General features: G+C 37.0%; 2 protein-coding genes across 10 annotated transcripts in view; one reads left to right on the top strand and one right to left on the bottom strand.

The window, feature by feature from the left end:
• The first annotated feature begins 10526 nt into the window (after nucleotides 1-10526).
• On the top strand, nucleotides 10527-90230 carry FANCC (FA complementation group C). Its single transcript, XM_026088463.1, has 15 exons — nucleotides 10527-10612; nucleotides 15471-15644; nucleotides 17219-17303; nucleotides 23060-23154; nucleotides 55435-55554; nucleotides 56351-56415; nucleotides 59543-59707; nucleotides 63106-63262; nucleotides 68907-68959; nucleotides 71825-71924; nucleotides 75536-75611; nucleotides 78776-78848; nucleotides 83009-83180; nucleotides 86644-86841; nucleotides 88806-90230. The coding sequence occupies exons 2-15, from the start codon at nucleotides 15480-15482 to the stop codon at nucleotides 88947-88949; spliced, it is 1668 nt and encodes a 555-aa protein (XP_025944248.1). The 5' UTR covers nucleotides 10527-10612; nucleotides 15471-15479; the 3' UTR covers nucleotides 88950-90230.
• Nucleotides 90231-101241: 11011 nt separating this feature from the next.
• CUNH9orf3 (chromosome unknown C9orf3 homolog) overlaps nucleotides 101242-132020 on the bottom strand; it is a 204063-nt gene continuing 173284 nt past the window's right edge. For 5 of the 9 annotated variants that reach the window (XM_026088441.1, XM_026088440.1, XM_026088437.1 and 2 more), the window contains 5 exons: nucleotides 125226-125342; nucleotides 111356-111394; nucleotides 107844-107930; nucleotides 105003-105147; nucleotides 101242-102026 (listed from right to left, as the gene is read on the bottom strand). In XM_026088441.1, coding sequence (XP_025944226.1) covers nucleotides 105007-105147; nucleotides 107844-107930; nucleotides 111356-111394; nucleotides 125226-125342 — 384 coding nt within the window. In that variant the 3' untranslated portion in view covers nucleotides 101242-102026; nucleotides 105003-105006. Of the gene's footprint in view, nucleotides 102027-105002; nucleotides 105148-107843; nucleotides 107931-110457; nucleotides 110586-111355; nucleotides 111395-116451; nucleotides 117826-125225; nucleotides 125343-132020 lie in introns of those variants that run through there. The other 4 variants (XM_026088442.1, XM_026088451.1, XM_026088443.1 and 1 more) reach the window with 3 other exon arrangements.

Here is a 132020-nt window from a genome sequence, read left to right as displayed (position 1 = left end):
CGGGGTGGCGCCTGGGGGAGCCGCGGCGGGTGGTGCTGCCCGGTGCCCCCGGCCGAGGCGGCGGGGAGGGAGGGGAGAGGCATTTCTGGGCTGGCCCGGTACCGCGCCGGTGGTCGCTGGCGCCGCAGGGACGGGGAGGTGGCGCGGGCAGGAGGGTCTGCGCATGCGTGGTCCCGCCGCGGAGGGGGGGGCAGGGGGCGGCTCGGTGGTGCTGGCTGCGGGGGCTGGCGGTCCGTACCGGCTCTGACGGGCCCCAGAGGCCGCTTGAGAGCTTTCTGCTTTGCCGGGGGAAGGCTGATCAGTCAGCGTTCAGGTCGTGGTGTACGGGGCTGTACATCGTGTCAGCTGTGTGCCAAGCGCCTTCCCCTTGCTGCTTCCCCAGCTGCTGGTGTCTCCCTTCTGAGATAGGTCGCTGTTAGAGGTTTTGTGCTTTGCTGCCACTGTGCTTCATCCTTGTCTTAAGCCTGAGAGAAGCTAGCTGAGTTACGTGTCTCCCAGTAATGGTTCAGCTTATTAATGAGAATGCCAGTTAGGCTGTTGACTGTCAATGATGGGAATGACTTGCTGTAAAGGAAATGTGTGGGGTCACGTATTTAAAAAATCACTTTACAGTTGACAGCTAATATTTAGTCGATGTTGGCCTTATTGAAAAGATTTGAAAGGAGAGGGACTTCCATATTTACGCTGTCTGCATCTTACTATCCTCCTTTAATTCTAGGAATGTAGGAAGTGGAGTGATAGTGTCATTTTGTGGTATGTGTATGAGTACAGCACAACTGTAATATGTTTACGGAGAGAGGGAACAAATAGTTTACAGCTTTGTTTCTGATTTAGCAGATGTGCCAACTTTTGTACTGTGCAATCTGACACTTGTAGACATCTGTTCTAGTGGAGGAACTCCTGCATTGTATACAGTATGCTGTTAAGGATAGGTAGTGTAGCTGGCTTTTTCTTTTAAGTTAAACAAATATGGAAGGCTAACTCCTAATAAGTGTTGTGAGAAGTGCCATTTTTGTTTGAGGTTTTGATTCATAAATGTAGATAGTGAATTCATTTCCTTCCGTTCTTCTCAGAAATTTTTCTAAAGCAGGTAACAGTGAAATAATTGCCATTTTTGATGTGGAAGAATAACTAAGATGGGATAACGGTTATTGTGCTATGTCACAGCGATGAATCCTACTTTAGGTAAAATTTGTGGGACATAACACTGTAGTGTGACAGGCTTTTGAATAAGAATTTTGAATTTGGGAATTTCTCTTCATTATGTGATTCGTTATGTGATTACAATGGTTTGAAGCATCTTTTCAAGTCAAAATCCTTGAAACTTTTTTGTAAAAGGAAAACTTTCCTGTGTGTGGCCATTACACCAAGCAACGTTCAATTTATTTTCTTTTTTACACTGATTATTTGCTGTATTTATGTTCATCTTCCCTTCTTTGCCCAAGGTTGAAACACTGTCTAGTAGAATTCATCACCATAATGATATTTCAAGTAAAATTTTGAACTATTTATTTAAGTATATTGTGAGCTACTCACAGGCGTATGAAAAACTTTTGTCTGTTGAATTTTGGGATTGCTGGAAAGCTCTCTCTTTACACTCTATTTGGTTATCGTTTTTTCCCTCCCTGTTGTACTGTCTCTTCCTCTTGTGTGGATGTTTGTTCACCACTGCCATCTTTTGGATGGAAACAGGCCTGCTGCATGATTATGGTCCTTGTCCTCTAGTGGTTGGTTTGCAAAGAGAATATAAGCTCTACCACACTTCTCCCTCACTGGAGACTTGCCTTTAGAGAATATGGCAATGGTTTAGTATGCGTCAGGAACAAAGACTGAAGATTATCTTTTGACTTATATGCATGGTTTTGATCATCACATCTGTGCTTTTTATTCTGGTTTCCCAAGGAAATCAGATCTATGTGATTGCACCAGCTTTCTGTCTTTGGCTTCTTAGTATAGAACCTGTTGAACCCAATTTTAATGAAGGGTGAAAGCAAGTTTAGGGGTCTTAAAGATAATTGCATTCCTATATATATTTTCTAAAAAATGGATGCTGGGTCAAACAGGCTGAAATCTGTGCTGTTGTTGGGTGGAAGATGGGTGGAACTACGTTCCGCGTTGTCTTTGGCAATAGTCATCTGGCTAGTCAGCACACGCATATGGGCCACCTGGCCCTTGCACACGTTGGGTTAGCCGCAGCATGCCATCTCTGTTGGGTGAAAGTGTCATAGGGACACCGGTGAGAGCTGGGATTTTTGAGGATGGTGTTATGGAGAATTAAGGCAACAAAGGGTATCTGTTTGAGGGTACTAGTCAGAGTAGTCCTCCTGTTAATGGAGCAACTTGTTTTATTTTATCCCTCATGTATGTTAATGGAGCAACTTGTTTTATTTTATCACCCATGTACACTCTGTATGCTCTCTTAAACCATAATTTCTTTCTTTTTCCTTAAGCAGTATATTTCAGTATACTGACCTACAGTTGTGAAGGTGCTGTTTTTGACAAAGACCTCTTTTAAAAGGTGGGAGATTGGTTATGTAGCTCTAACAGTGGTTTCCTGAAAGTCATTTAGAAAATTTTGTAGTCCTTTGATATATGTGAAATTGTTTTTGACGTTTTTCAGGAAGCTGCGTGTGTTGCATGAGACTAACCCCAAATAAAAATCTTCAGTCTTAGACTTATCAAACAAATTTTAGTTGATCAGTACAACATGTTTTGTACTAACCTGATATAAAAAATGTGTAAAAGAATGCCAGGCCGTAAAGATCTCATTACATATATAAACAGTAGAACAGCTATAATAAATCAAGTAAAATCTCGAATTAAACAATTTTAACCAAAGAGGGTATTCCCAGGCCTATTTTTACAGTTAATGTTATCATAAATGACTGTCATTATTATTAATGTTGCTAAAGTGAAGACAAGGATAATGTGTTCATTAAAAATCCATAATTTCTTTCATGTATCTTTGGAATTAAAAATTCCTTCCATCATGAAATTTGGTGGCACACCCCATCAACTTCTCAGACCATTTTAGGGGTAAATAGTTAATCTGCTTTTTACTTACAGGAATACAGAATATGTTGAATATTTCCTCTTTAATGAGGACCAATAATTTTGTGGATATTGCAAAAGTATTTAAAAATTACTAAGGCTGGAGAGGCATAGGCTAGACTTTTGCTTAGTTATGCATTCTAGTATAGAAATAATGTTTATTTTAGAATGACTGTGACAAATGGTATGTGACGATCATCATTTGRAATCGAATATTGTAATACAGAAATACTTATGAATATTAAATTATTAATAAAGGAAGACATTAATTTAAGACTGCTATGATTTAAATCTTCTGAATTCACAATTTCTGTTTTATAGCTTCTTTAACATCTTTTCAAGAGTGGTTTTACTCTGAAGTATGTAATGGTTAAAGGATGGACTCATGTCAAATTCACTTTATTTGCAAGAGGTTTCTATTGTTATTATTTTTAACTGTCAACCTTGCATATGGTTTCAGGGCTCTGACATAAAACTTCTGCAATTTTTTTGTTGCCATTTCAAGTTTAATAGAAATTCTACAGGTAAATAATGCCTGGAATTATACTTGCACAAATCTATTAGTCATAAATTGTACGGACATTATTGGAAGCAAAATCTGAAGATGGTCGACTTGCTTGAATGTAATCTGCACAGCATTAGTTATGGTGATTAGAGGAAATAAAGTCCACCAGGCTACTGTAGCACAAGGAACTTTGTGAATCTTTGAGAGGAATAGATTATTTTTGCTTGCAAATGGAGCAAATCTGATTTTACCAGATGTGTACTTTTAGTTTGATTAAAAAATGTAGAAAGGTAGATTAATATTAAAGTTTAAAATTAGAGCAGTACTAATCAGGCTCCTGCAGAAATGAAGCAGAACAGGCCTTGGAAAATGAAATGACTTCTTTATGTCTCATGTGGGACGTGTCAGGAGTAGGAATCAGACTCCTTAGACCTCTGACTCTGCAGCCAAACTTCAGGGCTGTCCTTCCTCCCTACTAGTAGATTCACTAGACATGTTTATTTTATAAATCTAGATTAACTATGTGACAGTACTGAAATATTCCAAACAGTGACTGTAATAAAAGTATCATAATATACAACTAAATTGACATATGTGAGTGTCCAAGAAATCTAGGCCAAGAGACATACCACTAGTTAATACTTTTTTCCTATGCTGTACATTAAAAGTTGTCATCTATCATCAACTGACCTGAAATCATGAGGAACTCCCTTCCATTAGAATACCAGAACTGTATAGCTTCAGTTTCGTGCCAGCAGTGGCATTGTTAAATTGTGAGTTTTTCGTTACGTATGGGACAGAAATCTTACTGCCAACTCACAGGATCCAGTATTAGCACATTTTAAAAGTACCTGGGCATAGAACAAGCAGGAATAAATGACTGAAAGTTCCCCAAATAAAAGGCCTCATTGCTTGGAATGTCATTGGCTGTGTCCCCAGTCTAAATGCCCACATAGCTAATTGTTGCTGCAGTATCAGTTTGAGTGAATCACTGAAAGCTTTTGCCCTGGATGTTTCTGAGGAAACTTATCTCTTCTTACTTGGAAAGAATGAATGAGCTAATTTAATGCCTGTGAATAGTATGAAACCTTGTCAATGGACTCAAGGCACAAGTGTCTGTGGGGGTATGTTAAAATAGTGTACAACAAAAAGGTGTAGATGTCATGAAGTTGTTTAATTATTCTGAAGAATACATTTTGCTGTTTCTGTCAGGTGGACTTGGTGCCATAAATACATCTTTATTCAGAAAATTTCATTCTGTGGATATATCTGTGCGTGAGGTGTCTGGGAGAGAGGGGAGAAAAGTATAAGACTCCTTGGCAAGGTTTTACACGAAAGGGAAACCCATTGTTTCATTTGCAAAGTTGCTGCCATTGTATATGGACTATTGCGAATGCTTTTCACAGAAATTCAGTAGCCTCAGCTGACACTAGTATAAATACATTCCACGTTTACCTACGCTTACTGTAGTGTCATTAGAATTCATATAAAAGTAATTAAGAATATGAAATTTGGAAAGAAAATAATTCCATGTTTGCTGTGTGATCAGTATCTTTTTTCTTCACCGTTGCACGTATCGTTGTGTCATGCTTGAGGAGCTTAGTTTGAATAATAAATTATCTTTGAGCAAATCTTTGAGAAGCAGTGTTGTCTAATGGGCTAGAACATACGAGATCAGTGTCTTATTTCACTTTCTGCTATTTGTGTCCAGAGTGACCTTTGTCAAGTCATTTTGGGTGTTTGTTTCCTTACATTTGAAATACATATCTAAAAATACTTTAAGTTTGAAAAGCTGAAGAAAATTGCAATGAATGGTACATGGGTCATTAGTATAGTAAGTTTAGAGGTTCTTAAAAGGAAAAAAAAATTAGAGATGTTTTAGAGAACAGGAATTCACTTAGTGTAAGCAAGACAGTTCTATACTGTACATTATATGGATAGCTCTGGATATCAATACAGTAAACAGTATTTTAACTGATGTTCAGATACTTACACTGAAGAGTTTGGACCATTGTCAGGATCCAGTACTCTCTGACCAGGTTCTTCTAGATATTCCGCACACAGAGATGTTTATAACGTTCATATAAACATTTACTTTGAAGATATTTGATGTATCACTCTGCCAAATCAAAAATCCTGTGTAACAGCAATATACTGAAATCACAATACAAGTGCATACACTTAGCAAAATATAGCAGTTACAATATACAGTTCAATCACAATACCAATGTGATTCCCATTACCGGTCTCTATAACATGCTCACCGTCATGACGCTGGGCGTCCCCAGTTGCCAGGAAGGAATACGTGGGTTGAAGCCAGCTCAAGCCTGTTGCTCTCTTCGAAATTCCTTTGTTAGTTGTTCAGGTGTTATACTCGATGTTGGGCCAAGCCACATATACGCTTCTCCCATGCTGGTCTGGCTAGCTCAGAGAGACATTCACACTCTTTTGATAAACTCAGAAAGGAACATTTACACCAGCTGATTCACTCAGCTGGGGTGTAGTCAGCTGATACAGCCCTTTAGTGTTAACACAGAACTGAATTAAAAAAGAAAAGCTGTAGCCATTTTTCTCTACGTCTGAAAAGTTTTTTTTTCTTTTTTTTTTTAAAAAAGCTTTTTGTTCTGTGTGTTTTTTAACATAAAACAAATTTTTTTTTGGCAGGGGGGGAACTTGCTGCTTATTTGTAGCATCTTCTCCAGAGCCCAGCTGGAAGAAGATAATGTTCTGGCAGGAGCTTCTTTTGAAGGTTTTTTTTTTTTTAAATTTCTATTAATTTTAATACGTATAGGTAGAAGTGAATGGTGTTCCTTGACTACCTAGTGGAAATGCATATACTTTTTTTCATTTTTGTTCCATATCGGGGCATATATGACTATTCTGAACGGAGGAATAATGTTATAACTCACTGTGTGCAATTTAATATATGCCTTTCTCTTCTACTTATGCTTGGAAACTAGGGAATTACTGCATTTTTGCTAATTGAAGAACTCAAAGTGAAAACTCTAAAAAGCAAGGAGGTGCCAAGGGTAAATATGTATATACAGAGTCCCCTTGCTGGTAGCTCCAAGTATTGTAACTCTGGAAAGAGAGAAATGCTGTATATTTCAAGGTGAAACTCTGAAACTATCTTTAGACTAAGACTTTTGCAGAAGAATGAAATTTCAAGGGAGTTATTTCTTTGTATGCCACTCAAGCAATATATAAATAAAAGTTAATTGAAGAGAAGGTTCAATGGCAGGGGGGGGTCAAAGTAGTTGGTTTTGTGTATGTTCAGATCAGGTTGATTTTTTTGTTGTTGTTTTTTGTTTTCCTTCAAGAAATGTTCTTTTTCTGTAAATAAGAGGGTGAAGAAATCCCTTTAGGAATGTGATGTTACAATAAGAATTTACAACTGTGGGTTTAAGCTGGAGGAGACAGTGACAAGCACATGTTAAAGTGTAATTGAGGAAAATACACTTTGTATTTGGTATAAAAAAAGACTTTGTGTCTAATTATAGTTCATTCATGTCTTTGCATTAGCTCAAATAAGAGCATGTGAAAAGGTGCTGTTTGCCAGGAGAAGGTGATGAAAACTTAATAGTCGAAGTTCATATCAGATGACCCATGAGATACTGCATGAAGCATTATCTGGCAGATTGGATTCTGGGAGGTGATACAAACAATAAATTTCATTTAACAAGAATTTCCTATTGTTGCTAATACTTATCTGACTTTGCTGGTGTTGCCAAGTTTGTGGGCTCTTGTGTGGATAAGGTTCCCAGTGTTCTGAATGCCCCGTGTGAAATCTGGGCTTCACTGAGACTAATAACGATTTTGCTGCTCATTTCAACAGATTCAGAATTTTGTTCCTTATACTGTAGCCTGCCAAAGAAGATCTAAATTGTATAGCATATAAAATACTGATATTGGATATCCATTCACAGTTGATCTGTGATGTTAGTAGCTAGACTAGTGTTAGCAGTGATTGGGCTTTTTGCAAAATGGTATAAAAATAAATTATTTTTATGTTCACCGATACTCTTCAGAGGCAGTTCAGCCTCCTGCAGTTTATAGGCTGAACCAGGTCTAATTCCTTTATCCAGAGATGCATTTAATTTTTGTTTGTATTGTCTTCCTAGCTGCATTTCTCTTTGTGTGGCCTTAATAGCAGCTATTGCCCCAGAAGTCAGTTGGGAAAGAATTAGGCTGAGTGAAAAGCTCTGTCCAGCAAAACAAATCTGAGAATATTTTAGCATTCATCTTCATTAGAGCCATACAAAAAAATCTTTATCCCTCAAGCAATAGAAAAGGTTGTCGCATTAAAGTGACCTGATGGTTACCAAAATAATCTTGGAAGGTTTGCGGTTTAGACTGTGTGAAAAGAAATAAGTAAGTTTTTGCCTTACTGGGAAAATATATTGAAAGGAGATTTTTTTTTTCACCATTTCTCTAAGACTGTGAAGGCACGTACTTCTTTGCGCTTCTGTTCATCATGTCCAGCGTGTCATTTCTAGCTTCTGCTATATTGTGTTATATATCATAAATTGTTGTTACCTTTGGTAATCTTGGTAGATTGCTGTCTTCTGATGAGAGATTAGCAATTCAGTTATGGAAGAAAAGCAAGTAGTTAAATGGTGAACCAGAAGTCCCCTGATTCTTTCAACTCTGGCTTCTGTTTTGGCAGGCCTTGTTGATCTGCTTTACATCAATGTGCACCAGTCAAATCTGGGATTTGCTCTCTTGTCTTGAAACAAATTTCCGTTTTGTACATGCAGCTGACTCCTTGCCTAATAGTATGGACAGCTTCACATGGGCCTTGCTGGGTTTGCTTTAGCTAGTTCTGAAGTTGGAATTCTTCTGTTTTAGGACCTCATACTGTACGGTGTTTTGTTGAATTGCGTAGAGCCTACTCTGAGATACAAATGTACTTTGCCTATTGTCTGTGTTGTCCTGTTAAATGAAACCTATTTATTTATTTATTTTATACTCTTTTGACACGGGAGTCTTAACTCTATTGCTGGGTTGCTTCCAGGAGTGGCTTCCAATGGCTTGTGATCAGACTTTGTATTCATTTTGTGCCTAAAGACTAAGTAATCTGTTTTGTGGGCTGGCAGTTGCTTCTTTTGCCTATGGAAGTGATAATTAATTGCCTTGTTGACCTGTTAGGTTTCATAGTGGAAAGGTAACAAATAACATTTGTAAAACTGAGTGATATCATTTATAAATGTCTTTCACATCTTTTACTGTTCCCTTGGGCAAAAGATACGAGTTAGAGGGATGTGCTGGGATATTATTTCTTACTCTTTCCTTGAAGAAGGTTTTATTCAGAGGCTCTGCAAATGCATCTATCAGAGGTGAGATTACTGTTGCAAGACAAGCCTGCCATTAGGACCAGAAAGTTTTAAAATCAATTTTTGTGTGAAGTGTTTACTGTTATCAAGGTTTCCAAAAGGAAGGCTAATAAATAATATTTACTGGTCATAAAGCTTATGCTTCTCAGGACATGAGGTCTTTTCCAGTCCTGCAAGGTGACATAGCACAAGCAGAAACTTCATTTTGCTCTTTGTAACATTACTCAGATTTAAACCTTTGCAGGAAGTTTCACATATACACTTTCCATAAGTATAGTCCTGGCAGTTGCCACAGTGCCTTGAAGAATAAAAATTGGACTCCTTTTTCAGTGAGACCTGATAATGTATTTCAGAAGGCAGATCTCACAGCTATTAAAATATTAATTCTGTGAGTAAATAGAGGAAACATTCCTCCTTCGATTCAGAGGAGCAAATTCCTATTCCCTAGGAGAATTGTCAGTCCAGAGGTTGAGAGATTATATCAGCCTTTATATCTTCTTGACAACTATTAGTTTACTAAATTTTGCATGTTTTCCAACCCACCTTAGCCAATGTTGCCTCCTTTTTTTGGCAAGACTCTGTTCTTTTGGTTTTGTTTCCAGAGGAAGAGGGAGGAGATATTGGTGTGCCATTTGTTTTAATTCAGAAAGTCTGTTTGTAGACAGACTGTTTTCTATCATAGTGGCACATTTGTGCTGTAAAAGATGTGTGGATGTTGGTGCAAAGAGGAATAGCCAAACTTGCACTTACCTGAAAAGTTATTTTATTTAATAAATTTGATAATCAACACTGCACATAAGTGTACTGTCCAGAGTAGATATGGAAATTGCTCTCTATTTTACTCTGGACTCCTGGTCTACCAGGAGTCTAGAATATAAATATATATAATATGCTTCTAGTCTTTGCTACTCTTGAGCCTTTCTGAAGTTTCTAAAAATTATTCATTCTTTCCCTCAATAAATTTTTTCTGAATTTATTTCCTTGGGGATAGTAATATATTATCATTGAAGTGGGGAATAAAGAATGCTAGAAATATTACTACTTCAAAGAAAACTTAATATATGCTTCGTTAAGTCTTGGCAAGTATAAGGAAAGTTGTCAAGGTGAAGATGAAAAATAGGTTTGTGGGGAAAAAGATGAAGCAACCCGATAGATATTTTATAGAGAGAATTAGTAAATGAGAAAATAGTGTCTTTATTCTGGATAATTACTACTTTTTTTTTTTTTGGCATAACTATCATCCATTTGATAGTAAGTCTGTAGCTTGATTATCATCATCTTTAAAACCTGGAAAGAGGATGTTAAGAGAATCTTCTATATTAATGCATCAACCATGTTATATCATAATTCAGCTGATGATTAACTAAGGGGCCAAAAGCATGGTATCTTTCAATTATAAAATATGCTGGAGTGCTTACAAGTCTCCTAATACCATTAGAGTAATAACAAACATGCATTGAAAAGACTGTTCTCCTGCTTTTATAAGTGTAACAACTCTAAAAATCATTTGGAATGTGTAATGTCTTTGTATGTTCTGTTAGCTCAACAGAGACCTGTTCTGGTTGGGGCCTTTGGACCCTGATGTCATATAAATATTTTAACTGTTTTTCTTTTCTCACAAGCTAGGGTTGCTGATAGGTATGACTTGAGAGAGGAGATGGAGTAATGGAAAGTGAAGTGTTCTTTTGGAGTGTGGAGCTACTTACCACCAATTCAAGGAAAGGTATATGAATGAGAGTTTTATATCTTGAATACGAGTTTTTGTCACATTTGGAAACCTTGATGCTATGACATAAAGCAATAATGTATCTAAATGATATCTCAGATCCTTCTACCTGAAATGCTTTTATTTATTTAAGAAATCATAGTTGAATTTATTATTCATCCACTCTTTACTCTTGTAAGTATTTAGTAGTCATTTTTTGGCAATCTATTAAAGGTAGATTTGGGGACATTGAAAGCTGTAAAAGCCTTTTTTCAACTGAATTTTCTATGACAGAAATTCTTTCTAAGGAGCTGTATGTTATAGCAACTGCAGATCTCCTTACTTTTTATTATTACTGAGTCTATGTTTCAGGATTTGGAATAGTGAAGAAGTTACTTTGCTTTTACTGAGTTGTCTCTTATGGTTTTATTTAAAATGATTGCATCTCTATGCTGGCAGAGAAAAAACCCTACTCTTTTACTACTTTACTTGCTGGATGGAGGGATATTGTTTCATTTTCAGACTTTAGATAACGACATAGTTGTGAAAAAGTTTTCTGAAAACTCTGTTGCTGTCTCTTTGACCTTTTCAAATATTTCATTCTCTACTGTAGATGAATAGTAAATGAGAATGTTTCCTATAGAAGACTTTGACAGTGTGATATTTGTATATATGTGTTCAGGAGAATGTAGCTGTAACTCAGTTGTTAAGTGGAGTGTGCTGGTATACTGTAGAGCTTTACCTCAAGATGTGATAACAAAAGTTACTGACTAAAATGTTACATTTCAGACACTAATCCAGATAGCTCACTTGACAGAATAAAGCTAATCCATTCCTTGTTAGAAATGCTGCCTTCAGCTTCTGAAAGATATAACAAATACCCTCACGCCTAAGCTCTGCAGGGTTCCCTGTGCCTGAAATTACAAGAGCAGGGGTGTTTGACTGGCAGGTTCTGCGAGAGGAGCAATAGAACTCTTTCTTCCCCTTCTTTCTGGAAGTAAAGGATAGCTTAAGGCAATGCATAGTAAATCCAACTTCTGAATTTCTAATATTCTTGCGTAAATAGTCAAAAATAAGAGCCAGTTTTTGATTGTGGCAGCTGAAACAAAAGGAGTCCCAACTAACTAAAGAAAGTGGAAATGAACCTGAAAGAGCTTGGGAATACACTTGACAGTATGACAGGTCAAATTATGAATCAGGACTTTATTATCTGTAGTTTCTGTAGGCCTTTTTAAATGTTTTGTACTTTACTGGAATCTAAATGCTAACTCTTAATTAAATGTAATTAACTAGTGGTTTTACATTTCTTTTATTAATAAACTATATGTACTGTGATAGTTTTTGAGATGAAATCTGTGTGTTAGGTTTGGTATGTCATGATTTTTTTTTATTGTGTTATTATACATTCAGTAATTTTATTTTATGCTTTCCAGTAATGTTGAGGTAAAGACAGGATTAAGTTAAATTAATGAAATTGCTCTTTTGTTTTTAGTTTTGGATGCTATAGTTTAAGTAAGTGCATAAGGAAAATTGCTATTTCACTGGGGGCTTCTGAAGAAAGCAAAGAAATAAATACAGCTTAAAAGCCATGCTTTTGCAAATAGAATAGATGTGTAAAGAGTGGATTTTCTTTTTCCCTGATTTTGTTTTAGTCTGGCATAAGCAAGGTTGTGATCCAGCAAAATATTTATGTACATTTAAGTTAAGTATGTTCTTGATCAAGGAAGGATTGAAGCATACTAAAGTGCTAAACCAGGACCAATGGCCTATATGAAGAACAGAGCAATTTTCAGAAATGTTACTTTAATATACTCTTTTGTTGATCTCAGTATATGTTTTATAAGAATGTGAATTGATAGTATCCCAAAACAGATGATGGCGGTGACTCTACCACCACTGGACTGGCAAGAGTAATTTATGTATAAAACTTTACAGACATGATCAGCCTTGCCTCCTCTCCCTAAAAGGACCTATAACTAAGATTGTTGTTCATGTCACTCTTGATGGTTTAGTTCTCAGTCTATGTACCCCATTTTTATTACAGATAGGCATTGTGGGTTATATGCTCTCTTAATCATATAGACCACTTGCTCCTTATTTCTTATATTGTAGTCATTCTAAGGCAGTTTTAGAAAATTAATTATACAGTAAAATATCAGAAAAATATGCTTATTTGTCCTTTAATCTACTTTAGAAACTGGACAGAAAGCTGACACCTCTGTCTTTGTCCGTGGACTTGTCCATGGATGAGCATTAGACTGTGGGTGAAACTTCTAAATTTCTGAAATCTGTTTTGAGAGAATTGTGAGATATAGAAGATGATCTGAAGGGAGCAAGTTCAGTAGTAATCCTGTGGAAGACAAGCTCTTAAGTCAAGGATTTTTAAGGTTTTTGTGTGTGTGTGTGTGTGCAGCCCATTTGCTTATGCTTTCATACGTCATACAACTGTTTTATTTATGTGAGTAGAACATGTTCTGTAGAAGAGATGGTACTTTGCTCATATCCAAGAGATTCAGAACTGGTATCTTAAGGAAATTAACTATCAGAAACTAAAAATAAACAAATGGAGTTAACAGTGTATTGAATATATAAACTTCTAAAACTTACTTTCTCTTAAATTGTGCGTTGATGTTTGTCTTGTTTAACTACAACAGAAAAATGAATGTGAATCTCAGTCTTTGACTGTTTTTCATCTAAGGAAATGGCTCTGGACCAGCTAAGGAGTTGCTAAGCAGTTGCTGTGGACCTGCAAGTTTATTTAGATGTAATTAAGAAGGGAGATAAAACATCTTCCACCTTGTGGAGCTGGGTTATCAGACTTCTGGAAAAAGACTGTACTCACCCTATGATTATTGTGCCAGTGCGCATGTTGAAATGGTTGTTGCATATACCTTGTAGGGGAGAAAAGCCTGTTTGATTTGCTTACCTGGGGATCCTCTGTTCAGTCATCAGTTCCCTCTGTGACTGGCCCCAAAATGCTCCAGTGTGCGTTTGTTTACTGTGGTGTGGTTTTGAGCAGCCATTCTGTTAGAACGCTTATTTTGTAATTATTCAGGAGGATTAATCTTATGTGGGGTCAAGGAACAGGCTCATTAATATACTCAGATCTCTAAGTCAAATTTCTGGGCATAATTTGTTCTTCAATTCTTTATTATATCCCTGTGATAATAATGAGTTTGATGACTAATTGCAGCTGGATGTTTGACCTATGTCATTTATCAGAGTGCTATTGTGATGAAGTCTTGTAGCTGATTTTTAATGCTTACTAGTTCAGGGATTTTTAGAAAATCAGTAGGATTTTGGCACTGCATAGATTAAGAGTTCCACTGATAGCAACAGTTACAAATAGAAATGGGAGTATAATAAAGAATGCAAAAAGCACAGGTTTTACTTAAATTACTTTGATCATGTTTAGAGCAAACATGCTTTGAACTCTGGCCAGCCAACTGCCTTACCTTACTTGTTTAAGTGTTTCCTTGCTGGACAGGATCCAACTCATATAAAAGCTGTGGTTCTTTATGGGGCATTTATTTATATATTATAATTAGAATATTTATTAATATTAAGATTTTTATCTGGCTTGGATTAGCATGTTATTTAAGTGATGTGAATGTAAGGAGTTAATGAGAGCTGTATAAAGCAGGCTCAATTTGCAGGGCTAGTGCTCAGATAGAGGTTTATTTTTTGGTCTATAGCTCCATGTCCATAGCTTACAAAAAGCTGCAGAAGGTAAATATCCACCGATTTCAGTTGCTTCTACTAATGTCTGAATCTGCCTCCAAGTGGACACCAATTCATATCTGAAAACTGCCACCATATTTGGCCTTAATTGATAGTTGTCTTTGCAGTCTTGACAGAAAGGACAAAGATTCAATGGCTGAAGAGCTCAATTAGCTTGCAGGGTATTTCTTTCAGACAGATTTAAAAGTTAACGTAGAGACTGCTGTGCTATTCCCTGTCCTTCTACTGATGAAAAATATAATAACTGCAAAACAGAAAAACAATTACTGTTTTTTCTTTTTTTTTTTTTTTTTTTTGTCTTTCACTGGTGCAATTTGGTTCAAGATTTCAGCCTTGTGACTAGGCAATAATACTGTTTCTGCAAACAGTTTTTTTCAATGAGGTATGTAACTGCATATAGACTATTTATCTTACAGTTTTGAATCAGAACTGGGTTATCAGTGATGTTGCACATGGTCATGTTTTATTTTTTCCCTCCTTTGTATGAAAATAAATAAAAAACGCAGCTGAAATACTAAATTTATTAGTTTCCTTTAAGGAAAACTTGTTTGGCACTTAAAGCTAATGGCCAATTACAAATGCAGAACTTAAAACATGAAAGTCCTCCTGCTTTTCCCTCCACCTACCCCAAAAAACCATCGTCTTTTGAGCAAATCTTTTAATGCTTTAATTTACCTTGAAACAGGCATTTTCAGTTTTCCATCATGCAAATCTTTCTAAATATTTTTTTTGCAAAAAAAAAAACCTAGAAAAAAGAAGAAGAATATTTCACAAAGAAAACATTGCATTAATGTTTTTTTTGCATACCCACATGTGTTCACTTGCATTATTTTAATATTCTTTGAATGGAATATTGGTGATGACAAATTCCGATAATAAAAGCCTGAGACCTAGCTGGGTGGTACATTCTAAGGCCTTTGCTGCTTTGTCACAGTGGGGTTACTATTTTGTCCTCTTATAATTAAAAAGGAAATTGTCAGCCTGATAGAACATAAACACAAAGGAGAAAACCTTCCTTCTTTCTCTCTTTCCCATCTGAGCAAAAAAAATTAGCAGAAGTCCTTCCTCCCTCTCTCATTCTTGGTCTCAAGTCTGTGTTTAGATCCACCTGATTTGGAATTATAATCTTTTTTAGGACTGTGGAATGGCCCAGGATACTACAGTGCCTCAACTGAACTTTGAGTATTGGTTGGATAAGGCTACCGAGTGGGGACAAGCCACCACTTTGGAATCCCAGAAAGATGTGTGCCGTCACTTGCCCCAACTGCAGGAGTTTCTACAGCAGATTTATGAAACTTTAAAACATATGGTAAGTAATTTAACAGGAAGAATGCACTGCTTTGAAGACGGCCTCAGAAACCATCTGAACCATGTTTTGACAAAACCAGAAGCTAACAGTAGCAAAGAAGTTTGTGGTATTGACCTAATGTATTGTTGGATCAGAGAGGCAAATTGGGGAAACAGCCACAGGTAATGCAAACAGGAATGTGCTTCCTGTTTCCCTGATTTATTGTGAAAGGAGCTTTTTCTTCTTGATTGGTTATGTTGTCATGTGAGATTTCCCAGCCAATCCTGTAGCCTCTTTAAAAACCTCTTTAAAATAAACAAGAATTTGATTCTGGTTGTCAGGTCATAAATTGGATTATTTAAAGGCCTTAACATGCAAAATTGTAACTGATCCCTTAAATCTTAGTGAGTCTGCTGACATGCTAACCCAGTGCTATAGCATACATAGTGAATTCTAGAAATATGGGCAGATCATTGGCATATGCTGCTGGCTGTTCTGTTGAGTAATTTAATTATTGTCTGTATTCACTAGATTGCTTTCTTTTTTAAGTAAGTTGTGTTATTTATGTGTATACTGAAAAAGTCATGCTCAGGAAAACATATGTAGTCACTATAGTTATCCTTATAAATACTGTATTATATTATGAGGTTGAGTGTTTATGAAAGTATTTCTTTTAAAATATCATTCTTCTCTCAAGATTGCAGGGTTGTTGTTTTTTTTTTCTAAACTGAAATTTGAATTTTGAAATAAAAGATTTTTGGGTAGTGGTGCTTCGTCCTTTGTGTGTATATCTGATTGAAGAGATATAATTGAACAGGAAAAAATATATATTATTAATGTTGCTACTTGAAGTAATCTGAGGCTTGGCCTGAAATGGACCTTGTGCATATGGCCCCAGAAGGTCTAGGGCTGGCCCCAAATGTGAGACAAATCTAAGGAATTTATTGCAGCAGCAGGAGATGGTTATCGTCCTTGCTACTTACACATTATCTCAGCACAGTACCATTTTTAAAAGCCTTCATTTATTAGACAGTAAAGCTACAAAAATGGAAAAATAGGACTGATTACACAGGATTGTATATAGACTATACTGCCTACTACTTTTATAGTGAAGCTGCTTTCTATTTTGTTAGAAGTTAAATGACAGTTTGTTGCTGACTAGTCATTATGTCATTTAATTTAAAGAAAGCAAGTAAAAGCAACAGAAAGATATTTAGTTTTATGCCATAGTGTGTATTAATTTCTTCAGAAACTCTGTGACACAGCATATTAAATGAGGGGCAACAAAATATATTTTAATTGTGCTTTTGTTATCATAAAATTCTGTTTACAAATGTACTTTTCTGATTATTTGAGGGGAATTTTTTTTCTACTATAATTGAGTATTAGCTGAGGAAATCAGGTATTTAAGCTTTAACTGTTTTGAACTATGACGTTATAACTGATTTCAGGAAGTTTTGCTGAAGAGATTTTGCTTTCCAGAGCATTTCACAGCAAAATCATTGGGATTGTAATTTACAACAAACTGTATTATTAACTGCTTTTGAGGCACAGTATATTTATTATGTTTTTGTTTGTTTTAATTTTTTTAACAGAATTCAACTGTGGCAATCCAGCAGTTCCCTTTAATTGGCCAGCTTCTAGGAAGGCTCTGTTGGAATCCTTTTGTTATAGGATATGGTGAGAACTTGTAATGATCTTTCTGTAACAATTCCTAAAATTTTATTGTCTAGAAAGTAGCAAAGTCCAGCTTGATGTATACTTTGATTTCTACATAAAAATGCTGCAGAGTTGTTACAAGCAATAGTTTTCTATCTGTTATCCTCTAATTCTATTTTTATTAAGTAAAATTTTGAGATAAAAAAGATAATACAATTATTTAAAGTATGTGGCATTTATCAGTCTTAAATTTACTTTTGATTCTAAATAATTTCAAGGATTATTTGCAAAATCTTGACTTGGGAACAGTAGGCTTTAAACCTGATGAGCTTTTATGTGCATCCTGATTTCTGGTATTTTTCTTTTTTTTATTTCATTAATTTTATTTTTATTAAGGTCCCAAAATGCACATAAGCTAGTATTTCAGATTACTTTCAAAAGAGATTTCTTCCAGTTACATAACAGAACATTCTATTATATATGTTAACATAGAAGAATTCATTTTTCTGATATCTCCTTTGTCATGTTTATTAATAGAAAGCTATGCTAAATTCATGATTATGTTTGTTTTCATAGGTTTTATTCTGCATTTATTTTTTTTTCCACCACTTTGTAAATTAGTGAAAATGTAAATTAGATCAGAAAGCAAAACATTAAATTGGTGACATGGAAAGGAAAGGTTAAAAAAATGAATAGCCTCTTAGAGTGTGTGTGCGTGCATGTGTGTGTATGTGATAACAAAGAAGAGGAAAGAAGTTAGGGACATAAAAAATGGTGGAAAGTAGCACATACTACCTGTGCTGCTACATCAGCAGTTCCAGCACATCAAGCAGGGACTGAGATGTTGATAAATGATTCAAGATCTACTGCTAAGCAGAAAATTAATTTTAAGTTATTCTTTCAGCCCCTTAAAGTATATGTTTTCTTAAAAGATTCTTTTGTCAATATTCTACTACAAATACAAAAATAGTTGCACTCTGTTTCCTCTGGTTCATGCTTCCTTTTGGGGAAATACAGGAAAGGACTACTTTTGTGTTCTCCTGCAATGGCTTATTAGGTCAAGCACAGCATTAGGCTGAAGTGATTATGTGTCTTCTGGTTTGGATTCTGCACAGGCGGAATGAACGTGTCTGTGAAACACATGGTTGACATACATTATGTCAGCATTTCCATTTTGTAAAGAAAATTTGGGAAGGAACCATAGATTTAAACATAGCTGACTTTTGCTAAGTAGCAAATGTGTGCTCTTATGGCACCTTCTGAGAAAAGCCATGTTTTTTCTCTCTGGACTGCTTTGTTAGAAGGGAAACTGTTCTCTTGAAATGGAGAGGTTCCCTTTCTAATCATAGTTCCAGTTTTGAGAATATCGATAATTGTTAATGTTTACAGTTACATACATCCTTTCCTTCTCAGTTTTTTCCTGGAATATGCAAGTCTTTAGACCACCAGTGTTTTTCAGCCGACAATATATTAAGTTGTAGAATGAGACGTCTCTCATTTTTCATCAAAGTTGAAAGCCATCTGTTTCTGCTTTTTGACTCCTTTCTGCAACAATCCCAAGAATACCTTCTTGGTTTCCTATTCTTCTCTCCCCTTCTTTGGTATCCCTCAGCATTTTCTAAAGCAAAAAAAGCACTTTTCCTACAAGTTGCTCATTACTTCCGAAAATTGCAAGAGAATGGATTTTTACTTTCAGCTTCTGTGTGTGTGTGKGGGGGGGGGGCTGATTTGGTTTGGTTTTTGTTTGTTTTGTGAGGAGGAGTGAGGGGAGTTGCCTCAGAGTTGCAAACAAGCCAGTTCAGAAAACTTCACTTGCTCATAATGGAATCCTTGACTTTAGTGCTTAAAGATGGGTCAAGGAGATTTCCTTACATCAGGAAAGATGTCTGCTTATACATTCCCATCACTTCATGTTTTTAGAGACACCTGAGTTCTCTTTGGACAGCTGGCATTTTAAGTTCAGCTAATTTTAATTTTGTTTGGCACTAGTTCTGAAGATATTCTTTAAGATAATGTTGGCTATTGTAGATGCTGACTCTCAAGTGGGTTTCACGTAATTTCTCATTTGGATAAATAGCTCATTCAGGCATATGTCTGAGACCAGGCCACCCTTGCAGTACAAGGAACTAATTTTGTTCAGTTCAGTCTTTCATACTAATAAATAGAAGAGGAAAAAAACATTATACTTCTGCTTCATGTCCAAACCACAATACGTATCACCTCAGATGTATGTCTGTTGGTGCTGGGAGCTGACATAGCTGACCAATCAGTGCAGGAAGTGTGGTCTCCAAGGGAAAATAATCTCCTCATAAACACTCTTGAGCAGGAGGTGACCAAGTTAGCCTTATTTAGAAGGCTAATCTGAGGGAAACACTACCAAACAAAATCTTTTGGCCATACTTGTGGTCCTAAACCACTGGGGATATATGAGGAATTCATTCTTGGTAAGAAATTCCAATGCTTTTTTCTGTGGGCTGGGGGGGATTATCTTCTTGGTAAGCCCTTCCCTGTTTAAATTTTGAGCCCAGACGTCTCGAATCCCAAACTAATGCTATAAATGCCAGGGAATTTCCTGGTGGCTCTGTATATCAGTATCCACATATGTGTATGCATGCATGCTTATGTATGTATTCATTTCCACAAAAAGTCCAATTTTAACAAATATACATTTTTGGATTTTTTTTATCAGAAATTTTATGAAAGGCTCCAAAAAAAGAATATTTCTGATTTTGCCCAGTTCATGACAGGGTATTTATAAATGGACTGAATCATATGATGATCCAGACCATGCTGTGTTTTGGGAAAGGAATTACAACGCCTCTTCCCCCCCCTTCTTTTTTTTTTTTTTTTTCCCTCCCTCTTTTTTCCTCCTGGGAGTCTGTCAGGGAAGGATTGCTGTATGTTTCATAATAAAACATTTTTACAAAAGAGAGTCCAAGGTGTCTTAAATTTCCTACCGAAAAATTTCATTCCTTTAATTGAAGCTGCAACACTAACCTCCTTAAGTTCAGGAGAAAGTTGGTGAGATTTTTCTTTGGTATAATTTCCACCTTTAAGTTAGCTAATTTTGTTCCTCTGGATGTACTTATCAGGTATTTTTAGATACAGTAAGCATTCTTTCAAACCGTAATAAATTCAAATGTGTTAATTCATGTCCTGATAATGGCTTTCAGTTCATACCAGGATGGTAGCCTTTTCATGGGGATCACAATTACTAGAAAAAATGAGAGGGAAGAAAAAGCGACCACTAACTTTTTCAAGGTTCTCTGTGTTAGGTCTTTTGATGTGATTATTTTTTGCAGTTGCTGTAAATTTGTTTAAAAGATCTACCTCCTGTTCTTAATCTTCCTGTATTTCTGTCCCAGTCTTAAAGCAGCTGTGGAAAAAAATACGATGAACCTGAGAATGGCCCCCAAAGTGTTATTGGGTACTTCAGCAAGAGGACTGGATGACACCTTTTCCTTCTTTTCACAGATCTAAAGGAGGCTATAGGGCTTTCAGTTGTGTCCTGGCCAAAAAGTGATTTTGACTGGGAAAATTGCTCAGCTGTAGACTTTCTCAATTTTGGAGGAACTGTAAGCATGGCTATGACACAAATATATGCTCGTTTCAAGTAGACTGAGTTTTGAATGTATCTAGCTAAATCTGTATAAGCTCCTTATATTGGCAAATTACACTTCATTTGTTAAAGGTTTTCTTTCATCATTTTAGCTTTCATTGTACTGATTTGCATTACTGACAGGCAATAGTATATGCAATTCATGCTGAAGTATGCTACAAGTCTTCTTGAGTAGCAAAAAAATCTTTTCATCTCTAAGTCCTAATTAAGCTGTTACATGTACGTTTCCTTGATTTTTTTTCTGGTTACTGAGAAACCATAACTTAAATAAAATGACTGTATGGCTTACTGTAGATGTACAGCTACAAGTAGGATGAGGCAAAAGGAGGACTGGAGACACCTGAACTACATGCATTTATTTGGGATAGGTGGTTTGGACTTGATTTTTTTCTCTTTTCTGTTTATTTGCCTGTATATTTTGACTCTAAATATTTTTTCTGTTAGTAAAGCTTGGCTTTGGAGGTAATTTCAATTACTAGTATTAAAACAATATCCGTTTATTGTATTTAAACTCTCCTTTTTTTCTGAGAAGCAAATGACTATCATTGAGCTGGTTGGACAATAAATTGCTGTTTGTTTATTTTTACCTCCCATATAATTTCGTATCAGAGTTGATCTAGATAAAATGAGTTTTGAAGGAGATAAAATTGACTTTTAGTGCTGATATCTGAATGCTATTTGGATATGGTTGCACTCAGTGAGTATGAATACTTCAAATTGCTGCTGAGTAGTATGTAAGATGTGTCTTTTATTCTGATCTTAAACAACCTAGGAAATTATTAGCCTCATAAAAACCCATTTAAAAAAAAAAAAAATCCCCCAGCACAAAATGGCAGAATATCCCAAATTGAAGTTAGTTAAATGTTTATGTTTGATAAACCATTTCTGTGCGGAGATGTTAGTCAGTGGGAGGCCACTGATGGCCTACAGGCTTGTTGGACATTTATTGAGGAATACTGGTTTAAATCAATATTAACATCTCTGATCACCTGGTGGAAATACAGACATTGCTTAATGGAGCTTTTAGTTTTTCTTCAGGCTTTGCCAACACAGCACTTCTACATAATACTGTTTATTACATCCTGGATAACAAGTATAAAGAGAACAGCAGAACTAATTTGTTGAGCATTATAATATTCAGATTATCTCCTAATGTCACTTCTAAAACTCATGTAGCAATACTCATGTATTATTATTAAAAATAGTAGCACTTAGTAAGTGCATATTGTATCAAGGCTGCAATCATACATCTAGTTTTCATAGTTTGTATTACAATGATGCAGCCTTACTCTGGGATGAAATTCAGTATAGAGGCTCTTGGTATCAGCCAAAGAACATTTTTATTTAAAGTAAAAGCCAAAAGAAAGTGAAGTTGTGGGAAACAATCATGAATTAAATGGCTCTTTAACTGCTTATTCCAAATAATCAGCCCTTCTGTAATATTCTCTGTGCATCTGAACAGTAGCAGTATTGCTAAGTATAGTAGGATTTTAGAGATGGCATGCTGTTAGCAGTAGTAGGTTAGAATCAAGTATAAACCCGATCTGATCCTGAACAGAAAATCACAACAGGATTTTTTCCATTAGTGATCAGGTATTCTGCTGTCAGCAGAAATGTTAGTTTCCTGAAGCACAGAGAATCTTAAATTTGTTTTTACAAAAAGCACCATGTTTTCCGTTCTTGTTTTGAATGATTTCGTGCATCCAAAACTTAAATTTTTTGGAAGCAAATGCTCTTTAGTTGTGCAGACTTCGGACACAATGTAGTAATTATTGTATTACTGTTGAATATTTTTTGTTATAAATGATATTACTTAGATAGTTAAATAAAATTCCTTAATGATAGCTTCAAGTATTATTTATGTAAACAATTTGCTAGGCTGTACATCTTTCTTAAGAATGTCTAAATATTGTATAGATTTTAAACTCTTTGATAACTTTTAAATTGCTATTGAAGAAAATGATTACACAAGAACTACATATGAATAATATTAAATGTGTGGTGTCAATCTGGTAGAATAGAGGCATTATGAGTTGAGACTGATATTTAGCCCTTTGGTTTTGTGGATGGATAGCGATTGTTGTGTGTAATTCTGTCTGTGTTTTGATTTTTTTTTTTCTTTTTTCTAAATGTATCCTTATTTGCTTTTTTTCTGCAGATGAAAGCCAGAAGACTCTGATGTGGTGCTTATGTTGTCTGTACAGCAGTGAACCACAGAATCCTGTGGAATTGAAGGCCAACAGCTGGATACGGGTAAGCAAATGAATCCTTCCCAGGACTGCTTTGAATTAAATTGATTATTTAAAGGTGCTACATTTATAGCATAGAAACATTGTCATTTAAGAAACTGCTCCAAACACAACCTTCATATATATGGTGTTGAAATGTGTTCGTCTCTAATTATAACACGATCTGTACTTAAAAAAAGTGGTATTTTAAAGTCTTTTAATCCAGTGGATTCACTAAATCCAGTAGGTGTGAGTAGGAAGCAACGACCACAGATCAGAAGGGGAGAAACTGTTATTTAAAAAAAGAACCTTTCAATTAAGGTAAAATAAATAATCTGGAGAAATGCCATAGTTTATTCTGAAAACAGCTTATATTAGCTCTTTATTTTTTTTTTCTCTTTTGCTTGTGTTTAATCTCCTGCCTCAAAGGCAGTCAGAGAGGGGAGAGGTAGTGCTTGTGTGTGGATTTATATTTAGTGACTTAATGAATCCTTAACTTTAACCCCAAATTTAGGGGTTTTACATAGGCACATCTGTTCATATTTTATGTATTTCCACACTGAACCGGTGAAGCACGCAAGCATGTAAATAACTTGCAGCACATTGATGCTTAAAGTTCTACATTGCTGAATAGCAATTTGAGGGGGCCATGTTGTTGACTTTCCGTCTTGTCATTCTCCATAGATCCTTATTTAAATATGCTATAAAATACATTAACAATTCCATAATTTTTTTTTACCATATAGTCCTCAAAACTAGTGAGATTATAGTAGCCTGATTATTATTTACTTACATTTCTGCTAAAGCTGAAGATATTTTCAGGTTTCTCTGAGCTGTTCATTTATCAATTATTAGTTGACTTTGCATGTACATATCAGTTTTCTAGGTATGCATATCATACTAGGATGTACAAATTATTATAAAATAGGTAATAGTATTGCAGATGTGCCTGTTGGTACGTAACTGTTAACTGAGCAGTATGGTTGATTTTGGTGAGATAATTCTCAGCAGCAAGTTCTCACAAACATTCGGATGCCCTGTGTGTACTTGTATGCATATAGGCTGCCTTTATGTACATATTTGCTGGATTGTACCATAAGCCATGAAATTCTTGATAGCTGAATATTAACTAAAATCACCTTCATTTGCTTCCTGTCTTTAGTTTTTTTTGAAAAGCTTTTCTTGAGGTCAGTATAGTTGGAATTACTGTATCAGTGAACTACTATGGTCTTAGTCTTGGTTTGTAAAGAATTTTTTAAGGATAGACTTGAAAACCGAAGTAAAAATGATGCAAAACATCTACCTTTTTAAATGTATTCTAGCTGGTTGGAACAATATCCTTCATAATAACGTAGGAGATACAGTGTAGCATGGACTTAGTTGCTATACAGACCAAGAGCAAAATTTATTGTTGCATTTGTTATTAGCAGCAGCATATGCATTAACCTGGTGAGGGAGAGAGATACCCAGACCACTTCCATTCCTGGGGAGGGGAAGAAGGTCATTTTAACTTAGATCAGTTACCTGGTCTGGTTTATCCTGTAACCGGACTGGTGCTTTTGCCGGTGTAAGAGAAAGTGACAATGAAACAGGAACAAACAGATGTGGATGGGTAGAGGTGGGACTGTTGCTTTTGGCAGCACTGCTACCTTAAGCTGTCTTAAATTGGGACTAACATGTAAGCATTCAATCCATGGTTCACTGTAGCCTGCAGGAATTTTTCCACTGACTTCAGTGGGTTTGAAACAACCCTAAATAGCCTTTGTGACTTAATGGGTCAAAAGTTGATCTGAAAATGATAGGGAGGATGGCATGGAGGGGTTGAAAGCACAAACATGACTTACCATGAGCTATTTTGATCATTCAGCGCTTCCTTGGATGCTTAAAGTGTGTGTAGCATAATATGATCTGAAAAGTAATTTGCTCATATTTTAATTGCAGGGGAAGAAATAGCTCTAGGAAAAGTTTTAATGAATAAAAAATAAATTTAAGGAAGTAAGGGAGGCTATAAAGTACACAGCATAAGGATACAAAAGTTGAGATTAAAAGAAGGGGTATTTTTAAGTTGTTTTCTATAGCAGTTAGGATTTCTTCTTGCTGTCTGTCCAGTGTGCATCGTAATAAAGCCTTTTGAACAGAGTGGTTTAATCCCATTTTTTCTAATCAGCATTGTAATTCTAGTCATCAGCGTATGTGATATAATAAGGACTATTGTACTTGTCTGGACAGAAGAACCCACGTTAAATATCTTGCTACTCTTGAAGGATTCCCTTTGGGAACTTTGATGATGATTTCTATTGCCATAAAAATAAATATACAGTAAGTCTGTTGGACCACCTAACGCATATTTAAGGTTGTTTCCTCATGGGCTGTGTATTTTCCACATTGTATGTGTCTCAAAAGATTGTCACAGAAGGAGATCAAGACACATAAGCTATGGGAGCCATGAATTTGAACTTTGCCTTGGCTGTTTTCACATTGACTTGACCACAAACTTGTGCAGTGTTTTGTTCTGACCTCAGCCTCATTCATAGTAAACAGACAGCTCTTTTTACAACAGGGTTATTTACTGTCTTGTTTTGAAGATGACAAATACACTGTTGTACGTTATRGAAAAAATGTCCCCCAAAAGTCTAAAACATATAGTTAAAACAACTTGTTTGGGGTTGGGAGGGAGGTAATTTTGTGGTGACATGATGAAAGGAAGTTGAAATCCTGAAATTAATTCTAAATAAACCTCTGAAAATAAAATTTTACTTAGAAGGTTTTTAGTATTATGGAAAAGTTGCCCTGCTTGGAATGAAACAGTAGATTATCTAAACTATTTAAGCTATACAGAGAGGGTACATGGGGAAAGCCATTCATGACAGAGCACACAATGGGATTCTGTGTCAGCTCCATGCATATATGTTGGCACAGAAGCTGTGGAAAAGGGGAATTCCAGATCTTTACATACAGGAATCACTATTCTGCAGAATTGGCCTTCATAGTAGCCTTGTCCTTTAGCCCTGCAACTCAGAGTTAATTTCATCTCTTCAGCTTAATGCTTAAACATTAAGGAAGAGATACTCAGTGGTGAAGTTTTTTACTCAGTTTTTCGCTGTGCAATCCATCATGCATCAAACCAGTCAAGACCTCTATGCGTACATTTATTCAGTCTTAGAAGAAAGAAAATGTTAAAGAAAAAAGTTTTGTGCAATGGGAATAGGCCAAAATTAAAATCCATAAAACTGAGAAGCAATTTCCAAAGTTTATTTTATTGTTAAAGCTAAAGCATTAGTAGTAAACACAGGTAAAGTTGTCTAAGATTAAAATTCTCCTTCCAAAATGCAAAGTTATATATGACTGCAATATAATATTATTGAGTCAATTTAGTGGAGAGTGTTCTTCTCTTTGCTTTTATAGTTACATACATTGACTATTAAATTACATTTTGCTTTTAGTGATGGCAAGCACCAGTCCACAAAGAATAATTTGTGGCCTTCCAGTGGGGCTTTGGTTATGGTTATTGATGAGAAGGCTGATCTCATGTCCCTTATTTTCAGCTACTATATTGCATTTTCAAAGTAGCAAAAAATATATTTGACACTAGCTTAGTTTTTAACTTTTCTGATGAACAGCTTGCTGCCACTATCATTAGGAAAGCTGTCTTGTTTCTAATGGGCAGAAGGGTGGCTGTGCACTTTGACTATATTATTAAGAAATTTCAGAAACTAAGTTTGCGTGTGTCTGTTTAAGCCCTCATAAAGAATCAAATGTGCAAAGAAATGATTTGGTAGTTAATTAAAAGGCACAAAGTAGACTGCAGTCTTTTTAAGATTGTAAGCTGTTTAAAATTGAGAGAAGTTTCTTTTTTTTTTATGATTCTGAATTATAGTAATTGGAATCTAGGCTCCTTATTCATCTACCAGCCAGATATAGTGTAGGAAGCCAAGATACATGCTGCTACAGTCTTCTCACCAATGAAATCAATCATGACCTGATGAAATCAGTTTCTAAGAATGAAAGTGATTTAGTTTCTCCATCTGGCCTGCTCTGAGCAGAGGTTTTTGGAGCCATGCAGTATGTGTGGTTCTGAGATGGGCTCCTGTCTGGTGGGGCTAAACCAGCTTCATTTCAGTTACACTGCAGGTTACCCTTGCAATGATACTGCACCAACTAAAGAGCATTTCTGGAGTAGTTTCCCATTTTGTTAACCTGGTCACACCTCCTCCTGTGCTCTAGGTTTATAAACTGTGTTTATGAATTGTTTATTGCTTTAAGATTTGTTAGTTTATTATACTATCACTGGTTTTTTTTTGTATGGTTTTGGAAAGCTGTGCAAACTTAGGAAAGCATTTTCATCCTCCCCCCTCCTCCTCTTTTCAAATTTGGTAAAACAGGAACAATTAATACCTCTCTCTTATATTTTTCTTTATAAAAGGTATTTTTCTTAATGCTCTAATTTCCTTCTAAGGAATATAAAGGAATAAAACAGTGTATATGTAATACCTTAAACATATGGGTTGGGAGGTCTGTCACCCTTGAAATCTATTTTTTAATGGTGTTTTTTGTTGGCTAAGTTTTCCTTTTTAAAAACATGTAATTATTTTGGATATCTGAATCCCATGTAAGGCCACTTTTTTATTAATGCCCACAGGAGTATAGGTGTACTTTATAAGAGTAATTTTTAATAGCACTGGAATTATTTTTATTGCCTTTTGCTAAAATATCTAATGGAATGTGTGTGTTTTATCTTTCATAAGATTTCATGCATATTTATCTTTTACTAGTGTTTATCTGGATCATTTTTAAACTGAGGATGGTATGATGCCAAATTAATGTTAAAATTTTGATTCAGAAAGCTTTAATATTATTTCATCAGCAGATCTGTGTAAGTATTATTTTTGTGAAAAATGGAAACTGATTTTTTTCATAGTACCATTACACATCTTTAAATTGAACATGCAGTATTTTGTTTAATCTGGACCAATTCTACACTATGCTGTGTATGAGCGGGCGTATGTGCAAGCTCATAACTCTATTTTGACTTGTTTGTTGATCAAACTCTGATGAACTCTGATTTTGTCTGCTCATCGTTTGTAAAGGTTCCTGGGATAATCCTGTTGCCGGGTCAAGGTTTTGAACTATGGTCTACAGTCCTTGCCTCTCCCAGTTGTCTAAGAGTTTAACGTAACAATTTTCTGCTGAACTGAACAATGCTGGTGGAAAGGTTGTGGAAGATGTGTTTCCAAATGTATGCAATGGGAGGCAGAGACTGTATTAATTTTTCCTTTGGCCATTAAGAGTAGTCAGTAAATAATGCTGTCTGCCTCTCAGTACCTCCTTGAAAATGCAGACATAGCCTTTTCAAGAAAAGGGTCTCCGTTTTGCCAAATACAGCATTTGCAGCAAAATTGCAACATGCTTGCTGGAACTTTGCTAGTTTTTTACAGAAATGTGAGGGACACCAAAATATCCATGTGATCTCATTAAGTGTTTTTTTCAATAGCAAACACGTAAACAGGTTTGAAAATTAATAATTTAATATGGTAAACTTTTTGTACAGCCCCTGTTTATACAGCATTTCTCAAATATTTTCTGGTAAAAAGAGCTTTGTCTCTTAAAATTTCAGTTAAAAATCTGAAAGCCTAATTCAAAGATGATCTTCTGTTTGGGATCTTTCCCTTTAGTATTATTCCATTTTGACTCTTTAATGTGTCCTCATGTGGAGGACGCATTAAATGGTCTGAATGAAAGTCTTATCTTCCAGACAGAAGATTGTCTCCACACGCGAACTTTTTGATGCACCTTTAAGTTATATATACTGATTTAGTTTAAATTTGATGGAGTTTTGTCTATTGTATCTTTGAATTGTATTAGAATGTTTTGTGGTGGTTTGCCGCTGCTCAAATAGGCCAGATCAAGAAATTTACTGCCAATTAAGCACAGGATGTTTGAGATTTTTAGTGATGTTCTCCGGATGACCTGGGTTTTTTATGATCATCTTGACTTTTTCATTAAGCTACAATTTTAATTGACTTGGTTCAGTTAATGAAGCAGTGACCTTTCACCCCTAGTACTGAATCTGTGCCGGAATTTTAAGCAAAATGGGTTTTTAGGGCCTTCACTTTTTTATATAGTTTTTTGGTTGGTTGGTTGGTTGGTTGGTTTTAGGAGCATTTGCTGAATGAGTAAGAATGTCATTCTTATCTCATTATGGATGTCTTAAGACTGTGGTGAATTAACCCACCTTTTAAAGGATGGTCTCTCAGGGATGGCTGAGAATGAAATCATTTGTGATTTCCTTCTTTAGAACATTTGCACCTGCATTTAAATGTTTGATTACCTCTCACTGCAAACTTTGACTCATCTTTAGTTTCCCTTTCCTCTTTGACTGGTATTTTGAATTATCCAGCTGTCTGATCAAGTGTTACCATATTTGTCTTTCTTGAATAGTTTAGTGACATATATTTTGATTAGGCAACGATATTCAGAAATAGTCAGAAGATAGAAAGCATTTTTACAAAATCAGGCGTTCTGCAAAATTAAACTTCTTAAAATTATAAGATTTGAGGGACTTATTGTTTTGTCTGTAAGGGAACAGTTGCTCATCTTTGATTTACTGGGAGTTTGCAAGCTTATCCATTTACTTCTGAGAAAGCAAATAATGTCTCATGCAAGTTGAAGTATTAGAAGAAAATGTTGAGAGAGAGAGAGGGAGAAGAGAAATGGAGGGTGCTGCTAGAAAGTTGTGAAAAATAGCTGAGAAAAAAAACTGGAAAGAAGTCATATTAGGAAAAGGATATGGAGTGTGAAACTGTTCATGCATATTTGCCTTGTAGCTGGAATGAGTTACCTCTGAAGCAAATCATCTTATTAAATATTCTCTATATTACCTCTGAAGCAAATAATTTTATTAAATGCTTTCTATATTTCTAGCACAATGAGGACAGTAAAGCATCACAGTAAAGCAAGAAAGGACTGAGAGGGACTAGGTTGTCTTATGTGAGATACGTAGAGATTCTCATCATATTTTTATAAAGTATCCAAAATAGCTTTATGGATGGAAGAAGAAAAAGGGAGCTAAATAATATAATGAAAATTATAAAACAGTTATTTTTTATATTTTCTTCCTGTCTTTTATGTATAGAAGCATATTTTGAGAGGTGTATGGCTCATATATACTTGTTAAAATGCAGTATGCTGAGTCTGTAAGGAAGACATTGTTTAAAACTGGACAGTTATTTGCAGTGCATAATAATGACAATTTTATTGCTTACAATGAGCTATTTACCAACTTTTGGACGATGGTGCATATTCTTACATACCAGTAGATGGCATTCTTTGTATTATATGCAGGTATACATATGTTTATTTTGTGTACACAGCTATCCATTTCACAGCATTCCAATACATATTCTTCTAAGGGAATATGAACAATTTCTTTTAGTAATATAGTCTTTAGATTATAAACTAACTTCAGTACTCTCCAGTTTGTGTAGCATTATTTTGAGCCTTAGCTGTCTAATGATACTTGCACTGGTGAGACTTCTGTGTGAGGATTTCCTGAAGCTGTTGGCTATTTTTCAGGGCATTCACTAATAGGAAGACAATTTCATGATCTTTCTACTTTCCTGTGTGCATAATACATGCAGTTGAACTGATCTGTGTCTTCTCTTACCCCTATTTTTTCCTGGGATATGGGAGAATTCTGCTTGTGTTTTACTTGTTGCTATGATAATGACTATTTCTTCGTATTTGTATTTTTCAGTACTGAGGGGCTTTGTATCTAGGATGCATTGTATTAAACACTGTGCACCAACAGGTTAGAAAACATCCTTGGTTTTGAAGCGGTTGCAATCAAAGACTCATTATGCAAATAGATAGAACAAAGAATCAAAAAGAAACAGTCTTTCCTTTTCTCTAGCCACCTTCCTTCACCATTATAAAATTACAGATAGTATAATGGACACTGCAATTTTCTTTGTATTTCCCTTTTTCTCTCTTTCCTGACTGAGCCTTATCTCTGGCTTCAGAGGAACTCATTTATATATTGTCATGCACTGTTTTGTTAAAGACAAGTCCTGTATGTATTTCAGGTGGTGGTTGTTTTTAATACATCTGTCATTGTATTATTTGGTTTGCTGCTCTCATGGTTTACTTTGTTCTGCCACCTTTTCCACTGCTGCTGGCTTCAAAGGTTTATTTGCTGCAGATATTAGTGTCTCTCCACAATATTGGCTACAACAAAGCATCCATTCTTTTATTTCTAACACTTTGTTAAGACTAAGTCTTTTGTAGTGCATTACCACAGCAACTCTATCAAATGTAATAAACTGTGAACAAGTCTACCACTAAATGCCAGTAGGTGGCACTCTCTTTATTAACTAATTACTGGTATGTACATACATAAAAACATACATACATATAAACATACATACATATGTCAACAAGCACTCGCACACAGTTTTTAAACAGTGGGGTGATTTAGATGTTGTCAGGGATTAAGCTAATGGTCATAATGTGGCCTTTCTGTGGTCCCATCTGGATGTGTTTTGTTAGAAAATTAGTATTATATGGTAGTTCGCCTTTACTTTGTCAAATTTGTCAAAAGGATGACAAATAAAGATGAGTGCTTTCTCTAAGGAAAGACTGGTTGAACTCAACTTCTCCAAGCAAAACTATGTGTATAAAATAATGCTGTTGCAGAGTAAGCACAAACAGGCATTCGCTGGAATTGATAATGAGAAATAAAAAATGGGAATTAGCTATTGTGTGTTGTACTTTCTTATAAATTGTTTTATATTACGGAAGTTTTCTGCTTTTAGTAACAACTAAGAGCAATTATTAAATAAATATGCCCCATAAAAATGGAAAGAAACAAAAACAGTCTACCAAATAACCTGCTTCTAATGGCTACCTATTCTGGAGGCTTTTGTAGACCTGCGAAAAATTCTGGAGTGGACAGTTACAGAATAATGATCCTTTTTATGAGATTGTTTTGTTTATGTTTTGGATTTTTTAAATTACTCTTATTCATGATTGGTCAGAGCACTGATGAACTTGGACTTCAATTTTAGTAATCTTATTACTTATGCAATATAATTATTAATGATCTCATCACTCATGTAAACTTTAATCCAAGCCGAAATCCCACTTAGGCTTATATTGTGTGGACAGGATGGGAAAGGCAGATTTTGGTGGCGTTTGTAAATTGCTAACCTATCAGATTTGCATCTAAGAAATATGAATGTTGTATATGGCTTGTGAGTCAAGGAATACTGAGGAAGAATATTAGCATTCTGAGTAGGAAAAGCTGCTTAAAATTGTTTCCCAGTTTAAAGGGGAAAACATAAAAATTTTGCTTCTTAATTCAATATCAGAATTCTATTTGCATAGATTTTTTTTTCTAGATACAAACTATATACAGTTATACAGTCTTTTTCATCTTAAATCTGATCTGTTTGATAAAGAAGCTGAGTAAAGAACAGTAAGTATACTTGAATGAATGTGACTGTCACAACAGTTAAACTGATGGTTTTCCCGCTATTGTTTACTTAGGTAATAGGTATCTAAAGCATTTGTTGCTCCATCCTAGCTTCTGGGTAGTTCCCAGTCCACCTTATTATACAAGGAAGTTTAAATATGTAATGATGACAGTGAATATAAAACTGTTATTTGCTAGTGTTGTGCTTTGCTGCTTACTCTCTTGACACGTAGTGCATATTCTCCTTTGGATTTTTTTTGCAAAGAATAACTTTAGAACCTATAATTTCCCAATGAACGATGCTACTAAACCTCCATTATACTATCAAGGGATATTTTTTCCTTGTATCTAGTAGTATGAGTTGCTTCTCAACCTTTCTTCTGCTTTACTTGTTCTTTAAAGGCTCTGATCATGATAACCTTCTGTTCTCCAAAGGACAGAATTGAAGCATTTTTCAAAGTTTGGGTTGCAGGGCATTAAAGTGTGTTCAACACAGGTGAGTGAGAAGCATTTAGTAAGAGATAGCTGGTGACTGTACCTATGAGAGTTACAAACCTGCTGAAACAGACCTAAGTTATACAGAATTGAACAACGCTGATCAACTAGATCTCGGGAACAGAATGAAACAGACACCTGAAACGCACTCTGTTCTAGGTTTCTCAATTACATATAATAACAAGAATTAAGAAACTATTCTGACTGAAGATAGCACAGCTGCAAATCCCCCAATAGAGCTGAAAGGATGTATAAAAGACTGAGAAGTGCTGTTTTTGTCTCTGGTATCAAACCACAGAAAAGTCAGAAGGTAGCTTTCCTCTTGATAATTGTTTGAAATAAAGTATTTGATGTTTTAAAATAATTTTCAGTTAATTCAGCCAGAAGAAGCTGAATGAATTTTTATTGCAGGCATGTAATATAAAAACTATGCATGTACGCATACACACACACACGCAAGCACACACTGTGTAAAATGAAATATAAAAAAAAAGAGTTTTTTTTTTTAAAGATAAAGAATGCGTAAAGACAATGGGAGTAGTTTTAAATTCTGTAAAACAGTTTGTGAATAATGTAAGATTAAAAAAATCAGTCTTACAAACTTAAGGGCTGAATTCTAAAAGACAAATCAGAATGTGATGAGGATTTGGAACAAATGCTGAGAGACTTCAGCAGATTTAAACCTAACTTCTGATGCCTAGTATTTGTCAGTCAGCAATTTGACAATTAGAGTTTTGTCAAAAACAAACAAACTTCTGTCAGTTGAAACTAAAATGTGTTGGGGAAATGGAAAGCTGATTTTATCAGAACTTGCTAGAAAATGAAAGCTGATGGGGGCAGGGAAGGTATGAGTTGAAAGAGCATGGAGATCTCAGAATACTAGGTGGGACTTCAGGTTTTGCTAGTGGTTGGGGCAAAGGACAAGAAAAACCCCCAAAACTTCCAAGGCAGAAGAATAATACTCAAAGTGGAGAAAAAACCTGGAGAGGCTAACTATTCAATAATTCTTTTCTGAAGGATGGCTGTTCTAAAGAGCCACTTGAATGGTATACTTTTTGGCCATATACAAAAGAACATAAACCAAAACCACCAAAAGGTTATGCGATTAAATATTTTAAAAGAGAATATCTGATAATGCCTCACAAGGAGAGACATTTCTCAAGAAGCGACGGATGCCAGATATTAAGCTTGCTTATAATGTCAGGGTTTAATAGTTGCTCTTGGAAAATCAGAGCAAACATTTTCAAATTCATCCCTCTCCATAAGGAAAATTGTTCTTTTGTCGTCTTGACTCTCATTTGGGTTGGGTTCAGCAGTTGGTTCCTCTCATCCAAATACAGCCACGTGTTTTTGAAAATAAGGAAGTTACATGAACCTGGAAATTAAAAAACAAACTAAAACAACAAAACCCCCCTAATACAACAACAGAAGAATGTAATCTGAAGCTCTGAGCAGCTTTTTAAAGAAGTGGGACTGCTGAGCTAAATGAAACAAGCAAAAATAACTTTGCATAGTAGATGTAGCATACCTGTGGCAAAAATGTTAAGCAAGAAAGCTCACAGGAAGAGGAAGAACATCCTGTATGTTCAGAAAGTCTTCTGAATGGAGTTTATGTACTTAACTGAGCTGCCTGAACCAGGCTGCTGAGAATGCCGTTGTGTAAAGATGTCTAACAAAAGCTCTGTGCAGTAATTAAAAGAGTTTGAGAAATAGAAGGGAATTAAGAAGGGGATTTAAGCAAATCTAATCCTCTGGTATTATGACAGTAACTTACAGAAAGACAGAGGGTATCATTGCAGTTATGTTATATTCTTATGTTTAAATGGGAGAGCAGTGCTGTTTGAATCATGGGTCTAATAAAAGCAAGAGTCCATGACTGTCCATATTCTTTCATTGGCCTTAGTCCACTTAGTAAAATGTTTGTTTCCTGAAATCAAACTTCAGCTGAAATGATAATAAGATATTTGGCATCTTCCAGTTGAGGAGTGGCTAAAGAGACTAAGACTGTTCAGACTGAAAAAAAACCTATTCACAGAGAGAGATATCAGAAGTCTGTAAAATCATGGATGATATAGAGAGGGTCATCAGTGAGTGAGTGAATTCTTCATTGTGTTTCTATATAAGGACTAAGCATCATTAAGGAAAAGTGTTAAGTTCAAAATTAAAAGTAGTAGTTACTTGTATAATCTACTTGTATATACTTGTATAATCTATATTTAAACTGTAGATGACGCAGGATGCATAAGATGTTTTGGATATTAGAAACTTACACAGGTGTAAGAGAAAATTGGACAAATTCATCAAAGATAAATTCAGTGAGGACTACAAAATAAAAAGGTGCCACTTCTGGCTCAAGAAGACCCTGAACTGCAAGATACCCCAGCATACTCCAGATACTTGCATTTCCATTGTAAGAAGTAGGCAGATACCAGAATATGCTTGCCATGTTCTTACAAGTTTTCCCAAGGCTCTGCCTTTGACTGTTTTCTGAGGCAGGATACTGGGTAGATAGAAATCTGTTTCTATGGCCTTTATGTTCTTGTGTAATTAAATCTCTCACTTCAAACATACTGTGTGTTTATAACTGTTAAAAGTAGCACTGGAGAATGTAATTTAAGAATATGAAAATGTAATTGAAGAATACTGTTTCAGGGGCCCACTACTGTTCCCACTACTGTTGTCAATTTGAGAGGGCCAAGGAAATGCATTGCAATACTCTGTGGGGATAAGAATTGCTATCATGGTTTTTTTAATGCAGTAGAGAAAAATATATTAGAAGAGAGAAATCTTATTCAGAGATTAAAAGATTTTTGGTTTTGGCAAATATTTTAGACTGATCTCAGGTGAATATGAGATGATACTAAGAAATCTATTAAGGCTTATTTCAGAAGTTAAAATTGCAAGCTGAGTCAAGTGAGAATCCCCTAAAGCTGTGTAGGCATAGATTTATGTAGTCTTAGAAAATAAAAGTATTTTGATTATTGTTCTATTTCTTAGAAACAGCCATACAGTAAGATACTGTATTTAATCAGGTGATTGCTGCCTATTCTCTACTCTTTTTTCCTAGTTATAGTATGTCTAGTATATTTAGTACACTATTTACTGTAGTATAGTATATTTAGTATATATATTTACTATATGTAAGACATATATTGCTCTTCTACATAAAATTCTACTATATTAGTAGGCTACATATCAGTAAACTGTTCTTGAGGTAGGCCACACTAATTTTTTTTTTTTTTTTTTGGCTTCGTTTTCTGATTGAGGTTTGTTTCAGGTCTCACTTTTACCTTGAGCGATTTCTGTGTGATACAATGTGAAGTTTCTATAGAGGTGAATTAGGAGATGTAGGAACAAACAAAAAGGAGATTCTAGGCACAAACAGTCCAGGAGGTTCCTGCAGAGCCTTGATGATACCTTTTTGACACAGGTGGTGGAGGAGCCAACAAGGAGAGGTGTGCTGCTGGACCTCGTACTAACAAACAAAGAAGGACTGGTGGAAGATGTGAAGGTCGGGGGCAGCCTTGGCTGCAGTGACCATGAGATGGTGGAGTTCAGGATCCTGCGAGGAGGCAGCAGGGCACTAAGTAGGATCGCAACCCTGGACTTCAGGAGAGCAAACTTTGGCCTCTTCAGGGACCTACTTGGAGGAATCCCATGGCTAAGGGCCCTAGAAGGAAGGGGGGTCCAAGAGAGCTGGTTAATATTCAAACATCACTTCCTCCAAGCTCAAGATCGAAGCATCCCTATGAGTAGAAAGTCAAGCAAAGGAGGCAGGAGACCTGCATGGATGAGCAAGGAGCTCCTGGCAAAACTCAACCAGAAGAAGGAAGTATACAGAATGTGGAAAGGGGGACAGGCCACTTGGGAGGAATATAGGAACTTTGTCGGAGTATGCAGGGATGCGACAAGGAAAGCTAAGGCCCATTTGGAATTAAATCTGGCAAGGGATGTCAAGGACAACAAGAAGGGCTTCTTCAAATGCATCAGTAGCAAGAGGAAGACTAGGGAAAATGTGGGCCCTTTGGCTGGATGGGGTGGGTGCCCTGGTGATGAAGGATGCAGAGAAGGCAGAGTTACTGAATGCCTTCTTTGCTTCAGTCTTTACTGCCCAGGCCAGCCCTCAGGAACCCCAGATCCTGGAGGCAAGAGAGAAAGTCTGGAGAAAGGAAGGCTTTCCCTTGGTGGAGGAGGATCAGGTTAGAGATCATTTAAGCAAACTTGACACCCACAAATCCATGGGCCCCTATGGGATGCACCCACGAGTGCTGAGGGAGCTGGCGGATGTTATTGCTAGGCCACTCTCCATCATCTTGGAAAGGTCATGGAGGACAGGAGAGGTGCCTGAAGACTGGAAGAAAGCCAATGTCACTTCAGCCTTCAAAAAGGGCAAGAAGGAGGACCCGGGAAACTACAGGCCAGTCAGCCTCACCTCCATCCCTGGAAAGGTGATGGAGCAGCTCATCCTGGAGGCCATCTCCAAGCATGTGGAGGACAAGAAGGTGATCAGGAGTAGTCAGCATGGCTTCACCAAGGGGAAATCATGCTTAACCAATCTGATAGCCTTCTATGATGGAATGACTGGCTAGGTAGACGAGGGGAGAGCAGTGGATGTTATGTACCTTGACTTCAGCAAGGCTTTTGGCACTGTCTGCCATGACATCCTCATAGGCAAGCTCAGGAAGTGTGGGTTAGGTGAGTGGACAGTGAGGTGGATTGAGAGCTGGCTGAATGGCAGAGCTCAGAGGATTGTGATCAGCGGCGCAGAGTCTAGTTGGAGGCCTGTAGCTAGCAGTGTCCCCCCAGGGGTCAGTACTGGGTCCAGTCTTGTTCAACTTCTTCATCAATGACCTGGATGAAGGGACAGAGTGCACCCTCAGCAAGTTTGCTGACAATACAAAACTGGGAGGAGTGGCGGATACACCAGAGGGCTGTGCTGCCATTCAGAGAGACCTGGACAGGCTGGAGAGGTGGGCAGAGAGGAACCTCATGAAGTTCAACAAAGGCAAGTGCAGGGTCCTGCACCTGGGGAGGAATAACCCCATGCACCAGTACAGGTTGGGGGTTGACCTGCTGAAAAGCAGCTCTGCGGAGAAGGACCTGGGAATGCTGGTGGACACCAAGTTAAGCATGAGGCAGCAATGTGCCCTTGTGGCCAAGAAGGCCAATGGTATCCTGGGGTGCATCAGGAAGAGTGTTGCCAGCAGGTCGAGGGAGGTGATCCTCCCCCTCTACTCAGCCCTGGTGAGGCCACGTCTGGAGTACTGCGTCCAGTTCTGGGCTCCCCAGGACAAGAGGGATGTGGCACTACTGGAGCAAGTCCAGCAAAGGGCTACGAAGATGATTAGGGGACTAGAGCATCTCTCCTATGAGGAAAGGCTGAGAGAGCTGGTTGGTGCCCAGTGGTGCCCAGCAACAGGACGCGAGGCAACAGGCACAAACTGAAACACAAACAGTTCCATCTGAATATGAGGAAAAACTTCTTCACTGTGAGGGTGACAGAGCACTAGAACAGGTTGCCCAGAGAGGTGGTGGAGTCTCCTTCCCTGGAGATATTCAAAACGCGCCTGGATGCAATCCTGTGCAGTGTTCYCTAGGTGACCCTGCTTGAGCAGGGGGGTTGGACTAGATGATCTCCAGAGGTCCCTTCCAACCTCAGCGATTCTGTGATTCTGTGAATACAGTTTCAAAAAGTTTTGTTTGAAAAGTCCTGGAAAGGCTTAGCCAGTTAAGCTAATTTTCCTGTATCTTTCAGTTGCCCCTTGTATATAAGGGGCAACTGAACAAATGTGGACTGTGAGGAGCTGCTGTATGTATGGCAATTAAAAAGGACTTTTAATCAGGAAATCAAACAGATTTTTGTATGTGAATCTTTTCTGCCTGAAGGTCATGCTATGTTTTTCTGAGATGGCCAAAGCAATTTTTTATATTTTATATTTTTTATATTTTATATTTTTTATATTTTATATTTTTTATATTTTATATTTTTTATATTTTATATTTTTTATATTTTATATTTTTTATTTTATTTTTTGTATGTTTGAAATACAAAGGGAAATACATTCATTAGAGGTTGAGGAAAAAATTGATTCCTGGATGTTGTGGTGCCAGTGTAGGCTTGCTGACTTTGACAGATGCTTTTTTCCTGTTCCTTTGATTTAGTAGTCTTTTGTAGGTGATTTGTGTTCCTGCAAGCTGACTGCTTGACTTTGGCTCAGTCTTGGGTAAGAGAGAGCATAATTATATTGGAAACCTGCTTGACTTCTTGCTCACTGGGTTGGACCATTCTTGAGCTTGGGGAAGGTGATCCTTGAATATCAACCAGTTTTTTTGGACCCCTCTTCTTTCTAGACCCCTGTTGCATGGGATTCTTCCAAGCAGGTCTCTGAAGAGGCCAGAGTCTGCTCTCTTGAAGTCCAGGGTTTTGATGCTGCTTTTGCCCTGCTCCCTCTTCTCAGGAYCCTGAACTCCATCATCTCATGGTTGCTGCAGCCAAGGCTGTTCCCAGCCATCATATCTCCAGCCAGCCCTTCCTTGCTTGTAAGCATGAGGTCTAGCAGAGCACTCCTCCTTGTTGGCTCCTCTATCACTTGTATCAAGAAGTTGTCATCAATGCTCTCTAGGAACCTCCTGGATTGCTTGTGCCCTGCTGTTTTGTCCCTCCAGCAGATATCAGGGTGCTTAAAGTCCCCCATGAGGACCAAGGCCTGTGAACATAAGGCTACTTCCAGCTGTCTGTAGAAGGCCTCATCTAGTTCTTCCTGATCAGATGTCCTGTAGCAAACACCCACAGCAGTGTCATGAATGTTAGTCTGCCCCTTAATCCTTACCCATAAGCTCTCAGTCAGCCCATTGTCCACCCCTCGGAAGAGGTCCATGCATTCCAGCTGTTCTCGCACATAAAGGGTGACTCCCCCTCCTTGCCTTCCTGACCTGTCCTTACTAAAGAGCCTGCATCCAGGCTCTTTAGAGCAGCATTCCAATCATGCGAGCTATCCTGCCACATCTCCATAACAGCAATGAGATCATAGCTCTGCAGCTGCGCACAGATCTCTAATTCCTCCTGTTTTATTCCTCATGCTGCTTGCATTTGTGTACAGGCTCTTTGGAGAGGCATCTTAACTTAATCCTATCAGATTAAAGTGTCATCTAAAGTTTAGGTCACATACCTTGACCTCTTATGCAGAGCTTTACCTGGTGTCTTTAGAATGGGTTTCTCAATATCTTATGCAGTCAGCCAGCTTTCCTGCCCCCAGAAATATCCTTTTTCCTGTGATGGGGAGTCCTTTAACATCTGTAGTGGGAGGCACTTTCACCTTCTGCTTCTTTAGTCTGGATGACTGCTGTAGTCACCTAATCTTGGGCAGGGAGACTATTTCACAAATTTAACAGTTTTATGATTTTATTCCCTTGTCAAGAGAAGTCTGTGTACTAGCATTGGAGAGCTCAAGGCTGTTTATAATCTCTGTCTACAGACCATCCTGTCCAGATTATAGTGGGTAACTTGTTTAAGTATTTCTTTATCAGTAAAAAATGGTATAACATAATCTTCCCTGAGCTGGGAAGTGGTTCATACTGTGAATCATCAAACCCACTTGTCTATGATTTCTCCTTGATCTCATGAAGCTATCTTTATGCTGCAAGGTCTTGAGCTGGAGATCCAGGGTGATGTCTTCTGGGCTATTTTCCATGACTGAAGGTTTCCTGAGGTCAAGTCTTTTGTCTCAGTGATGAACAAGAGATACTTTTGCCCAGAACTTGCCCACATCTAGATTCTTTACTGTCCCTGTCCTCATCGGTTGGTCAGAGACTGTTATCCTCCCTCTCCCATTTTTTCCCAGGATCAATGATTGTTTCATGTTTGCATATTTTGCAGGCTCTTTGGGCCCAGCTGTAGTCCCTGTCTATATATTTGACTCAGTAGATTTGCTTGCCCGTTTTCTTCTCTGAAACTCAGGTTTAATATTTCTGCATATTTCAGGTATTAAAAAAACCTCTTCTGTTATTCTCCCCATTCATTTCTCTCAGTTGTTGAAATAAACATAGCATAATGCTTCTATGAAGAAAATGTCCATAAAGGTAGTGAGTTCTGTTAGGACTTGCTGTAGGAGTGCCCAAGTAGTCAAATGATCCAGGCACACTCCACCAGAAATCAGGCTTCGTTCCAGTATGTGTGAGATAATTACTTGAAATTCTGTTCATACCTTTACCAAATGATAGGTCATATTGGAGGCTTCCTGAAACAGTACTGTGCTTGGCAGAATAGACCTTGTTTTTCTAAGACCAAGATCCACCGTTAGATTGAAGTTTCCTACAGTATGAATACGCAGATAAGTATTCAAAAGAAAAGAGTTTCTCTGAAGAACCTAGAGATCTGTTGTTTGTTTTTGTAAACTTTCTTACTGTCCTCTTTCTTGTAGAAATTGAACATAATAGGGTGTATACTGCCTTTTTAGGGTCATGCACCCACCACATGGGAGGGCAGGGTATGATATGCACTTCATGCATACTTAAGGCAAAAAAATCCCTTGGTATAAATATTGAGGGAATAAATGTATGACAACACATCTCAACTATAATTGCACTCAATTCTATACTTTTTGGAAGAAACAATGAAATTAATGGAGACTGTGACCTTCATAAAAGTTCATTTTTAAAGTATTGCTTATGTTCTTGGTTTAATATAAATTACATCATTGTGATTTTAAGGAGATGGTTTTCCAGCCAGTTTCCACGGTCTGTCTAGCATTATGAACTTTAATACAGGGATACAGCTGTATATGAAGATGTGGTTTGAACAGGGCAATGATACGAGTCTCTTCTTAGGTGATGTGTTGATTTCAGTTTGTGCTCAGTACTCTAGTCATCTTTTTATAAAACCTGTTAAATACTATGTTCATGTATAGTTCAGGCTTTGTTGGGGCGTTAATTTAGGGCCAAATCTGAATTTCCTAGGTTGAAAAAATACTGGACATCAACAGGAGATCTACATGACTAATTATTTGCAGGAACACTTCACAAAATGTTGCTTTTAGGAAAGAACATGATATGTTAAGAATAATCCAAATATAATCTAAACATTTTTTAAGTATCCTTATCTTTATAAAAGCAAGTCTAAAAGCTCACATTCTTCTAGGGGATGTGAAATTAAGGTAACATGAAGATGATATTTGGTGCACAAATTACAGTGAACCTCAAGATCCATCCAGTCTGCTTTATTAAGTTAGCAAGAGCCTAAAGCATTTGTCATATATGGAAGCAAGTGGGCCTCAAGATCATTTGGTCCAGAAAAATATTAAAATAGTGTTGGATTTGCAATAAATGATGTCTGTATGAGATAAGAATAATGTATTAATGGCATTTATGGGTAACGTGTCTATTAAAAGGCTTATGAATTGCTAGAGGTCATACTGAGAAACACGTTGTTCTTTTCTTTCTTATCTAGACAGTTTTGAAAGAGTGAGATTAAGAGCTAAACTGAGATACTTGAGTTAAAATTATAAACATACTTTACCTATTATGTGTTATTAAGAAAGTTAAAGGAGAAAGAATTTGTCATAAAATGCAGGGATTTAGTAGGGGTTTTAGTACAAACTCATGGTCTGAATCTTTAGTTTTCCCTCCTTCTAAGGGGAGAAAATTCACTTAGTAATATTCAGACTGAAATAAATAAATAATTGCTTTAGAGCATTTCTTATCTTTGAAATATTATCTATGTAATATTTTGCCATAGGTAAAATACAAGATAATTTAGAAGGGAATGTCAGTTTAAGAGAGAAGTGGAGAAGTGGAGTGGGGGATCTTTTTTGTCCCAGCAGTTGTGGGAGGAGAGGGGTCTGTGTTCCAGGGCACATGCTTCCAAGAGAGAAATGGAAAATGTTAAGTCTCCTGGAGGCCAAAGTAGTTCAAAGTCAGTTAATCACTTTCTGAGATTCAGTCGTGTGGTTTTAGGGATCTTACAGCTTTTTTTGGTTTGTTTGGAAAAGAGGAGTCATCATTCCTTCTGTAACCTGTGCAAATAATCATCAGGAACTTTGATCACTGCAAAGCCTGTAGTGTATTCCTTCAGATGAAAGATGTCTGATGGCAATTAAAGTATGTATCTTGTTTATGTTTTTTCCTGTTCTGTATCTTTTCTGTATTTTTTTTCTCTGGTCCTTCAGGTACATGTCTTTGTGGCACTTTTCCTCAGTTGCTATATGTGGAATTTACCCCGACTCTAATCAAGGGTTTATTTCAAAGAGGGTTGAAAGACAGGAGGTTGTCTGGAGTGGGTGGAGATGAGTGGGCTTTCACCCAGTCCTTGATTTTTTTTTTTTTTTTTTTTTTTTTTGTTCAGCCTTACCTTTGGTACATCTTTCTTCCCTCCTTTGCTAGGCAGTGGCACACATTCTGTGTAGTGTAACACTTCGTCTTTACAGCCAGTAGACTATCTGTGCTTTTCACAGAAGTATCTGTGCAACCAGCTCCTGGAAAAATTGCTGAAATGGTACAGATTGCCTCATAAATTTGGAAGGGAAGAATGCAGTAACAGCTATGTGTTGTGCTTCTAACAGCAGCATTGTGCTGCCTAATTTTGTGTGTTACAGCACCAAACAACATCAGGAGAGTGCATGGAATAAAAGTTTCAAACTTTTTTTTTTTACTACTTAAAGCAGAGGTCAAAATTTGAAATGAAATTTTCTGCTAAGAGAATTTCTACTTATTTTGATGTTTAGGTTGTCTTGTCTTCAAAGTTATTGTTATTGCAAAGTATTGAATATCCGTCCTTAAAGAGAAAGGGAGAACTTGCAATACATTTATGTCATAGGGTCATTGGAAACGTTCAGTATGTGTAATCACTTAAAGTGGCAGATGGAATTGTAATATTTTAGTGCTCTCTAGATACAAGTTTAATCCACAATTCGCATAGTTTGTGCTTTAAAGACCTAAAGTAATGACTTAGCTTATTATAAAAATGTAGGGTGAAGGGTGGTATGTCAGGCTGTATCTTCTGATAAGAGGGTTAAAGTGAAAGTTTTGGTGGTAGATCTGTTTTCATTATGGTACTGGCTATACTATAAGGCAAAATGTTTTCATAAACTTAAAAGACCAGTATTTAAAGTATCCAGTTTTCTAGCCATTTGTGCATATTAAAAATAACTTGTTATTCATGTTCAATGGTTTTCTTGTTGAACAATGTAGGGGACTTGCCTCAACACATGCAACAGATTATAAGAAGACTGCAAATATAATAATTACAGCATGGAGCAGACTTTGCTGGCAGATACTGGAACGCAGAACTCTCTTTAATCATAGTGCTTCCCGTAGTGTGGGTGGTCACAGTCTGCAGACGTTTCAGTCAATCCATTCCCCATGCAACAGTGATTGTAAAATAGAACTGAAGTAAACAGCATTCCACAGACTTTTGTTGTTGTTGTTGTTGAGAAAGTATAGCTTCCCTTTGCCCCTCCTTTGGTCTGCTTGCTTTTGTCAATCATAACCATACAGGTTATGCTTCTTACCAAATCAATTCTGTTTGAAGTAAACAATACATAATATAATACATAGATTCTTCAAAAAGGGATTTTTTTCCTTTAAAATATATGCTATTTTAAAAACTATGAATGTTTTGTTGTTTGTGACAATAAGAAACAACCTCTGCTATTACATTARGTGCAGTATAACGTTTAATCTTTTTTTTAACCCTTCATCTTTTTTGCTTCCCCCTCCCCCCAATTTGTTTTCCTTTGATGCTCAGTGTTGTTTTACTGTTTCTCCAGAAATTTTTCCTGTCACTTTAGCCATTAGCACAGCACTTTTTCCCCAACCAAAACGATGAAGAACTTATTTTTTGCACCTGGCAGCCAATTTACTGCTCTGGAAGCTGATTTCATCTCCTTAATGTTTGACAGCTACTGACCTGGAGTTTTGAATTTCATGAAATAGATTAAAATGGTGATACTAAACTTGGTGTCATGCAAATATTTTTACCACATTTACAGGCTTTTTTGGGTGTACATAAATCAATTGCAGTTGATTACGGATATTGCAATTCTGTTATATGAAAGGATACATTTTGATAGATGAGTTTTTACATTGCACTTAAACCTACCTAAAATGAAGTAAAGTATTTAAATGTGCTTGAAATAAATGTCTTAACCCTTTCGCAGGATAACTGACTGTTAAAATTCAGACATTACCCTTGAATCAAAACAGAAACCGAAAGACTGTTAAATGAGATATATGCACACTTCTAAGACCTGACATCATTGATTAAGGCTCAATGACTTGATGAATTCCTAATGTGATATGGGACCTTTCGACTTTTAAATTACTAGTTAAAATTCAGCTTGAGGATCAAGTCTGCCTGCTTTGCAATGTGCCCCGAGGGCATAATGAGTGATAAAGGCACTTTCCTTACTCCTTTGTGCCATTTGTTTGTGTCCCAGGTACCAGGGGAAAGGGACAGCAGCTCTGAGGAGCCTATTTCTCTCTCTTCCATCACCTGGTGTACACATCATGTGCATACATGAAATATGTGAGCCATAGGTGGGGTAACTTTGGAGCCATTGTTTAACAAGTTTGCCTGGGAAGCTGCACCAGCTGTTTAAGTGTGCACGACTCCGCTGAGTAGCCATCTTCTCCCAAGAATAGCATGAGGAGGTTATGATCTGTACCAGGATTAGTGAAACATTAAGTGGTCTTGCTTGTAGATTGCTAAATGGTATTTAAGTTCTAAGTTATTAGTCAATTAAAGTCATTAGTTATTGGAAGCTTTTCAACTGCGTTTGTAAAATGTTGCACATCTCTATAATGTGTTCTAGTAATGCATACATTCATCATTAAATAGTTGTGAAAAGTAAGGTTAGCAGTATGATCTATTCTGTGCATCATCTGTGCAAATGACGCTTGCTTCTTGATGACTTTCATATATTTAGATAAATTTAATGCTTGTGAGATAAAGGAAGACCGTAGATTATTCTCCATGTATTTGATTTATGCAAACATATGTTAATAGAAACTTTAAATGTCTGGTATATTTAGTTTTGGTAGATCTATAATATGAAGGCTTTTCTGGCTGCAGTTTAATTTTCTACCTGTCACGTATTTTTCATTTGTGCAAATCTATCTGACTATAATTGCAGCATCAACACTTTATACTGTTGAGAGTTTAAAATGTTCATACAAGATATTCATACATGAAAGGATTGGAACTGGCTAAGTTTAATATAGTGAGAAAACATGCAAGAACAAAGTTGGATTTTTATATACAGCACAAAACTAACTTTTGACACTTATTATCACAAAGTTTTACTGAGTTCACCGGTAGTTCTCCCACTCAGTTTTTTAAAAATCTTCCAAGGGGAATTCTTGGTTGTTCCTAACCTATTGAAGATTACATAACTAAATTGTATGTTAACTTTCTCACTAATCTTTTTGTGAAACAGCTTTCCAAGCTGATTTGGACCTTCTCTATCTACCTATAGGTGAAGGCACTGGTAGCGGATAAGTGTTTGAAATATTTACCTTTCTTATCATATTCTTCTGGTTAAAAATAGGAATCATAAAACAATTATATAGTATGAACTGGCTGGGGAAAAACAGACCTCTGTTCTTCTTTTTCAAACAGATAGTTGTTGAACAATGCTAAGCTAATATGAATATAAGTACTTTCTTGGCTTCTAGGCCAAAATAAACAAAAGCTAAGTATCTCAAAGATCAAAATGAGAAACTAAGGATTCTGCTTTCCTGGGAGGCTGCTTGAGCTTGAACAGCCAGTGTCACAATTTGCTAGCCAGCTGATATTTCTCAAAGCACTTTACTAGTGCCAGGTGGCTCTAGTAAAGAATAATGATTTGTCACTGACAAACAAAAAGTGGTCTCCATTTAAAGAAATAGTATTGGATTAGGTGTTTTTGCTCAGCCTAATATAATTAGTGACCCTGCAGTTTTTGCATCATCAATGTATGGGCATTTTGTGCCTTTTTGCTACTAACTGCAATGAATATTTTTCTCCCCTTAAACTTTTAACAGTTTGATATTTATGAAGTCCAAAACCAACTCAGATTTTAACTGGATTTTATATCCATCATTTTTAGAACATTAACCTGTAAATCAGGATAAAGCTAAAGAAGCAAAGCTTTGAAGAAAAAAATATTTGACTAAGTGTCTTTTCTGCTATTCTTTTTTGAGGCATAAAACTTGCATGAACGTGTTTCAGTACCTATGTACTCAGTGTTTAAGTGAGGAAAGGTGAATGGATATGATTTAAAAATAATTTCTCAGTATCATCCTAGGTTAGGTGATCTTTGGGAATTTGCACAGTGTACCTATTGGAAGCATAAAAATCTGACATTGGACAAATGTTTTTCTTGAAAAAAACATAAATTTGGGGTCGTCTTTTTCTAGAAATTATTAAACTCACAGATTTAAAATAAAAAGTGAAACAAATTTTATGGTCAGTCTTTCTAAACTTAAATGCCTTCATCCTTTTTTCTGTATAATTTTTTTGTGGATTTAGAGAATTCTTCTGTGGGAAGCTTGCATCTTGGCTTTTGAAAGTTGTGGGAGAAGAGAAAAACTAATTCTAAATCTCTGGCTAGTTAAACTAGAGAGCTAAAACTAAAGAGATTTATGGTTGACTCTGGTAAAGCTATTGAATTTCCTTTTGTAAGTTAGTGTAAATGTGTGTTTTATTTCAGCAGCAAAAGTCTCTCCTTTTTAATACAAAAAGTAATAGCGCTTTCTTGGTGGGTGTTTTTTTTAAAGATAGAGGGGAAAGAAAAGAGAAGGTGATCTGAAACTGCTTTTCCTTTTTAAGGCCAAATGTAGATTCAAGGCTTGCCAGCTCCACAATTATTTAGCTTTTATTCTTATGATTTCCAAGGGTTTGTTAGTGATTTGCAGATGGAACCAAGGTTTTGGAACACATCCATTAAAAAGTTGTGTGGTCTTAGCCACAGTAGTAGTACAACATGTTTTTCCTATACTAGTTTCACAGAAGTTAACTGAGCTTGAACTGGTGGGAGAATAACAATACAGCTTCCCTTCCCAAAATTTTCCTTTACTGCATACCATTTGGAAATTAGTATCAGGTTCATACTGAATTGTATGAAAGCATGTAATATTTTTCTTCCATTTTAAGAGACAGAGTAAACTGAGCCCGGGCTTTTTAATAAGCTACATGTTTCAGCAAAATTAATGGATGTAAGCACAGATAAATTTCAAAGAAAAAGCATATCAATTATAATGTGGGGTTTTTTTTGCAGTTAAGTTTTTCTTAACTGCAAAATGCAAAACTGCAAAAAAAAATTCTTATCACTTAAGTGTTCATGGTCCTTTTGTGTATTTTTGCCATTGTTACTTCTTTAGTGAGCAAATTACAATTACAATTGTGAAAGCAAGGTTAAGAAAACTGAACTAATATACGGGCAGTTTTAAGGTCATATTCTTTACCCTGAGCATTTGAGCAGTTCTGCTACAAACACTGACTAAAGGTGAGTCTGCCTACAGGCTTGAAAGAAAGGATGGGATTAAGTGATTTATTGCATCAAGTACAGTGTGGAGAACTTCATAGAATCTACCTTTTCCTGGGAATACGTGAAAAGCAATGAAGTTTGTGCATCTGGCAACATTAGTTTTGTGAAAGAATAATATTGTTCTTGAATTTTTTTTTAAACCCTAAAGTAATACTAACTCGTTCTAACAATTGTTATCTGTAGGTGTTCTGTAACTTGGTCATACTCTCAAATGTCAAGAGCCTTATCTCTGTAGGAGATAGCACGGTGATTTGTTTACCATCAACTAGGCTTTCATGGTTATCAGTGGAGATTTGGATGTGGGCAAATTTCAGATTGTCATTCCAAGTAAATAGGGAGAAAAGCAAGAGGCTCTAATAAATCCTAAATGTGTACTTGTGGCCAACAATTTTATTTAATGTGCTGGTATAGAATTTAGCTAATGAAAACCATCCCATAAATGCAAAGAATGTGTATCCATAAACTGGGCTGAAACAAAAACATTTACTGTCAGGAAATGTTTCTAGGAAGGAAACCCCTCCCCTCCCCATGCTTAGGCACTTTGGCCCTGATCCAATAAATTACTGAAGGGTATTCTAAGCTTGCTTAAGTTGAAGCTTAAGTGATTTGTTTACGCAAAGGCTTTGCGCAGTTACTGGAAGGGACTCAGTTTGGTAAACAGGGAGGTTGTGTTAACTAATCATTGAAATGTAAGTGTGTTAGTATAACACTTTTGCCCATTTAAAATATGCTTTAAACATAACTTGAATTTTAAAGGAGAAATTGGAGATTTTAATTAGGTGTATTGATGACGGTAAGTAGTTAAAGAAATTTTTTACTAGCTTGTAAAATACACTCTCACATACTGAAAATACTTAAGTTATTAACAAATATATGCTAATATCATTTCCCCATACCTAATTTAAACACTGAGACTTTTATAAAACATTGAGAAAAGAAAATTTTACAGACTAAAATAGTACTTTGAAAGCTACATTATGTTTAAATGTGTATGATGTTTCTTCCACCGTATTTACTTTTGCATTTTGGTTTTGGTTTGTGGAAAACCTATTTTCTCTCTTTTCCTGGAACTAGGGAGCAAGTGAGCAAGAGGTCCTGTAAGCAAAATTAAAAGCTGCAGACTTTGTTATGATTGGATCAATGTGTGGAAATAATATGAATTGTGTTATGTCAGCATCCTACTCTCAGAACTGGTTACGTAAACAGTGGGTGTTGAGACATTCTGTGAATGAGCAGGCTTCCTTGTCATTTACAGGCTTAACCACTACAGTTCTCCAGATCTGACTGTTTATTTCATGGGAAGAAGGTTCTAAAAATACCAGACCAGGTTGCATTTTATTGTTGATCATTTAATTTGTATGGTATGGGACACAATAAAACTTCCAAACCTTCAGGCAGGATTTTTAAGAAATAGTAACCAAAAAGTGTCTGCAGGAATTTGTTTTGGATTATACTGCTGAAAACTAACAAACAAACAAATATGTGGAAAAATAGCCCTGTGAATTAATTTATATTTAAACAGATTGGAGAAATGCTTTTACATTGTCTTCTGAGGACCATGGTCAAATGATTTAGGAAGTAAATTAGGAATTTAGAATCCTACCTGTTTAAAGAAAAAAAAAAGTACATATTTTATAGTTTTTTGCATTTTTTTTAACAAGACTGGAAATTATATTAATCTAATTCATCACTAGTGTTGTAATTGCTTATGTAACTTGAAAATATTTTTAAAGCCAGGCTGGAAATAAAATGTAATCTCCTGTCTTGTAGACTATGTTGAAAACAATGGACCATCTGACTGTGCTGGGACCACTTAAGAATAAAATTGACATACAGCCTCTTGAAACCATTGCCATCCAAAATATCTTCATTCCAAAATCTGATAAAATGCAAAGAGGAAATAGTGCTTTACTTCTAATGCTTCCTCGAATAAGATTTGTTTTTTTCCTATTTTACCCTTTTTTTCTTAACACAGTTGAGAAGGTCTGGTTCCTGTCTAACAGATGGAAAGGTCAGAAATAAACCCATTATTTGACCAGATATCAGAAGTTTACGCTTGGGTATCCATTTTGTATGAATTCCAACAATTTCACATGGATCGTAATTTTCAGTAAAATATTTTTAATGATCTCCTCTCCAAAAATAATGGCACTAACTTAAAGGAGAGTATATTAGAGAGAAATATCCTTTAGGATAAATGATAGATCCTTCTGTTCCATACGTCTCTACCTGTCACTTTCACTGACTCAGCCAGCTTGGCAGTAAGAACAGAATAGTGTCCCTGGGACGCTATTGGTGTCAGATTTGATAGGCTTATCCCAATGAAACTATCTTTCTCTTCTACTTTTCAAAATACGTTATCTCTGTTATCTTTAACATCTGCTTTTAAAGACAGTCGGAATCATAAATTTTTTAGAGAGAGTGTGTTTAGAAGTTTCCAGAAACAAATTGGTTTATTTGGTTCCTCTGGAATGTCTTTGAAACTGTGTCATAAATTCCAAGATGGGTTCTACACAAATACAGTTTCTAATGTAAAACTTACTATGTGGTCCTGTAATAAAAACTAAGAGCTATTTCTGTGTTGATGTTTAATTTCAGTGTAATTGTACCTTTAATTATGCTGCCCCCCCACTCCAGACATAAGCAGGAGGATATTAACTATTAAGAAAGACAGGAAAAAAAATCTTTAGATCTGTTTGTATATCTTTTTAGTAAAGGCAGTATCAAAAGACCTAAACACTTTCTCTTCCTTGCTGGGATTGTGAAGGCTAGTTGGTATCTGCCCAATGCTGCTCTGCATATCTCACCAGAGGTGCAAATTCTGCTCTGGAAAACGGCATGCAGGCTTTCACTAAAGTCTGCATTTCAAGGGACAGTTTGTCTCTGAGAAACAAACTTTGCAGAGTAACTCAGCAAATCCCATATAGCACACTGATATTTGGCCTTCACTACTTAAAGAGGAATAACAAAAGAGTTGGGTTATTTTAACTGGAAAGAAATAACTGCTGATTATGTAGGTTTCAAATTTTCTACCTTGTTGAAGTAAGCTAGGATTTGTGACTGAGATCAGCAGTGTGGGAAAGAGTTTAGAACTGACACCTTGACCATGATGTTGTTGAATTCCTGCTGTCAGGTTTGAAAGGGTTTCCTAGAAGTTACTGTTCTAAAATTACTGCTCTCTGTGACCCCAGGAATCCAGACTGTGGCTATTCAGTTCCAGATAAAATGCCTGCTGTTTTCTTCTTTTCCAACATAGTATGGCTTCTTACTGCAATAATGGAACCTATTATTTGTTTTGAATATTCCTATAGCATTCCGTAAGACCCTCTGTGAGAAAATTTCTTAAAACTTTCTAGATTTTTTCATAATATTTTCTGAAACAGTTAATCTCACTCTCAGAACTGTGTGTTTCTTACCAAGTTCTAAACTGTTACATGAAATATTTACTGATACTCTCCCTTTTGGACCTGAGTATTACTGAAATTTAAACAGTTGTCAGTGAAGTTTAAGGCTTGATGTAGAGGTGACAGTTTTCACTGCTAATTAGTTAAAAATAGCCATTCCTGGTTTACACTGTACTTTTCATAGTGTATCTAGTGCTATATGGGATGGAGTAAGACAGACAAATAGCATAAGAAAATAATTATCTGATGATCTTTTTGTTTTCAGCTGTGTTTTCTCTTTAGAGATTATCTCTTGCAACAGTTTCCTTGTTTTGACTTTCCATGTTCTAACTGGAAAACTGGGTCTCAGATGCTGCATTTGCCTTTGGAGCTGTTCTAAGTAGTTGGAAGAATCATTTGAAAAAAAATCATCTGTGACTTTAGGTGGAGGTTATTGTTTATGGTCTTTATTTCTGGTCATTGTAAAACCTCTTCAACGCCATATGTGTACTTAGGTAGTAATACAGTTATAAGCCTCTTGTTTTCAAGAAACTATTTCCCTTAAACACTAATGTAGAAGTGGATTGTCAATACGTTTGCTTTCTTTCAAACAGCTATCTGCTAATATGATATATAGAATTATCACCTCTAACCAGAACTAGATAATGTGTTATACATTTAACAATGTGCACTAAATAAACTACATTTTGGAGAGAAAGGGAAGACTTTCTGGACCTGTTTTGGACCAAAGTAAGCATTTAAATCTAGTCTAGAAAAACAAATGCTTTAAACTGGTGTTATGCAGTTTCTTATCTTTGTTGCATGTAGGTTTGTCTCAGGCTTCACACTGGCAAAAGGGTCTGTAAAATGAAACATGTAAGAATACAGAGCTGAATTCTTGATGTCTTTCACCTTTTAATACATACCTTTGTGGACTTCTTTTCATCTTGACTACAGTATCTCCTTACCCCTTTTTTCCCTGCCCCCTTCTGGCTGTTCAGAGCTTCTCTGTGTTTGAAAAACATAACTGATGTGCAAACTCCAGCAGGGATACAGTAAAGTGCTTAGAAAAGAATAATGATGCAAAAAAAAAAAGTTAGTGTGTCATGTCTCTTCTGTGTTGAAAGGTTAGTCATAACCGTTACACAGGGACAGGGGAAAATAATTTTGAAATTAATCTTCATATAAAAAGTATTTAGTTAGTTTCATCCTTAGGAAAATGCTGGTTACATAAAGGATGACTAAGTAATATATTTTATAGCATTAAAGTTAAATATATGGGATTTATAGATTTGTCCCTCACTTAGCTGTCTTTAGCTGCCATGTCTACCTGTCGAATCCTTTTCAGAGCTTTGTTGTTCCCAACTGTGGAAACTTTTTGCAAATCTTCCACTGAGCAGTCCAACAACATTTGCAGTTTTCAAGCCTTCTCATCTCTAGCAGAAGTGACACCCGAGCTTTGCTGTTGCTAGCTTCTTCTTTATTTTGTTTTCATCTAGCAGTCTGATCCTTTATTACATTCTACTTGCTAGACCCTCCTATTTTGTAGGAACTACTTGTGTGAATTCTTAATAGTGTTCTGAAAACAAATGCTAACACAAATAATAGTTACAAAGAAAAATAAAATCATATATGGTTCCATAGTAATCAACTAATGAAGGGTATTTGGATATTGTAAAAGCTAATAGATTTTAGGCTTCTCTTTCAACTATATTTGGAAGCTGTTCATTTTGAAAATCCCTTTTTTAAAGTTTCTTAAGAATACAAAGACTGCATATAAATTACTTCTGAAACTCTTTTGCCACAGTATTTTCCTTTCCCCTTAGTTTTAGCAAAGTCACTAGGTGGCAGTAGAACAGCAATTTCTCCTGTTAAGGGTTATTTAAAAACAAACAAACAAATAACAAAAAAAACCTTTAGCATGAAAGAAGATACAGTACTTAGATGTTTAACTTAAGTCTGCAACATAGTAAAATAATCCAAAACACAAGTAGAAGAAATAAAGTGTCCCAAATTCTTGTTATTTTTTTTGATAGTAGTAGTTTTTGTTAGCCCTTTGGTGTGCTTCCACTGATTGTATCTTCTCTCTTACATTAATATATCAAACATGGACTAGATTTAATTCCAGGACTTCTGAAGCAATTGATTAGGGATGTCCAACAAAAGCATGTATAAATATTTGGTTTGGATTTCTGAAAGCAGAAAATGACTTAACTGTTTTGGGTTTTTTTTTTTTGCCTAGAATGTTTATTAGATTCCTCTTTTTAAAAATGTACATAGAGTAGAGTAAGACCTCCTAAGACCATAGAAGTCAAGGAGCTTTCATCTGAACTTTCCTTCTAAAACCATATTTTTTAAGTGAAGGTCTTTTTCAGTGTCACAAAGGGTTTTGTATTTATTGCTATACAGGGTGTAATCTAGTTTATAATTTAAATATCAGTGATATATAAAACCCTTAAACGAACCTCTGAAAATGGAACATATTTGTTATTATATCAGCACATAGCAGTTGAGGATAGGAAATTGCCTAGATTAAATTTAGTGTGGATCAGTTGATAAGCAACATATAACTACCTCAGATCAGTTATGATAGTAAGGTGCAAAAAACTAAATGCTCTAAGTTTCACACTACAGTTTTCATAAACTAGTTGACATCGGAAGAGCTGGAGTGTTAAGATTTGTCCAAATGACACCATAGCTGGTAGTGTAGTGCTGGGATACTGAGAAAGTAGGAAACCAATGTTCAGGATCTTTCTCTCTACACTTCTGCAGAATCAGTGCCTCCCATGTGTTAATTTCACTTTATTTTTACAGTAAATCTATTATCAGAGTATTGTTTTGATTTTATTAGATGATATATTACAAAGTTTTAAAATATGGCTTAAAGGATTCAGTAATGGAATTGTTACAGAAGTAAATGTCAAACTAAAAAGTTGTCATTATCTCCTGATGAAGGAAATTAAGTTATGATGCCAAATCTTGAGTGACGGCCAAAATACTGGGGCATCTTGAAGGAGTGATGTGAAAAGTAAACATTAACTTCTTCCTTACTCTTCTTGATCAGATATTTTTACATGCGCTTTTCTACTGTGTAGCAGTGTATACGCCCCTATATTCTGGAGTATCATACTGAAATGACTCCCAGAGAACTGAAATCTGCCTAAGGCTATGTCTGGTTTTGGCACTGTGTCCTCTGCTCTTCTAGAAATACTGAAATCATGTGGCGTATGTGACGTATTTGATGATAAGCAGCAGAGGCATTCTCCTTTTGGTTGAAAGAAGGTATGTGCTCTTGTATGTTGATCAGATRATGTAAAATGACCACAACCCATCAAAAGATCTTACCCAGGTAGAGGTCAATAACAATTGCTTATTTTTACAAAATGTGTTATAGCTTCAAACTCTTTTTTTATTTCCCTTACGTTGATTTTTTCCAGAGTTTGCTCTGCCATCTCCTTTCTTCTTCTAAATGGGAAAGTAATGAAGCTGGGACCAATACATTCATTTCAGCTCTTGGCTACACATCAGCAGATTATTATTCTCACTTGGTTAAAAATGTAAGTATTTTGTGCAATTGAGATTTTGTTAATAATAAATCAACAGTCTATAAGCACATCCATGGAGTTGTCATTGTTATGAGGAACAGGAACTGAACTTTGTTTATCTTTTCTTACCTCAGTTACTTTTACAGCCTTTTAAGGGAGAAAATGAAATGGGAGATCTCTACAGACAAAAAAGAAAATTTTTGGTTAGATTATACTGTAATACATATTGGTAAAAATACCTGTTGCTGTTTTGTTATAACAAAAAAAAGTCTGGGCTATGCTTTTTTCCCCTACTGTGAAGTTAAAATTAATATATATTATTTTGTGTGTTAGAATGTAACTTTTGGAATCTTTTTTTGACTGTATGTGCTGCATTTAAAATGATAGTTGAGCCCTAAGTCTTAGGAAAATTGTCTTTTACTATATAAAAATCATGAGAATAGTATTTCCTAATATGAAATGATGCTTTATTTAATATAATCATTAGATAAACCATATAAAAATTATTAGTAACACTCTTCCAAAACACTCAACTCTTGGGCAAGCAGAGCTGAAATAAATTGCTTGCTAGTTGTCAAATAGGGAAGATATATCATGGGTGTTCACAAAAAGTTTTGCAGTATAATTTAGCCATTCAGTGGTGTGGAAAACTTTGATTGGCACCAATAATTTAAAAATTAAAAAATAAAACTGAGTGTACAGGGAATGTTACTAATTTCCAAAGGTGTTCCTCTCGTGGAGAATAATGCAACTAATGTCTGCTTATTTGCAGTGGATGTATTTTAATGTCATTTATTTTATTTAACAGATGGTCTTATCATTAGTAACAGAACTCAGAAGAAATCAGTTTAATGGACTTAACATTCAAGGGAGGTAGGTGTTATCTAAACATCATTTTGGTATGTTTTGGTTTGGATCATTACAGTTCAGTGAGGACCTTTTTACAGTCTTGGACAGGTAAGCCTTGGACAGGTAAGCATTTAGACATCAGTTGGAAAGTTTTGGGTGGTCAAGGTTTTAGAAGATTTCATATGTGGACAAGTGTGTTAAATTGTGCTTCACAGAAGACTTTATACTTATGTGATAGTCACAACATAGTTGCCATAAGGAAAAAGAAAAACTTTTTTTCCAAAGGAAAAGTTTTTCCTTGTGTGTGTGAGTGATAGTTTCATATGGCTGGATAGTAGTTACTTTGCAGTTGTTGTTATTAATAAAATTTGACTGTGTTTATTTAAATAGTCTCTCCCATATTGCTCACCCTTAGTTTGTTGGTCCGGTAACAAATAGTATTGTGGCAGTACTGTGTGTTTTACATACAAAAATTTTAAATGTCTTGCTCAGCAGCTTGGCTGTTTTCCTTTTGATGATTGAGGTATACGAGCATTGCAGACTTTACTTATGAAGTAGACTTCACTTCTTGCTATCAAAAGGGTAATTTTCACCACCATTGCACAGTTAACCACAGATTGAATTTGCTGTGCCATTATTGACACAGTGTAGTCTTCAGTCTTGCAAGTTACAAATTTATTAGTCTCTATAGCTATGTCTAAACTGTGCAACATAAGTTTTTGTGTAGGGAAAGACCCAAGTACTTTCTGTCCTACCCCCTTTAACTGCTGCCTTCCCCTGGTTTTCTAAGGAAGAAAGCCTGGGAAAGTGGGCAGGAAAGAAGCTGTGATGTGCTGTGGCCAGATTGCCAATCTGGGTTATCAGGAGAGGCTAATAATCACTTTACCACATGATGTAGTGTGCTTCTACATGTCTGGGTGTAACAAGTGAAAGTAATCACATACTTCATCCACGCTACTTAAATACAGTAAATTAGATAATAGGAGTGAGTGAATGAATTGTATGAACTGTAGTTGCCAAAATCTGTGGTGAAGAAGTGCCTAATGCTTCTCTCCTGTTTCAGACATAAATGAGCCTTTCCACTGTATATCCACAGTATAATGTGGATTTCTTGAAACACATATAATAATCTTTTCATAAATACTTTAAAAATTATTATATTTAGCAGGCATCAGTAGGTCCTTTTGATTGCAAGTAAATTAAGTATATTCCAGCAATTCCTCCTCCTCACAAAAATAAAGGTAGGTATTTTTATACAAATCTACCCAAAGTGTGCCTGTTCTTTGAAATGCCTGTATGACTCTCCTCTGCATATTCTGCTGGTCTTCAAAGTCAAAGCTGCTCACACTGATGAAATGAGTTTTATTACTTGTATAATGCTGCCTGGCCTTAGAAATTACAGGAAAGAAAATAGAGTCGCTTTCTTCTCATCAGTGGAGTCTGTTGATATTGAATTTAACCAGCAAAAGGAGACCAGATTACCGGAGGATGTAGTTACCCACATAGAGAACGTTTCTTGCTGCCAATTGAGCTGAGGTAGTACAAATACCTTGAACAACCTTTCTCTTTCTGAAAGAGTTAGATTGCAATAATCTTCCTTGTTTGATGATGCTTCTTATACTCTTTCCTTTCTCTTGTGTAGTTTATCTCTTTTCTTCCTTTCCTCCTTGCACCTAATGTTTGCGCAAGGTAGAATAGGTGATCTGAGTTCATTTAGATTACGTTAGTATTGCAATTGCTGTAGCCCAGTTAATGAGGAGCATCAGTTTTGTTCACTGTAGAAAACAAACACTGCATTTTATAGATTAGGGTGAATGATGTTTGGCTGAAAAGCTAATGAGACTATTTTCTGCAGGATTTTTGAGGACAAAAATAGTTTATTTCTACCAGAAGAGCAGGAAACCTTAGAACTTCAGGTGAATTTTGAGGGTAGGAGTTATGATATGGTTCTTTATTCAATTTGCAGACAGATGTAGTTTGCAGTTAGAGATGCACATTGTCTCATTTCTGCTGTCAGTGACACTTGCAATAACATGGATAACAAAACACCTGTACAAATTCATTGAACACAGTGAGCTGCATAGTGTTTTCAAAGAATGGTTTGAAGATTATGAAACTATACTAATAAAAAAAAAATTGTCTTGCAGGATGTTTCTTATAGAGTTAAAAATAAATCTAAAGAAAACAGTTTTGGACTCTTGCTAAGCATATGCCCCTTGTAGCAAACAATGCAATGAGGAGTAATTTGCAGCAATTCAACAAACAACCTTACACAAATTTGCTGGAATTCAATATTTAGGAGTTGTTGGTCTTCATAAACGTCTTCCTCTTTAAACTGCATCTAAAAACTATATATACTCTGGGAAACTTGTCCTTTACTTTTGTTAATGTAATCTCATGTTTTATGCTGTTTTCCTTTTTGTGTATCTATCAAAGATTCCATGTTTCAAGAATATGTTTGTAAATGACCTTTTTATTCTTTGTCTTCTGACAAGCTAATTCACCATCTTGAATCATTTCCAAACATGCAGTTTTAACAAGCAGGTCAAGTGAGTGTTCCATACATTAAGATCCAAAAGTGTTATATATTCCTTCAACTGTAGATCTCTAAGACAAATAATTTTTGCCTGAACACTTGAAGACAGCAGGATTTGTACTGTTTTGTCCACAGAAGCAATTTCTATTAAAAGGAGAGAGAAAGGTCAAAGAAAAACCACAGGAGGCCTTAAAACCAGCTAGGTTGTCTCTTCTAGAATCTAGCAAATCTACATGGGAGCTGTGAAACTGTAGTCTTCCTTACACTTGCATTGCTCTTTCTTGGAAAGTGCAAAGTGTTCCCTGCTAGAAAGGGTGTAATTAATAAACAAACACCTAACTACATTTCAGAATTAGGTTGATGTCCCTCATGCGATTTGCCCTGAGCACTAAAACAACAAAATTTTATCTGACTTGTTTTCAAGATTCTTCAGACAATATGTAATAATAACACAATATTAATTCCCATAAATAATCTTTATACAGATAGATACATATCTCTTACATTTAACCTTCTGTAATTAATTTAATCTTCTTTTGCTTTATATCTTTAGAAGTTGAAGTTTTGACTTTTTTAAAATAGGAACTGTATTTATTTATTTATTTTTTCCCTCAGAGTTGCAGCCAGTTGTGTGAGTGAGATGTCCCTTTTCTGTCTCCCTTTGATTACTTTGCCTGATTTAACTCCATTGTTGGAAACTCTCCTTCTTTGCCATGGAGGTGCATCAGAGGAGATTCTCAGTTCAGAGTTTCTAGAGGCTGTGAATGAGGCCTTTCTAATGTAAGTAGCATGCACTATATGATTTTTCTGCTCTTCATTAAAAAGAATATTAAATCAATTGCAATATCTTTTCCGTGGACTTATATGCTGAATTCACCGAGCATTTTCTTTTTTATAATAAAATATTTCCTTTGCACTTGAATAGCAGACCTTAAGTTGTAAGACAAACCAGGATTTTCACTTGCTGATGTACAAATTATGGCCTAACAGCTTTAGATATTGACTGAACCTCTTGCCGCTTTTTCTCTAAAATGGAGGCATAAGTCTGCACTGGATTTTTAGGAGGTTGCATGAAAGATGTGATCACTTTTCATAGAAATATTATTTCCCTTTCATAGAAGTGGATGAACATTCCTACCATGAGATTTTGAGAGCCATCTTTAAATTTGTTCATTTTTCTGTGCAGAAAATGGATTCTTATATTTGAGTGGTTCCTTATTCTCTTATTTTTCCTGAGAAATTGGTTCTCAGGATTTTCAATTCTCCTGTTTTACTGCAGATTATTTTTAATGAGGCTAATAGAAGCAATTTGTGAAATACAGTTTTTGTTTCTCTGCCACTAAAACAACTTTTAATAAAATCAGCCTGTGGATGAAGGCCAGCTGAGTGAAGCTGAGCATCAGGAAGGCTGGTGTTGCTAGGGAAGGGGAGACAATGCAACCTACTTTTGGTTGAGTTGATCTACTAAAATTGTAGCCAAAAGGGGTGGTCCTGAATTTCTTACTGAGAATAAGTTCTTGCATACCCATGTCAGTGGATACTTTCTGTCATCTTTGGTCTACTAGAAAATTCCATTCCATCCTGGCGGATGACAAATTGGCCTTTAGTGTGGAAGTCTGTGGCATCACAGACTTGAATGACAGGAATGTGAAATACCTCTGTCTGAAGTTGCCAGACTTGAAGTAGCTTCATTTAATACAGGGTGCTGCAGCACCTCTACTAAATAGTGTGAAGTGTGGATACAAGAATATCAGATTTGCTCATTGTTCCCTACTCAGACTTTCTGCAGGACATCAAGTTCAACATTCTTATTTTCAGAGAACTCGGCATTTTCAATATGGGACAAAAAAAAGATCACCTAATGCTAGGGAAGTATAACCCAAAGCTTTTAAAACAAAAATGCAAATAAAAATTGCAAAAAATATTTACCAAATTGCAGTTTTATGTGTTCTTTTGATACTAGAAAGGGTCCTTTGGGACCACTTCACCCTAGTTACCCATTTTTCTCCTTTCTAATCAAAATTTTAACTGCTTCCTCTGTACTCAACAGCATTATCTCTGAGATGTTCAGATAAAGATTCTTATATACATCATTGTTTCCTTGAAAGCTCCATCAAAAAGATATTAACTAGTGGAAAAGAGGAATTGCTAATCTGTTATGTACAAATGCCTCTAGACATTTCTTCAAAGCTGAGGGAAATTAGTGAAAAAAGAATCTGGAGATCTTTAGTGAAAGATGTGTCCCAAAAAGATAGTGAACAATCTTTCATTTGTCTGTCTTCTGTGGCTTCTGATGAACCTGTTGCACAAGCAGTAATAAAATTTGAAAAATTTTCTCAGAGCAAGTACATAACTCAGCATGGATGGTCTATTCTCATGTCAGTGAGCCAGCAGTTGATCATGACATACCTTTGACACTTTGTAATGTGAGTCTGAACACTTTACAGGGTCATAAAAAGTTCTTCTGACTGAAGTAAACTGCCCTTTGTTTAATCTTTGAGCTACTTGTTCACCACAGTGAGCAAAAATAATTCAGTTCGTACTGCTCTTGCCTGCATGACTCATGAAGGGTTTCTGACAAAAGTTTTTGGTTTCTCTGAGGATGGGTGTGGACTTGGACATCTTTTGCATGATATACTCTTGGCCTTTCACTAAAGCTCATGTAATCTTAAGAGGGGTGTGCATGTAATTTTTTTTCCCCCCAATGTGAATAATTGAACCGTGTGTTCCCTAATGCTGTCATTGTGTTCTGAACACATTCCTTCTGGTGTAGCCTGCTCCATGAATTAGGGTCACTAAGTGCTAGGAGAAAGCTTGTGACTTGCAGTGTTTCAGAGAACTCAGAGGTGTCCCACTGGGACTGTTTACAAGTACAGTGGCAGAAAGATGAGGACTGCAGTTTATTTCCTATATGATTTTAAGTTTGAGATTTGGAACATCTCTATGTAAGCTTCTTAGATTTCTATTTCTGGTATACTATCTGTCATATTATCATAAAAAATCCAATGAAAGGGACTTAGGGAAAAATAAAAAAGTTCATATAATTCTTAATTTGCTCTAATATGCATATTTTTAATAATGATTTTTTATATATTAATTATACAGCATTTTGAAATCAGGCAGAGCTTAACAATTTTGAAGTTCTAAATATTTGTTTTGATATTTCTTCTTGCCTACAGACATACAGTTTTAATTGAAGCTGTGCAAGAAATAGTTTTGAATGGAAAATATATGGCTTTTCAGTGCCAATCAGAATTCTGAAGGCTGATATATAGACAGTGATTAAAATACATACATTGAAAAATAGAACCTAAAAAGCTGTTAAATCTTTCTGTTATGTTTTTCTCTTATCAGTAGCTCTACATGGTACTCTCCCTGCCTAATTTTAGGGGTTTTATCTTCACTTCATTTAAGGACAAGGCATAGATTTCTAGTTATGGGTGTTTTGTGGTCCAGTATCTCTTCTTGGGTGGTTTCTGTAATGTGTTTTTGATTTGTGCCTGGTCCACACATATTATGTTGCTGTCTCGCTATATGCTATGCCCTTTATTTTCTAATGATGTAATACTATATTTCAGCTGAGTTATAGCTGAAAGCTTCAGGTAAAAAGAGATGATACCTTCTTAAACATTTCTCTTTCAAAAGGTTTCAGTCAATGTTGGTGGACTCAAGAATCAATCTACCTTGTTTGTTTTCTTATTTCTTTGCAAAGACCAGGTAATGCTTTGAATTATAGCCAACAATAAAATTACGTAGAATCTTTCTGCTTGCCTGTCAGCTGCTGACACTTTCTAGTAGAGAGGTGTACAGGAAACAGCCTGGGTTTTAAAGAGAGGGAGCATGAGGCAGACTATTTCTCTAGAGAGTTAAGGAACTCCAGACTTGAACCCTCCGTTTCCACTTGCTGGGATCTGGCAGAGATGAATTTTTGATTTGTAAAGACCTGTATTAAGGTTCATTTGTATATGTTGGTGATTCCCTGTTATTCTTTGGCATTATTATTTGATAAAGCTACGGTCACATTTAGAAAGCGTTGCGGTCCTGCCTGTTGAGCAGAGCACTGTAAAGTAGGTTTTGTCTGTTTTGCTGCAGGTTGATTTCTTTGTCTTTTTTTGCCATGTGTGCTCTTGTTTGTCTTCCAATTTCTCAGTGAAAACAATATTTTCTTCCTAAACCAGAAAGAAGATCTCCCTCTCTGTACCAGCTATCTTCAGCCTATGGCTTCGTCACTTACCAAGCCTTGAAAAAGCTACTTTATATCTTTTAGACCAGCTGGTTTCCATTCAGATGACTTCACTGGAAGAAGTAGCTTGTGTCATAAAAGATTCATTATTGGTATGTACAACAGGTAGTATATTTGATTCTGTACTTTCTGCTCAAGAGTTGACGAAGTGTTCTAAAATATGTGGCAGCATCTTTGAGGGAGAAGAGCTGTCATGTGGCATATAACTTGCTAATACAAAGATAAATCTTGAATCTTACAAGTATCGTTTAAATTTTTAGTTTTTATGCTAAATTGATAGAAGAATGAATTGACCCATAGACCAAGGAAAGATAAAGAGAGTGAGAATCTGATTGGTGGGGGTGCAAATACCTGCCCTTCTCTTTAAAAATCAGAAGCTTTTGGGAGGGAGGATTTGATTCCGTTTTTACTTACGTCTCTGTGCCCTTGGGAGTTTAGCAGTTTAAACAATTGAAATGCTTTGTAGAATATTTTATTGTGGAATGTTTGGTTTCTTGGTTTTGCATGCAAACATGAACAAAATTCTTAATGTAAAACATTTGCTAAACTATAATTAAAGTTTGATTTCAAATGCTATGCTACAAAATTCACCAATTATCTTCTTTCTTTTTACAAAACATAATGACACAGCACCTTCTCCAAACTTATGCTAGTTTGCAAAATTAAATGTAAATTTAAATGTAAACATGTGCTATGCACTTACACTCTATATTTCATAAAGTGGAGCTCACTCAAAAAAGACAGATATCTTATTTTCACCCTATAAAATTTTATAGTATGTATTTTAAAAGGAAAAGAAATGATACATTTAGAATTTTTTCCTTTTTAATTGAATCTGCAAATTTCTATTTCAAGGGTCATTTACAATGCCTGCAAATCTCTTAAGCGTTTCATGTCAGCAGTACTTATGCATCATTTGAGATCTAGCTGTTCCAGAAGACAAGACTATAAAATAGCCTGTGCATATAATTTTTCTGTACTGAACACAATATATGAGTTGAATATAGTACAGGGTACCATATATAGCTCAGAAAAAAACCTAGGTTTTTATATATAAAAGGAAGTAAAATCTTTATCATAATTATTGATTTAATGTTTATTAATTATTTTCATATTTGAATTGTTTTCACATCCTGATGCCTGAAAAGGATGGGACCTTACTTAGATTGTACCTGTTTGCCTCTGCTCCAGAGAATTTGAGCTTTCAAAGGAAAGTATGCACAGGGAGGAAAGACCAGTGCAGCAGCTTTGAATGCTGGTTTAGAGAGGACATCCTGTGGACAAGAAGTGGTATGAATGTGGGCCTAAGGGTGAGACTAGCTTGAAGGTGGATTTTGCTTGTTGATAAGAGTAATGTATTAAGAGAGAGAGTATACAAAAGAGAGAAGGAATGGCAACTGAAAAAGGGTGAGAAGCTTCAGAGAGGCATCAAAGAAGGAACCCAAAATTATGGCTTAAAATGTCTAATGATATCTGTGTAAGCTGTATTATAAACATACTTGTGTGATATTAAGATCAGTGAGCATTTTGAATCCAACAGTATGATTAATTTAGCCTGTCTAAAAATATCTGAATATTTATTTAGGCATATGGAAATGTATTTTTTGACAGTAGGATTATGGTATTTTCAGGAAGAGACCTCAGTTTGCCTTATGGATATGGTAATTAAAATGTGGAATGATGAGACAAAAGTTGATTGATTTAGACTTTTCTTTTTCTATTTGCAGTAAAACCAGTAGAGTACAAATAGGCAGAAATATATTAGTGATTTGATTATATTATATGATAAGAAGGAAGCTTGAATAAGCTGTTTCATAGTTGCATTATCAGAGTCATTTATCAAAGCAAAATATCTTGATAGAGCAACCAAATGTAGATAAACCTCATAAAGATATAGAGTATCCAGATAGTGGTAAACTACTATGTTTTAATTATGAAAGAAACTTGATATGCAATACCACTACGTTTGAATTCCAAAAGTAATTGCAGTGTGATGGTCCACTAACTTGTGTTTTATATGGTATGCTATTAATTACGTTTGTGTTCTTTCGGGGAAACTGGAATTAATATTGGAAATTCTGTAGTTACTGAGAAGTAATAAATACAAAAGCTAAGTGTTACACATGTTGCTTATAGTGAAATGACCTTCGCAAATGCTCTTTTGCTTCTTAACAATTTGGTATGTGAAAGGATGTCTTCCTTTTTGAAGTAGGGCTAAGGTTTCTATGTGTGAGTTAATTACTAAAATTAAAATAAATACACAAATTAGGTATTTTATGCTTTACCAGAAAAGCATGGGGATAAATATATGTGTGTGTGTGTGTGTGTGTATATATATGTAAACAGATTCGTAAAGCACTTACATAAACTAACGTGAACAAATTAGTGTCAATCATGTTCAGTTTTTAGTTGTTTTTTCAAAGTAGTTTTCTTTCTTTCAAAGTTATGTTGTCAGAAAACCCTAATCTTCTGCTRTAGGTTGAGAGTGCTTTAAATTTGTCATCTTCTCCTTTTCCATTCTGTGATTCCTCTTTTTTGTTTTTCCACACTGTCAACTTTCTTAAGTCTGGTCCAGAATCAAAAATGTGTTATGCTTTACAGAGTTCTCCTTCTGGGGCCTCCCTTGCTGTTGTTTTCACTTCAGCCCTCTTGCTTTGCCTCATTGCCAGGTTTCTAGTCTAGTCAGATCCATGCTCACCTTTCACTGGCCACTGTGCCGGAAGAAGGTGAAAGGATAGAGAGAAAAAATGAGCACCTTGTTGTTCTTGTTGCTGCTGTTGTAATATAGTCCAGCTAAGTCACAAATAATTTCCTCAATTTGTCTGTCTTCAAAAGCTGTGTCATTATGGTAGAACATTTGAAATAGTGCAATTTACTCATAATTTTGATGAAATCAGGAGGGCTTTAAATACAATAATTTTGTGAAAAGATATTCATGCTTTCAAAATGACATGAAAATAAAAGCATATTTAGCACTTGGTAGAAGAAAAAGAGTGATATATTAATTAAAAAATACTTACATAAAATTCAGGAATACAGGAAAATTTAAATTTGGAAATGCAAACATGTTAAATAAAGAAGTGTAGTAGTTTCTTAAAGCTAGATGTGTTTAACTGTAGAAGTGTTCTGTCCAAATAATTGCATGAGAGTCTGGAAGTCAAGAGAACTGGAATTTCTGGTGTTATCACTTCAACTCTGTTGCTGTGTGGTCTTGAGCACAATTTGTTTCCTTATGTTTATTCTTACTTGTGATTGTTATAAAGAATGCTATGATGAGAGTAAAAAACAATAGATGACTACTATAGATGACTACTACTATATTCTTCTGCGCACCATGTACATGCATCTTAATATAGATGCGGATGTATTTTTCTTATCTTTGTTCAGTGCTGGCTTTGTATTATGGTAATAAATGAGTTACTGAGGATTCTACTTTCTGATAATAAATCAGGTACAAAAGTACTGAAATTTTGTAGAACTTGAATGTGTAATAGTTCATGTTACAATATATTTTTCAAGTTTTGTTTCTTTTAAAGATGTTTTTGTGTTCTTCATTTTTCTTTTTGAAGAAGCATACACATTCTTAAAATTTGTAATAATTATATTACACATGCAATTCCAGTTTCCTGTGTCTGGATCTTTTTGACTTAGTGTGCGTTGTGCTGTATGGGATGTGCATGTTTTAAAAGGGATGGAACAAGTTCCCAGTAGACAGGGTGTTAGATTATCTGAGCTTTATCTGGAAAATCTTGCATATTTGCAAACAAGATTATTAAAATATAAAATGTCCTATTTTGAAAAAGTAAGGAGATAAAATCAGCAACCTGAAAACCCTATGAGAATCCCTCCCAGACTCCAGAATTGCCACTGCTCCAGTGTGGACATGCTACACAAAAGGCACACCTTCAAATTGCCTTGGAAACTTTTGTGCCATGATAAATACTCTCATTTTCAGTACTCGCAAATGAATTGAATACAACACATTGATCAAAACCTTGCTGTGAAATTAGATAACAATCAGTGATTTTTTTTTCCTGCTTAATAACAGCGATGAAATTCATATCGATTTCAGCAGTGTATTAAATACAAGGAGCTATTAGAGGGGGTTCTTAAAATGAGTGTTGTAGTTAGTTGCTGTCTGTCAAAAGAGTGGAAAGTTTTTTCATTGTTGCTCAGAGCACATTTATTTTGGTCTTGTTCAAAGGAACCTTAGTTTGATCTTGATAACTGCAGCAGTGTGCTGCTAGATCCTTCCTAGTAACACGGTCAAAAAGTCTTAGGCAACTGTGGGTTTGTATGTCATTATGAAAGTATTTTTTTTATGTCATCCACCCAGTTTTTTTCTCCCTCAAGTAATGGAAGTTTGGAGACTTCAGCCTTGCAGTGACTTGCATGCTGGTTTTCACACTTTTTTAACCTCTGACTGTAAATGCTTTTGAACACTAGGTGGCATACGTTCAATAGGACAACTTTACTGCAGCCCTGTGACAGAAAAAGTGTGGTAAAAGATGAAAATGAGGTGTCATCTAGTATTTCCAATAGGGTAAAGACAACTGTAAGAAGCAAGCAGCTGGCCTTTTCAGAACTTTTCAGTTTATGTTAAAAGTTGTCTATTTTCTGAGATTATCATACAAACTAAAGTTCTCATTCAGCCTGCATGCGATTAAAAAAAGTTATCTTCTACTTGGTACTTTTTAGCCTGAACCAGATGCAGAAAAGTTTTCTTTGGAATGGTGCTTCAAGCACTTAGAGCTGTTACAATAAACACCATGTGTAAATGCTCTGTTCCTTTCATGCATCCTGAAGTCTATAAAGTGCATTTTATTAGACATGTTTTACTCCAGATTGTTCAAGAATTATGTTCTCATCAAATCTTCAGGTGCTAACTTCAGAAAAGACAAGGCATAATAGGATTTACTTTTTTTTTTTCTTAGATAAATATATGAGGGGGAATATATAAATGGTTATTTAATCCTGGGACTGTATAAAAGCCTACAGAAATCTTAGAATTTATGAATATGGGATTAAAAAAGTAATATGTTTACTAATGCGTGTTTAATGTAACAACTTTCTTAAAACAGCCTTTTGTATGCTAGCACCATGAAGATAAAAAGCTTCACTAGTTTAAAAAAAATGTAGTTTGATCTCTAAGATGCACTGAGGTATTTAAGTTATATTAGCAACTCTGAAATTCATAAAACAACATAATACTGTGGAAAAATATCTTGGATCAAAATGCATGTGGTAGTATTAAAGACACAGGAGATAAGGCTACAAATTTAGTTTCTGGTGTATAATTTTGTTGATTTAGCAAGAATCACAAAACACATCCAAAGGGATTGTCTGTAAAGACAGGAAGAAAACTTCTGGTAAAGTTGCTCCCCGTCTCTTGTCTCCAGCAATTGCATGCAATAACCTGTTTCATCTGTCTGCCACCCTCAGTATTTTAAGTGATCGTTGTCATAAATAGTTTGGGATCACAGGTGTTTGTATTTATCAGATGTTTAGCCTGCTTGGTATTGCTGTGGGTCTCCTTTCTTGATCCTGATGCACTTATTTTTAAGAACCTAATTGTGAGAGAATCTGAGTGTTTAATAGTGGTTGATATGAGATCTATAGTTTAGTAATTGCAGCATAATAGCATCCATGGGTTAAGTTACAAATTATACAGTGACAGTTGTTTGAGTTGCTTCTTATTAATTAATGAACTGTTTCCTTTCATTTGCTTATCAACAGCCACAAGCAGCGAGCCATCCTGCCATTTTCAGAATTGTTGATGAAATTTTCAAGTAAGTTTTGAAATTGTATTGGGAAGTGTTTTAAATGACCAGTTTAAACATTGAGGTTTTATTTATGAATATGCAGTATTATAATCTGTGATGTATTATAATTTCTGCACGTCTTATTCTTTAGCTGCATGCCACTGTACTCTTCTGTGACACATATGACAAATAATAGCCAATGTTAATCTTAAAATGAAACTTATATGAAAGTTGCATTGTAACAATTATTGATACAATTGACTACCTTGTATTTTAGCCTGTAAAGTAAAAATATGAATTTATTTTGTGTTTTAGTAGGGTTTTGTCATTGAAATATGATCTAATGTAAGAAATATATATGCTCGGTAATGACTTGGCCCGTGGCGGCATGAAGACCTTGGAGTCAAGCTAAAACATTTGCACTTATTAGTGTGACATCTCTAAAATTGTGTGAAAAATCTTTCAGGATTGACATCAGCTATGCTCTTAATGGCATTAAACTGTTGATCTGCCTGTTAGTAAAGAATCTGTTTTTGAATGCATTTTAAAATACTTTTCAGGTAATATATATTGTTCACCACATGGGGGCTTCCAGTCCTTTGTACTCAATTTTCAGTGGCTTTTTCTCTTCAGTTGACTTTTTTGTTATTTTACCATTCTTTTGCAGTAAGCTACCCCTATCCTAGACAGTACTACAATTTGGATACAAAATAATATACTCAGTGCTAACAAGAAACTGACAGTCCTCATTCATCAAAGCTCCTGCTTTATAAGGAAAAACAGCTTCTGGGTGCATGTGTTTGGGGGCGTTCATGTATCTGTGTGTGTTTATGTGTCTGTGTGTGCATGTTTAGGTTTGTGCRGGTACTGACAGAAGAATCTCTGCTGCAGAAATTGTAGACTGCTGTATTGTGAGAGGGAACCATTTTGCAGCTCTTGCTGTAGCAGCCCTTTCTGTTACTGTGGCCCATTTCCTGAGCAGGGTTAGCATATTTTGAACGGTTGAAGTCGACACCAGTCACTCTCCCAAGGAAAAATGCACTTGAGGGTTGATACGACTTCTGAACAGACCTGTACCAATGTTTTAAACTGGAGGCTGTCCATAATGATGGTGTAATGAGACAAAATTGGCTTATTAGTGTTTCCAAATAATACTTTGCACTGTCTTTTTTTAATGTTCCAAATGATTTTAGAAATTCAGCATGTTTTCCTGTTGTTCAGCTGAAGAGTCTAAGTCTGCTCTCTTGCTTGCTTTCCATTGTGTCTATTTAGTATGCTCATGTGTTGCATCAAGTAATTCCTTTACCTTCTTGGCATTAAACCCTTAATTTGTTTAAAAAATACTGTGTTTCTGTTCCTCTTAGTATTAAATGAAGCTGTACGTATTCGCCTGCTTTTGGAGATCAATTGTTTCTGCAGCTTTGTGTTCATTTTTGTTGTACTTCTCTGACATACTTCTAGCTTTTTTCAAGTGCTGCCCAGAAATTAGCACACTACTCTGTATTTGGTCCCATGGGAGGCTTTAGAGAGCTGCTGCAGAAATAGAACTTCTACTTTATTGCTTTCTACACCTGGCGCAAAACTTCAGTTATGTTTTTGGGGGCAATACTTTGTTAGAAGCCTACATCTCAACTTTATGTCTCTTTCAGGAATAATTTTTCTTGCTCTTTGTATTCTTCTTGTTGAGCTTGATTGTGTTAGACTGTTTTATCTCAGACATAAACTTTTTTCTTTTTTTCAAGTAGAGGCTTATTTTATTATTGTGTGTGGATATGCACAGAATTCTAGAGTCTGAATTTCTACGTAATATTTCTGTGTTTATATTAGGGATTATATTTTCCTCCGGTTTTGTGAAACTTCTGAATTACAGAAGTGTGTTATTTGTTCCCATCTTGCAGTTCGTTATGGAAAGAGATGAGTCCCTAATAACAAACACTGTGATATCTCAGTGGCAGCTTACTCTGAACTCTTTTTTCCTTAACATTACGTGTCTTTCAAAGATGATAAGGAAAATTGCTCTCTGCTGCCCATATTTTTTCCTGCTGCATTTGCTCAGGGAATCATTGTGCCCTATGGAAGGCCAATTAAGGCTTTCACCTTCCTGACATATAAAATCTCCAGAATGGATTTTTATGATTTCACCAGTGAAAGCACTTGGAAATTCGTGTGTCCCTAATTACATCTGCAGCAATTACTGATTTAGAGTACACCTTTGGTATATATTCGTTTCTGTTTGTGTTTCTGACTCATTGCTTAACAATCACTAACGAGTCACAGAGACTGAATGCCAACTGTATTATTTAAGTTCAGTCTTCCTGTTTAGTATTTTAAATGTGTAACTTTTTTTTTCTTTTGCTTGTTTCCCTTGCTTCAGTAGAAGTGCAATACTTAACAGTCATAGTCAAACTATGTTTCTTTTGCTCCATGTACCATATCCCAGGAGATTACTCTTTTTCTCTAATTTGAGATGGCCTGTGGGATGCAGGCCAGCAAAGCACTAAAGCACACCTAACTGTAAGCTTGTGAATAGTTGCGTTGAACCCAGTAAGACTATTCAGATGCTGAAAATTAAGGTTGTGGTAGTCTGTTTTTTTAATTTTATTCTCTTTTTTCCCCTACGGCTAGGGGAAATTCTTTATGTCTGTGTGTATATTGTATATACATAATACATATAGTTTATTTGTATAGTTAACATATGTTTTCTTTAAAAAATGCCTGCAAAGTTAGTAGTTCTGTCAGTTTTCATGCTGGCATAATAGCCTGATGAGTTCAGACACAGCTTGAGGCTACAGCATAGAAAAAATGTACTTTTTCCCCCTTCTTTCAATTAACAGTGATGTGATTGGCACACTAATAATCTGATCTGTCATACTCTAACTTTTCAATGCTTAGGAATGCACTACTGGAAACTGATGGAGCTCCAGAAGTTATGACCATAATACAGGTGTTTACACAGCTCTTTGTTCAGGCTCACCAGAACGATAACAAGCAGGTTAGTCGAGATCTATTTTAGTGGCTTTTTTTCTTTTTCAATGAAAAGATGAAATTTTTAAGAAAAAAAACTTTTTTACTGTTAAGAATGGTGATTGAATATAATGAGCTAAACAATAGCTCAGTTCAGACATTTTCACCTGAGAAGAAAAATGAAGTGCAAAACCAATATGTAAGAGCAATTTACCTGACATTATTCTGGAGTAATCCCCCAGTCTAAACTGTGATTTACACAGGAGCAGTTAATTTGTTGAATTAGTTTTTCTTCTGCAGTAGCAAGGATTTTGTTAATTAATGAAATGGAGGGGATAACCCCTTCCCTTCTCTTCCAGAGAATCATAAGTAGAATACAAAATAGTCAGTTTTTTAGTCAATCTGTCCAAAAGGTCAAAGACCCAGAATACATACTGCTTTCAGTTTGTAACCTTCAACAGTGGCCTTTTGGAGATCTTTCCTCAGTCTAAAGTTTCAAATTTTCCAGCTCAGGAACTCTTCTCCTGCACAAGTTTTTACACTGCTCTTACTCAATTAAGTAGAATTACTTTTGTTGTGTATTACTTTAACCAAAAGGAGGATCGGTTTCTTGTTTTTAAATTTCAAAATGGGAATTTGGAGAAGTCTTGTTCTTTTTTATAGGCTGCATACTTCTTTTAGGCAACCAAAACACACTGTCATTTGACATTCTTACCATTTTGTTTGTTTTTTTGTTTGTTTGTTTTAACTGCATGACAAAAATTTGGGAAAGCATCCTACTGTTTAATAGTTTTCCCTTTTAGACTTGAAAAAGTTTCCAGTTCCTTTGATTTCTGCATCTTTTTGGAAGATGAGAGTTAAGAAAGGTTTCGGTCTTCAGCTTGGAACTTGTGATGTACTTGTGTCTAATTAGCATTGTGATTGAATCTGTCTTCTGGCTTTAGGCAATATGAATTAAGGATGAAACTGCAGCTTTGTGTAATATATAGGTGCTGCACATGCAGATTTTATGCCACCCTGGTTGCATGGCAGCAGCACATTGTGTAGCCCTAGGGAGGTGGGGGTGACTGGGTGGAGAACACAAGTAAAGATCCCACACCCTTCAGGCACCTTAGGGCTAAACCTGTTGCGCAGGCAATGGATTTGCTTTAGGGTGCAAGTCCTTCATCTGCTAACATTGTGACATGGACTACAGCCCACTTTTTTTTGAAGCTGATTTTAAATGTTAAGTAGGTTTCCTGCATTCAGTTTATATACAGTTTGATTCATGGGTCTCTAATTAAGGTAGTATCTTTAATATTAGAATTTAAAATCCCTTCCTTCGGTGTTTATGAATCAATCATAATGTTAACTAAGACCTGGCATATAAGAATGCAGGCGTGGATTGCTTTGTAAACTTTGTTTAAATCAGTCTGATCATATTTGTTTTGTCATACCAATATTATATGTATTCATAAGGCACCCATCTTTGTGGTATCTGGATACACTGAACAAGACATAATTTGCTCCATTAACGTTTCACATAAGAAGGGTGAAACCACTTAATGACAGAGGATGAAGAGGGATCTGGCTGGGTCATCTGAGACTTTAGGAATTTATAATACAGTTAATTGAGAAAAGGTGAGGCAAACTTATGTATCCGAAAATCCATTCAGAGAGCCAGGTCATGTCTGGCAGCTGCACAGGTTTGCAAGGTAGGAGGAAAATGATTCTCTATGCCACTGTGGCAGCTGTCAAAAATAATAGTCTCTTCTAATAACTTTGCAGACTATTTAGAGAGAACAAGGAAATGTAGAAAAAAACAGGACTGTTTGAAAAAATAGTGGTGTGGATTTTAGGAGCGGACTTTCTCTTCTGTGTTTTGGGAGACAGAAAAAGGTATAAAGGAAGCAAGGGGTTTAAACTTATTTAAGAAAAAAGGCCATTTGTGTAGTCACCAAAAAAGAAATTTAAGAATGGGTGTATAGGAACCACTCTTGGGATGATCCTCTGTGTTTTGTACAAGCAGGGTTTTTTCAAGTTTGTGATGATAGTGAGAGCTGACTTAAGGATATTTGGGTCCTGTTAGTTTTGAATTTATAAACTTAAAGCTTATGTACTTACTTGATAGAAATTATGATTTCCTCCAAAGGTATTTTTCCTTGATCATTTCATGATTGTCAGCTGTTTTCACCTGGAAATGAAATATTTGTTTTAAATAGCTGGATAAATATTTTAAATTGCTTTTTCACTTTTATTTCCTGTTTATTATTATGTGAGAAATGTTGCATTGTTATGTCAGTTATTATATCCAGCCAATCCAAACTTGTTTTATCTCTTAGTACCTTGTTTTGTAGTTTTTGATAGTTTATGTAAGGAATGAACTGCCTAAAATACTGCGCTTGTATGGTAGGAAGCAAACATTTTTCCTGTGCTTAAACTGTATGCTGAAAATCGGTTTTCACTTATCTTGCAATACTGTTTTCATATGTAATTTGTGCTGTGGGTTGTCTTGGCTACTGACTGTGTCAAAGGCTGCTTTTTCATGGGGATTTTTGGTGCAAGCTAATTGGCTATATACATGCTTTAGTATAGGGATTATTAATTTTTAATTAAGCTAATTCCACTTGACAAATAGACTTTTAGAGTCTTATAATACCGGTGATACACTGAGTGTTTGAGGATACGGTATATATTAGTGTAGTGTAATTTCAATTAACTATTATTTACAGAAAAGAAAAATAATGAGTGTGTGTCATTCCATTTGTTTATAAGACATATATATTTCCCAAATCTGAATGAAATGAGTTTTCTTAAACCAAATGCAGTCTTCACTGGATTCAGAAATTTATCACATTCTATATAGTCTGTTTTCCAAGTCTGTCTTTTGAGAGATGGTCTGTTCATTGAATAGTCTCCTGTTGCAAAAGAAAGGAGCCAGACAAGTGTTAGGTCATTACTATGGTGACTTAAACAGAGTTCACATTGCAGTTATACGTGCATGCTACAYGTTAGACATGCCTGTAGTAGATGATTGCAGAACAAAAAGATTAAAGGTGTGCTGCTGTTAGTCTCACAATTGCACAAGCAGCTATGTTCACAGTGTACAAATCACACACACCCAGCTAAACAGAGGGCGAATTTGTCATCGGTGGCTACCTACCTTGTGCTGAATCAGATCCTAAGAGTTTTGGTTTTCCATTTCTGAGCATAAGGCAATAATCTACATCGTACCCTCTGATTTTGTGGACCTTACTAGTTCTTAGCTGGATAGGTCCATGAACCCATGTACATAGTAAAATGAAAGTAAATAAATTAGTACCTCTTTTTACCTCTGTGTATTAGAATAAAGAAGAATAAAGATTTTTGTGGTTATAGTGAAAAAAACTAGGAATAGTAAGATTTAATTCTCATCATACTCTGAATCCTTTTTAATGCGTGTATTAAAAAATCCATAAATACTTACTTTTTCTAAGCAAGCTTTCTTACATTTCCTCTTTCTGTCTTTATGCAAAATGTTAAAATTAAGTCTAGAATCAATTTTGTGTCCTTTTGCTTCAGACTGTGTTGTTAGTTACTATGTTAGATAAGTTTGGTAGCTGTGGATTTGTTCTTGAAAACTGACCGGAAAGTTCTTAAAATAACAATTTTGTATTTTAGCATAAGTTTCCACTGAAAGCCTACTTCTCTCACCATCACCAGCCTCTTGTAAAAGCTTTACTCAGACAACCTTTCGGTAAGTTTCTTCATGAAATGTTTACGACATAAACCTGCATTGTCTGTATGTCTTAAAATAACTTTAAAAGGGCCTAAGACAAAATTTTGCCTGCAACTTAAGTTTTGGCATTTCCTTAAATTGGGTGTTTTAACTTTGCAATTTTTATAACATTCTTTCAATGTATCTTTTGTAGGCACACCTAATTATTATGTAAGAATAATACAGATATAACTTTAAAGAAAACTAAAACCAAGCTGGATAACAAGAGAGGAATGCATTATTTTTAGTGTAAAAGCAGTGATGCTAGGAAATAAGACAAGTTACTGAGATTTGTAAAGATACTAAATATTCTTATCTTGCAATACCAGTAATTGTCATTATGAAAATTCTGATAGGTGTATTATAAGAATTAGTGTATTGCCTTGCTGTTTATCTCTGTAAGCTTGAATTCATCTGGGCTTTTGGATTGCAAAATTAATTTTTTTAGGTGAAGAAACCACTTCTTAAATAGTACAATTCTTCATGAGCAACAATTTCTGCTCGGTATAAGAACCTCTGAGAATGTTTTTCTACTGGTTATGTGCTAATACTGAGGTAGAACTCATACAAGGGTACATCAGCCTAATTTGAAGAATATACCTAGAAGTACCTCCCTTCTTGGCATTGTCACTGAATTGTTCTAAGAAAACACAGTAATACAGGCACACCTTGTTTTATTGTGCGTCACTTTATTGCGCTTTGCAGATATTGCGTTTTTTACAAATTGAAGGTTTGTGGCAATCCTGCATTGAGCAAGTCTATCGGCACCATTTTTCCAACAGCATGGGCTCACTTCCTGTCTCTGTGTCACATTTTGGTAATTCTCACAATATTTCAAACTTTTTCATTATTATTATATCTGTTATGGTGATCTGTGATCAGTGATCTTTGATGTTACTATTGGAGTTGTTTTGGGGTGCCACAAACCGTGCCCATACAAGATGGTGAACTTAATCAATAAATGTGTGTGTGTTCTGACTGCTCCACCAACCGGCCATTCCCCCATCTCTCTCCCTCTCCTTGGGCCTCCCTGTTCCCTGAGACACAACAATATGGAAATTAGGGCAATTAATAACCCTACAATGGCCTCTAAGTGTTCCAGTGAAAGGAAGAGTCGCACATCTCTCACTTAAATCAAAAGCTAGAAATGATGAAGCGTAGTGAGGAAGGCGTGTCAAAAACCGAGACAGGCCGAAAGCTCGGCCTCTTGCGCCAAACAGCCAAGTTGTGAATGCAAAGGAGAAGTTCCTGAAGGAAATTCAAAGTGCTTCTCCAGTGAACACACAAACGGTAAGAAAGCGAAACAGCCTTACTGCTGATATGGAGAAAGTTGTAGTGRTCTGGAGAGAAGATCAAACCAGCCACAACATTCCCTTAAGCCAAAGCCTAATCCAGAGCAAGGCCCAAACCCTCTTCAGTTCTATGAAGGCTGAGAGAGGTGAGGAAGCTGCAGAAGAAAAGTTTGGAGCTGGCAGAGGTTGGTTCATGAGGTTTAAGGAAAGAAGCCATCTCCATAACATAAAAGTGCCAGGTGAAGCAGCAAGTGCTGATGCAGAAGCTGCAGCAAATTATCCAGAAGATCTAGCTAAAATAATGGATGAAGCTGGCTATGCCAAACAACAGATTTTCAGTGTAGACAAAACAGCCTTCTGTTGGAAGAAGGTGCCATCTAGGACTTTCATAGCTGGAGGGGAAAAGTCAATGGTCAAAGGTCAAGGCTGACCCTCTTGTTAGGGGCTAATGCAGCTGATGACTTTAAGTTGAAGCCAATGCTTATTTACCATCCGAAAATCCTAGGGCCCCTAAGAATTATGCTAAATCTACTCTGCCTGTGCTCTATAAATGGAACAACAAAGACTGGATGACAGCAAATCTGTTTACAACATGGTTTACTGAATATTTTAAGTCCACTGTTGAGACCTGCTGCTCAGAAAAAAAAATTCCTTTCAAAATATTACTGCTCATTGACAATGCACCTGGTCACCCAAGAGCTTTGATGGAGATGTACAACGAGATTAATATTGTTTTTATGCCTGCTAACACAACATCCATTCTGCAGCCCATGGATCAAGGAGTAATTTTGACTTTCAAGTCTTATTATTTAAGAAATACATTTTGTAAGGCTATAGCTGCCATAGATAGTGATTCCTCTGATGGATCTGGGCAAAGGAAATTGAAAACCTTCTGGACAGGATTCACCATTCTAGAAGCCATTAAGAGCATTCGTGACTCAGGGGAGGAGGTCAAAATACCAACATTAACAGTAGTTTGGAAGAAGTTGATTCCAACCCTCATGGATGACTTGGAGGGGTTCAAGACTTCAGTGGAGGAAGTAACTGCAGATGTGGTGGAAATAGCAAGAGAACTAGAATTAGAAGTGGAGCCTGAAGAGGCGACTGAATTGCTGCAATCTCATGCTAAGACTTGAACGGGTGAGGAGTCACTTCTTGTGCATGAGCAAAGAAAGTGTTTTCTTGAGATGGAAGCTACTCCTGGTGAAGATGCTGTGAACATTGTTGAAATGACAAGAAAAGATTTAGAATATTACATAAACTTAGTTGRTGAAGCAGTGGCAGGGTTTGAGTGGATTGACTCCGCTTTGGAAAGAAGTTCTGTTGTGGGTAAAATGCTATCAAACAGCATCGCATGCTACAGAGAAATCCTTCATGAAAGGAAGAGTCAATTGATGCGGCAAGCTTCATTGCTGTCTTATTTTAAGAACTTGCCGCAGCCAGCCCAGCCTTCAGCAACCACCACCCTGATCAGTCAGCAGCCATCAACATCAAGGCAAGACCCTCCATCAGCAAAAAGATTACAGCTCGCTGAAGGCTCAGATGATGGTTAGCATTTTTTAGCAATAAAGTATTATTTAATTAAGGTATGTACCTTGGTTTTTTTAGACATAATGCTATTGCACATTTAATAGACTACAGTATAGTGTAAACATAACTTTTATATGCACTGGGAAACCAAAAAATTCATGTGACTCGCTTTATTGCGATACTCGCTTTATTGCAGTAAATGCTAGTTTAATATGGTTAATTTTGTTGTTTTAGTTCTGTTCTAGCTGAACCTTTGCACTTGAAAAAATGAAAAATCACTTTTCTTGAGATTTTTATTCTCCCTTCCTCCCTAATTGCCAGCTACACATTGCTCTCAGCACCTGAAACACATTTCAGAAATGCTCAAAACATTAGTAGAAGATGAAAGCATTAGGTAAGCAATATTATATTCTCTCATTTTTTTGTGCTTTGCATCTGTTACTTTGTGGAAAATCACATACTTTGCAGTCTTTACTGGACACATTTCTTCAAGTGTAATTTTCTTATTATTGTCTAAATTCAGCCTTCTTTTAAAGATTAGGACTTAGATTACCTATAAAACTGAACTTCGTAGCACATGTAGACCTGATGAATAAGCCTCTCAGAAAACACAATTTTGTAGTTCCTTTGACTTCAGCAAACAGCTGAATTGTATCAAAGAAATGCTTACTTGCCTGCTTTCTCATTTTTCTTCTGAAAATTTTCTGGATTCAATTTCTAATCCTGTTTAGCCTGAATATTTCAAAATCATTGCCATGTCCAGAGAGGGTCCAATGTGAACAAGCCAGCGGGAACTTGTCCTGGGCGTTGCCCTTGCTCATTCCTTGTCTTCAGGACACAGAGCTACTGTGTAAACTTATGAAGAGTCCTCTTCCTCCTCACTAAAGCAGCAGAAGCAGAGTCCTGAAGAAGCACTGTGAGAGGACATACAGGGAGGTTTATCATGTGGGAAAAACTGAGCCCAAACTGTGAGCTGGAGAAAGACAAGTTACCTTTGAGGATGCTGGTGGGGAACTTGATCTGGCATTTCTCCATTTCTTTGGCGTAACAAGAGAACTCTCCCCACCAGAAAAGCAGCTAGTATTGGAAAAAGCCTGTGGGGAGCAGGACTGTTTATAAAGGAGATGGGTTTGGCTTTCTGCAGGTTTGTGAAAACATCCAAATGTCAAATCTCTTGATTTTTCATCGAGATACAATTGTTTGGCTATTTCATAGTTTGTTATATTGCACTTTGAGGCGACACCCCATGTTTCTGACCTTTTTGTCCTTAGCTTTTTTTGTCTAAATCATTGCTATAATGAATGATAGTGTCTGTCTGCATGAATTCTGCTGCGGTGACAGATGTTGTAGGAGTATATGAAAAGAATGAAAAAAGATCCATCTCTGTCTCTTGCTGTCCTGTAATTCTTTCTTACCAGGTGTATGATGAGACCCTAAGTTGACTAGAGCTTTGATAGGAATCTGCTTAGATGTGCTCCAGGAATGAGCTCTCCAAAGAATATTGAACAGCCTTTAGACTCAAAAAAAGGAAAGAAAAAAAAAAAGTCAATTTCATTTTGAATTAAAAACTGAAACAGTTTAAATAGAAACATAGAGTGGCCAGGTCAGATGGATTTATGAAACAAGACTCCCAACTGTCATCTTTTTCATGACATCCTGGAAGGAGAGTCCTTGTGTCCACACTTGGTTTCAGTTAACTCACGGAGGGGTTTTCTTGAGTGATAAAAAAAAGTTTTTGCAGTTCCCTCTGAGGCCTGACTGTCTGCTACTTGCTTCTCACTGTTTGAGCTGCAGTTCGGTGCTGTGTCTCACTTGTTCTATTCTGAAGTCTGTCAAATGCTTTCTCCCTTGAAGCATGACCAGTAGCCGACCCTGGCTTCTTAAAGAACCATAACTCAAACATGGAACAAACAAATAAAACAAATATCATCCATCATAATGTGTTACAATAATACAAGCATGTCTGTTCTCCTTTTGTTGCTTAGCCCTTTCTTGGCTTATATTGCCTTTTTCCCTCTTTGGCCTTGACAGTACACCAGTTTAAATAGTACTCTACTTGTCAGAATATCCTCTTATTTCCTTTACAATTCATGAAGCAATTATGTTTCCTCTCAAATCCCTCTCTGTTACAAAGAAAATGGATCTGGCTTAAGTTTTTAAAAAACTAATATCCATGAGGAGCTGTATTTCATTTGTCTTCTATTGATTTATTCCTGATTCTGTATCCTTTCTACTTAATAAGATTAACAGAGGAGCAAAAAATTACTCCAGTACAACATATCCTCTTGTCTCTTATAATGAGTGCTTTTTGTTTATACAGCTTTTTTTTTGGTGCTCTTATTTTATACTAAATATTAAGTCTTACAGCAGGGTGCTCTCTGTGCATTGCTAATACATGCATTGCCTCTCTACCATTTTTTATTATTATGTGTAGTCATGTCAATAAACAGTAAATGTTACATGGCATTATAAAATAGAAATCAACTGAGGTAAGTTTACAAAGGAAAAAAAAATCCCAGAAAAACTGAAGGACCACTTCTGGTAATAGTGGCAGAGTAGCTGACATAGTTGCCACTACAGAGTGAGCAGAGACTGTGATGGGGACAGTGGTGGACAGGATGTGACTCCAAACCAGGCACTGGTTCAGGATGGTACGGCAGTTACAGTGAGTTGTAAGTGCAGTGGTGCCTTGACTCTCCAGGCAAGAATAAGATTCTATTCTGCTGAGTACATGTTAAAGTCATTTTAATGCTTCAAGTTTAAGGATATGTATTTACCCTTATATTATGTATTTACTACAAATTTAAGGATATGTTGAGCTATCAACACTTCCAGTTGTAAATACTGTCTATCTTACCCTTAGTAAAGCTATCAATTCTTAGTAATTAGCTTTTAATTAAATTTCTTGTGTGATTGTAAATCTCTGGTTTTCAGACCTTGCCTGTCCGCTTAAGTTGTCATGACATTGAATTATGGTCAAATAAGTAAGTAGATTATTTTGCTGAGGGGAAGGCTATTGTCCTAGATTACTATCACATTTGTATGGTTTTCAAAGGTTTTTTAATGTTGCTTTTCCAGATTCTAGTGTCTTCAAAGACTCTGTCAGTGTTGAACCTGTTCCTTTATCTAAGCAGTTTTAGTTTCGCATTTCGCCACACATCTCCTGTTGTTCCCTGGAATCAGAAATATGCTGCTACCCATGCTAAAGCTGTGATGTCAATAACAGTGACTTCTATAGCAGTCACATCAGTACTGTATTTTCCAGCCCATCCTATGCCAAACTCTTATGTCTGATGTCGGTGACCACACTGTTAGTGACCACACTTATCCAGAAATATTAATGTGGTGGACTTGTGTCCTAGGAATAAGATTTTGAGACCTCAGGATAGTTTGGCATATAGACATTATGATTTATAATATCAGTAATTTTGGGGCACCTGTAGAAGACATGTCTGAACAGTATACTCCTAGGCATAGAATACTATCTGCACTCATCATACCTTCAGCTGTAAAAGCAGGCCCTCCCCCGTCTTCAGAAAGTCTAAAAGATAAAGCAGTTTATTCCAACTGTCAAATTGTCACATTGTCCAGATGAGGTGCTGGTGTGAGGCAACTTTATCAACTCCTGAAATTTCTAAAATCTCTGAGTTCCCTGGGCAGGGTGGCACAGCAGCTCTTAGAATCCCCAGGAACAGCACAGAAGAAAAATCTCCAGTTCTTCAACCTAACAACTTATTAGGACTAGTCATTCTTGGTTCTTAGTCTCCTTGCTTCCTTCCTTCCTTCCAGAAGCAATATGTTTCACTTTTTGCTCATGGAAGGCCTATCATTACTTTGGATCTCCTCATTATTTCTCTTAAGTCTTTAGTGGAATCAGCTATGGTGAAGATGATCTATCTTAATTTCAGATGAGTACATACAAGGGATTATAGAGATGAGCTGTGGTCCTTCCTGACCTTTCTTTTCCCTCCTGCAATAACTGACGCTGTAAATATCTTCCAAATTTTCATTAAAGAGGATGAGAATTTTAAAAGTCAGGAGATGAATATCCTTAAAACTTACATTTAGTCCGCTTAAAGGTACTTCCTCCTGAATTACCAAAAACATATGCTCTTAAACAGAAAAGAAACTTCAAAGCGATATAAGCTAGTAGTATGTTAGAATAGTTTTTAAGATAGGATTTAAAGTTTTAAAAATCCTTAAACTGGAGAGTATAAATTGTAAAATTTAATTTTAAGATGTATATTTTAATACAAAATATTTTGTCACTGTTATTTATTGGAAGCCAGTGGTATAGATACTTTGTTCAACAAAGTTAACTTTTTAGTAGCATTGGTGTATGTTTTCTTTGGTCCTTACTGCAAATAATACAGTGCATGAGTACCTGCTTAACACGTAAGGCAGTATCTGCTGGAGAAGAGTTTAACAATCATATTTAATGCCAGCACCCTTTGTAATTAACTTAAGACATTTAAAATTCTTAATAACTTTTAAATAATTTTTAAAATTTTTAATAACAAGAAGTTACTTAAGTGTCTTTATTTTTTTTTCCAGATCTTTTGTTGACCTTTTTGAAATCTGGTTTTTGATTGCTCGTTTTGGAGAATGGCTGGATATTGCAGCAGAACAATTACTGAAGGCCTCTGTAGAACCAGATGCTTTGCTGTGGCTGCTGACATTTTACTACAGTCCTCAGAATGAAAATCAGCAAAGGACTCAAATGATGGTGGGTAGTGTAGCAATAGTAATTAGCAGTAAGCAGACGATAATCTGCTTATATCTCATAGCTAGACAACCAATTGTACGCTCAAAAAAAAAAAAAAGAAAGAAAAGGTATACAGAAACACAGAATCACAGAATCGCTGAGGTTGGAAGGGACCTCTGGAGATCATCTAGTCCAACCCCTCTGCTCAAGCAGGGTCACCTAGAGCACATTGCACAGGATCACGTCCAGGCAGGTTTTGAATATCTCCAGAGAAGGAGACTCCACCACCTCTCTGGGCAACCTGTTCTAGTGCTCTGTCACCCTCACAGTGAAGAAGTTTTTCCTCATGTTCAGATGGAAGTGTCTGTGTTTCAGTTTGTGCCCGTTGCCTCGCGTCCTGTTGCTTGGCACCACTGAAAAGAGTCTGGCTCCATCCTCTCGACACCCTCCCTTCAGATACTTGTACACGTTGATAAGATCTCCTCTCAGCCCTCTCTTCTCCAGGCTAAACAGGCCCAGCTCTCTCAGCCTTTCCTCATAAGAGACCCTGAAGAAGGTATTGGTTTTGCAAGGTCTCATGGGAACTGTGCTGCAGTGAAGTAGTTCAAGGATAATTCTTGTGGATTTTCTTGCTGGTGACATTTAGAAATCTCTTTTTCTTTTTTTTCTTGAAGGATATTATATAGACTGCTTGGCATTCTTTTAAATAACTCAGCTGCTTCTAATCAGAAGTTAAGCTGATCTAGGACTGTATTTTTGAAATCTATGTGGAAGAATTCAGCACTCCTGTGTTATGGCATCCTCTGAAAAAGAAATACTTGCAAGAGGAAATCATAAGAGCAGCAGTAGAAGCAGCACTGAATCCCAACCATACCCATCTATTCTGATTTCTCTTATATCTCTCATTACTGAATTTTTGACATGTATGAGATTGTAACAAGCATGTAATGTTCCCATGTGTTAAGTTTCTAACAGAATGCAGCAATGTTCTAACTGTACTCCCTGTTGCATGAAAAGGGGTGTGTGTCTGTGTATACATGCATATGCATGAAAATCTTTAATTTAGACCTATTATGCAAGTTTGAACTAGCCTGGGGAATCTGTTCTCCAAAGCTCGGATTCAAAATCTGATTGCAGTATCTCTAGTTTTCCTTAATTTTAAAACTGATACTTCTTGCTTTAAAAATGCAGTTCAATACACTATCCTATTAAAACATCATGCTTTCATTTTACATCTAATGTTCCGCATATTACAGTGTTTTGCAGTATTTCATTTCCTTCTCTTCTTCCCCTCCCTCCCAAACATTTGGCACTACAAATGCAAGTTCCCATTCCAATCACTTTTTTTTTTCCTCTCTCTCTTGAAGTTCCCATACTCCTCTAGGATGGAGAGAGTTTGTATGCGTGGGGGTGGAATGTGGGCTGGGAAAGGTTACTCTAGAGCTACAGTGGGGTGAAGAAACTAGAGTTTTAAAATGCAGTTTGGGGAAGAAGGCAAGACCAAAGCAATAAACACAAGCAAATGAAACCAGAAGACTGTAGGTGTTGAGATCCATATATATGGAGCATTGTTCTGTCTTCAGCACTCCAAAATGAAATCACATTGTCCCAAATCTGGTCATCTCCCTGTGTCCCCTATGTTATTTATCAGTTTGTTATTCTCAGTAATAATGCATGAGAAGCATGAGTGAGAGAAAAGCTTTTCCACTGAGAGCCCACGCAATTACTCATCTATTCCCAGAGGTCTGATATTTCAGTTCAGTATGATTCTTTTATTTAGAGGTATTTACAGTGAAAAAGATTTGTTGTTTCTACAGGTCGGGCTACTTGAAAAGAATTCCCACAGTTGATGCAAAGCTTCTGCCTTTTAGTTAGCCATCTGCTTTACTCTGCATTATGCTTGATGAAGTTGTCCAGAAAATGTCCTTTGGCAGGTTAGCTTTCGGTGGAGGTTATGGGCATATAGGCTGTGCTAAGAGCCCTCTCAAATGGAGTGGTTCCCTCCCGACCTGTTGCACCTTTCACTGCTCAAGGATTACCGCTTCTGACCTGCTGATCTCCAGTTTAGCTGTAAACAGGGGCAGGAAGACGGGATGGGAACTTCTGGCAGAGACCAAGCTCAGGGGCACTCTTCACCCAGCATATTTTCATCTGGTAAGGTGTGCACTCATGACTTAAGGTTTTGAGCTTCTGTCACTTGTTTTAGGTAGCAGCTTAGATATGAGCAAGAGTGGAATACTTAAGGCTAAAATGATTTAAAGAAGAAAAAGGCTACTTCTGCTGTATACTAGAGTTCACTCAGATGTGCAGGCCTGTTTGAATATTCTGCTTCTCACTCTTTTATTCATCTGTTTGAGTTCTTTCATACATTTAGATCCTGAAACGTTGAAGTGAGAAAGTTGGACGTTGGTCATGATAACTTTGGCACTAAGAGCGAGTCTCTTAGGGTACGTGAGTCTGTGGAGCAGGTCCTGCTAGCTAAAAATCTCCCATCTCTGGCACATGGGATGGAGGCACACCAAGAATGGGATGCATACGGGGATAAAGGATCTTGAGGAATAACCAGTTACCTTACTTTAGGTTCTGGTATCATTTGCTACCTCATATGTCATTTTGAACATAATGCACTTCTAGAATAGCAGCTTTTCCAGACTATTTCGTATGGAAATGATAATGGAGGAGGGATGAGAAAAACAAGGTCAGGTAGATGACTAAAGAAATTGCCCTAATGAACATGGTTGATAAACATGGTGTCCTTTTCCTTTGTGTTGGCAGTGGTATATTTTTCCATTGTCCTTGCAATTACTGGCTGCTTTTTTTTAATTTTACCAGTTTATTTAGTTTATTTTTAATGCAGTGAGCAGAATTATTGTTAGGAATTTTTTGTAATAGTTTCTTATAGATCTTTTTCTATTGTGTAGTTGCCAAAATCTTCTGTTTTCTACTCTAATAAAAATGAGTTTGTATTGGCTAACTCAAAAGGTAAAAACATAAGTTGCAAACAACACAGGAAGAAGGAAAAAACGGCATTTTTATCAGAACATTTTATCAGCTGAGGTCAGGTTGCATGGGGATTTAATTGATTTGTAGCAGCAATATTGAAGTGAGCCCTTGAGGAGCCTCTGTTCTTTTTCCCACAATGCAAAAATCTGACTATGTTCTGCTGAGGGATTTTCTCCATTTCCTTTTATTATTAAAAAAGGTCAAATCCTGGCTCGATGCCCTGCCTGCTTAGTTTGCAAGACCAAAGAAAGTTAAAAAATACATTCTGTCCACTTATGTGTGGGTGAATCAGTATAAAAGAAATGTGTACTGCCCTTCCTTCCCTGTTCTCCCTGCTGCTTAAATTCAGACTCTTTTCATGTTTGGGTAGTTTTTGCCAAGGATTCAGTTTCCTGTTAGTGAGTAAATCCAAAGGAAAAATACTACAGATATGACCTTTACTCTTCTCTGATCCTGTGTCCTTTGAAATTTTTCCCTACAGGTAGAAGCTCGAGGAGTCTACAATCAACTTGTGATGCTCTTCGGTTGTACAGTCCTCTCTGTCAAAGATCTGCAGGCTGCTGTACGCAAAACAGATATAAAGCAAAATTGTACTCAGCACCTTACAACACATCTTCTTATCAACTTTTTACTTTTTTCTTCTGGTGGACATATGATTGCCCAGGAATTTATTTCCCATGTAAGCGTTACTTCCTTTTTTCAGTTTAAGTAAAATACCTTTTTCTTGGTATTCTGGATTTAAGTTCCTACCTCTTAAGAAAGAAAACACCTAACAGAGAATTAAAGGTGATTGTAAGTACAGCAACTATGTATAACCTGCTACATCTCAGTTGTAGCTACAGTTGAAATATTTTCCTTCTTGACACTGCTTTCACAGGATCCAACTGAAAAGATTGCTGTCCTGACTATAGAGCTACAGAAATACTCTGACTAGTAGCTTGCAGTTAAGGGATACCTGCAGTTCATTTTCACTTGGCATAGATCCATGTGCAAACGTTTTGCTTTCCCCAATTATCAATCCCTCCCTTAATTATCCAGCAACTGCAGAGGTAATCCAACTGTTCTCTTTCCATTTTCCATTATGTAAACAGTTAATAAGCATTAGCACTGAAGAGGCAGATGTTTGGTGCTTTAGGAAGCCAGAGGGGAGAACGGTGTAATGATTTAGAAAAGAAAGAATGAGGACCTGAGAGAATGTCACTTTTGGGGTAAAAAAAGCTGAAGGGCAAAAGAGTAAAAGATTGGATGTGTGCCACAATATCTTGCTATTTTTGATGAGAGCCTTCAGATATTTTGGCACAAGCAGTGAAAAGTTTGTATCTCTCAAGATGAATGGTGCTATGTGAGTATGAGATTAGAAGTTTCTTCCTATCTAGTTGTAAAAGCATTTAAGAAGTTCAAGTATCCTGTGGAAGCAGGTTCAGGGCCACAGTATGGTTTTAGCACTTCAGAAGTTCTTCCTTTCAGTAGCAGTGATCTGCATTTCTTCTATTCTGTATAGGGTATATGGCACATATAAGGAGTCTGGTTCTATGACACAGGAAGCTGAAAAACTATTTTGGTTGTTATTCCTTCTGGCTGACTAAACAGACAGCATTTCTGCATGTAAGAAGGGCTAAGATATTTCAAGCATCTTAGATTGTAAGTTCAGAAATGGTCAATTCCTCCTAAGCATAAGAATGTAATATTTTAAAATTAGGATTTTTGTTTGTCTTTTCCCAGTCTGTTGTTGCTAGTATTTCTCTTTTGATGAGCATGACTGTTGAGCAAGCAGCTATGCTGTAGTATACTAGTCTGCTGCTGTAACCTGTTAAGGAAGACTGGAGGGAAATTCTTTTTCTTTGTAGAAAGCAGCATAAATGGATTTTAAATCTATTTGAGTATTCCCCAGTACAGGCAGGTCATGAGCTGGTGTAGGACAGAGTATGTCAGTCTGCTTTATTTTGACTGTATCCCTGGAAACTTTCATACGTAGCTAGGATCTCCAGTGTGATTTGAAGGCGTGAAGGCAATACGTGAAAGGCACTGGAGTTGGGATGCATGGCAGTGCTTTTGGTTAGCACGGTAAAATTTGGGATTATTAGTTTAGCAGATACATGGAAGAAAGCCACTCCTGATCTGCAAAAGTGGCACCTTATAGTCTTTTCCTGGGACTTTGTTATGCTTCTCCATCTTTCTTGGGGTGGGGGGGGGGATATTTTTACTTCTGAAGAATGTATAGAAGCTTTTTTCATATGGCTTCATAAACCCAGCAAAACCTTAACATATTTTTAGTTGATTTCTAAGGAGATGACTCCTATATAATTGCATTGTCTGTCTGTTAATGTTTCCTTTAAAAGCTTTAGAACCTCTTGATTTCTTTCAGCTAAATTTGAGAGACGTTAGAAATCTCAAAGGTGCTCAATTTCTTCAAGATGTGTAAAAAGAGACTACTTGGGTAGAAGGCAAAATTTTGTGCTTGAACTCAACTATTATTAGATATAGGAGCACCTAATGTGTGTTCGGTGGTGAGAGACAAGTCTGTGGGGTTCTGCGGTTTGGTTGCTAATATCAGTATAAAATAATTAGTACTTCAGTGCAGAATCAGAGTTTGCATTTAGCAACATAATTAAATTATTTCCCTTCTTCTCTGTTTTCTCTCAGATTACTGGGACAAGTGATGCAAGGAAGGAAGTTTGTAGCCTTCTCATCCGTACTGCATACAGAATTAACCATAACGGAGAAAGAAACCAAAGGACTGTGAAGCTGGTGAATGATATTCTTCAAAAACTAACATTGAAAGTTTAGATTTTTAGTGTAATGTATTTATCAACCCAGTGGATCAGATCTTTAGCCAGGTGGCAGCCTTTCATGACCAACTTGCACTGCTAGTTATCAAAGTGTAAAAAAAACCTGTATTACTTATGGATAATCCTTACCTCTGTCTTCTCATAAATATATTTGAAAATACTGCTTTTTTGGAAATGTTAACCTATTAGAATATAACATTAAATATTAAAGACAGTTGAAAACTTTGTCCTTAACCCCCTTTTTTACAAGAAACCTATGTCATTTGAAGCAGTTTATCTCCTCGTTGTTTATCTGTTTGTGGATCAGGTTTTCTTCCCAAATTCCATGTGGTTTTATTAGCAAATTTTATCAAACTGTTTGGTTAAGTTGTTCCTAAAATGTTTGGTCTGTAATTTTGCTTTTACAAGACAACAGTGATCCCAACTGAGAGTTAATGAGTCATAGTGAATGCACTCCATGTTCTCAGGAGATCAGCAATGTTTCCTGCACTCCTTAATTCTTTTCGAAAATGTTTCCAAAATGAAAATCCTCTCAGATTTGTGAACGGTATTTGTCAGTACTGTAGCTTTCTCAGAGTGCTGTTCTCTGCAACATGCTGTACCAAACTGCTGATCTGCATTGACAGATATTGCAGGTAGAAGTTCGCTCACAAATAGCCTATCTTCAGTGTGCCCTGGTTGATGCTATTGTTTATTCCTTTAAGAAATCCTTTTTCACCTAGATGAAATGCAATATAGGCTTAAGGAAAATATCTATTTTGAAAGCCAAACTTTCTATAGAGAGCATATGGTTGAAACTCATCTTCTTTTGTGTCCAGAGGCAGTTTGCTTGCTTACTCTTTCTTTAGGTTGTCGGATAAGAAAATGATGGACAGGGAGTGATGGCCTACTGTTGTACCCTTATGAAAGTATTTGTCCCCGAAAGAATTATGAGCCTGTTTCCAGTTTAACTAGAAAAATAAGCATGCAGAATAATAATGTTCTACTTGGAATACTACAAAGATACTACTTGGGCTAATATTGTTGCATATAAAATCTGAGGCATGTATCTTAAATTAGCACAGCTTTGTGAGTGTAGCATTTGTTTTTGAGCAGGAGAAAAGAAAAATAATGTATCCCTTGGCTGTAAGAAGTGGAAGGATGTTTTCTGGAATGCTGTTGAGTAATTTCTTACAGTTTTGTTCCTGGTGAGTCATATCAGACAAAATTACAGAAGTTACATGTCCTCTCAGTCAGTTTATTAATATGCTTGTAATACTTGCTTCCACACATATGAAGAAATAATAAATATTTAATATGCATTTGTGAAGAAAGTTGTCTCTCTTTTTGGATCAAAAATATTTCTGAATGAAAAATCAAGGAGAGATTTGTTGCAGCTTTTCATTTGTTGGTAGCCACACATATGTACAAAAGCAAAGTCAAGCAATCTGGTTTTCTGCTCCCTAAATATACTTGAAAGGCATCTTTTTTAAACCGAAAAGTTGCTTTGTTTTCCAAAAACTCTAAGGCATTTGTTCAGAGGGAACAAATGTGTGGAGTGCTGTCCCTAGGATGACAAATAATCTAAAAATTTGTTTTCAACAGAAGAATGACATTCTTTGGTTTGCTTCTTTTCTAATCTAGTTAGATGTGATATTCAGTGGTCTTCCTTAAATTCTCTCCATATTAAAAACTATATAATTTTAACTACTTAAAAATAAAAAAGATTGGCAAAAAGGTGCAATGTAAGATTCCTGCAGATTTCTTTGGTCAGTCCTATAGGTATCAATGCTATTGGTATCATAGTTATCTGTACCTGATACCTCTAGTTATCTGTAGTTATCTGTACCTGGTATCTGTAGTTGTCAGTTGCTGGAGATGAGTTTGTAACCATCCTTTTGCAGTGCTGTCATTTTCCTACCATTAAAAAAGTGTATGAAAATGCTTCTAACTTTCTGAAACAGAATCGATATCCTGTTAAATAGTGAGAAGTCATTTCAAGCAGGTAGGAGATAAGCGGTAAAGGCAGAAAGAGCAAAATGAGCAGTGAATAACTACATTCTCGTTTTCCTGTGTTTGGCTTGAGAGGTAGTGCGTGATTTAAATATTACAAGGATGGTTTGCTGGTTTCAGGATGCTTTAAAGAAAAAAACCCAATTGATGCTATCAATAACTTTAAAATGAGACATCTGCATTGACATTCTTTTTCTGTATTTAACATGGTTATTATAAATCTTTGATATTTCTTTTTCCTTGCTCTATCACAGTGCTTGAATTATGATCTAACATTGATATAAACCATGATTTTGCAGCAAGTTGAAGCTACTTTTCTTAATCTGCCAGTGGAAGGCAAGAGTGTATATTTGGTAGATCTGAGTAATGGAAGATTTTTTTTTAATATGGTGGCCCTGCATCATCCATCTAATGTGCATCTTCTCTATAATCCCTGCTTTCTGGAAGGGGTTTCTGGAGCCTGCAGGGCTGTGCTTTTATGCAGAATCAGCCAGCGAGCCCTGAAATCAATGCTGCAAGTAGCTTGTTCCTTCCCTTCAATCTCCACGTTCCTATAAACCCTAGTCCTGGATATATACTGAATAGAGAGCTTTTCAAAATCTGTATTTCTACTTCAGGGAGTTGTTTTAAACAAGAATACAAAGAGTGTCTTTGGCTGATTTGCTGACGATGCTTCTTTCCAGTCTACGACTCTTTTAAGCCTGATCCTTTTGAACTCTGGGAGCTTTCTGCCTGGCGCGTTTCCCTTCTGGGGCTCTTTTGTCAACCAGGGTCGTAGCCCACTGGAGATGCAAAGCAGAATACATTTTATTTTGAGAGGTATGCTGCGAACAGGTATGCGATCAGTTACTGTGCTTTAGCTGACTGACAGTAACATGTTAATCTGCTGTTACTGGGATTTGCAATCAGTTTCCCATACCCACGGCACCGTAAAAGCAGAGAGGTGTTAACAGAAATTCAGGCTGAAGGTATGAGTGATTGAATATTAGTTTAGGTAATTTAGATTTCATGCCATGGTATTGTATGTTTTGGCTTGGTTCTGTTTTTGAGGTGCGGGGGATGCAATCCAAAAAAACGCTGAAGCATTATACAAGTTTAGGATGAAATATGCAGCAAAAATGACTAACAGATATCAAACAAAACACTAGAAGAGCAGATTTAATTTATTTATTCACTGTATTGTCAAATGACAGAATAAAATGCTGATACTGTACGTGAGTGAATAATGCTGCACTAAATAAAATGTAATTTTTCTTGTGATGTAAGGATATAGGAAGGTGAGAAATTCTGACATTGACCTTCAGCTTTCTGCTAGGTCCCTTCTTTGAAAAGCTGGACTGTTTTGTGGGGAGTCTTGCACTGCAGCACTGAGCGTTCTTTTGAATCCACGTTTTTATACTTCCCGTACAGTCTGCAATGGGTCTGTTATGCAGTCAGCTTGTTTTGCTGGGCAACACAAGGAATTACACCACTGTAGCTCCATTAGCTGGTGCTGGAGGCCCCCCTCTAGCACTTAATTCATAGCAGCACTCACCTGTGGGCCTGCTTAAGTCCACCTACCTCTCTGGCAAGTTCTTCATACTCGTTGTAGATGTTTTCCTTTAAATGTTTTCTGGACTTTTAAAGAATATGTTCATGGTAGCCATTTCAGTTGCTGCCTTAGCAGGGAGTAGCTTATTCTGGGAATTTGCTGTTCGGTGGTCTGTTTGCTAGTGATGCCAAAGAGGAGTTTCCCCTGCTTGCATTGGCCATCTTCCTTTAACCATCTGTCTGGCTGTAGGAAAGGAATAAACCTCGTGAGCCCCTTCTGAAGGCTTAAGTGTGCTCATAGTGACTGAGTCCTTTTAATGGCCAGGGTTCAAGAGCCAGCTAGGGATAGACACTGGATTGCCATCAGCCCCTGGAACAAAAATTTGAAATGTCAGCTGGCTGCAGCTGATTCGTAGCAATACAATTTGTAGGTACAGATTGTGCCTTAATTTGTATTTTATATTCTTGCATATGTGGGGAGGGAGAGAGAGTGAAAAGGAAGAAAAAATAACCCGAGCATGCTGAAACTCAGCTGCAGAAGTATAGCTGTGGGTTTTATTTTTAATCAATTTCATTTTAGTACTGATATGACTAGGAAATAACAATTCCTTGTAAGACAGTTAACCTGAGCATCAACAAATAGCAGGAAAAATCCAACAATATTACGTCTTTAATAGCTCTGTACATATATTAATTGTCTTACCCATCTCTTAACAAACACTGCTACTTTAAAAGCATGCTTCACAACTCTTCTGTATGACATGGATTCATTTTGTAAAAACCCAATCCCTCACAAACAATAATTCTCTTTTATATTACTTCAAATAAAAGTATCTGTTGGGCCCATCAACTGTCTTGCAGCTGCATATTTCCATCTTGAAATGAAAACAATTTTCCGTGTTCCTGACCATAATGAATCCTTCTACTTAGTTATTGTTCCACTTTCTGAATCACACTGTCCTTGAGATTTCCCATGTGCACCTGCCGAATCAGTCTGAAACTATGGCTTATTCACTCCTCACTGTTTTGATTTTATTTCTTAGTTTGCAGGTTTGAGCCTTCCAAAGCAGGTTTTGTGCAAATGTCATTTGCATGCTACCGTTAAAAGTTCTCTTAATATTTCATGTATGAGAAAGCAGCTTCTCCTTGTTTTGACTACTGATGCTGCAACTTTTGATTTGTATAAGCTGTCTAAAGATCTGACTGCAGTTTTTTATTCCAAACTAGCTTGTAACGGTATCTGAAGATACGAATTTCCCATCTGTATTATCATTCCCAGTAGAGACTACCAGTAGGTGTTTAAGCATTTGTAATCTCATTATTGTGCACCACTTCCATTATCAGCTTGAAATGTCTGCAGATAGAGTGAGAAAAGCCAGTATCTAATCCCACTGAAGAGGCCTTGAAATTTGCTACAATATTATTTCTTAAGATGAAAGTTACTGATATCTCTGTGTGTGTGTGTCTGTGTATGTGTGTCTGTGAACTCAGGCATTAACTGTGAGTTTCTACTAGGCAGAATCATTGTCATCTTTTCTGGAGACACAGCAAAAATATAAATGTTGTTTTTAAAAGCCATTAAATTTCTTCTTAAACTTTCCTTTTTGGGGGGTTACTTCTCTCCTAAAAGACAAAAGATATCAGTGCTAGTCAATACAAAGTATAGCATAGTTTTAAGCACAGAATGAATAGCTATAGTTGCTTGCTCTGGCCTGCTTAGCCCAGCCTGGAGAACCATCCTGAGCAAATGCCAAGCCCAAACCTTGTGACAGAGCTATAACGTCTCTTTTGGAAAGATATTTCTACTGGGACTTGAAGGTTTCAGATGATGGCAAATTCAGCACTTTGCAGGTAATTCTGCATTTGTCTTAGGAATTGATTATTTTTCATAACAACTTCATGATCTTGGTTTCTTTTCAATAACTTTGTTTCCACTTGCTATATTGGCAAAGAGAGCTCTCAGACAATTAATCTTTGGGCAGAAACATTGCCTTTTCTTTCTCTTCCTCCTCTCCTCTTTTTCTGCCCAGTGTCTAACACCAGTGTAGGCATGGTCCGTGACAAAGGTTTCTAGGCCAAAGCAACTCAACCAACCAAAGCAACTGGTTTGTTGCTCAGCTGAGTTAGGTAAGAGCACAAGTCACCCAGCAGAGTTGTCAGAGACGGAGAAGATGCCTGTCTTAGCCCCTGTATCTCCCTACGTGTGTAATGCCAGCTCTGCTCCCAGGCACTACCCTAGCACAAATCTTAATATGCTAATTATTGTTAATTCACACCCATAAAGTTAATTTCACAGTCAATTTATTTTTAGGTAAGATTTACTTAATCACCTGGGAGAGGCTGCTGATGTTCTGATTTGTTCTGCCTTTCCAGCAGCTGAGCTAGAGACGGTATTTCCTCTGTTACCTCTTCTCAGCGGATGGGCAGGTTTTGCAAGCAGTAGATCCAGTCACTTTGTATATACTGATATATTTTCAAGACTGAATACCACAAAGTTATGCAAACATCATAGAATAAAAATGAAGGTCTTATATTTATAAAATTGCATCTGAACTGAAAATCCGGCCTTTTTATTGAGATCCTTCACATACATACTTTTCTCTCACCAAGATCCTACCGTACAGCAGTCTCTAAATCAGCTCTTCCCTGGCCCAGTTTCTTCAGACTTGGTAAACTCATTGTAATAGAATTATTTTAGGTGTATGATATTGTCAGAAGAAGACAGTTTGGTATTATATCCATGCTGTCTTCTCTGTTTCAAAAACTGGGCATTCGAAAGCCCAGTAGTGGTATGCCACAGTTCTCAAAAACCTATTCCAGAGTGTGCCAATCCACATATATTTACAGAAAACATGAAAAGAACTGTTATGGGATATCATGTTGTAGTGCTACCTTCATCACCTTACTGTCAGTTCAATTTTCTTTCACGACTCTTAAAGACAGTTCAGCTCTGATTTTTCGGAAGTTCTATGAGGAGGTGCCTCCTTCCTGACTTCTCACCACCTCTGAAACATGTCAAACCCATCACCGTTGCTCTTTTTCTTTTACTAACTGTGTTTCCAGGAAGAGAGAGAGAGGAGTAATTTCTGGTTGGTGTTCTTACCTGTTATAAAACTGTGGTTGTGACATTGGATGCTTACTTCCCACTCCATCCTCCCATCTATCAAGTGGGAGAAACCCTTGCCTTCCTGTGATTTGGCTGAGGAAAAGAGAGGTCAGTGCTAAAAATTAGAGATGGTGTGTACAGAAGCCATAAAAAGACAATAGAAGACTTGCTTGTTTTTGCTCTTGCATAAAATAGACAACCTTGTGAGTGGTTATTCATCTGATTGATTCCCCATCGATGTAAAAAGGCGAGCATTTAAGTGATGTGGTTGCATTTTTTTTTTTATATACAAGGAGTTGGGGATAAATGCTTCCCTTAGTACTAAAATTGGCTACTACTTCTTGTAGTCAGAGGAATGGAAGGTGATGATGAGTTTAGGGCACAACAGGCAGTTTCAGGGCAAGTGGTGGCAATGACAAAATCTTATGTAAACCACAGTATTGCAGAGGTGGATTACTGAAATGAGCAATAGGGAAAAAAATGATCATGCTGTGGCTCTAGGCAAAGGGGTCATGTGAAAGGCATGAGTGAGGAAGGTGGAGAGTTGTTTTACACTAAGGAACAAGAAAAGGGAGTAGTGCTTTTTGGACATAAAATTGAATAAATTGGAATGAAATTTTAATTGGTCATGCTTGCTTTTTAAATGGGGTGAGTATTAGGAACACCAAGAGATGCAGAAATGAGTAACATGGCTGCTAAACATGCTGAGATTTTTAGTTTTGTTATGTGTTTGCAAGAGTTACTGTAAGGGGGTGCTGTCATAAAGCAGGTAACTGTTACTACTAAATATAAAAATGACTGAAGAACAAAGAGAATATTGGGATATAACAACAGGAGGTAATGTAAAAAAAAATAAGCAGGCACCTTTTTTCTATGTAGTAATGACCACTGTGCTTTCGGGACTAAAGAAAGATGAAGTGAAATGCATTACAGTGCCAAATTCTGGCCTCTCAAACCTGCCTGTTTAGATCTAGCAACAAGAGTCAAGATGTCTGGAGAAGAGGCTGGCAGCAAAGAAGACACCAAAGGCTCATGAATAAAATGTCCTCAAATGAGTTTCAGCAGGGAGCCTCAGTGCTGAAACACTGCTGTCAGCAAGCCTGGAGAAAAAGCCAGGCAGCTGGAAGAGAAACAGGCGGTTTTTTTGAGAGAGATAACCTTCCCTTGCTTAGCCCACTTGAGTTACCAACATGTCCAGCTGCTGTTCAGTGATGTGTGAGGGGACGGAAGAGCTGTCACCTCTAGCAAGGAGGCAGTAAGCAAAAATAATTTTTGTCTAATAGTAGTGTGGATATTATTTCTGTTGCAAGTACTGGGCTAATACAGATTATCACAAAAAAAAAGCACAGCTTTACATGACCTATAATTTCTGTGTGCCTTTAAAATAACCATTATGACAACTGTCAGTACCTTTTTCTGGTAGCTATTGAGAGATAGGATTCAGGCCCTTGATTTTGTGCAGAAGATATGCAGTCAGTTTTAGAGTAAATTTTGGATAAATACAGTTTATCTATCTCCTAACTACTGTGAAAGTCTCTCAATTTCCTCATGCATTGGCATATTTCTTTGCCACAAAAGGATACCCTTCCAGCAAGATAACTTTTTTTTTTTTTAATAATTCTTCCAATACATCATTGTGTATACCACAGTAGTGTGTACAGCTTCTTCAGAATTTATAGGGGCTTAAACTGAATATACTTATGGTGAAAGTCTGTGTGATCCAATCTTCTTTTTTTTTGGTATCCCCCTTATGTTCTCTTGTAATTAATTCTTTTTGGGACTACAATTCTGGGCCTCTAAGTGCCGGGGCCAAGAGAAAATATGCTCTTAATTTATGTGTCTGTAAAAAGTTTCTCCTTTTATTGGGCATATCAGATCTGATTCATAGATGCCAGAAATTGTAGCGCAAAGGTAGACATTTTTATAGTTAAAAAAAAAAAAAATCCCCCAAACTTCAGCTTTTAGATATTGAGAACCACTTTCCTGGAATAAGGTGTGCAGTGAATTAGACAGTAAGCTTTTGTGTTCTGTATGTGGGTTTATGTCAAATGGTAGTCTTACTGTAGAAGCATATATTGTATCAAGACAGCACACTGCTCAGAGGAAAATGCCATTAAATTACAGACATTGTAAAACTTGAATGTTCTTGGATAATTGGTATACATCTATTCCTGACTTTTAAATCATACATATGGAAACAGACCTGTGAAAGCATGGAAATTCCTCCCTCTTTTGGCACAAAAGCTTTGACAGCAGTGCTGTGCAGTAGGAAAATCCATCTCTCCGCACAATGACTTACTGTGCTGCACATGTGTTGCAGCACATGTGGTACCTGCCACCACTCACTGTTCGTTTTCTCTGCCACTTGCCAGTACAATGATGTGACTGCTTAGGGATGACATTTTAGACTGTCCTACAGGGTGTAGTTTTTCTAATATTCCTTAAAGCTTCTGTCAAGTTTCAGCATGGAAGAAATCAACATAAAACTAAATTATGAGCCTTTGCCTCATGACAGAAAAACGCAATGGCTTGGCAGGTTTGGAAGTACTCTAATGCTGTTGGGCATTCTAGGGAAAGAGAAATGTGGTTTGCTTAGCTGGAGAGAAAAAAAAGCAGGGAAAGCTGAGTAAAACTTAAGAATGGCTGCCTTTAAAGTAGAGAACAACATGCAAATAGGAAGAATATCACTTCTACAGTGTAGCATGCTAAAAAAAAAAAAAAAACAACACTTTCAGTAACTTGGTTGCAGGTTCATTCTTACAAAGATGGCACAGTTCTGTTTCCTCCTACATGCTTATGAATGCAGAGGAATCTACATCTTTAAATTTAACAAAACAATTAAAATTCATTTTCTATAATACAGCTTAGTTTAATAGTAATTCTGAAGGCCTTCATCATCTGTAGAGCTAAATTGTCCGGCTGCAATACTCTGGATTAAGTTTTACCATGGTCTAACTCCATAGAACTCTTCTTTTTTTATAATATTTTTCACAGTGCTCAAGAACCCCTTATTTGTCTTTGCTCTAACTGAACTGGGGGGGGGGGGTGGAATCCATCCTCCTAAGGCCTTTTGCCTTGCTGTGTATCAAAATACAACTCATTCATTGCATCTTCATGAAGCAAACTTTTTTTTCAGTTGTGCAAGTATATGTGTGAACAGCGCAACTGTGGTTTAAAATAGATCTTCATGACAGAGACTTTTATAAAGTTAGATRGCTCAGCTCTATATGTTTCTTCAGGTGTAATATCATCTGCACTGTCCCATTCACCATAACTCTCTCTGCTGAATAGTATAGTATATAGTATAGTATAGTACAGGCATTGTCAGAAATACATACTGGCTCCTTTGGCTTTAAGCGCCGAAGCTCATTTTCCCAGGCTGCCTACTTGCTAAGGCTGCATTTCTGGCTAGACCTGTTTCCAGGCTACAAACCTGTTCCTAGCTTGCTTGAATATAATAGTGAGAGGAACACACAATATTGTACAGTTAGTTAGTTAATTCTTCCTAAAAGGAGAAATGGCAGAGGCAGCAGCAGCTGCAAACATCCCAGCAAAGATAAAAACAGAAAATGAAGTTGAGAAACTGGTGTCAGCAAATGCAGCTCATCTGAGGGGCAAGAGAGTTATCTAGTAAACTGGCTCGTGATAGTCTGGCTTTACTCTAAAGAAGTGACCCTGTAATCTTCACAGAAAAATAGGTGGTGATCCTTGCATAACTATATTGATTAGTTGATTATTATTAGTCACTTATCAGCTTAATTTGAGACTCATTTTTATAGTTAAAAGCTATGATGTCCAGAAATGAATCAGATCCTAACCATCTGCTATGCCTTCTTGAATGAGATACTGGCTTAATGAAATAGATGGGAGCCATGCCAGCATTCGGCATAGGGGCTTTTAATGCTATCCAAAGTAAAATTATCTGTATGCTTAGGACTGAATTAGGAGAAAAAGAACAAAATGCTTTATTTTATTCAGAGGGGCTGAGTATGAAATAGAAATAGAACAAGGACACTCCCACAGGAATGGCTGTGCTTGTCATAGCTACATATATTGAAGATATGTTAGCCTCAAAGAGTCTTACTTTTCACCTCCAAAAGAGAGCTTTAATGATGTTGTAACATTTTTTGACGTTTCCCTGAATGCCTGATTGATTATACTTGAGAAAGCACTGTTTAAACAACAAACTGGCAGCAAATAGTTCCACAGGCTTTTAGTGCATTGACTGGGTAGCGGTATAAAATGTAACAAAGTAAAAATTTTGGCTACAATAAATTTTGATACTGTTTCGTTGCATGTTTTTATTTACTATAATTAGTATCTACTGGGATAGACAACCTCCTCTGCTAAGTAAATTACTAGGGAAACACCTACCTTGGGAGAATCTTTAATAAAATAAACAGTACTGAACTTGTGTTTTCTGCAATGTTTTCACCAACATCTATTAGAAGCTTAAGTAATTCAGTGAGGCTGCATGGTTCATGCCCATTTTTTTTTTTTCCTTTTATGCAGTTCACAAAGATTTTAAACTAATGAAAATAAATACTTCCGTTCAGTGAAGTGGGAGCTACTAAATAATACCTTAACTCACTGTCCTTTGTTCTCCTTTGCTGCCAACAGGTTAAGTTCACATGTAACTATGTGAAACCACCTTTAGCTTTTCTCACTTTGTTCAACAGTGCTTCGATGAGCAACAAAAGGGCACGCAACCCCAAAGACAGGGCCAGGTCTGTCCTGTCCTTTGCCATTTTTGAGGGTATTTGGCATTAGGGATTTATTTTTTCCAGTTCTTTTTCTCAGTCCATCCAATGCATGATGGATCACCAAGTTAGACTTCGACAGAGGGAGGGAAATCAATTTTCGAATTCTTGCTCTTGTTAATACAGTTCAGACAGACTGGAACAGCTGTAGCAAGGGAACTAAACTGCTGTTGTTTTCCATATTAAAAAAAAGGTAGGAAAGTTAGATTGCTTTGAGAGAACAAAAACTTGGTGATATTTGTGATGTCTGTCTGGAATGTGTTACTGCCTTAATTTGCAATGTTGTTTTAATAGCACTGGATATGAACTCAAGGCTTACAAAATATGTAAATTCTGGGTGTCTTGTGTAAAAGCCTTATTCAGCTCTGTGTTCTTTCCCTTACACAATGGAAAAAGCAAAAAGTAAGTAAGTTGGTTTCCCTTGCTGGCCTTTGCAGAAAAACCTGTGAAATGAGACATAACTCCTTTATGAATAGGATCCCTTAATAAATACATCTGTGAGTGTAACTACATTAGAAGCCACTGCAGTAACTCAGGATGTTCTTGGGCAATCCCCTAACTCTCACTGCATTTGAAAGAAGTTGCTGACTGTCCTGTAATTCAGGTAATGACACTGTGTGCCTGGAAGGGGGGAGCTCAGGGACAATAGTGGGGTAAAGAGGAGCTGTATTCTGGGGACTCAGTCACCATTTACACAGGCTCAGGTGATTTTGTGCACCAGTACTTTAGAAGTCACTTCTGTGTTTAATTTTTCTTGTTAATATCCATTAACTAACTGCATTCAGCCTCAGTAAAAAAGGAAATGAAGTGCTTTTTTTTAAGCTTATAAATTAACTAATTTTTGAGCTGCTATACAATGGAGAAACTACACATACTTTAAAAAAAATTTATTTTTACAAGAGTATTTGATGTAAAACAATAACATACAAAGTAAATATGTTCACAAATTTTTGTGTTTTTAAAGGTTCTTTTGCTGAAAGGAACAGTTAAGATGTCCTGTGATCAGTAGAGCAGTACATTCCTGGAGAAGAGGAGCTACACTTGATATATTACTGTACAAAAGGAGCAGCATAAGGGCGAGGAAAACATCTTCAGAAACAGAAGGTCTGACATTTATGGTAAAAGTTAACCTATACAAGACAGAGACAGATGCTGATCTTAGTATTTTCCTCAGTCCCATGTCACCCCAGAGTGGTGGCTGGTCACTTTTCACAGACTATTCCATCTCCAAATTAGCTCCCGCTCTCCCCAGCTAATTTATATTAACTTTTTAATTTGGTATAGAAGTTGCAAACAAAATGTTAAGTACTGAATACAGGTTCATCTAATTTCAATGGTTCCTATGTTTGCCAAGTTCCTGGAGTGCACTAATCATTCAAATCAACAGTCCTTGACATCTGCAAATTGGAGTGGCTATATCCTCAAAACAGCAAGGATGGAACCCAAATAGCCTGTACTAAACAACTACCTTGAGCCACAGGGGTGTGTGTGTGCGTGCGTGTGTGTTTTAAGTGTTCTCGGTTACAGTGAGCCTCTGGAAACCATAAATACTGAGAGGTAAATGTTTCTGTCAGCTGATTGATTTAGCAGTCACATAATCCTTCCTTTGATGTCCTGGGTCAATGAAATCCTAGTACCACCAGGGTTTAGTAGCAGATATATTAAAAGAATTTCTCTGTGATCTTTCCTGCAATGGAAACAGCAGTAAAAGTTATTACTCTGTCACAGTAAAGGAGTATCTGTGCATTCTTAATTGGCTCAGTTTTTCAAATGGGGTTATTCTTTACGTTACTAGTAGAGCATAACTGTGGTTGTGGAGCTTAAGTTTACAAAGGTAAATTTGTAATTGTATTTCTAAAAACACTATTTCCTCTTATATTTTCTCTAGTAAAGAGTGCGAGTACCCAGAAGGGAGAGCTCTGTAGATTTCGAGAGCTACCATAACAAGAAAACCTATTGGGAAGAGCCAAAGTACAAACACAATCCCTCAGTATTAGCAGTTTACTCTAAAAATGATGCTAGAGGTCAATTACTGGGGTAGTACTGTAATGGTCTGCACATCCACATACCTTCTTGTGTTTAGCCAACGGTTCTCTAAAGCTACTGAGGTAGGTTTTCCACCTTAAGTATTTGGTGTTTAACAGCCGGACATCATAATGTGTACTAATTTGATTTTAGAGAGAAAACAGTAATGACATTTTTCATAGGCTCTTAGAAAAGGCACATCTTTTTTGCTCTAGGGCTCGACTCCTGTTCCTGCTGAACTGAGCCAGTATGTAAAATCAGAACTGATATCAGCTCAGTAGGCACCGGAGGACGGGTCCATCAACAGCTTGGAACAACAGCAGCAGCCGTAAGTGGCAGCTCCAGTCGGAAACAACCATTTCCTGCAAACAATACACATTGCTAAGCTACAATTGCAGAGAAATCATGAGAGAACCCATTGAAGAAGAGACTACTTTACAAAACAAAGCTTTTTAGACAATTTAAAATCACAAACATTTATTTCCTCTGTCTTTCAGAAAAGCACTGTAACTAAATTACTGCGGATGACACCTCCCTTCTGCAGTCAGACTGAGAATTAAAGGAGCACTGCTTATTCTCAACCAAAAAAGTCTCTTGTCCTAAGTCACCTCTGCTTCTTATCTTCCACATACTGCATTTCACACACAAACATTTATTATAAAACTATATAGTGAGCAGCAATGTACCTCAGCCAGCAAATACACTCCACTCCACGTAGGCTGACACTTAAGAAATGTTCTCATCTCACCTTCTCTTCAGGTGCAGAACTTAGCCACTGTGAACAAAGAGGAAAACAATCACTGTTCACCAATCAGCTAAGCTCTGCACCTTGTCAGAGAGGTCTTCGTCTGAGTATAACTAATTATCATCAGATGCGTTTCTTCCATGATGTGTCTGCTCCTTCTCTGTTTGGACTTTTTTTTAAATGGATGGAGAAGGTTCCAGGGTGTGAATCAGATAGTTACGACGATTTTCATAGTAGCAGTTGGGGTCATGGCTATGTGGTAATCCCTGGCAATGTGATTTTAATCTTAAGTCACAAATCATCATGCCAGGAACCCAAACAGCCACAACATTAAAAGAAACCCGTGCAGTCACTCTTCCCTCACATGTTCATGTTTAGAACAAGAGGTATATTTCTTAAGGGTGTTCTCGTATCAATTTCTTTAAATTTTTATTTATTTAGCTCAGCATGCATACATTCCTAGTCTGTCTGAAAGTCAAACAGGTAATTTCTGACTACTGCTAACACATACTTACCACTGGAGATTCGCAGAAATTTTATTTTTTATTTTAGTATTTAAGGAACTATGGGAAGACAGCAGAACAAACTGCATCTTTCTGGCCTTCAGTACACTTCAGAACACTTAAAGGCAGATTTGGATGCATCTTTGATAACTGGGATTGTATAAGCAAGTGGCTTGTTGTTACAGCCCTACCTGTTTTAGAATATGACCCCCTCCCTCCTACCTCTACCATAATTAACCACCTGGCAATCTATGGTTTAATCTACACTTCCCCCAAAGTCTTCCTGGCAGGCACAGTTCTTGTCTAACCAGAAGAAGAACAGAGCTATTCATAAACAAACTTGTTTTCATGGTATCTGCTGTATTCCATATAAATAAAGTAAATACCACAAATTCAAATGGAACTGAGTATCAAGTACTGCCTACGTGTACAGGCTTGAATAGGAGAGAATTAAGATTCCTGGTCAGTACCAATTACAAAATGATGATTTTGCTAAATTAGATGTCTGAATTTTGATACCAGAAATCAACTGTAAAGTTATGTGAGCAACCAAGTTGTATCATTAGGCAAAAATCTGAGGTATGCTGTATTGGAAAGGATCTTCATACCAATCCTAATTGGCTGTGTGTGTTAAACATGCGTGTACAAACACTGTAAGGTTATCTCAGGCTATTCAAATAGACTGCAAGATGGAGAATATCTTTGCAGATGACCCGTTTATAACCTGCAGCAATCTTTAGCTTGTGAATATTTCTCGGTATTTTGCTTTTTCTCTACTCCTCTCCTTTAATTTCAGAAACAAACTAAATTGAGTATGAACGACATTAAGCAGCTTCTTAATGTCAAGGCTACTCCTCTTACCTCACATTCAGTCTTCAAAGATCTGACTTAATGCAAATTTATTTGAATTATCAAATTGTTCTCACRTGATTCAGATTTGCTTTCAGGTGCACAATTTCATAATTCCTTTATGGATGCAGATTCTTTTCAAAGATTGCGTTGCCTAGCAAGTCAATATGCAACTTTGTTAAACACGGTTGCTTCTCACACAATTGCAATTTTAAGATGTACTGTAAACAGAGTTAAGAATGCAGATGGAAAACAACTGCATGTGGAGTCTGGCAGTTCAGACTTACAGTTGCCTCTTGTACAGGCAGTTACAAAGCTTCAAACAAAGCCCCTCCATGCTCTGTAGTTACTTTCTGCATGCAGCTAACTCACTGCTCCAGCAGCTGGGTTTAAAAACAAGCAAGATGTTTAGCAGGAGTTATTTCTATGCAGCCACAAATTCTATGGTATGTCAAAGTTTACTATGTTTAGTGTGCTATCATATTCTTTCTGCATGAGGTGAAACCATGGCTTTTAACTAAAAAAAAAAAAAAAAAATCACCTCTTCAGAATAACATCTCTGCCACCACTTTGGCTGAGGACACATCCATATGTTCTTGTGCTGCAGCAAAGCATTTATAGGCAAGTTCTTGCTGTTTTGCATCTTCATTCACCATTAGCTCACCATAGAGGTACACGCCCATTGCCTATAAGAGGAATAAAACACATATTCATCCTATCACCAGTTATGACCAGCTAGCAAGTTTTTGTTCCATATACCTCACAGAACTCATTGAATGCAAAAAAAAAAAAAAAAAAAAAAAAAAGAAACAAAAGAAACAAAAGCCAAAAACACCCCACCAAAAAAAGACCATATACTCTATATAACACATGCTTGCACCTCCCCATTAAATGTAGTGTTCTCTGGCTGTTTTTAGCGTAAGGAAGACTATCTATACATTGTATCAAGCATTTAAAAAAGGAACATTAGTATAAGAGAGGTATGCTATGCCATTACAGGAAAATGCCTTCCCACTCCATTTTTCTCACCACCTTCTAGGCTGAAATCTGTTCTCTTTTATCCACTACCTGAAATATTTCCAAATGCCCCTTAAGAAGGCAGCTTGTTCTTCCTTGAATAGGAAAAACATTTTCTTTCAAATTGAGATTTTTCCATACCCAGTAATTAAGAGCACATCAACTGAAACAGTCCATTCTAAAATGCCCATCTGGCAATTCTGTAACTGGAAATCAATTGAAAATGGTCAGGTCTGTGTTTCAAAGTCATGTCTTCACATGCAAGATAGATATGGTTGAACATGCATACAGTTCTGATTTGGTAGAAAAGCAGGCTTTTCCCGACTCCAGATTTTGGAAATTGCAGCAATCAAGAAAGATAACTGAGCTTATGGGGGCAAAACCTGGGCCCCTTTAGCAGTAATAAAGCACCAGCTAATTAAGAGGGGACAAAATTTCATTGTGGATTGTCCTTTTTTCCCCCTGATGATACAGATATTTTCATCTAATGGCAAGGAATTCAACAAGTGTTAAGTTGCACTTACCAAAATAGGATTGTACACATGACTTAAAATATTAGCAGGTTGACAAATCAGCTTTTACAGTTGTACTCAATATTTGGATAGTTTCAGGAGATGAAAAAATATGGATATCATTGAAAAACACTATTTTTAATACTATTCCTCCCAATTTCTAGGGTTGGCTGGTAAGCCTTAAAAAAAAAAAAAATCAGTTTCAACAGGAAGGGAAATTTAAAGTTTAACAAAGACTTAAATTAAAGGAGTCAGGCAGAAACCTGCCAGTCTCCTTGCCAGTCCCCTAACCGTGCTGTCTTGCATTCAGAGACCCAAGAGCTCAGGTTTCCCGGATCTGCAGCTGCAGGGCAGTCACACCAGGCAGGCTGCCTTGGAGCTGGGCTCCAGTTGCTTTCATAGAGAATTTCAAAATGTTGAGATTTTGTTCCAAATAAGAATTACCTTCCCTACCCAGCGTTAATAATTTTCCCCAAAACCCAAACATTAAAACTCAGTAAACACACTGGGTTTTTGTAATCCTGAAAAGGATTAAATAGTCACATTTGCATTTTTCCCAGACTTTCAAAATAGCCAAGCCTTTCATGATCAGTAAGGGCATGCAACTGCTCTAATTTCAGTCATAATCATTCCAGAACCTGGTTGTGCCATAAACTGTATACAGCTACTGGAGTAAATTAAATGAAGTATACTGGAGATTACATTAAAAAATAGTTGCAAAAATTCTTTCCTGCACTGCAGAAAGTGTTAGTCTTTATTCGACATAATATTTGCCCCAAACATAATGCAGTTCAAAACAGGTGTGTTTGTATAAACCTGAGGATTTTTTTTCGCTGTCTGCTGGTATGTATCTGCATCCTTCCATATGATTAAAATGCACACAATACAGGTAACTTTTTGTTTTAATAAATGGTGATGTTTAATGCTTATATTATTTATTAAAATAAAGAGCTTGACAGGAAGTGTGGGGCTGTTTATTGGCTGAGATATAAATAGAAGGTATACTCTAGAGCAGGAAGAAAGCGTATGGGAGACTGTAATAAGTTTATTGTACTATTGTGACAAAATATATTTGTCTAAAAGTATAAAAACCTCTGGCTGTAAATGGCTTGGTTCACTGACAACATAAAATGCAAAGGCATGAATTCCTTGCAGATTTTGAAATGGCCTGCAATATTTTCTGTGTTTTTATATAAGTTTTAGATACATAACATATATGCTAATCAGTGAGCGTCTTGATGTTATAAAGTTCATAGTGAATAAAAATAAATGAAAGTGATATTGAAAGAACAAGCAGAGGTGCAATTACAATTTTAAGTTCACAATGGCCTAAATAAGCCATAGTAAAGGCATTGAGCGTCTCCAGCCTTTGAAATCCTCTCCCAGCATTTCCCTAACCCTGGAGGTGCCTGCATTCCTTTGATGTAGATCCTTGTAATACACTTCTCTTTCTAGACATGGTCTTGAAAATTTAACCTCTACAGCACTGACTATTTTGCACCTAACTCATATCTACATGCATTAATGTTCACAACCTGGCTTGCCCTTATCATCAACGGAACCAATGCCAGGAAGCGCTCTCCCAGCACTGTTGCTACCTCTAGGTTGCATAAAATGAAAGCAGAGGAGGTAATATATCTTATTTAACCACTTACCAGAAGATTAACATGCTTAGGTGGGGGTTGAGTACACCTAGGTAGCTCTCATAACCCACAATGTTTAAGTAAAGGGCAAGAACTGAATACGCGTTCTAGTTTTTGACAATCCACAGCAAGAAAATATATTAAAATCAGTTTTTACATTGACATAGTAAAAGGTGATTATTTTGAAAATGTTAATTAAATGGAACTGACCTGATCTTCTCTGAGAAACTTCTCAACATCTCCATATCCAGGCACGTATTTGTGTTTAACAATAAGTTCACACCATCGATGTCGAACCTTTGGGAAGAGAAAATAGAAAAAAAAACCCTGCATCATATCTCTGTAATTAAGTGCTAGTAAACAATACATTTCTAACTTTTTTTTTTCTGGCAAAAGGGGTGGCCTGTGAAACATAAAAGATACTTTAATATGTTAAGCTCCTGTGAAATCCTACTGCTTTAAAATAAGAGCACAAAAGGATCTGTTTTTAAGGGCAGATGCCATTTTGCCAACCAGTCACATGCCTTGCAGCACCACTGGGTCAGCTATGCTACGTTTTGTGTGCGCACACACAAAAGACAAACTACTATTTTTGAATCAGTAAACAAATCTGTGTATCTGCTGCAGATTTGCAGCATCTTCACCTCAAATTGCTAAAAATACTTTCCAGTTCAACTTTTTTTCTTTAAACTAGGCTAGAGGTTATTACTTTCATAATGTTAAAAGGGGTGGGATGGGGAGAGGTTATCGCTACAAACTTCTGGAAGAACCACAAGATACAATTAAATGATTTCCTCTACATAAGTGTAAAATCCAAGAGATTAGAAGGTTTAAGTTTACATATAATTCTGCACCAATACTACACCCATGCTAAAAGGATAAAAGTTAGATATAAAACCATGAAACAGAGAGCTTTCAGTGAAGTAAAACACAGTTCTGCCACCATAGCTTTGCCAGGTACTAGATTTTAAGCACCTGGCAAAGGGTTTAAAATTTATCTACAGCTGAAGAGCTGGACTGTGCTATTAAATGCACATTAACAAAGACAGTTATTAACATGCTGTAATGAAAACTATGGAAATTTTCAAGAAAATTACTACTGAATAATATAAATAGTTTAAATAGTGTGAACAGTACACCTTTGAAATGCATGCTTTATATATTTTTTAGTTTTAAATTGCTGACTGTTCTTAATGACTCTTGTGGCATTAGTGTCATCTTACACTGCACCAAGGCTTCCTCAGTTGCAGGCAGTGATCAGGCAAATGTTTTATATTCCATTATTAGTTCAGCACTGACCCTAAAGGAAAACAGTTGAGTGGAATAAAACTCTCCCACCCCCTGCTCCTTCTGTTCCAGCCTTTGTTTTTACTATCTTTCAAAAGACTGCCTCCTAATAGTAATCAGCTTTTGTAATAAGAGTAAAATGTAAGCAGTTTTAATATTTTTTGAAACTGAGTCTAAACTCTGCTATTATCAAGTAATTGAGATCTACTGATAACACTGAGAATGAAAGTCAGAATGGAAGGGAATAGAAAGACACAAGTAAATTGTTGCTTTGGAGAAAAGGGCAGTACTTTCCTTGTCATCCTAGTCCATGCCAATGTTACATCTCAAGAAAGAATTTCACAAAATTATGTAATTAAATGATAGTTTCATTAACATGATTAAAAAGTGATGAATGCTCATAGGTCATGAAAGAGACCTTTTTGGGGTAGCTGATAACTCTTTCCAGCTGACCTCTTATATAAAATTGTTTAAACACAGCTTCCAAATGAAATAAAATGCTGAGGGAATTTATGTCTGAACAGAGCTTGCACTCACAGTATCTAAGACACTGAACAGTTAAAATGCAATGCATGGTGAGGAATGAAAGCTGTCTCTTAAAGATTGTTGCTGACAAAATAACAGCTGTTAAGATTCCTGCATGTGGAACCAGAGCTAAATCCACAAAAGTAAATAGTTTTCCAAGTTTCAGCTCACTTTGCTGTGGACACCCACATCCATAATGTAGACCCTCAAAACCCTACCCAGCTGCTGCTTCTCCCAGGAGACACTAAACATCTCACCAGTAAATCCTCCTAAGCAATCCAGCTATGTTAGGGGGCATTTCTCACAGCACCAAGCAGATCCATGCCTGGCCYATACCTTCAAGGTCTACAAATTAAGCATTGCCTTACTTCCTCATTTGCAGAGTGAGTTATCCCTTCCTTAACAGAACAGAAAAACATTCAAAAAGTTTTAAGTTTTCTTCTGCTACACATTATCCTGTACAACACCTTCTCTGTCATATAACAAGAAAGACTTTCTTATGTATTCCCATAGCATGTATGAAATAGACGATGAGGAGGAAGGGACTGTGGTGCTCTTCCATGATCAATGCCCTTCTGTATCTCACGCTCCAGCAGTTACAGCACTCATCTAGGAGGTGAGCAATCGAGTTCAATTTCCACATCTGCTCAGGATCTCACACTGTGTCTTCAATTAGAGTATTTCAACGACCAGACAAACTGGATTCTGAGAATGGGACTCTCTCAAACCTCCTGATAAAGTTGCTTTTTCCTATATAATTAAAATATTTATTGATCCTAAAAGGAGAAAGTCAGAGAATCTGAGCTGTCTGAAGTATAAGGCACCTAAATAATTCTAAGTATTTTTAATAAGAACTGAGGCACCTGGCTTACACCGTGCAAAAGTCAGCTCATATAACTTCTGTGGATGTGATCATAATATCTACACAGAAATCAGAACAGAAGTTCTCAGTATGAATGTATTTATGTGGTTCTACTTCTTAACGTACCAATGTAGTATATGTCGGCCTTACATTTTTCAGCACCGATTATCCAAATTCCAGCTGCTTTGGAAAACATGGAACATGGAACAATTAAGCTGTGTCTGCTTCCTTAGATCATTCCTTCCTCCATAGGGTTCCCATTCTTGACAATAAACCTCCTTTAAAATAGTTTAAAAGAAAAATATTTTTTTGTTGAGTGAGGTTTGAGACTTTCTCTCTCTCTCTCTTTCTTTCTCAGCTCTTTACAAATCCTGGAACACACCCAAATCTGAAATGCTGGGGATTTACCAGCTGGGGCAGAAGCAGCATGTCTGTTATACTCAGATTACACATTTGCCTCCCATTTTCTGAAAAGCCCCAAAGGCTCTTGCAGGAGAGCAAACTGCAGGAGAACCAATTGTTATTGAAGCGCTTGTAAAACTGACAGAACAGTCAGTCCCACCAGCTTTCCAGGGACATGCACTGGGCCCCAGGAAGCAGTGGGCAAAACTGTGCTCTACGTCCAAAGTGACCTGACCAAAACTGGCACTAAAATCTTAAGACCTGAACTGAAAATACCTTACTTGCTCTCTTGCCCTCCCACTCCCCCATGCAGTGTGGCTTGTAGGTTGCCATATACCGCAACTGCAGCTGAAGCAAATGCAGTTGCTTTTCAGATACACGCACTACAAAGAAGTAATTTTTCTGGTATAATCCAAGCCCTAGACTTATACCACAAACATGAGAATTTTATTCACATAAGAGGAGGATGGAAAAAAATCTTTCAGTTCCCAACTTCTCATCCAATCCTTAGAGGAGGAGAAGTAAAATGGGCCCCACAGCTCTGCAGTGTAATGAATGCGTCATGTGAACAGGCACTTTAACAAACCAGTATCAAAAGGAAATTTTGAAAACTAAGTAGCTTGTGGTAGGACCGAGCTAAACATACCGCATCCTGTGTATGATCTTCTTGGCTTTTCCTTTCCTCCTAGGAGCAAAGACTCAGTGGTGAAAATAAGAATTCATTAGTCTTTTCCAAATTTTCTCTCCGCACATTTCACTGTGCTCTTCTGCATGGTTCAGAGATGCACACCATATGCCGTTTTGGCTGGTTACATCATAAACAATATAAACCTAATCTGAAAAGTAATTTACAGCAACCCTTCCTGTTACTGCTGGCAGAAAGCACACTACTTTGTCTGGCTCTTTTATATGTTCCAAAGCTGAAGTAACACCTGTAACTGCCCACCCACCCACCCACACTCTCACTGGTTTGGCAGCTGCAGGGACCTACGTGCCAAAGTTGGGAACACGATTTATTTTTTCAGCCTCAGAGTCTAGACTCAGAGTTGGCCTTTTGAGTCCTCTCAACCAGTGCCTGATATTCCTTGGGATAAGGAGTGGTGGCTGGGGGGCTGGAGGTCTGGTGGGAGCTCAGGTTCCTAATGGATCCTCCTCTCTTGGAAATTGTTCTTTCCTCCAATCCCGCTTTCACAGCTGGTGCTGAGGTTTCCACCAGCATCATTTTAAGTTAGCTGAAGACTGTTGCTATGAGTTTGCAAAACACTCCAGAAATTGCAGTATATCGCTGAGGCACAATTTGGTAGTAGGTCATTGTCTCCGGTATGACATTTGAAAACTGACTGTTTCATAAATATCAGCCACATCAAGTTCTATGTATTGATTAATATGTCTTGAAGTGACAATACTGCCAGATAGCACTAAGCTCCCACATTTAGGAGCAGCAGCTTACACAAATAATTCTCTGTAATTTCATTTTAAGAAAAATACATGATATCTCACAATATTGCTTGAGACTCAAACATTACCTGTATTTTGATAGTGCAATGGAAAATGTTTAGAAACAAAAATGACACTGACTTAGTCTATTTTTAGTGAAAGTCCTTATGTTTTAGCAGTCTGGGCCAAATTCTTTTGTTAAGTGATTCTTGAAGCTGACTGAATAAATCTATCTCAGGCATCAAATATGTGGCTTGATTTTCAAAAGAAAAGTTCCCATGGACATACCTGAAAAACAGTATTTTAAAACTATTTTAAACAGATCTTGAAGTAAAACTATAATTTTTTGTATCTGACCCAGGTGATAAAATACTTGGTTGATTAATTTTCTCCTCTCCCTTGCTGCAATGATCAGACAAGCCTAAAACAAACATCCACACAGAAAGCTTTATATGTTATATTGTAATAATCTATCTTGCTCATGTTCTCAGTCATACATATGCAAGCAAAAAATAAATATTTAACTTCTGAGTCTACAAAAAAGATTTAGAAAGCAAGTAATTTAAACCATGACTTTATTAAAAAAAGAAAAAAAAGAAACTAAAGAGTTGTACTAAGCCTTTGGTCTGCAGAATGGGAGACTAGCTTCAGGGAAAATGAGTACATTTTGCTAATAGCTGGATCCAATTTAAAAGGCGCCATGAGACAACAAATCTAAATCGCAAAACAAAAGCAACATATTTGGAGATCTTAGAAACTGGGGTAATTTAAAATATAGTAAGTGCTACTGTCCAACAAAATAGAACCTATATTAAAGGTAGGAGGCATATATGATCTTTATAAAACATGGGTTCTGGCACTATTGAAAAAAATCACTCCCAAAAGTAGAATTGTAAATGTTAATTAAATAGCCACAGATGCCAGACTCCAGTCTAATTTGCAGAGGAAAAAAATACAATGAAACTTTTTCAAATAATCAAACTGTGCTACTATAGATCAGTTTTAATTAACGAGAAGGAAGCTGGGTATCTCCAGAGCACTGGAATGCTGTTCTGTTCCATCTGAAAGTATTTATCTCTAGTCTCTTCCTATCCCTACGTAAATTGGATTCAGCTATTGGATCATTTTCAGAGATAATGAAGGAAAGATGTTACAGGCCAATATTTTGGAGTAATAAACAGGTTATTGGTTAATGTACAAGAATTACAGTTAAGAATTGCCAATTTGACAATGTTACTGTGGCAGTGTGTTTAATGATTTCATTTTTTCCCCTCTATTTTTGCACATGCAGACAGATTTAAGAACAGCTGAAATAGTTATCATTTAATACACCAGCCAGGCTGCACCAGTGATGTTTCATTCTACCTAGCCTGAGTTTCGGATGAGTATTCCTATCTTTTATTCCACAGTACATGGATACTTTTAGCATATAAATTTAGTTTCATGAACATTTAGCCAAGTTAGAGCATCAGGGATGCTGAATCAGCTCAGAAGGAGCAATGAAAAGGCCATGTGCGTTACAACTGTGCTGACAGAGTATCGGTTTGGCAATCTGAAAAAATATACTCATTAGCCAAAAAACCTACTGAAAGCAGCCAGAATGGATGCATCACTCTTTTGACAAGGATTCTGAAATTGGGTTTACTGCATATGCCAAGGGCTTGTCAGAAGTAGCCCGAGCAGAGAAGCTGTCTAACAGCTTAAATGAGCTTGTATTTTGGAACAAAAACTCCTGGACTTTTCAGAGCAGAAGTTATTTCTCAGGAACTGAATTGTAATGCTCCCTCTAAGAACACTGCAGGACCAAAGAAAACATGGGCCAGATACAGAGCTGCAGCAGCAGGCATCTTTGATAGGAACCTTTTTTCCCTGAGGCCCTCATAGCGTTAGCAAAATTCAATTATGCTGTCGTTTCCAATTCTTCTTCTTGAAGTGTAATACTCTTTCCCAGTATTAATTACTTCATTTTCCAGAGTTACAGTCAAAATTATGATAACCCTTCACATATCAAGAATGGCTTCTGCTAGCTGTACTCATCCTGCATTTTAACTACTGGGAAGACTTGCAGCGGGAAGAGGGGTGGTAGGACTGGAGCCTCATTGACTTACTAAGCCTTCTCATGTTCTCCGCTGGACACTGGCTGTCCAGGCAGCCCCATGTCAGTAGTTGCCCCCTTGGATAACAGCCTTTTCCTCCTCACATCTCACAGCACAAATATCTTAGCCCACCGACGACCCAGCAAACTCTAGCATGGTCATTCAGGAAACCCTAAAACTTTAAAACCTGAAATATATGAACAGGCCATTAAAAAGCTAGCTAAAATCTAACCTTAACACTGGACATGAGAGTTTGGTAATATTGATGACAATACCATACTACATTAATTCATTTTACTCCTTCTGATTGGTATTTCTGCAGAGATCAAGCAATTGCATACTGTATAAGGGGAGCTGGCAATGGGGGAAAGACCTCGTGGGTCCTCTCTCTCCTTCCTCCACCCAGCAGCTCTTATGGAGCGCTGTAGGTAGAGCTTGTGCAGCCACTGCCTCCATTTAGTAAGAGGAAAGAGAGGTATTGTGTGATCAAGCTTTTCAAAAACAAATTATGTATTCTGCACTTTGGCCAACTGCAGATTGCGGGCACAACTGGCAGCATTTGAACCTGCAACTGCGCAAGTGTGCCAACAAGTCAGGCAGTGTGTTTCCATAGCTGGTGCAAGCCTTAATTAGCAGTAAGTGCAGGACTGAACCTTCTTCCCCGTATGAATTTGATTTGTAGGCATATATTCCCTTTCCATCCTTTCACCTCCTCTCCAACTGCATGTTTTAGTTTCAGCATTCACCCATTTCTCCATAATACAATTGAATTTTACTTTAAAAAAAGTTTCTACAGCACCTAGGCCTTGTTTAAGAGCAACCTGATCAGATCCTTCTTCTCCAAGTCCCACACACTGTAAACATATGATTCCACTTCCATTTCCAAATAAAACATGTGCTTCTCTACAACCACCATGGTAGTCTCTTTCCTACATAAACATACAGAAGCCTAGGAATCACACAACATGCTGCTTAGAAAAGTCCAAACAGAGCAGAGGGCATCACTACTACTTCATTTGTTATGATTAGAAAGGCACAATGACCAAACAGCAGTGTTTCAGGTCAAGATTCATCCTTTGGCAATGAAGTACATGCTGGTAACTTGTTTAGAAAAAAACAAGTGCACTTTTTTCCCCACCTCAGGTTCACAAAAATAGAGCTCCCAATTAGATGACCAGATGCTTTTCTCCCTGTGCGCGCCATATCTGTGATCAATGACATTTGTGTTCACAGAAGAAAATTTTCCAAAAGAAGGTAGAAAATGTAAGAGCAGTTAAGAAGCCATGTCTAATCTTTCTTGAAAGGCGGCACAGGCTGCACCTGTCTTCTAGTGTCAAAGCTCTCATTTATGCTAATATAAATAAGTGACTAAATCAGGACATGTAATTCTGTAATCCCACATGCCTTTCAGCCTGCCTTTTCTCTCTCCCATTTAACAGAAGATTGACACACAACAGTATCTGATCCCAAGTTTTTGTTCTTCTTCCACTGTAGACCAATAAAGTGATGATAGGACAGTGATCTATAGTGAACTTAGGTGAGAAGAGGGGAAAAACAGCTAGTACCAGCACCAAGGTAGTGTGACAGCTTTAACAACATCTGCTGGAAGAGAGGCTCCCTGCTGTGCCTGAAGGCTTTTCTCATTGTGTTTCCATTTATGCTGCCATGATCTCCGTTCTAGGGGGAGCAGGTCCTATATCATAATGCCATCTGAGGTAAGGAAATGTTTAACACAGCATGTGAACTCATTTAATTTGAAAAACAAAGATTTTTAGAAATAAGCCTTTATTAAAAACATAAATACACTACTTATACTGGAACCAAATGCTTCCCCTCTCCCCTGCCTTTTTGATATTGCGTGTTCAGCATGCTGGAGTGTTAGTACCCTTCACAGCTTGCAGCAAGATGGAGATGGCAGAAAAGATGTCATCAGCTTCCTTTTTAACAAATTTCCTGGAGATGTATGGTGAGTTTTGCTTTGCTGTGGTGCTGCTAGCTTGCACAAACAGGGGTGTCTTCTGGCCTAGTGCAGAACAAAGGCCCCTCACAACCCCCTGCACCCGTGGGAAGGGAAGACGCGCTGGCATCCAGGACTGAGCAGCTCCCATGCCCAGTACCTGCCACACCAGCCTCCTTTAGGGGGAACACCTTTCCCCCTAAAGGGCTAGTGGGGGGCTCTCAGTGCAGCTCTGTGGCTCTGGCCATGGTCCTGCTTGCCTCCCATCCTGGCGTCAGTGGCGCTCACCCCGTTTCTGAGCCACGAGCCATGTCGCATGGGTCAGCCACACGCATGAAGGCATGTGGCTGGTGAACCAGTAAGGATGGGCGATTGTGAGAGAATGGGAACAGGTCAAAGTCTCAAGTACAACCTCACATAGCTGCCTCCAGCAAGAAATACCCAAGTGACAAGTGCCATACATTCAGCAAGATGCAACGGGGGGGGGCATATGTAGATGTTCCAACTGACACCTCATCCAAAATATGTAACAGGATTACAGCAACTGCCTCTCTGAGTCTCATATACAACCCCTTCCTAACGCCCCCTGACACCTTACTCAGAATATCTATCTACAATAATGTTTATAATACTTCTGGTATCACAACTACTTTTTTGCGTCAACATCATGAATGGTGCCCATCATTACTGTCTTCTCTAGCTGGCTATCCTGGCTGAGTCTGCCTGGAGTTTTTACCCATACAGTGTTCGTATATCTATTTCACACACAAGCTATTTATACATGCATGTAAAAGCATGCTAGGCTTATAAAACCAAATGTTGTAGTGGGAAAAAGCACATAAACACCCTTACATCTGAAGCAGAAAACCAGCTCTTTAAGAGTTTGATGTCAAGCACAGCAACCTTCTGTTACCAGTTATTATTAAATTATAACTTCTGCTCAGCAAAAGGAAAGGTTGCAGCAAGTAACGACACAACAGTAAGCTATTTCCCTTGCTTATACTCCTCTCTCATTTCTTCTCCTTCTATCTCCTCCTTCCCATAACTAGAGGCAAAAAAGTGCCTTCCTTTCATCTCTGGCCTCCCACAGTGACTGTGGTCCAAAAGTTTGTTGTTTCCAGGCAATATTACTGTCATAGACAGACTCTGGAACTGAATATGAACATGAGACACAAATTCCAGGCAATGAACAATGTGGCTGCCTGGCTTTTCCATGGTTTAGGCCACAGCCAGCCTATCCGGCCTGTGCTCACATCCTTCCAACTGTGCATAGTTTAAAGCTTTGGTTCCAATTTTCAAAACAATTAAACATGAGATTTTGACTCCAAAGACAAAAACCTTTCACATCACTCTCACAAACATCCCTTCCCCCTGCCCTGAAAAAAATCTGAAGAGAAATATATCTTGATTTTATAAAGTCAGAAGAAACACATATTCATTCCTGAATTAAGAACACCTAAATTTTACTCAATGTTTGAGTTTTTTGAGTTATCTTCTCTCCTTTTGTTCCCTGCCCCCAAGACTACCACTGCCCCTGCTACTTAGGATGATATGTACCCCATGTGGAACACAGCAAGAGTCCTCTCCAGGATGCTTCAATCCCAAAGGTATTCAGATGGCAGACAGCTGAAAAGACGAAAGCAGAATTTTACCCACACATTAGTAAGTCAGTGACTCAGCAACAGGACCAGATCTTTGTGGCAAAGGTAGTGACATCAGAATCAGCTATGGTTAGTAATTTTGAATTGTCCTATTTCTTGCGCTACTTAGACCTCATATACTTATGGCATCCCAGATTTTTTTTCCAACGTTGTGGTCCCATCCAAGCATAACTGGTATCAGCAGTCAGTCTTTATACTTAAATGAGAAGTACTAGGTGAGCTGTTTGGATGCACCATCAAAATCAGTTTATATGTAATAAAAAGTATCTTCAGGATTTGTTCACAGCTTAAAAAAAAACCCAAACACAGAAGGTGCCCCATACAAGCACAAACATGCCTACAGCTTCACAACGAAACAATTGGGAAAGACTACTCCAGATAGCTAGGGGCTTTTGTTTGTTTCTGTTTTTAAACACTGCATCCTCCTTGACATCCTGGTAGCTATGTCAGCGCTACCAAGTATATGCAAACAGAGTAACCTTCTAGATTTCATGACAAGGTGGTTTGTATTACAGAGCTAGGTTTGTACCACCCTACACAAAAATACTCTATAAAATTCCAAATAAAACAACTGCACCCAATTCAGGACACCTTCAGGATGGATTTCAGAAGTCCAGGGGTCACATCTTTCTCCTTCCAGACAACAGATTACAGAAAAGCAGAAGCAATATCCAGCTCCTTCTTCCACAGATTGTTTAGATAAACAGTAAAAAGCAATTCTGTATTTGGTTCCCTATTAATAACAGCTCCCCCCTTTTCCAAATCTCACTAAGTCATTGGGTTACCAGCTAAGGAGTAAATTAAGTGCCAAAGCCAGTTAGAAAAGTAACCCTGAGGTAGGGGACAGTAAGTGAACAGCACTGGTAATGGCAGCAATCGGGGACTTGGAAACTTTTGTTAATGCCACCCAGCAGCAAGTGAGATCACTTGGAATAAACGTATTTCTGTTGGCTCTTGCCAGTGTTTCGGATCAGGAGCGCTGACTGGTGCAAAGTTATTTCAAGTGTTCCATAAATCTTGCACTCCGAACATGTCCCTCAGAGAGCTAATGCTGATCGAGGGATTTTCTGTTCTTCTCAAGTGGCTGGAAAAATCCCCGTATTTTGCATGTAGCAACAAAACAAACCTGAATTATAGCTACCTGAGATTATCCTTTGAGCAGTCTTACAAATTCATCCCAACACATCCACTGTGCTACGACAGGCACAAGAGTCAGAGTCAATCCCAGGGGACAATTCCCACTGCTGTTACTGGAAGTGTTTTTCCTTATCCTGTTCCAATTCTTTTAGCCTCACACTACATCTTGGGCCTCAACTTTGGAAAGCACATGCCGTATTCCTCAAAGCCACCTTTTTCAAAGTTCTTTTCATTGGGGGAAAAAAAATACAGGATTGTGAAAAACTATCTTTACCAATGGTAATACTGATATGTATACTCTCTTCCCCAAAGAGTCTGCAATCCATGTTTAAATGCAGCACTAGCGCAAACATCAAACTGGATGAAGACCTGATACAATCAAGATCACAGGGGCCTTTCAACAAGCGGGGCCACATATCTCCTTTGCAGGAGATGGAGTTAGTCTACTGTGCTTTGCCATTATCCCCTTTCCTGGTGAAACTGGAAAGGATTTTCTCTGACAGTAAGATGCCCTTTACCAGTATTTGCCAGAGGAAGTATAAGGAGACAAAGCAGGGCAAAACTTTGTAAGCCTTGCCAAACATACTCTTATATACAAAATAAGGCATCTCTTGCTGACTTGGGTTGAAGCTGAGGAATCATCTGTCTGTTCAAATATGAAATAAATAGATCAGAAGATAGCAGAAAATAGCAGAAACAAGCAAGAAATTACTGTATTCACTTTTTTTTCCTCCTGAAGAAAGAAATGTCCTGTAAAATGGTCACTAGTTCAAGCTCATTATCTTTTTCCTTCATCAAATTGGTGGTTCACACCAACCATGACATCAGCTATAGATAAGGACCATACAGGTATCTCCCAGCTCGGCTGCAATGACACTATCTGAAGCCCACCTCCCTGTTTCTCCATGGCCCAGCTAAGAAGGCCTGGCCAGTCTGTGGAGGTATTTGCGACACATTGCTAGTTTTATTCAAAAGCTGGAGATTGCTCCTGAATCCCTGCCCCAAGCACATCCTGTGAGGGAGGACTAGCCCAGTGGCTGGGCTGAAAGGAGAGCTCACCAAGTGCCTTTTCTGCCTGCTAGCAGGGACTGGCCTTTCCCTGCCAGTTCCCTTTTTCATCCAATTTTACACCATACTCCAGAGAGCTTTGTTCCATATGGGTGCCTTCTAACAATGCTTAATGTCAACCTGCAGGACAACTGAATAATACAGCGCAAGAATGTGCTTAACTTACTGTAGTGACCAGCAGACGGGAAGCAGTAAGACAGATATTGCATTGTAATTCGTTTGTACTTCTGTGTCTGCCAGTTTTTCACAGGTTAGGAAAGATCAATGAATTGAAGTTATTTTGCTCTAAACACAATTCTCACTACTTTAAGGACACCAGGCACCTTGTATGGTTTGTATTACCATGACTGGATTTCTGTCAGTGAAATAAGATGCCACCACTTTATAGCCTCGGTCTCATAGGCAGACCTCATGCACAATGAAGTAGTTGTGTGAGAATGGCTTTATGCCACCTACCTGACTTATGATATTATGATCTTAACTCATTTTACTCACATTTTCTGCAAAAACAGTTATAGTCTCTCCTCTTTTCCTCTCCCCAAACATACCAGGTTATGATCCTGAATACAGGGAAAGCATTATGAAAGTGAAGAGCATTTCAGCCAATCTGCTGAGGGGGGAAAAAAAAACACCTAACAAAGCAGCTTTCCATATGCTGGGCAGGCAGGATATTTTACAAAAAAGTGATGCCTACAGTAGGAAGGAAAGAAAAGCTAACTCTACTGTGAAAATACTGGGGAAATGCATCATAAAGCTTTCTGCTTCATCCACATTCCATGCTTTTTATCACACAGTCTTACATAATTCAGCAAAAATACTTGCAGAAATATTGTCAAGACTTAAATAGGACTCAAAGATTCACATACATTTATTGCCTTTCTCCTATGGCTACCTTAGTGATTTTTTTCCTGTTGCTTTTGTTACTGTTCTGCAGGCTACCTGCACATCCTGTAATCTTCTGTGCTGTATATTACAGGCCTCTCCCTGACCAAACCAAAGATTTCAGAGAGCCAGTAATGGAAGTAACCATAGAGCTGCTAGTTACAGAGTCACAGTTTGTTATCCAGAGCTGTCAGTGTTGTCTTTAGATATTTGTACCTAACTAATTCCACTTTTTTTAAAATATAAGTCCTCAACAGACTATGCTAAAACATAGCTTGCATAATGATATCAAAAGAGGTGTTATCAAGGTTAAGAGGACTTATAAAATATTAGTGATCACAAACTTTCCAAGTGGACCAATTCTCTAGGTTCTCTCAGAAGCTAGATCTTGATCAAATTAACTATACGTGTAAAATGGCCACCTCAGACCGGCCAAGCAACCCGAACACCCTACCGCCCCACCTTTGATTCTGCTATCTTACTACAGGGTCTGATGACAACTGTAGTTTCTTTATAACATATCCCAGCTCTCCTCAATCAGCTACACCTCCAGCTGGACTTTGTCATCTTTGATTAACTGCATCCAGACAATTTCTGTAATGCCTCTCTTGGACACCGGAGATGTAGTATATCACAGGAGATGCAGCCTGTCTATGAACTATCATATTATGTAGCAGGAAGCAGCAGAGCAAGAAAAGAGGAAAGGGGAAGAAGAAACCAAGGACACAATCATTCTTCCATGCAATTGCCTCCCACTTGTCTGACAGAGACATGATGGGCTCAGGGCATTGAGAGTTGGTGAAGAAATGGCTTTAAACTTTGAAAACTCCATTGCTCTCAAAATGTTGTTTAAGGATATATTGGGATATGCTCAATTCAAATAATTCATGTCAGTGAATTTATCTCTGAAAAACAAACTTGTAGTTTCCTGCCTTCTCAGATTTCCAAGGTTTGAATGGTAAACAGACAGCGAAGTCACCATTTGTTACAGAAGTGGACTGAACAAACAGGAGGGAGCCACAAATTGTGCTGCTATGCAGATGCCCTACAAGCCTCCTGTGGCATCCAAGGGTGGGGGCAGGCCAGTCTGAAATGTGGTTAGACAATCAGAATCTCACCTCTGGCCCTGGAGGCTCAAGAGTTGCTATCACAAAAAAATATGGTTTTGATTATGAATCAGAAATATGTTACCTAACCTCTGACTTTTTGAGTGAAACATTTAAATGAATGCCTGAATGAATTTAAATGAATGTCTGAAGCTACAGAAGATCGGCAGTGAGACCCCATTTCAGAGAGGAGGGGAGCTACCCTGAGTCACTCTGGGCTGTGGAAATCCCTGGGTGGATACAGCACGATCTCTCCTTGAGGAGGCTAGTCACTGCTTAGATTCCAGGCAAAGGCTGACTCACCTCCTCTCTTCTCTTCTGGCTGGTGCAAAGGAATCAAAGCAAAGCAAATAAACTGCTGCAAACCCTCCTCTCCTGTCTGAAGTGAGGTGTAGCCCTTATGCTGGAAAGCCTGAACATGCATGTGCTAACTGGCAGTGAGGAGTACCAAATTCTGCTGGTGGTGATCTTAGCTGAATGAGAACAAAACCTGCGTATCACTGTGGGCAGGTGCAGATGCTGCCAGGCACATGCAGTTTTAGGACACCAAGTGTGTTGAATTGTAAAGTCAAACTAAAGACATTTCAGAAAGATATATATATATATATATATAAAAGCTTCAAGAAACAGAAACCAGGACATCCCATGCTGTACTTGCATAGAACAAAAAAACCCCATGTACTTGAAAAGGTGAGATTATTCAAGCCCTTTACTTTTTTCACATTAGTCATACAAAGCCTGGAGCATTCTACCATTGCAAGAGTACTCATCACAACATATAGATACTATTCTTTATATTCCCTCTGATGCTGTAAGAAAGTCATTTAGCTATCCGCCAATACATACGGGGAAAGCCTTCCAGCTCCCAAGGGTGCATGCAACACTTCATGGACGATTTTTAAGTGCCAAACTTTAAAATGCAGACATACTTCATAGTGCACCACTCTCACCCATTGCTGGCTCTATCATTGCTAATCCATAGCATAAGACTAATGTGAATATAAACACTACTTGTCAAAAATAAGAAAACATGTTCTTATTTCTTATTCTGTTCTGGATGGAACACAACTGACAGCCTTACTTATAAAAAATCCGTGAATAAAACCTCTGACATTGACAGAGTTTTCTTTTTCACTAGTCTGCCTGCAATTTTTTATGCCTGAATTTTTAATGATCAATTTCTGACATTTAGTTACTAAAAACATTTGAACTCCAGCAACACAGCTGGATGACTATAACTGATTAATGTCTCCACAAATCAAATTAAGACATGAACAGCTTGGCCAGAAGCTTGGACTGCAGTTCTTTGTTCCTGGGTCATTATAAGAAAAATCCCCACTGCACATACTCAAGTTAGAGACATGAAAAGTTCCTCCCTCAGGTACGTGAAGGCATGTAAACTAACATTCCCTTTAAAGGACTGTAGGTGACTGTGATCTGATGACTGGTAAAACACTAATGGTAATGTTATCTTAGTTGTACTTCTGAAGGTCCACTAAGCCTTTGGTTTCACTTTGTAAAATAACATGGAGATTACGGTCCTTTCACTGAGGCCATAATTTTGTTTTTAAAAAAAGAAAAAAAAATCCAGGAGACCACTCATATGCCTTTATGTGACATTCCAAAGAAGAAAGAAAGGCATGAATGTGGAGAGAAAGGAAAAACTGGAGAAACCTAAGCCTGTGGTCTGGTGCTCACAATTCACTGGCACGAAGCAGCAACACCACAGCTATTGCTTTGATCTACCTCCCTAGTTATTCCTCTTCCTGTTATAGAACCTCTGACATTTCACTGGTATTCAGATGCGATTAAAATATATCCTAAATTCTATAAATAGAAAAGTTGGTTCAAGTACTAATTAAAAACAAGCCTGGCATTTGGAAACTCATATCAACAAAAAAAATAAAAAGGTGCAATAAACAGCAAGAGTCAAAATGTTGCCCATTTTTTTGAGAAAAAGCTAGACCTCTGCCCTATGGATGTTTCCATTAGTATTTGGATTTCTAAGTGTTTATAAGCAACCACCTAGCAATTTCAGTGTAAGAGTAACAGGACAGAATTTGCTCTCCTTCAATTCTAATTACTGCCATAAAATTCCAATTATAACAGGGTAAGTCATGCACACTGACCTTCCACAGTCTTCACAGTAGTTTTTAATTAAGTAGAAGTTGAGTATCTTGTTAAGTTTACCATGCTCCTTCATTGTACATTAGTTTGAATATGTGCTCCTTAATAACTAGCCCTTTTTATTTATACAGCTACACATACTTTATTTTCACAACTGGTTTCATCTTCTCATCTCCCCTCCTGCATACTATCCACTTGAAGTAAATCCCTACTTATTGCAAGGGTGCCTACAACCATAAGTTCTGCTGTCTTAATTATCACAATTCTTCCTGCTTGAGAAATCCACCGGACTCTACCAAATAGCCAGCACTGTGTGTGGTAGTAAGGACTTACTGGTTTGGCCCCTTAAGACATTAAGCCCTTCGGAGCAGGGATGCTAGTCTCATAGATGTCTGTGATGGGGAGGCATGTTTATGGTATCATATAAAACTGTGCTTTCTTAAGTGACTGTTAACATCTTTGGCACTTATTAGCTGCAACTGTAAAGAACTGATTCCTCCTTGAAACTCATGCCCAAAAGCAGAACATACTGTAGTCTCTCTGGAAGGCAAATTTTTCTAAATCCTGAATAAGACTTGGGAGAAACAATATGGGCTGACCATGTAGAAGAACAATTTTAGACCATAACAGACACATGGTTGCATCTGGAAACAATACATATAACTAAAATCAACCGAGCTCTAAATATACAGTCAGCATTACATAGCGAGAAGTTTAACATTTGAATGAACATGCTACCTAAGATATATGTAAAATTATATATAAAATCTATGCTGTATTGTCTCCTATTACTATGGTATGCAAACACATCTGGACCTACACAACACACACACACACACACACACACACACACACACACAGAGGGAGAGAGAGAGACTCAGTAACTAAGGCATTTGAAGATGCAACAATACTGAAAAAAAAATACGTGCTTTTAGTTTTAGACAAGGAAAAAGGGATTTGAATGAGTCTGAATCCTAGTAGAATACTATTATTCCTAGTCAACAACGCAATGACTCATTTTAGGGTGATTTTTTTAGTGATTTACCTCTGCATCCTGCTCACGGAGCTTGTATGTTTTCTCTAAGCATTGTAGTGTTCTAGGACATAACGTCTTCTCTTCCAAGAGAGACTCCAGAAGTAAGACCAGCTGGTCCGGGAGAAGCTAGGAGGAAAATAAATGCCTTGTGAGAATAAAGCTGTGTATACTGAGCAATTAAATGGAAACAAACCAAAGAGGACAAGACTGTGATAGTCTGTGTAATTCCACCATGTGCTTGAAATATGGCAAGAACTTCTAGCTGATTTCTGAAAAACCTCAGGGTTTACGTCTCTGTATTCTGAAAGACTCTGTTCTGGGGCCTAATTAAGACTCATTTTCCATGGCTTTTATTACTATATTTAGATCGGATCAAAACCATGTTTATCTTATTGAAACATTATCATAGCTTATTAAGCTAAGATCTTTATGGAATACATATGCTAAGTAATTCCATTTTGTTTGGGCTTGGAAGGCATAAAATATGAGAATAATTTATAGTTCATTATTTCAGGAATCAACCAGACATATAAATGTATAATTGTAAGAGTGGCATTTTTATCTACTATATGAGCAATTGCTTGGTATTCTTACAGTAAACAAACACAACACAAGTAAGCAACACACAAAACAAGGATTGTAACAACACATTTTGAGGTATACTCTAAGGCACTCTTCTAGTGCAAAGAATCAGGAGCCATCCAACACTACAGTGAAAAGAAGGCATGGATATTACGTCTCTGGCACACGCAGTATATATATGTGAATATATTTAGTAGTTAGTTGCTGTGACTCCAAAACCTAACATTTTCAAGTTGAACCTAATGTAGCCTGAAAACAAAAAGCGTAAGTCTGATGTAGCAAGTGCTTAAGTGCTCTGCTTAATAGGCTTACTGGATGAACAAATAAATAATTCAAACAGAGCTCAGACAGAAATTATACCAGCTGCCAGGAAACATGCATTGGAAATTCAGGGTTCAGAATGACCAGTCAGAAGTTCATTATACGCCCCAAAGTTTTCCCCACTATTCGTCATTGTGGAGCACCAAAAGAGAAAGAGGGAGGGAGGCAGGACATGAATTTAAGCTTTTGCATGCAAAAAGAAACCAGAATCGCTCACTTTTAATATTCTCCAGACAGATTAATGAAAAAAAAAAAGATATCCTGTTATTTTAGCATGACTTCCAATTTTTATCACATTTGGAGACTCTCTGTTCCTGCCTCATGGCTCATGACCCTCCCTCCACCTTTTTGGTGTGCTAATCAGATCCAAAATGAAGTTGGACACAGGGAAGACCTCTTCCACTGGCCTCTTACAAGCAGATACCACAACTGCGGCTGCCTCTGTGGACTGAACGAGCCCACACCCCTCATCTCTGACAGTAAGTCCAGGAAGATATCAAGGACTTTCTGTTATGTCTTAACCCGTAAAGATTTTGCAGTTAACTAAATAAACAACCCAGTATTTTCTTCCCTCTTAGTCTGACATAATTTAGTGTTAGTATCTAAATCATAAAAAGGAGGGAAATAGATCTCCTTAATAGGATTTTGACGATTTGGTTTCCTTGCAATGCATTCTATTATTACTAAAGTCGTATTCTTGGGGACTGAAAAAAACCCTACATCTTACTAGCTCTAACTGGAACATTTTCTAAGTGCTACCCAAGCCTGCCAACAAAATAGAGTTGTTAAAAATAGTCAGACATTTAAAAATATTTAATATTTCAATTTTAGGACAACTACTAAAATGCCAACTTGAATATTTATTGCACCATCCAAGAACAGCTGCTTGGGCAGGGGGAGAAGAATACTTTAAAAAAGAGAACAGGGAAGGCTTCTGGGAAACGGCTCTGCTTGGAAACTGAATTCATTTTGAATGCTAATAAAATTTGAAATGTTGCAGAACACCACAAACAAAAAGGTAACTTCTTATTTAGAAAGCTTTCACTGCTAACTACAAAGACAGCAGAGCCTTACTTAATTTGCAGAAACTGCTGAAATACATACATATATGCTAGAGAAAGTACAGAATAGTTTAGAGTTGTTATTTCATAATACATTGTCAGTATAATTGTTATATGGGTTCACCCACAGAAAGCTATTGTTTAAGATAATATTAGGGAATCTAACTGAAGCCAACAAAAGCAAAGAAGTAAAGCAGCAGCCATGTCCTTAATTTACCTCTGTCTAGTGCTGCATTATGGCTGAAGAGTTTTCAGGATTATAGTTTAAACTCTATCAGTTTATATGTGAGACTGCAGAGAAAAAAAAAACTGATACCATGGCTTCTGTTATTTTCCCATGTTCTAGGTACCCGAGACAACACTTTACATACTAGTTTCCAGCTTCTGGTTTAATTAAAGGCCACGTTAAGAACTATTGAACATGGGGGCGAAGGGTGGGTGCACTAGCAGAAGAAATGCTGACAGACCTGTAACCAAAGTGGCACTAGTGGGCGCAGCTATAACATTTTGTTCTTTCATTTACTTCCAACAAAAAATACAGGGAGGAACATATTTTCTTTCATTTCTTCCCCTCCCTGCAAATAAAAGAGACTCTGCCCAAGAGAAAACGTATCCTGAGCAAAGACGCAGAAAGCTCGGGAGAAGTTTCAAGACACGGACTACTAAAAATTCCTTTAAGGTTTAAAATTCTTCTGCCCTCTTTTTCCCAAATAGAGCAATACGAATAATACTATCCACAAAGCAATTTATCAAAGATTGTTTGTAACTTCATAAAATTGCACTAGAAGTTTTATTCAACTAAACACACCCCATTACTTTTTGTTTTCCTAACTACTGTCCTTACTTGTCCCAGCCACCTGTTAGTTCTCGTTTTTCACACTGAGAATTGTTTGGGGTGCATGCTGTTAATTTTCCACTTGTTTGGCTTGTGCTTAGTACAAAGGAACCCTTGCTTTTAGGTGCTACCAAAAGATAAATGCTGGGAAAACAAAAACAAATTCAGTTTCAAGTTTTTTGAAAACATTTTCCTTTATGCGAAATCAAATTCTGTGAATGTATCTTGAATATCTAACTTGCAGGAAAAATACACAATGTAGCTGTAGCAAAATACCGCAGGATAAACATCCCTGTGTCAATGTATGTTTCCATGCCAAAAATACTTTCTGAAAACAACCATAAAACCCCAAATACAAAATTTTAATCTTTCTGTTAAAAAAAATTATTAATAATAATAAAAAAAAATGTATGAAGTGCATGGGAAAATGCTGCATAAAAATGCTCAAATATACACGATTATTAAAGTAGATCACTTAGACCAGGAAATGCAGATAATATCAAGAAATAGTATTTACAATGTGAATCGACCACTTTGTATTATGGCTACAATTGCTGCAATGCCATCTATTTATATTGTAAAGTAGATAGCTCTAGTCCCAACCCATGCCTGCTGCATGGAAATCATACTACTTTCACAGGGCTCCCCCTCCTCCAATTGTGAGTACTTACACTACAAAAAGATAATAAATTAATGTTTTGATCAAGCACACCAATGTTTTTTGTCATGTCCCATAAAACTAAACAACATCCCCACTATAAAGTTGTATCTCAGTGCTGTATACTTTATTTTGCCCTTAAGACTGCACAACCTCTCTTGCAACTATTCAGCCTTCTGAAAAAGTTTATTTTGTTTTTCCACTAAATAGTAATTTCCCCATTGCTTCTTATGTGTGAACTGATATGGTGGTTTTAAAGTTTGAATAATTAGGCTGCTACCTCTGACACAAACTTGAAAAGATGTGGAGTTTCAAGACTAATTCTGTATTTGAAAAAGGCAAGATGAAAAAATAAAAACAGGTAATCAAATTGAAAATATAACTGAGCCTGTTATCAAAGCAACATCATGCTGAGATTCAATATATACTAAACATCTGGGAATGAGGAAAAGGAAACTGTGTATTTTATCCATATCAGTATACAAGACACTTAAAGCACTATACCATGTTAAAAGAATATCTCAAGCTGCGAACAGTTCTGAAAGGGTTTCTACAAATAATCATGGAACAAAAGTATGAATTTTTTGAATCATAGCCCTAACCTGTAAAAAGCACAACCCCCCCCAAATCTTGCTTCCTGAAAGATCTGGTATTGCAGCTACAGAGGTCATTGACCTCACATCCCAGAAGACCACCCACACGAAGGAGAGTATTTATCAATACCTGCATTAACAAATGCAATAAATGCCAGATTCGCCCTTTATACTAGAAAAATGCCACTGAAATATTTGACTACTGACCTTTCACAGCCATGAAATGTGACACAGATACATGTACTTGAGCATCCAGAGCACCAGTGCTTGCACTACACCCCTAAGCCAGGACACAAATCACTAAAGTAGTACAGCTGGTATGCTGAATATCCCATTTGCTTCAGTCTACACTTGAATGAAGTCATTGAAAGCCTCCTTGGAGGGGAAATGCGCCTCAGACTAATGCAGCAACCGATTGACAGTGGCGTGATTTCTATTATTACTCCATTATCACACTGGGATCTGTGCCTAAATGAGCATACTTCCTCCCTGATGCCATTTCCTTTTATCCTGGCTCTAGTCTAAAAGCGGATCAATGGGAGTAATACATATGATATCACTTCAATTTACAGCTACTGCCTCCCTCTCTCACATGCATGGATAGATCAACTCTTCCCAAAAATGGTTAAGAAATGCATAGGGAGACTCTTCTCCCAGAAAAGAGTTCTCTGCTATATTTATCTATGTAGCTACAGCAAGGAACTGTTTATAACGAGCAAAAATGGGGGGGGGGGGGAAATCACTACTGTATGCTGGAAAATGCTGGCTAAAATACAACACAAACAAGGCCCAAAACAGAATTAAAGCAATTTGACCTTTTAAAATTATACAGAAAAGTTTCAAGTTTCCAAGACACAACAGATTTCAGCAGTATTTCTCTGGGAGAAGGCAGCCGCTCCCCCCCCCCCCCAAAAAAAAAAAAAAAAAAAACAAACCCCATACAATATCTTTTCATTTACATTTTTACAAGATTTTCCAAAAGACAAAACAAATTCCTTCCCGCTCCTCTCATAAGAAGGGGAAAAAAAACATCCCAGAGTTCAACAGTGAATGGTTCCCTTCAGACAGAATTTCCTCATTAATTGCAGATAAGAAAGGGCTGCTACTAGTCCAGCGGACAGGATTTATAGGCCAGGCCATCTCTGCGCCTATATTCTGAACTGACCAAACAAATCCCTGAACGAATCTTGTGTCGTAAACTCTTCGAATAGACAATTTGCCTGGAGGGCTGTTTTCTGCAGGCTGCATTAAACAGAAAACCTTTGTAGAACAAATCCCCCCTTCCTTACGTCCAGAAAACTGTTAGCTTGAAAATTCAAGAAAAGTCTATCTACTTAACAACATTTTTAGATGGACTTGGTCACTGTTTACCTCAAACAATATTCTTAGATGCTGTTTTCATCTGCACTGTCACTTATTTTAAATGAAAAAGAGATTTTTTTTTTCCTTCAGGGACTAAAATATACTTGTATCAAGTAACATGAATTCAATAAAAATGTCCACACAAACAGCTGTTAACCAGTATAGTGCAATACACTGTACTTGAAGAGGTTCTAACTTTGAGAAAACTAGTCTGTAGTTTGATTAATACACAGAAAAAAAAGTAATCTGCAGCTGACAAAAAAATGCTTTGAACTGGTCTGCAGAATAAAACCCATCTATTCCAGTGGCTGACAAAATTTCAAAACTGTGCATTGAAGCAGCCTGTTCTGTTTAACTTTATTTAGGTCAGTTTGTTTATGACTTTCCTCTTGATGAAAAATCAGCTCCCCTTCGAACGTTTATGAAAGATAACTAGACTTCACTAAATTTAAAAGCAAAATAAATATCTGTGTCTGTTGCATATTTCCTTCTAGCTATAAACTACAGTTCCATCAAATGTGCCCCTAATTTTGTGCAAGTCTTCTCAGTCACTTTTTAGAGTACTCTCACTGTGCTTGGCAAAACATTTTCCAAATTTTTTTATTTTTTTTAATATTTTAAACAGGAATTGTATTGAGTTTTTAATCATAGAAAAGAAATTCCTGTGAAGTTTGCTTTCTTCAAAAAGTTCTTCTTCAAAAAGCAACAATCATGAAAAGTTTATCAACATTTGATTTGTGATACATTTAAAAAGACTGACTCTGAGACATTTAGGAGGTCTGGTATCACTTGCTTCATACCAGTAGGACGTAGAAGTGATATTAAGAGCACTGTATTTAATATAAAAATGGTACTTGCATATAGTTCACAGTTATTTTCCTCTTTTGAACATCAAAATAAAGGATTTCTTATTTTTGTAAGTAGACTGTCTATGACACAAATCATTTTAAGGTGATTATCTATTCAAACATGCAGCTTTGATTTATTTTTGCTATTTTGTGCAAATAAAAACATTGCTGGATGAAGGACACATGTCCCAAAGAACAGCACAAAATTATCTATACACCCCAGTATAACAGCTTGATTTTCATCGACTTTTATGACTCCCTTTCAAATGCAAGGACAAAAATAATCGTAATCAACCAATAGAGTGCAACTGTCAATAAGCAACCAATAAATGTTATCTCACAGGACAGGGCTACAATTTTAGACAGGCTTCTGGAGGGTTCAAAAAGGAGTTTTTGCGCATGTTTCTGTTTTTAATCACAATTTAATCTAATGTGTGGAACACTAATGTGTTCACACAGCAAGAAAACTTGGGAAACCTATTCTAACTAAGCAAAGTATTTGTCAAAGGGGTGTGGGGGAAAGAAATCTTTAACGGATAGAAAA

This window comes from Apteryx rowi, unplaced genomic scaffold (assembly GCF_003343035.1).
Source record: "Apteryx rowi isolate R43461 unplaced genomic scaffold, aptRow1 scaffold_77, whole genome shotgun sequence".
In the NCBI taxonomy this organism is placed as follows: domain Eukaryota; kingdom Metazoa; phylum Chordata; class Aves; order Apterygiformes; family Apterygidae; genus Apteryx; species Apteryx rowi.
Note: the sequence above shows the minus strand (reverse complement) of the source record. Positions and strands in the feature narration are given on the sequence as shown.

Bases quoted from the DNA above. Each gene is read 5' to 3' on its own strand.
- FANCC (XM_026088463.1), top strand. From the start codon at position 15,480: ATGGCCCAGGATACTACAGTGCCTCAACTGAACTTTGAGTATTGGTTG. The intron at 15,645-17,218 runs GTAAGTAATTTA...TTTTTTTAACAG, and splicing joins ATGAAACTTTAAAACATATG to AATTCAACTGTGGCAATCCA. The intron at 71,925-75,535 runs GTTAGTCGAGAT...TTTGTATTTTAG, and splicing joins ACCAGAACGATAACAAGCAG to CATAAGTTTCCACTGAAAGC.